Source organism: Myotis yumanensis, unplaced genomic scaffold (genome assembly GCF_028538775.1).
Source record: "Myotis yumanensis isolate MYYU_CA2020_CCGP unplaced genomic scaffold, mMyoYum1.0.hap1 SCAF_3, whole genome shotgun sequence".
Lineage (NCBI taxonomy): Eukaryota > Metazoa > Chordata > Mammalia > Chiroptera > Vespertilionidae > Myotis > Myotis yumanensis.
The window spans coordinates 186,481,848-186,621,174 of NW_027223754.1; the positions used below are offsets into that span (position 1 = coordinate 186,481,848).

The 139,327-nt window shown below is 38.3% G+C and overlaps 1 protein-coding gene and 1 non-coding gene across 2 annotated transcripts; both read left to right on the top strand.

The window, feature by feature from the left end:
• Positions 1 to 45,999: 45,999 nt before the first annotated feature.
• Positions 46,000 to 120,438, top strand: SLC15A5 (solute carrier family 15 member 5). Its single transcript, XM_070407827.1, has 9 exons — positions 46,000 to 46,360; positions 49,115 to 49,337; positions 62,067 to 62,236; positions 74,200 to 74,420; positions 78,921 to 79,107; positions 91,234 to 91,422; positions 99,524 to 99,655; positions 115,214 to 115,322; positions 120,291 to 120,438. The coding sequence occupies exons 1-9, from the start codon at positions 46,000 to 46,002 to the stop codon at positions 120,436 to 120,438; spliced, it is 1,740 nt and encodes a 579-aa protein (XP_070263928.1).
• Positions 77,454 to 77,582, top strand: LOC139007925 (small nucleolar RNA SNORA11). The gene has a single exon (XR_011471051.1). It is a non-coding gene; the product is annotated as a small nucleolar RNA SNORA11 (small nucleolar RNA).
• Positions 120,439 to 139,327: the final 18,889 nt, after the last annotated feature.

Here is a 139,327-nt window from a genome sequence, read left to right on the forward strand (position 1 = left end):
GGAACATAGGGCCAAACAATTTCTGTTTACAAAGTTGACCTTTTATCCCTTTAAATTTTTGTAGCACTTCGCTTTTTTTACAATTTTTTTTTCTACTGATAATTTGATTCTTAACTTTTGGACAAATATTATCTTCCCTGTGTAGATTAGGAAATGGAAGAATAGATACTAAATGTCCTTGAAAGGCCATATGGCAATGAAACAATAAAGTGGGGGAGAGAGAAGCATGGCTGACCATGCTCACAGATACCTGTCTTCAAATATTTTATATTTAAATATTTAATTTAATATTAAAATATTTTCAATATTGCTTTTTTTTTTGGCCCAGGAAAGTATTTAGGCTTTCCAAATGAATTCATACTAATATATTTATTATTGATGATTTATAAATCAGAATTCCAACTTATTAAATTAAAAAAGAGAGTTCTGCCCTGGCCAGTGTGCGTCAGTTGGTTGGGTGTCATCTGGTGCACTGAAAGGTTGCCAATACAATTCCAGGTCACAGCACATGCCCAGGTTGCAGGCTTGATCCCCAGTAGGGGCCCAGGATTAGGCAGCCAATTGATGTTTCCCTCTCACATCGATGTTTCTCTCTTTCTCCCTCTCCCTTTCTCTCTCTAATGTTGACTTTTCAAGCATACACTGCTACAATCATAGTTTTTAAGTATTTCCATTGATCAAATTACTCATATCTACTTCATAAAGTACTCCTATTATAGGTGGAAAACCAAATGAGGAATAAATTGTCAAGAAAAACAGAAATGCCTCATCCAGCTGCATTAGAACTTGGAGAATTATCTCAGGTTCTCTTCAATGAATACCTTCCAGGTGACCACAGGAATATTACCACAAATTTGTTTTAGCCTCTCTCCCCACCAGTACAGCACTGCCTATTTGGACTTCCTGAAGCACAGCTCTGATCAAGCCACACTTCTACTTGCAACTTGTAGTAGAATTTAAGAAACTTAATGATTTCAACCAGTATATATTTCCAGTCTCAACTATCGGATCATCATAATCTTGTAGTAAAAGTGAAGTACATGGGAAATTGAATGAGTCTTCCTGCCTGCTTTGGACAACTTCTGGGTTGGCACTGTTACCCAAAGGAGTACTTACGTTATTAACTCAAGCTTCTCTCTTTGAAGAGTTTGAAAGATTTGTTAGAAATCATTAAGCAAACATTTTGGAAAAAAACAATAAATCTTAGTATATTTTTGTAAACTTGTAAAATGTGTAATTTACCATTTCCTGACACCCTCAAAAGAAGTAGGCAACTAAAAAAGAGAGTTTAAATAGCTCTCCGGTAAATAAAAGAGAGATAAAAGGAGAAGAGGGTTCTTAGAGCAAAAACCAGACCATTAGGTCACCAGGAGGAGTCGAGGAAAGGGCTGAGAAAGAGATGAGCTGGCTGGTGAAGAAGAGGCACTTCAGAAGAAGACACGTAGTTAAGTGAAGATTTTTATCAAGATTTCAGGGATAGTGTATATTGTGACCATCCTTCTCCTTTCCCATACAGTCTTCAATAGAGTATCCAGCTCTTTCTAAAGTTTTAGGAAGTTAATTTTCCTTCAGGATCTTATGAGAGGTTTTGAGTTGGGCTCCTACCAACAGGTTGAGGATGTAGGGGCCCCTTGAGCACAGCCATGTCTTAGTTGAACAACTCATAAACAATGAACATCCAGCAGGCTCTGATCATAGTTCCAGTTCCTCCGTGGGAAGAAACTGGCAATGATTAAATTCAATAACTCAATAATTGGGAATGACTTGATTTAGATGGATTTTTCGCCTATATGTTCTATTCTAGTTTTGTTCAGCAAATCTATGCTACATCTTGTTTTAGAATCCTTATTGTGAAGTTTCAATCTTTACTTGGACAATTGCTCATAGTGCAATCTACATAGATGGAAGTCTATCTATGACCTCAGTGGGAAGGTTATTTTATTTTATTTTTTCAATATGATCTTTAAGTACTGACTGGATATGAATGATGATGCTCTCCAAGTCTGCCATCTCTTTGTAAGATCAATGACTTTCAATTCTCTTACTCACAGGGGATAGTAAAGATAGGGGTGAAGTGTAAGCTCCCTATTATGATTAAAAGAATTGCTTCCTGCTTCACATGAGATCTGAAAATAGTTTTCTCTACATTGACATTGACAGTGACAGGATGCTGTCTGTCAACCCTAGGAAGCTTCCATCCCCTATAATCTTTTTCATCGATGGCTTTAAAATGCCAAAATATTTTAATGACAATTAAGTATACAAATTATTGATGTTTTAACTGTATAGGAAATTCTAGGCCAGGCAAAGAAAGTAGAAGATGAGAGGGAGAGTCCAAAGGTATAGTTTACTCTGGAAGTGGTTAATTGACACACATTCCACCTGTTTCCATTGCTACACCTCACCTCTGTTGTTTTATCTGAGATTATCTTCTCACATCAGTCTCTATAAAATCCATAAAGCCTAACCTACCTCCTTTTTTTCCTTAATTCTGAAACTCAGTTAAAAGTTATTTCATTATCTCTGAACTTTTGTACTATTTACTTTCTTTATGACATGTATATATAATCTTGTAATTTTATTATTTTTGTAATATTTTAACACTCCTACTAAACTATCTGTATTCACTTTTAAATATATAGTATACAATATAAATATAAGGCCCTGAGTTTGTTGAAAAACAATGTGCACATGCACATGCTCACACACACACACACACACACACACACACACACACGGACTAGAAGGAGAGATACAAAATGATTTTGTTTTCTCTGGTTTAAAGGCATCCATACAATTTCCATTTTCTTCCTTATACTTATCTCTGCTTTTGAAAATGTGCATCATAATATGTTTTACTTTTTAATTTAAAATAAAATAATATATTTTATCAGAAATCTAAATATTTGATTGCTTCCTTTGTCAAAGGTACTTTAGGCCTTTCTTTTTTTCACAAAATACTCTCAAGTGGTATGAATAAAACACAAATCACTTACCATCTATGGTTATTTGCTGGAAAGATAAATAATCTTAGTTCTCATGTTCATATAATAAAAACAAACTCTAGTAGCATCAGTTCAAGTTGTTTACAAACTAATTTTAGTGGAATTGTTTTCAAATGAAATCTAACACAGAACTTCAATATTTAAAATAGTTTATAGCAAGGTCTAAGTTCCTCAGATAGTCTAAAATCTTTAGTGATTAGTGAGTGCAAATATATTGTTCCTTGATTAGAAAATCCATGAATTACCCCCCATGAAACCTTGGGGTTCATCTGGTCCAACATTCTCATTTTACCAAAAAGGAAATTGAGGAACAGAAAGGCTATAATAACTGTTCAAGATTACTCAGCTAGTAACTAGAACCTACACTTTTTAAGTCTAGGTTCTGGCTATTATATCACACTGTCCTAATTCTTGTTTGTGATTATTTTAGAATATTATGTTTCTCTAACCTAATTCCCAATTGTCACATACATCAAATTTGAACCCTAGAGTTCCTACCCTCTGTTTACACTCTAGTCTTCAATGTCTGAAATCCAGCTTTCTTTCCAGACCTCAGGGAAGATTTCCCTTCCAGAGATCTCTGTCACCCAGTGGCTGCTTTCTTACTTCCAAAGGCTCATCCTCAATGCCTGGCCTGTTATTTGACTATGTTCCCATTGGAATATTGCTCCTCCTTTGACAGACAGCGAGGATTTGTTTGAACCTGAAGATACTTACATCTTTCTGTCTCTGGACTGATTTTGCAGTTGAAAGCATTCTAGCCTCCATATGCTTATCTCTAAATTTACCACCCCCAGCCTGAGCAGCACATCTAGATTCCCCGCACCCCCCCGCCCCTCCATTCTGTTTGCTCTTTCTTGCTCAACCCATAGGGAAAATTTTTGAGTACATCCTATCTTGATCTTCTAAGAAAGAATTGGAGTGATGTGTCTCTCTCTCTCTTTTACTTTCATGCACACAAGTCTACAGGTAATGATGTAAGACAACAAATGACTAAGTGCTCAAATGAGTAGAACAGGCAATACAAGCTTCAATGGTTTAGAAAGGAAAAATCAACATGGGTTAAAATAAACAGAAAAAGTGCTTTTGAAGAAGACAGCACATCTTGGTACCTTTGGATAGACAGGAGGGGGACAATGTGAGTAAAATAATAGACAGAAATATAGAAAGATTGACCTGGATTGGTAGAAAGAAAGAAAGAAAGAAAGAAAGAAAGAAAGAAAGAAAGAAAGAGAGAGAGAGAGAGAGAGAGAGAGAGAGAGAGAGAAAGAGAGAAAGAGAGAAAGAGAGAAAGAGAGAAAGAGAGAAAGGAAGGAAGGAAGGAAGGAAGGAAGGAAGGAAGGAAGGAAGGAAGGAAGGAAGGAAGGAAGAGAGGGGGAGAGAGAGAGAGAGAGAGAGAGAGAGAGAGAGAGAGAGAGAGAGAGAGAGAGAAAGAAAGAAAGAAAGAAAGAAAGAAAGAAAGAAAGAAAGAAAGAAAGGGAAGGGAAGGGAAGGGAAGGGAAGGGAAGGGAAGGGAAGGGAAGGGAAGGGAAGGGAAGGGAAGGGAAGGGAAGGGGGAAAAGAAAGGAAAGGAAAGGAAAGGAAAGGAAAGGAAAGGAAAGGAAAGGAAAGGAAAGGAAAGGAAAGGAAAGGAAAGGAAAGGAAAGGAAAGGAAAGGAAAGGAAAGGAAAGGAAAGGAAAGGAAAGGAAAGAAAGATTTGTATCCCCTGATTCTTGTAAGATTTTTACCACTGGAGTTAAGATGAATTATTTTATAGGATTTATGAACATAATTTTAGTCACAAATCCTTCAAAAATTTCTGGTTTGGGTTTAATTGGTATATGGCCACATCTTTCTTTTTATTTGTTAGCCATTAAGTGAGCTTTAGGTGAAACCATGAAGTAGGCAATAGCTCATGGGCAGAAAAAGTCAGCCAAGCTTTTCTCGATACCTAGAAAACATGAAAATGCCTGCAGTGCTATCCTGGATCTGTCTAATAGTCAGTTGCCCTGGTCCTGTTATGAAAGAGCACGGTAGTTGCCTGCAACCTGAGGTTGATCTAAAAATGTTTGGGCTCCTTCACTATCTAACTTCTCTCTAAATACTTGATATAACTTTTTTAAAAAAGATTTTATTGATTTCAGAGAGGAAGGGAGAGGGAGAGAGAGACAGAAACATCAATGATGAGAAAAAGTCATCCTTTGGCTGCCTCTTGCACACACCACACTGGAGATCGAGCCTGCAACACCCCGCATGTGCCCTGACGGGGAATTGAACCATGACCTCCTGGTTCAACACTCAACCACTGAGCCATGCCAACCGGGCTTTGATATAACTTTTAAAGTTACACTTATAAAAATACCCAACCCAAATTCAACTAGACATGATCTATTAACTCACATAATTGGGTAGTCCACAGGTATACCTAGTTTCTGTAAGGGTTTAGATCAAGTTTTATAAAAATAAAATTGGGATCTTTCTCTATCACTCTGCTTTGCTTTCTTAATGTCTTCTAGATTCCAAGAAATCTCTTCCCTGATGTTTGCAAGACAGTCTTTTCCCTGGAAACACATTAAGTCACACAGATAATCTTTCTTGGCCCTAATTGGTTTTGATTGGGTCAAGTATCCATCTCTAAAATCAGGTAGATGAAATACATTAAATGGCTTATACTGCCGTGGTGGTTAATTTTTTGTGTCAACTAGGAAAGTATTTTTGGATGAAATTAATCTTTATATTAGTGAACCTTGAGTAAGAAGATTGTCCTCCATATTGTGGGTGGGCCTTAGTTGAAGAACTAAATAAAATAAAAAGACTGACCGCCCAGAAAAAGAAGGAATCCTCTAGCAGACTACCTTCAGTCTTTATCTGCACCATAGGTCTTTATTCACACCATTGGGTTTCCTGAGTCTCCCAGCTGCCAGCCCACACTGAAGATTTTGGACTTCCTAGCTCCCATCATCACATGATCTATCATTTTCTCTATCTATCTGTCATCTATTTATATCTATCCAACTAGTTCTGCTGCTCTAGAGAATCCTGATTAATACAACTGCTAGGTAGGTAAACCTCCAGAGTATTCTACAGTATTGTTGTTATTGTTATTTTTATTATGATTACTATGGTCATCATCATCTGCTTTCATCTATACTTCTTCTTCCCAATGTATTGAGTTCCCAGTTTCCCCACATTAAATGGTTCAGGTCTCTCAACTAAACTTTCCTGGACTAGTTTTTATAGGTTCTTCTGTCCCCTCTATCATAATGTGCCCATGCCAATAAGACTTTCAACAATACATTCTTTCTATAATTTATAAAGCTGAACAGGCGACCTTGAATAATAGATCTTGTGGAGATCATCTAATCCAGTAGTTTCCAAAGTAGGATGCACAGAAATCTTGATTCATGCAGTTGTGGAGAAAATACATTAGGTTTTATATGTTTACATATTTTTAGTGTAAAACTTAAGAGAGAAATGAGCTTATTATTGAATGATTGAATTCACAATAGTATATAACATATATATATAGTGCATATATATGTTCATGTGACATCATAAATATATGTTAGAAAGTAAAAGCTTAAAGATTTGTTTCACTAATTGAATAATATAATTTTTTTAAAAAAAGTTGAGAGACTGGTGATCTTACCTGCTCCTCTACTTCACATGGAGGAAGCAAGTGGCCTGAAAGAAGGGAACAGCTTTCAAAGCATTTTTCAAGGATACAAATGCAATAATAATAATAATAATTCTTCAAGTAACACAGTAGACTGCTAGCTGAGGGATGTAGGGATAAGAGTCTCCTTTCTACCCTCTCCCACGTCAAATCATATAAGTCAACATCACTATTTGTACCAGAATTCTCTGCTGGAAGAGTTAAGGAGCAGTGATCTCTTTGGAAGGGGAAGCCAGGGACATGTCCTAAAGCTGGTTGCGTAGAAAGAACGGTGTTTACTTACTATATATTTATTTGGAGAAGTATTTTTAAGCATGTTGTTCTATTGCACGACCCCCACTCCAGCCATCACTGACTGCTGCCACTGGTTGTCACATCTGTCTGTGTTCTTAGCCAGCAATATTTCCATTCCTTCTCAAAATCCTTCGCAAACAATAGTAAATCTTTTTCATATTCATATGTGCTGTAAATAGCTGCTACACTATGTGAACTGTTCACTTCAACTTAATAAGACTTCCCATCCCTAAATCAAAACTAATTAGCTTTGTTTTTCAAATTGCTGACACTGGGGGTCTTCGCTATAACAAACCTGTGTGTGATTAGTGATATAACGGCTGGTGCTGAGCTTGAGCAAATATTTATAGAGTAATCATATTGGATAGGGTTGGATAACCTCTTGGATTAAGTGTGAGCTTCTGCCAGGCGATGCTACAAAATTGTGCTAATTTAATGGTACAGTCCATTCTTCTGTCTGCTGATACAACCTCTACAGACACTGATATAAATATAATCAGGGACATTAGGGGACGGTATGGTTCCTTTATTGGCACCCTTGACAGTAATGTGCCAGAAAAATCCAAGTGTAACTTTGCAAATATAAATTATGGGATAGGTAAATGAAATCTTACACAGGGAGATTTTATATATATATATGTATATACCTAGCACTGTGATGAGCCTAAAGTAAGTAGTCAATGGATAAATACTTGCTATGTTATCAGTATATTAGATACCAGAGAAACAATTTTGCTTTTATTTACTTTCAGGAACAGTAAACAGGTCTTAATTAGGCAAGCCAGTTTTAGTGTTAATTGAGGATTTCTTCTATATCAAAATGTATTGTTATTAAGCCAGCCTCTCACAGAGACACAGCAAGTAAAACTGAAAATATACAGTTAATTTTAATATGTAGTCTTTAACCTGTAGTCTGAAAGGAGGCTGAGATCTTGGGAAGGAAGAGATGAAGGCAGTCATTTTTAAAGGTCATGCAGTTAAACAGTGGCCAAATGGAGAGTAGGAATTCCATTTTCACGCACCCTGCCCAATGCTTTCCCAACTTGGGCATACAGACCGATTAAAACAAAATAGTGTAATATCATTATACAAATGACTTTAGGAAACTGGGTCATTTCCTTACGCATATTCCTTACTCATAGTGTTATATAATGTTAATTTAATAAAGATTATATATTTATTAAATATATATGCTTTTCATTTGCATCGATTAATTGCAATTGCACCTTTTTAAAAATACTGTGGAGCTATCTTTCTGAGACACACCAGCCAACCGGTTAGCTATATTTAGATGTGAGGAGGAGGCAGAGTAATTGTTAAAGAGTTCTATGTTTTTTTACAACTGGCTTGACTGACAGGCCTTAAGAGCTATTTCTTTCAAAGCAAATATGACTCATAGCCCTTAGGTAGAGTGTGCGCACAGGCTAGAAATATTGATCTGTCCACATCCCACAAACATTAAGACACAATAAAAAGAATTTTTAACTTAATTCTGAATAATGCAATAGCAAAAGCATACGAACAGTACGCAATCAACAATGGTAATGTATGTGTAATGTTTTGTGATGTCAAAGATGTAATTTACACTCAAGAAACGTATGCTGTCTTTCCAGCTCGAACTCACTCCCTTCAGCTTAACTGTGACACTTCTTAGAACAGTAGGTGCCTAAAGAAACATACTTAAAGATATAAATAAATATGTATTATTTAAGTCATCAAGTATAAGGCACCCACCTTGTAAGTAACTCTAATCACCAGCTTAGAAACGAGAGCAGCCAGCAGGCAGTTCGGTAAAACTTCTCTTTGGCATTTGCTAGTAATGGAGTGAGGCAATGCCCCCATTACTCCACATCAACACTGGCAAGAGGGAGATAGAGGTAGAGGCAGGTTATGAAAGGTAGCCAGTCGACAGATGCTCCCCTCCCTGGTGTTTCCTGAACTACTTGAAAACCCCTTTTTTTACTTGCCTCTGGCCAGCCTTCTGCCACTTCTGATTTCTGGTTCCCACCAAAGACAGGAGAGAATAATCAATACTGCTGTGGGTTGCAAAACGCAGTTTTCTTAATTTTGGCTCTGGTGGCTCTCCCAACTCCATAGAGGTGCCTGCAGCTGGATTCTTCCTTCCAGCCAAGTTCAATGACAGGGTTGCAGGCCACACTGCTGTCACCACCTTAAGAGCAGTATTTTCAATTAAACAAAATAAACAAACAAGCAGAGCAGAAACAGATGCATAGATACAGAGAACAGTTTGACAGTCGACAGATGGGAGAGGGTTGGAGGATGGGTGAAAAAGATGAAGGGATTATGAAGTACAAATTGATAATAACAGAATAGTCGTAGGGCTATAAAGTTCAGCATAGGGAATATAGTCCATATTATTCTAATAACTATGTATGATGCCAGATGGATATGAGATATATTGGGAATGATCACTTAGTAAGTTATATAATGTCTAATTGCTGGGCTGTACATCTGAAATTGATGTAATATTGTACATCAGCTTCAATTTAAAAATAAAAAAATTAAAATACAAAGAGTGTGCCCTAATGCAAACTATGGACTAGAGTTAATAATATGTATCAATATTGTCCATCAATTGTCAAAAACTTAGCACACCAAGGCAAGCTGTTAATAACAGGGAAATGTGTAAGAGAGGGAGGAGGGGTATATGGGAACTCTGTCCATTCTGGTTAATATTTCTGTAAACCTAAAACTGCTCTAAAAATAGTCTATTAATTAAACAATACAATTTCTAAAATAACAGTTAAGCTTTCTACAAATCATTCTGTTTCCACTTAATATGCTAGTATACATTTGTATATAGTACTTTCCCAGAGCACTGGAGATATGCTTCCACACAATTACATTGTTTGGGGAGCAAATACCAATAGATGAGAGAAATATGGGCGAGAGGCAGAGAGCTGGTGAGTGTGGGAAGAAAAACAGGGACATATCACCAGAGGACATTTCCCATGCCTGCTGACTTCTCCTGTTGCCCAGGACTGCCCCGCTGCAAATCTTCACCACAGTCTCTCTCCCATGCCTTTCTCAGTAACTCCCTGGAGTTTGCAATGATGTGCTTGGCTCTTGCCATGTAGATCAAATTATTGCTTGGAAAAATGTTCACTTAGCATTTATCTATGGGCTAAAACTTGTCCATACAGTGCAATTGACCCAGTCCTTAGGCAGAGGAACTTAAGGGTTCTTATTTAAGAAGTTTTAGCTCCAAGTTAAATTAATTTGTTTGCTGTATGACACTGTGACTAGTGCAACCAAGTTTCTGCAAGGCTGGGTTCCTGTCCCTGAGCCATCTTTCTTACCTGGTCCTTCACCCACTTTGAATCCCATCCCTGCATCTAGGTTTTTGACATCTCCTACTGAATATCTGAATACCTCGCTTTGTGGATCTCTGCCAGATCTCTCTACAGAGATGGGGTCTCTGTAGACACTATAGTCACTACCTGCTCCACCTCTGCTTAAAGCGACCCGTGAGATTCACTCTAACCTTGATTCATATGCAGGCTGTTCTTTCCTCTTGGCGTCATCTCCCAATTTTATATTCTCTTTCTAGAGTCTCATCCTGTCCTCCTAAGGCTAGATCAATAATCTCGTTACAATTCGATTTCAGAAGCCCTCAGGTGTCTATTGATTCCTGATTCTTACTTTCTTTGATCTGATTCAGCTCCATACCCCAAGTATAACCGATGCCATATAAGTCATAAAAAAGCATTCATGAAAATAGGAATTTCTATTTGTTGAATACTTGCAAAGTACTGGACCCTGTGTTTTCAACTATTATTTTTTTAATAGTCACAACCACCTTTTAATTTTTTTCAGGGCAGTTAGTCTGCCGATAAGCACACGGATCTAGCCTTCCCAATCGTGAAAGTACTGTATTACTTTCTCATGGGTTAGTACCTAGGCACGGCCTAAGTCTTCCAAGTGCCCTCCCCTGACGCCCCAGTCACCCAGTCTCTCTTGCTACCACCTGCCCTCCCCTCCCCAGGACCCAGCAGTGAAATGGTTGACGTCCAGCACCGTGCTCTGGCCAGTGGTGATTCTGATCGGTGCTGCCATGCCATCTGACAGTCAAATGTTTTTAATATCAGCCCCTGATGATTAGTAGCTCACCCACGCCTCTCTGCAGAGATTAGACAAGTGAGGCCTGGAGAGATTTACTTGCCAAAGGCCTTGTAATTAGTAAATGATAAAACAGAGACTCAAGCCCATGTCAGTCTGTCTTCATACCCCATTCTTTTTCCCCTAAATCAGTAAGTCATAGGCACAGAGAGGTGTTTCCCAAACTTTTCTGATAGTAAGAGTAAGCTTTTGCCAAAATTACAGATTCCTGGGCCCCTCCCTTTTGGAGAGTCTAATCCAAACCTGTCTAGTTTCAGGCTAGAATCTATATTTTCAAGAAAGTGATTCTTGCCCTGACCAGTTTGGCTCAGTGGATAGAGCGTCGGCCTATGGACTGAAGGGTCCCAGGTTCGATTCTGGTCAAGGGCATGTACCTTGGTTGCGGGCACATCCCCAGTGCAAGGTGTGCAGGAGGCAGCTGATCGATGTTTCTCTCTCATTGATGTTTCTAACTCTCTATCCCTCTCCCTTCCTCTCTGTAAAAAATCAATAAAATATATTTTAAAAAAATAAAACTACATCTTTCATGATTAAAATAAAAAAAAGGTGATTCTTATGATTATTCAAGCTTTGGAAACACTGGCCTAAGGCTTTTTTTTTTTTTCCAAAATCATTGTGCTTCAAATTATTGTGATATCGCCACGTCTTAATTGAGTAAGTAAAGACATTAACACAATTCCTGAATCATAGGGAACATTTTATGAACAGAATAGGATATGTGTTTCAGGTGGGGGGCCGCTTGCTGGTTGTCTTAGGTCAGGTGGCACAATTCAAAAGTAGAGTCATTCTTTGATATTTCTAGAAACATCCATAGAGACAGGCAATATTAGATTGAAGCAAAATTATAGCTTACCAATAGGTCAAATGAAAAGGACATGGAAAGAGGACTTTAAAAAAATAACTTCATGAAAAATAGCACCGAGCTGAGTAAGAAAAATGTTAGGGTTCTAAAACCTATCAATGTACCCAAATAGCATTCCAGCATATGCTTTTTCCCAGAACCATATTCTATGAATAAAGAACTTAAAGAAAATTAAATGTATGCTGTTATCTGTGGTGGTCATTGGTGCTTCCCCTGCACCTTGCCATCTCTCTGCAGCCGTGTTTTTTTGGGAAATGTCCATTACGGTTTGTCACATAAAGCCTTTGCAATAGCTCCTCTATCGCGACTTTCTCCCATTTCTGCCGTTAGCAAAAGCGAATCGTGAAACATAAAGAGGATTCTAGAAAAAGGCAACTATCACATATTAATTGCACACAGCAGGTTTATGATGCAATTCTCCTTCTCAGGAAAGTGCTTCGAAAGAAGCAGGAAGAAAGGGGCAAAATAGACGAGCAATTGTCTCCAGCCTGGTCTTATAATGGGAATTGATTCATTAAATATTTCTGAGGATGGCAGTGTCACCTAAGTCAATAGAACGTCCTAGATGCTCCTCCTGACATGTAAATCATCCCTGCACAAGAGAAACCGAGAGTGGAGCTGAAATTTACTACCGCAGGACCTGGCCCAAGCTGGGTTGGGTCTCTTCCAAGTGTCAAACCCTGCCAAACGCTTAAACACCTGCTTCAGTCATTAGTGCACATATTCCCTGAGACAACCGAGAAACAAGCCCTCGGAAAAACCAATAAGTAAAATCAAGTGCCAAATATGCCCTCCGCAGAAGCTGATCAAATAAAACATTTAAATAAATTTAACCGGATGCTTCCAAATGGCACACCTGACGATGAAAAAAATGCACAGTAGTGGAAGCCACCTCGAGAAAAACAATATTGAGCCACTTTTCTGTAATTCTCAAAAGCCAAACCCGTATCTAACCTCACCCTCATCATCTGCGTATAATGTGACTTCCTACCCCACAGCAAAGAAAAATGAAATACAATAAATAATAGCAACCACAACAAAAAGTAAACCTTAGAATTAGATGGTACAAGGGACTTGAAATAAGGAACGCACACCCCCTCCCCCCACCTTATTTATTGAGGTGAAGAATGGAGCTTTTCTTCATTTACTTGGGTTTTTTTCCTCCAGTACTTAACACCTGTAGGACAGTCTCTGCCTTAAGAGGTAGGGCTCAGCTAATGAGGTGTGTCAACACAATTGGAAGCCCATTTCTAAATGAAAATTGCACTGTGCTGTGAGCACAATCCCTTCAGGTTGAAGAGAGCATTTATAAAGCAGCAGGGGTGGTAGCTGGTGTTTTCTCTGGAAGAAGGGCCTGTAGGGTTACCACAGCTGGGGGAGAGACAGGCTGACCTAGAGCGATGGGCTAACATGATCATTCTCCCCCAAATTAGTCATATTTCTCCAAGTTACGGTGGTAGATAGAGAATAAAGGCAGACATAATCCCTCTCCTAATTGTAAACCAGCACTAGCCTAATTATATTCCCATTTACCCCAGATACTCTAAAATCATAGGCTTTCTGTTTGCTAATTCCTCTTATGCATGGTTTTATGACTCCAGAGGAGGCTTTGGGAAGTACGAATTGAAAAGGAGTGCAGTGAGTTAGTTCCACATAGACATTAACTATGAAAAAGGCCTGGAATGGAGCAGAAGAGGGGGTGGGAAAAAAAAAACCTTATATTTAGTTTAGACTGATTTCAATCAAGGCTAAAGGAGGATTTAAGGCCTTGCCATATAAGCCTGGGGGGCCATGTCACAGATGCGGGAGTACAAAGCAGTGTAATAACCAGCAAGCTTGTGTTCCTTATCTATGAAACTGAGCCATTCTGTGATAAACTCCACTCCCTTTGTCTTAGAATGTGTTTCATTGTTATCCTAGTTGATACTTAAGATCTATGTAATGGTGAGTATTTTGTGTCAACTTATTAACATTAGCCTTGGGAGGGATCCACGCAGAAAGCTCAAGGGGTAATGCTGAAAATTGTAAGCTGTTAGCAGCCACAAATAGGGCAAAAGGTGAAGGTCACAGTGGTAAACAAATTCATTCACATCTTTCAAGATAACGCTATCTACATGCTCTTTTACCAAATCATCACTCCATGTGATTCGTTTGATTCTAGTCTGTGTTAGGGGTATAAAAATTGGAAAATTATGTAACGGTATGCTGGGAGAAGGTGTGTGTGTGTGTGTGTGTGTGTGTGTGTCACACACATGTATGAGAATAAGAGAGTTATCAAACTACATGATTCTTGATTGAAAATGAACACTCTCAAAACAGGCTTAAATGTTTTATTCTTCTGTGATTTTCTGATGCAAGTAAATGATTTAAAAAATTGTTTAAATTATTGCAAAGATCACCCAACCTTTGTCTCTTAAGTTTTCCCAAGGCCACAACTCAAAAGGGATGATGGCACCAATATCATGGTGCCACTATGAGGGAAGGCCATGTATTATCTTAGTTTATAGTTGGGGAAATGTTCATTGCTGGTTCACAAGGTCAGTACAATTCACAGGATAGAGGAGGAGCAGGAATGAAGGTCGAACAGAGCTAAGTGAGCAAATTCTCTGAAAGGGAATGTTTATGATCTGCAAAGAGGAGCATTTAAGGTGGAGACATCAATCCAAGCAATATGGGTCCAGTATTTGATTCTCCACTGCTACAGGTCAAGGAATGTAATGGTCAGCTCCTCCAGATGATAATAAGGCTGACATTTATACCAAAAAGAAACACAATTCGGCCCTCCCAACTTTCTAAGTTGAGAATAAGGATGATGTTCCAGTCAGCTTTATACCACGCCATGCTCTGGAAGGGTTCCTTGTATAGATAAAATGTTCAAGCAGCATTGCTTGAATTTATAACAAAGAAAAAATTTAATAGTTTTCCATGAAAATTCTGCTGTAAAGCAGACAGGTTGTTTGTGGGTTTGGTTTTTTGTTTCTTAGTGCTTTCCTATCCAAGTCAGGAAACACTGAGAAATTGAATTTAAATTCGAATGATGCTTGGTAAATATGGAATCAGAGAAATGAAAATTGCATGGCCTTGAGAGATGATATTTTCATCAAGCTATAAAGCCAATGAGTCATTCCTCTCCACTGAAGGGCTGTGTTTGACAATTTAATCATATATATGTGTATCCTACTCAAGCTACCCTCTTTCTTTTGAGTGCATTTTCCCCTGTAAAAACATTCATTCTTCACTACTTTTTTTCCTGGGTTCCATAAGAACCCGATTGTTTGCATTTATTGTCACCATGCTCACCATTTTTATTTAATCATCATTGCTTTCTGACAATCTCTGGGACATTCTCCCAACTAACTTGTTGATTTTGAGCATCAACTTTAATATCTTTCTTCCCTCACCTATCTGCTGACATTTCCAGGAACTTCAATATCTGATTCAATTTGACACATGATCACCACAGGTAAGGCAATGGGTTAAGTGCTGAGTGAATATAAGCATGGGTAATGTATGGTTCTTGATCTCATTAGTATCAAGGTCACATGGTTGAGCCTGGTAGGCTGCATTAGAGCCACAGAGTGGGGTGGTCATGTTTGTGGGCTCGGGCACAAGACTGCTTGGATTCATACCCTGCCCTGACACTTCCTAACTGTGTGATCTTGAGCATCACATTTCCTCACCCATGAAATAAGAATGTTAATAACAGCTGCTACTTTGTGGGGTTATAGTGAGAGTTAAAGAGTTAGTATGGCTGCCCTGACCTTGGTTGCAGGCCCATCCCCAGTGGGGAGTGTGCAGGAGGCAGCTGATCAATGTTTCTCTCTCATCGATGTTTCTAACTCTCTATCCCTCTCCCTTCCTCTCTGTAAAAAAATCAATAAAATATATATAAAAAATTTTAAAAAAGAGCTAATATGGCTAAATTTCTTGGAACACTCTCTGGCAAGTAAACTAAGAAAAACAATGTGCTTTCATCTCTCTTGTTGCTTCCTTCTCTGAGTGCTGGTCTGGAGGCTGCAAGGGGATTTTTTCCAGACATTCCACAGGTCCATTCTCCCAGTTCTTATACTCCTGCCTGGCTTGCTAATTTGTCGCCAGAGAAACCAGTTGGTGCAATTTCCCTAACATTAGTGGAAGTGGGGTTCTTGGGGCACCACTGGAATGAGCCCTTCCGGAGGCCCCAACGGGAGAATGAATTTTTTTATTGGCATAGAATTATATTTCTCGGGTTGCAAAGTCCCATGCCCCTTAACCCAGTCCTGAAAAGGATGCAGCTGGGGTTCCAGTAGAGCCAAAACTAGGGTCAGTGTCCAAAGTGTCCATTCCATGATGGCGTTGAGTCTGGCAGAGCATCGGGCTAGATTTAGTCCATCAGTCCAGTGTGTGGTCCACATGGCTGTGAGCCACACAAGTGGATGCAGAGGAGCATATGCCCTGCAACAGGAGATCCAGGAGTCTGGCACCTCAGAGAGGAAGCCAGGAGCGAGCTCTCCTTTGTCCAGGAGTCTAAATACTCAGGTTTTCCACCTTTTCAGTGGCCATGCCTATTCTGGCCATTGACTTGTTCTCAGGTGTGACTGACAGATAAGCACCTTCCCACATCACCCAGACCTTACTGGGCATGCGTCTATTGTCCATTCCCTTCCCCCAGCTATCTGCAGGGAACAGACCTGGAGGATGTTAACTGCAGCTTCTTGGCATCCCTATATTATTTAGTCTTCCCTTTACTCCTTTCCTGTTAAAGAACAACCAGATTATTATAATGGCAACAGCATCATGCACTGCTTTCTCAACTGTTAAATTCTCCATATTTAATTACTTATAGGCTCACAGATACCTTGTATATCATTGTCATGTGGGTGGCCTTCTTTGTTACCTCATTTTCTGATGTCATAGAGACATGGATGGGCAATAATACCTCCTATGTGCATTCACTAAACAAATATTTATTGAGTGCCTACTCTAAGCCAGGCTCTTTTAACACTGAAGATACAAAGATAAATAACGTAAGAATAAGGTATCTGGCCTCATGAAGTTCTTATAGAATAGAGAGGCTTTTGCAAATGAAATAATAAAGAAACAAGATAATTACAAAAAATTGTGATATAAGAGCTACGAAGAAAATGAAAGGCATGTTGTGATGGCAAATTACAGTAGGGAGATCACTTATGAACACAAATTTCTGACACATCATGAGCTGTGAGAGAGCAGTTCAGGCAAATGAGAGTAATAAAAAGGCCCCTAAAAGAAAGCAACCAAAAAAGCAGCAAAAGGCTTGATGTTTTGAGAAAGAGGTTGTGGCTGTTATAACGTGAGGTTAAAGATTGTCAAGAATCTATTAATGGGAGGCTTTGGATGCCATGGTTAGAAGTTTTAATTTTACTCTAATCAAAATAGGAATCAAAAGAACTGTTCTAAATATGGTGTCTGTGTTAAAAAGAGAACATTTTAGGGAAAAAAAATGAAACTTGGAGTCCCATTGTCAAGATCATGTCAGTATCAAGAGGTGGGCAATTTAAGGTGTTTTAGAGATATGGCAGACACTACACCTTCCAAGAGTGAGCACCATAACACTGAGTAGCTGCTTTCTCAGTGAGCCAAAAAGTGAGGCAAGTAGATGAGATTTCCACAAAAGTGAAGGAGGGGGACAATTGGTACCAACCTGTTTATTTAGATTATAAAGTAAATAAATTAAGAGAAAAAAATTAGATCCCACATCTAAATTTACTTGCAAATGACTATACATGATCGAGAATGCCTTTTCCAGACAGAATTTTAAGGGAGGTAATGTTTGTGTTTGGCATCACAATCCCCACTTTAAAAATATTATTAAAAATCTTTGAGTGCTTACATAAACCAAGTGTCCTTCATTTTCTCATTTAATTCAAATAACAGCTCTATCAGCATTTACTATGATTATGCTTATTTTTAAGGATGCAGTGAAATCGAATCTCAGTGAGGTAACTTCCCCAAGGTGATAGAACCAGAGAACAGAAAGCTAGGATCAAATACAGGTGCCTGATACAAGATTAACTACTAAATAGAACCATGGTGTTCCACCATTGATGGCACCTCCCATCTCTCTCTCTCTCTCTCTCTCTCTCTCTCTCTCTCTCACACACACACACACACAGTAAAAACCTTCTCTCAGGGAGAATCTATTACCCTGTCTCTCCAAACCCACTAATGACCTAGACAATTTTGATAAATTACACCTTTCATTTCAATAGTAGAACCACTAATTGTGAAAATCAAGCTTGAGCAAGGCAGTAGAAGAGATACTTCCTGAGACAGAGCTGCCTTAATGGTACCTCTGATAGCACATCAGATCCAGCCCTGTGGATAAATGAGAACTTAGCCAAGAAAGGATAAATGATAGATGATTTGGACAAAGTAAATGACAGGAATGTAAAAATGTTTTAGGGCAAGGGACATTCAAATAAATGCTATTGGATGATTTATTTTCCAAAAGGTATTATATTCACTGCTGAAACACACCTACATGTCTGCTAGAAATGTGGCCGTAAAAAAAAAATCTATGTGTATAAAAAATTTACACTGTAGCAAGCTGACCTCAACCTTTTATTTACTAAAGCCACCATCTTAGCTCCAAGAACACATTTCCAACTTCCTCTGAGACTTCAACACCTGGATGTCCCACAGCTACCTTAAGAAAAATGTATTCAAAATTCAGCTCATTACCTTCTCTCTCAACTTTTAAATTTTAAATCTCAGTGAATGCATCATATCAGCAGTTGCCAATCCTATACACTTCCAAGTTTCCATAATTGCTTCCCTTACCCTCACTCAGCTCTCCAATTCTAATCCAAGGCAATAGCAAATACATACATTTTTCTTCCCTTAATTATATCACACATCTCCCACTCTTTTTTTTTTAATCCTCACAAGAGGATATTTTTTTCCGTTGATTTTTAAGGAGGGTGGAAGAGAGAGGGAAAGACAGAGAAAAACATCAATGTGAGAGAAGCACATCAATTGGTTGCCTTCTGCATGAGCCCTGGCCAGGGCCTGGGCCAAAGACAATTTTGCAACCAAGGTATGTGCCCTTGGCCGGAATTGAACCTGGGACCCTTTAGTCTGTAGGTCAACACTCTATCCACTAGGCCAGGGCTCCACCACTCTTTACCATCTGCAATGTGGCTCATGTAGTTCAAGTCTTCAACCTGTCGCAATTGCAATATCTTAGCCCACGTTCTCTAAAAATCAGAGTTAAAGCAAAGCAAGCATGAGGGGAAAGGAAAAGTGAGGCCGACAAGAAGAAACACGCAGGCAGAAGAAGTCATTTCCTCTTCTGTGTTTCCCAATAACCTTGCATAAAAAACCTAGACCTTGAAAGACCCAAGTCAAAGTGACATCTATTCAGAAAATGCAGCTGTGATATAGTAGACAGAATACTGTATCTGAGTGCTTCAGTTGGAATCTGTATTAGTTTGCCAGGGCTGCTACAATGTAGTCCCATCAACTGGGTGGCTTGAAAGGCAGAAATTTATTGTCTCATAATTCTGGAAGCTAGAAGTCCTTCTGAATACTGTGAAGTAGAATATATGCCACACCTCTCCCCTTGTTTCTGGGAGGTTTGTTGATAATCTTTGGAATTTTATAGTTTATAGAAATATCACCCTGAACTCTGCCTTTATCTTCATGTGGCATTTTCCATGTATGTGTGTCTGTCTCCCAAGTCCCTATTTTTATAAGAACACAAGTCATATTGGATTATGAGCCCCTCAACTTAGCTCATCTCAACTCATGACATCTGTAATGACCTTATAATTCCAAATAAGGTCATTGCATCTATTGTCCATTCCCTTCTGAAGTGCTGAAAGTTAGGACTAATGGCCATGAATTTGAGTGTGGGAGTTGGGGGCACATTTCAACCCATAATCCCCAAATCCCAGTGACTTTGGGAATGTCTCATAAATTTTCTGGGCCCCATTCTTCTTATCAGAAAAACAGTAATAATGATACAGATATGGGCCTAGTTTAACTGGAGATCAATAGTAATATTATAAAGCTTCTAGATGAAATAGCAGAGAAAGACAAGGGATCAAAACAAAAGGAATTTTGTCTATTAGATAAGATAATCTGCATCTGAACAACTCACTATTTTAGAGTGGGATTTGAGGTTATAAGGTTAGCCAGCAAATAGAATAGAGCAAGAGTATGAAATATATGAAGAGTATAGAGTAATGAGTTCCTAATTCCCAAGGAGTTTCTCTTTAAATGGTGAAGGGAGAAAGAGCAAAAGCGAGAGCATATTACATGATCTTTCTAGGACTCCATTTCCACATTGGAAAAGATGCTTACTCTCCTACATATAGATATGAGAAAAGCATCCTGAGCAGAAACATGTTAGCAAAGGTAGATTAGTATCACTTAGAATGTATGGGCAGTGTGTTTCAAACTCATGTTGCCTTTCACTTTTTTCATACTTATCTTTCCTTTTACAAGTACTGAATTCAAATTTTATACCTATATCAATAGATATTCTGCTCCATTCCTAAATACATTTCTTGTATTCATCCATCGAAACTATTGGAAAAGTTATACATTGGAATCTCCAACAAAGGCATTTTTCATTATGCACAGGTTTAAATTAGGTTGTCCTATATAATAAAAGCCCAGTGACCAAACGGCATAATGACCAGTCGACCAGTCTCTATGACGCGCACTAACCACCAGGGGGCAGATGCTCAATGCAGGAGCTGCCCCTTGATGGTCAGTGTGCTCCCACAGTGGGAGCGCTGCTCAGCTGACTGGGATGAGCAGCTGCTCCCACAACAGGAGCAGCTGCTCAGAGGGTGGGTCCATAGCCACTCAGCTGACCGAGATGAGTGGTGCTCCCACAGTGGGCCGATCCCTGCAAACTATGTTCCCCAACAGTGCATGAATCCAGGCCTCTAGTTATCCTATAATTAAGAAGGGTATAATGGTTTTTCATAGGCACAGCTATTAATGCTTTTCGCAGAGACTTCCTAATCTTAATACCTTCAAACACAACACACACATATAGAAATACATACACACACGCAACAGAAAAAGTAAGAGAGAGGAAGATTCTTCAATCAGTCCTACAGCAGAGAAAAACTCAACATTTCTCCTATACTTCATTTCTGCCTTGGATTTTCAAGTTTCTCACTATCAGCTCCATCAAGCATTTAATTTTGTTTTTGATCACTGTTATTTATGGTCTTACATTATGCTAGCTGCTGTAAGAGTAGTGGGACGGGGGAACAAAAGCTGAATACAATAAGAATCTCTTATAATTAAGTAAGTTAAAAATATATATGTACATAAATGATTATAAGGCATATATGTACATAAATAATTATAAGACATGTATGTACATAAACAATTATAAGACACTATAGAGAGAAATAAGTTACAGTGTGTACTGAGGTGAGAAAGGAATCCTACTGTGGATGGGGGTGAAAGAGGACCAGGAAGAGCCTCCTAGAGGAGCAGTATTAGAAAAGGGCTTTTAACAACGAGCAGCATTTTTTCAAAAGACACAGTAACAATAAAGGAATCAAGCTTGACTAAACTTGATTATATTTGTGGAGCAGGGAAACAAAGTTTCATGGTTAAAACAGACCAAAATGCTATTTTTGTCTGTTGAAATTGTGTGTTGGGGCCAACCTGTAGTAGATCTCAAATGTCAAAATAAGAAATCTGCGTAGATGCAGAGAATAGACTAATGATTGCCAGATGGGAGGGGGCTGGGGACTGGGTGAGAGAGGTGAAGGAATTGAACAGTACAAATTCATAGTTACAAAACAGTCACGGGGATGTAAAGTACATCATAAGGAATGTAATCAATGATATTGTGATTGCTATGTATGGCACCAGGTGGGTCCTGGAAATATCAGGGGGATGCCTTTGTAAGATATATGACTGTCTAACCACTATGCTGAACACCTGACACTAATACAAATTATAGTGAATGTCAATTGCAATTGAAAAATAAAATTAAAAAAGGAATAATGCAAAAGTAAAATAAGGAGTCTGGGAGACCTTTGAGAGGAGCGCACAAATGTGCTATATTTTGAAGAAGGTTTACTTAATAATTATGAGTTCAGGCTGGAAATAGAAAGAGCCATTGGGAAGCTCTTATAAACTGGATCCCCACCAAGTCCCCAAAGCTCCACCAGACCTCAGGCCATTCGATAAATATCTCCTCTGTCCTGCTTCCTACCTCCTGTATGTTTCTGTTTATGCAACATCCTTGACCAATTCCTTTGATCTCACCTGGTATCCCTGTCTAGTCATAGGATTCTTGCTTCTCCATCTGGATAGGCAAAGCCCAGCTCAGCAGGGAGATGAGGTCAGTCAGGCTAAAACTTGTAAGAACAGCTTTTGGGATGCTTACTCCATTTTACTGTTATATTTGTTAGCATGTCACCCTCTTTCCCATCTGACCGCGCCTTCTGAAAGGCAGTCAGAATGCTTTGTCTATGTGCCTCGGGCATAGCAGGACACCTGGCACTCCCCAGCGCTTCATAAATACTGGTTCAGTGAGTAAAATTCTCACCATCTCAACTCAGGGGGGAAAAGCAACAGAACAACAACAAAAATTTGGCTGTTGTGTAGAAACTTTCCCTGACCTCTTATTCCACGTTCGGAATAGCATGCAGTTACTGAGCCTATGCCCCATGTTTTGTGGAAAACTCCCAATCTAAGATACTTATCTCAAATAAATTTTAAAATCCAGTCCCTATGATACTATTTCATAGAGCCACATTTAATGCATTTAAAAAATTTTCTGTGCGGCTTGCCATGCACAATCCTGGTCACATGTAGGTGCTCAATAAACATGTGTTTATTGTTTTTTCGATAAGCATTTCAGAAATATTAATTACCAGTCACTCAGAACCACTTTACAATATTAATGTAACATGTAGTCATTGGACATCTACTATGTCGATACCCTATTAGGTGTCGAGAGAGCCTTGGGTGGGCTGCGAAGCTGTCAGAATCCCAAAAGAAGTTCCAATTGCCGCAGCCTACTCACATCACTAGCCACATAAAACTTGAAAATTGACCTGATGAGGTGATCTAAAAGTCTCTTTAGGCTCATAATTTACAAGGCTCATTATACAATTTCACATTAGAGTTTTCAGCTCTTTACATCAAAAATTAATAGACCAAAAACAAACTAAGAATGTAAGCAATATTTAGACCACTGTTGGAAGACTCATCCCCCTCTCAGCTAACTGTCTGAACCAGAAAGTCTAATTAGTGCTACAATCACTTCATACTGGAAAGCATTCACTGTACTTTTAAAACAATCTAATGTTAATCAACATTGTACATTAAACCTAGCTCATGTCCATTAGCAAGGAAATCATTTTTAATAGGAGGAATTCAGTTTTAATGTTTTGTAATGGGCCATTTATTAGTATACAAGAGGGTCAGAAGAACTAATTAGAGACTATCTGAGCAAGTGTAAGTAATATGGTTTTCCCAAGTTGCCAATTGGGATTCCAAATCCCAGAACAGAATACTTAGATGCAGATATAGTATGAGCTTTTATATGCCTGTGGGATTACTTGAGTGCCCCAAAGCTTAATTTAAATGCCAGGTTGTGAAAATTTGCTTCAGTAAAGCAAGTTTAAGTCACATTCGTCCTTTTGATTTTTATGAGATCTGAACAGGTAAAAGCCTGCTTAGTTATTTTAAAAATTAGCTCCATGGCATTCTTTTTTTCATTTTATGTACTTCAGTGTAAACATTAAAAAGAAAAATCTTTTCTCTTTCTCACATGGTCCAGCATTCATGACAGTAATTATCTGAATTGCTTACTTCCTGCTATCTTCCTGCCTGTGTGTAAGACATTTTACCAAAACTTCCCCAATGTGAGACCTTCCTAACGGTTTCTTTTTTCAGCAGTTGTGAGGAACGCTGTCGGAGGAGAGGGAGTAATTTTGGAATTTGATAGCAAGGCCCCTGAGGATATGAAAACTCACTCAAAATGCATTGTACAACTGCCTTAGGCAAGTAAGGTATACCCAAGCTATGAACATCTGGCTTGCAACTACTATTTACATAATGAACTCATTCTTTTCCACCCTCAGTATTTACCTCAGAATCCTCTGCTCTCTCCCTCGGGGAGTGCTCCAGAATTCAGTGAGCCCTCTTGAGCCAATGGAGGCCAGCTGGTAGCCAGCATGGCCTTCACTGCCTTGCTTTGCTCTTCAAGATCAGGCACATGCCTTGCTCCTCATGTTTATTTTATGACTTGTACTTTCTTTGTTTCCATCTGAGGGTGTGTGTTTTTTTTCTGAATGTAGATCTTTATTCTTTAATCAACAACAAAACTCCCTTTTTGTCTTCTTTCTAAAAATAATTATTTACCAGTTACCTCTTTACTTTCTCTTTAATTTTGACCTGAAATTACAACCCATATAAAGCAAAAAAGTATTAAAGTCAGGCTTATGATAAACTTACACACACACACACACAAAATGTGTTTAAGTAAATGTAAAAAAATAAATAAAACAAATGAACTGGATCCCAAATTTTCCCCTAGATTAATCCATAAAAAAACAATGAAATCTACAAATACAATAGAACAACATGGTGATCTCATTCTGAACGTGAGATGGAATAGCAAAGAAAGACTAGCCAAGGTAATCTTCCATAAGAACAAGGGAGAGTGGGACATTAGCCCTATCTAACACTGACATTTTTGTTAAAGCTATAATAGGACAAAGTGGCATTCACATGCGGTTAGATAAACAGAGTAATGGAAAAGATAGGATCCTAAAATAATTTCACACTCAGAGTATGGACTAGGAATTAGAGATCAGTTAGGTGAGAAGGGGGGAGATAATAGTTATTCAATCAGTGGGTCTGGGAGAATTGGTTATCTATAAGGTAATCAATTAAATTAGTTTCTTAACCCACATAATATTCAAAAATCAGTTACTAGCTGTAGATTTAAGACAATTATGAAAGGTAAAAATATAGAAATTATAGAATAAAATATAGAGTATCTTTGCAACCTCAGAGAGCAGAAAATTTCTTAAACAACCCGCACCCCATAAAGTAAAAGATAGGTATGGTATATCACTACATTGAAACTAAAATCTTGCATTCACCAAAAGACATAAGGATTTAAAAAGACAAATCACAGAGTGGGAGGTTTTTGTTATACGTGTTTTTATATGCAGAATCAATAAGAAAAAAGACAATGCAATAGAAAAATGAGAAAAATGTGAATGGGCATTTCACAGCAAAAAGCAACACAAATAGCCCTAAGCATGTGAAAAGATGCCTACCCTCACTGGTAATCAGAAAAACGTAAATTAAAACCATAGTGAGAAATAAATAATTAATGTTTGAAAATTAAAATGATGATTAAAAAGTCAATTGAAAGCAAGGTAAGAGTCTTTAACACACTGCTGGTGATGATTTAAATTGTTACAGCCATTTGAAAAAAAGTTTATCCTGTCAATGCTGAGGAAAACTAAGCATAAACACATCCTATGATTCAGCAGTTCCATCCCTAACTACACACGCTATAATCTAAATGTTGTATTCTCCCCAAGTTTATATGTTGAAACCCAAACCCCATGATATTAGGAAATGGGGCCTTTGTGAGGTAATTAGTTCAGGAGGATAGAGTGATTAGTGCCCTTTATCTAAAAGCAGAATCTTAAAAAAAATCTTTATTTAAAAATGGAATCGATAAAAAAAAAAAAAACTGAACAAAACAAAACACTCATAGATACAAAGCACAAATGAATGGTTGCCAGACAGGAGGGGGTGGGAGGAACGGGTGAAAAGGCAAAGAGAAATAAAGAGGTACAAACTTCAAGTTATAAAATAAATAAGCCATGGGGATGTAAAGTACAGCACAAGAAATATAGTCAATATTGTAATAGCTTTGTATGGTGACAGATGGTTACTAGACATTATGGTGATTACATCATAATGTATAAAAAATGTCGAATCATTATGTTGTCCATGGACATGGACAACAGTATGGTGATTGTGGAAGGGGTCAGGTAGAAGAGGGCACAGAGGGGATAAATGGTGATGAAAAATAAAATAAGATAAGATATATGCAACTTAAATGCTAGGACAACCAAAAAACTTCTGGAAAAACAAATTAGAGAGTAAAAAAAAGTTTGGATTATTTTCACTAAATCATAACGTAGCTTGAAACAACCTAGAAATTTTGTTACCACTAGCTTTTTTACAACTTATCTACTCAATACTATAATTCACATAGCAGTTCATCCTCTCCTGGGTGTCCTATAGGATTTTGATCAAGTTGATTTCCTGTAGGCTTAGGTAAGATTAGCAAGAAGTCCTTCCCATGGTGTGAGGCTGGAATCCTCTTGCTTGATCCCCATACCACACCCACATCCTAAATCCAAAGATTCCACTGCTCTTATTAATTAGGCAATAAAGGAGGATGTACAGTAATACAAAACAAATACAAAAACTTTGAGGATCTAACAAATCAGGCTAGAGGATCATGAAAGCTTGGGAGACAGGATCAAGTCAAAGGGCATAATGCTTCTTTCACTTTTTGCTCAATATTCTTTCTCACCCCCATCTCTCTCTTTCTCTCTCTCTCTCTCTCTCTCTTCTTGCTCTAAGAACTTAATGAATATTATTGAACAATTAATTGTAAATGAGAGGGGAACACATCTTCCAGAATGTACAAAAAACTTTTTATGAAACATTTACATGCTATTGACACAAACAAGCAAGATTGAGATGCCCGAAATATTCCAGGATAGAAAGATACACTGAAAAAAATTTTTAAAGCGCTTTATAGATCAAGAGGGAGTTATTAAGGGGATGTGACTGATCACTAAGTGGATAATAATATTAGCAATGGCAGTAAAATCTTGAATTTATATGAAACTTTCTATTTAATGTCAGTTGTAATGATTTATTAATAATTAAATATGAAGTGTACCTAGATTTCCTATCTCTATAAAATGCATGTTAAATTCATCCCAGATGTTCATCTACATTTTCCAACACACCCTCACTGATTCGTGTGGTAGAATAGTCTTCTTAGCAAAAGGGACAAAAGAAAGAAATCAAAATTTTATTGAGTGCCTGCCATGTTCCAAGGCATATTACATTCATTATTTCATTTAATCCCCACAACAATCATATAAGTATTACACGACTAATCCTAACTTATAAATCAAAATTAGGTATTTAGAAAAGCAAATAACTTTTTTAATGTTTCACAGGTAGAAGGTGAGAGGATCAGTATTTAAATAGAAGTCCATCTGGCTTCAAATCCCAGCAAGCTCTCTTTCCCTTATGTTAAATTCCTCCCTAATAAATGTAGTTTGTAACTGTGAAGCGTTAGCAGGGGGGAAATTTCCTGTATGTCCATCATCTAATTTCCAGGATTATTTTAATGAAGAAAATGGACATCAAGCCTCATAGCAAAGCCTGCTATTAGTAAAAGCCTTCCTTGGAATACCAATCTCTTTAGTGAGTTAGGCCACATAGCTTTGCCTCCTACTACTAGGTCATGCACAGCCTAAGCCTTTCAGTAAAATGCTGCTGATTGCAAGTGACTTCCAAATCCAAACAAGTGTTTTAGGTCTATTTAATAGATCAATACAATAATTCACTCGGGGGGCCCTGAAATCATTTGTTTGGACCTGATGTCTATGTAGTCAGATTGAAATATATACTTTAGCATGTGCAGGGAATTAACACAAATAAATTGCATGGAAAGATGTTAGACTAATTTAGGTTGTGTGAAGGAGGTAGTATTTAACTCATTTCCAAGTGACTGGGATTAAATAGGTCACTATAAAGGCAATGCCTTCAAGGAGTATCACAAAGGAAAATAAACCAAAAGGCCAAAGGATAGACTCTGTCAAGTTCAGATGGTTCAAAACTCAACTGAGCAGAGGCTAAAATATGCACCAATGATGAACGTATTGATGGAAGGGGGGGGGGGGGGGAGCAAACAAAGAAAACTTGGTATAAATTGAAGGATTTTTTTCTTCTTTTGTTTTAATCACTTCTATTTGACAGTGAAAGACTCTCCCAAAGGAAATGTTGCTTGATTCACTTAAACTCAATGGACACAACACCAGAGGGGAACAATTTTGCCTTAACTCCCCAGAGGAACAGAGCCTATGTGGAAGTAATAATAAGTTCCCATCTCTAATATTGATGACATGAAAACCAGAGTTTATATGCTTGTTTGATCTAGTGTTGGATTGGATTCTAGCAGCAACATTTCATACCAACTGAGGTCTCTTGATTATGTGTGCTGGGACATCAGCCAAAAGACCATTGCAATAGTCTGAAGGGAGTAAAATAAAATTTTTTAACATGGATCCTTCCATCAAGAACAGGGAAATGGCTATAGGAGGAAAATTTCATTACAACTGAGGTGTGACTCATTTGTCAGGTGTGCAGTAAAAGATGATTCTCCATAAGAGAAACTTTTAAAAAGAGAATTAAAGGAGGTACTTTGCTGACCAATGAATGACTTGAATGTGCCCATCAATGTAATGCTGAAAACAGTAAAGTCATATAACCATTCATTCATTTACTTGGTCATTTAACAAACAGTTGTTTTATAACCAAGCAGTTTGCCAGATGTTGTCAATGTGAAGAAGAATAAGACTCCACCCACATGTGCAGGATGGAAGGAGATGTAAGTAGACAATTATATTTAATTCCTTGAAGTATGGTGTTACAGAAGCATGGACAAAGAACACATCACCTGCCATGGACTAGAGCCTGGAGACATCTTCCTACAAGACAGGAAACCCGAAATAAATCCTGAAACATGAGTAAAACTTAGCCAGCTAGAAATGATGGTATTCATGAAATAAGAGGCAGCACAGGCCAAAGGAAAGAACCTAAGGCCAGAGCTGTGGTGAGAACTACAAGTAGTGCAGTGCTAAAGCAGAGAGAGTACTGAAGGATGAAAAACAGAGGCCAGATTAGGGGAGCAATGGGAGTCTCCTCAAGGAGCAAGGGCTTCATTCTGGAGAGTGACATGGTAAACAGAGGACTATGGCAGATGAATAGAGAAGCGATTGGAATGTCACCAAAGTGGAGACTGGGTAATCAGTAGGAAATCTCTTACAATAATTATGGCAAGGGATAATGAGGGACCGAATAAGGAACACTAAGGATAGAAAGGAGAAGACCATCTGAAAAATATCTGAAGATAAAAATGGTACAGCCTGATAAATGATTGGATGTAGAGGATAGTGAAAGAGAAGGAACATCCAAAACCTCCCAAGTTTAAATGAGAATGGGGAATTGGGATAATGAAAGGTGACAACACTGACCCATGGTCCAGGAAATAAGCTAACAGAAACCATGTTAAAGACATGGAGAGAGAGAGAGAGAGAGAGAGAGAGAGAGAGAGAGAGAGAGACGATCTGAGTAACCCTGGTAAATCACACCATTTCCTGAACAAAGGTCCTCATTTTTACGTGGAGTACTTGGTGTGAGGCCATCTAATATCATACCCATCTCTATTATATTTGTTTTCTGGGGGGTGTTGGGTGTTTTTTTTACTGTATAATATTTATCTGTATGCTACATATAAAAGTGCCTAAGCACTTTTGATTGATTGAATTTGAATCTAAATCTGCTTGTATTTACTGTGCTATGCCTTCTTTATGTCAGATGCCAAGCTGGTTTTATAATGCTCTTCTAGGCACATCATTTCCTTCTCTTCTTTTTATTTTTCTATCAGTGTCTCCAATGGACTGAGGCACAACTGAAAGTTTCCATCCAATCTGATATTCCTGCAGCACAATTCTGATATGAATCAGCATTTTCATTACATAAATCTCAATTTTCAGCTCAAGCTACGAGTATATAAGGCATTATATTTCCTGCCATTTCGAATCTCTGACTCATTCAGAGTTGACCTGTAAGTATGGGTTAGGAAATGATAAAAATCAAAACATAATTGTGGTAGCTATTTGGACAGATGGAACATCAACATGGCCTTTCGATTCTGATTTTTACTACTCTGCCAGGGCATGTACAGTTTTTATTCATTTAACAAGTATTCATTGGGCACTATTTTGAAGCCCTTAAATGTTTCTGTGGGAAGAAAAAAACAGTAAAAATTCCTTCTATTATGGAATTTAATTCAACTACAAAGCAACATTCAATTAAATGTGTGTATGGAAAAGGGCATATATGTATAAATGGATAGATAGATGACAGATGATAGATGACAGATGATAGATAGATGGATAGATGGATAGATAGATAGATAGATGACAGGCAATGAACTTGGTCAGAGTTAGGGATATTGGACTGAGAAGTTTCCTGGCATGTGGCACTTACAGGATTAAAATCAGGAAAGTCATATGAAAACCAGGACAAGTTGGTCACTCTAGAGTGTGAAGCAGGGACACAGTAAACAATTTTAAAGAGGAAGCTCAGTAATCTAATTGAGACGATGGTGTCTAAGTAGAATCTTAAAGGAGGTGAAGAAGTTGGACATGAGTATATCAGAGGGAAAGCATTCACGACAGAGGAAAGAGCTTACGAAATGGCTCCATAATAGGGACATGTTTAGTGTATATGGACATAGTGAAAATATATATTAGACAGACTGCCTACAAGGTGGCAAAATTAAAAGAGTACGGTTTAAATCAGAAGAGCTGCATTTAAATCCAGGATCTCCTACTTCTTAATATTCTGATATTGGACCTCTCTAAACTCTCTAGGGAAATAATTATACATTACTATAGGCCTGGTGCACAAAAATTTGTGCACTCTGGGGGGTCCCTCAGCCCGGTCTGTGCCCTCTCACAGTCTGGGACCCCTCGGGGGATGTCCACCTGCTGGCTTAGGCCCGCTCCTTGGGGGATTGGGCCTAAGCTGGCAGTCAGACATCCCTCTGGCAGCCCGGGAGCCCTCGGGGGATGCCCACTTGCCAGTGGGGAGCAGGTCTAAGCTGTAGTCCAACATCCTTAGCACTGCTGAGGAGGCGGGAGAGGCTCCCGCCACCACCACTGTGCTGGCAGCCATCAGCCTGGCTTGTGGCTGAGCAGAGCTCCCCCTGTGGGAGTTCACTGACCACCAGGGGGCAGCTCCTGCATTGAGTGTCTGGCCCCTGGTGGTCAGTGTGTGTCATAGTGACCAGTCATTCCCAGTCGTTCTGCTGTTAGGGTTAGTTGCATATTACCCTTTTATTATATAGGATAGAGGCCTGGTGCATGGGTGGGGGCCAGCTGGTTTGCCCTGAAGGGTGTCCCGGATCAGGGTGGGGGTCCCACTGGGGTGCCTGGCAAGCCTGGGTGAGGGGCTGATGGCTGTTTGCAGGCTGGCCAAGCCCCTCAGCAGGGACCCTCAACCATGGGGGTGTGGCCAGCCTGGGTGAGGGGCTGAGGGCTGTTTTCAAGCTGACCACACCCCCTTCAGGATGGGGGTCCCTACTGGGGTGCCTGGCCAGCCTGGGTGAGGGGCTGAGGGCCATTTTCAGGCTGGCCACGCCCCCCAGCGACCCAAGCTCCCAGCCTCTCCTTTTTTTTCTGGGATTTATTTATCTTCTATAATTGAAACTTTGTAGCCTTGAGCAGAGCCGAGGGCTGACCAGGGCAGGCAGGAAGCTTGGCTTCCTCCATCACTGGGGGCAACCCAAGCCTCCTGTTCACTCCAGCTCCGTGGCCATCTTAGTTGGGTTACTTTGCATACTTGCTCCTGACTGGCTGGTGGGTGTGGCTTGTGGGCGTGGCTTGAGTGTGGTAGAGGGGCAGTTAATTTGCATGTTTCTCTTTTATTATATAGGATTAGAAATATAAAAATAGTAGGTTTAAGTAGTGAATGGATAAAATTATATTTGTACTGAATCAACAAGGCCAAAAAACTTGGACCCAAAAATTCATTTTAGCTATTTTTTAATATCCTTTGAGTGATTTAGACTTTGCCAATATAAATAAACCCATCATGAAACCATTCAATGTAATTTTTCTTCTGCATATTTCTGCCTTTTGTCTTAACAATAAAATATGGGTGTGGGAATCCTAAAACATTCAATAAATATTTGGCATGACCATAATAACCCAAATCTTTATCTGTGCCAAAACTAAATAAACATTTCACACACACACACACACACACACACACACACACACACAGATAGAAAAAAAGAAAAACAAAACCAGAAACTTCCATTTTCTTATTTTACTTATTGTTGACAGCTTATCTGGATAATTCAGTGAAAAGATTCTAGCAGAGAAGGTTTTTAGATAAATTAATTAGAACTATTGTTTCAGAAAACCATGCAATTAAATTTCATATTCATTCTACACATTGTGAAAAGTTTTTACCTGTTCAGCTAGAATGAATACTTCAAATAAAACCAGATTTACAGAGCTCCAAATCTTTCCTCCCTGGTCATTTTCTGCTCAAGGACATATTTTGGCCTAACATGCACCAAATCACAACAGAAGTCCCTTTCTTTTCATTTTCACTACATCCTAAGCAATTCCTCCAAGGACTTCCTCAGAGTTATCTGCAGATGGGAAAGGCAATTCACAATGCAATAAAATTTATAGCTCATAAAATTATGAATAAGCCAAACGTTAAAAAAGAAAAGTTAAACTAGGTTTAAAATGATTTTTATAATATCAACCACATGAATTGACACAGAAAATGAATTGCAAATGTAAGGGAATGCAACAACTAAATGCTCTGTGCTCTCTGCGTGTTAAATGGAGACTGTCAGCACAGCACAAAAAGATGAAGGAAATCGTCATCGATTTCTCTCAGTAGAGGTGGCCGACGAGGCCCAAAGTAGACTTTTTTTTTAAAGCAGATTAACTGGGTCTGATTATAAGGACAAAAGCCAAAATAAAAGGAGGTGTTTGGAAACTAGATGATGAAATGAAGTGAGTCAACCTGTAATCATTGTAATTAGCTAGTTTATTAATATCAATAATAGAAAGAGAGCAAAGGGGAGGCTAGAAATTATAAGCATGGTCATCTGGGCAGCTTCACACTCCCCTGGGAACCACCAGTCCACTCCCTGCAGATCACTTGGGAAAGGGATCAAACCAAGGAGGAGAGAAGCATATATGCAATGAAGTTGGGAGGGGGTGGCATAGGGAAGGTGTTTGCCTGTCAGTCTAGTCTGGGAAGCAATAGATTGGCCAGGGAATGAACCCCAATGAAAGCCCATGAAATCTTGGAGAGTTATAATCAAAATCCCCAAGAGCCCCCCTCTCTTGCTTGCCCTTGCTCATTTGCTTTCTCTTGCTCTGTGACCCGCCGTCACCCATGTATTCACATGTTCTCTCTTCATAGCTTTGTGGCTTTAAGCAGCCACATGGCCCAAGGCTGTGAGGACCCCACGTACAATGGACTGCAGCTGGGGACACAAGCTAAGCTAACCAAATGCTGGACTGGACTGCGCTTTAATATGGAACAGAAATTTTGGGCATAAGCCTTAATTCTGGTCCTGCTGAAGACATGGTTGGACTTTTTCCATGGCAGGAAGGACAGAGATGGGACCTTGGAGGGAATCCCCTTAATTTACATCATTAATAAATCTTTCCACAAAACCCCTCCTCTTGTGGGCACCTCAGAATTTTTTTTTCCTCTAGGCACCGCAAGAACTCCACTTCCACCAATAACAAACCCAAATCATTAGTGTGATTATTTTGTTAAAAAGAATAAAAATATAAGACAATAATAATTAAACAATCCAAACATTACTTTCTCTCAGTAGTGATTCTTTTTCAAATGAAATAATAGAAGTCTTAGCAATATTAGAATAATCTCAATTTTCCATTTCATTTACCTAATTACCATGGACAACTTAGTGACAACTTTAGAATCTGGAAGGGTGAATGAAAACAGACATTATCAATATCCAATTCAGAATTGTTGAATTCCCCCACAAATTTGTGTCCTTGGTGATCTTTTCTTGCCATACACAGTTTTCCTAGATGACCTCGTCTATTCTATTGACTCTAATGATTATTCCCAAGTGAATATTATTATGGCTCATATTTTTGTGCCCCTGCCCAAATTCTATCAGTGTATGTGTCCTGGTAACTTTAACTATATGCCTAAATTCAAGCTAAATACCTGACTCCATCTTAGTTAAAGGCCACTCAAATATGTGTAAGGACCTGGGGAAGGAGGGATTAGGTCACCTTTTATACATCCCCCTATGGCCTGTATCCCTGCACTATTCCAATCAATCAGCATGTGTACGTATCAATACCTATGTCTATGGAGTTTATATTTTTCTGTCCATTTCAAGTATCACTTTCTTTCAAGTCCATTCCCAGCCTTCCACCTACTTTGCTCTATATTACTGAAAGCCGACCTCTGGAAAATCTGTTTCTAAAGCTCCCTTGCCAGCTCCCTTGGCTTTTACTTAAATTTGATCAATGAGGGATGGGGGAGAAGGGGAGGACATGTGGGAAACTAGAGGCCAAGAAAGGGGAGGGTCAAGCTATTCCCAGTCACACAGGGACCCCAAAACTCCATGTTTTTCAAGCTGCCAGGTTTTGATCAAAATGTTTATTAATATCTTGTTTGTTTATTATTAAATCACAAAGGTATATTTTATTTCTTACCTAACTTGACATTTGACTATTCAGTTATTCCTGTATATCCCAGGAAATCCCACCCTCACTGTCACTCCCATTTTTTCCCCCACATTTCCACATATGCAGTCTTTTTTATTTTTTGTCTTAAGTATTGAAATCCACCCAGATGCCTTGTTTTTCCTTTGTTTTGTTCTCCCTACATCCTTGAATGGCTTCAACCACTCTTATGGTTTCATCTAGCATCAGTAAACAAATGAGTTCATCTATAGCTCTGGTCCAGGTTGGTCTCCTCAACTTCAGATATGAATATTCTGAACATTTCTTTGTGTATGTCCCACAGGCTTCTCAAAATCAAAACTTAGTTCATTATCTCCTTCACCCCTATCTGGTCTCCAACGGCAAACCCCCTCCACCAACCTGTCTCAAGGAACTGTGAAATTTCTCCAGCCAGAAACCAGGGCATCAAGATTGATTTCTTCTATCCCATCACAAATATTTAGATTAGTCAGAAACTTTTGTAAATGTTCCCTCTTTCATGACTCACTAATCTGTACCCTGTTTATTATTCCCATTAAATACCTGTAAACAGACTCTCACTTTACTCCTAGCCAGTTTCTATGGCCCCCTGTCCATTCTTCCCATTGCTTCTAGAAAAATGGTTCTCGGGAGAAAAACCAAGATGGCGGCATAGGTAAACACCAGAGTTTGCTGCCTCACACAACCACTTCAAAAATACAACTAAAAGACAGAACGGACATCACCCAGAACCACAGGAAGGCTGGCTGAGGGGAAATTCTTCAACTAGAAGGAAAGAGAACAGCATACTGAGACTCAGAGGAGGCGCAGTGCGGAAAATACAAAGGTGCAGAGGTGCACGCAGAGCGGGCTGGTGGCTGAGGGAGCAGTTGTCGTTTTCAATCAGGAGGGAGTCTCAGATTCTGAGCTCCAGTTCTGGGCGAGTCTCTAGGAACCCAGACTCAAACGGGAGAAGCGGGACTGTCTGGCATCTGTCGGAATGCGAGGGCAGCTTTCTCTCCAAGGTTTGCAGCAGTTGCTGGGACTCTAAGAGGCAGAGCCTCTGGGGACGGGACTGAGAGCAGCCATAACTGCTCGCTCCGCCCGCCCTGTTGATCCCGTGGGACCCGCCCTGCCCAAGCCCTGCACAGAGCCATTTGCCAGATAGCCTCAGGCAAAGGCTAGATTAGCACCTCCCTAGAGGACAGAAGTTTTCCCACTGCAGGCACAGCTGATTCTCACAGCCAGTTGGCCTGGAGGTCAAATCCCCCTAGTATTAACTACAACAATCAAGGCTTAACTACAACAAGACTGCGCACAAAGACCACTAGGGGGTGCACCAAGAAAGCATAAAAAATGCGGAGGCAAAGAAACAGGACAAAATTGTCAATGGAGGATATTGAGTTCAGAACCACACTTTTAAGGTCCCTCAAGAACTGTCTAGAAGCCACCGATAAACTTATTGAGATCTACAAGAAATCTAATGAGACCCTCGATGTTGTGATAAAGAACCAACTAGAAATTAAGTAGACTGAAATAAAGAATATTATACAGACACCCAACAGCAGACCAGAGGAGCGCAAGAATCAAGTCAAAGATTTGAAATGCGAAGAAGCAAAAAACACCCAACCAGAAAAGCAAAATTAAAAAAAGAATCCGAAAATACGAAGATAGTGTAAGGAGCCTCTGGGACAGCTTCAAGCGTACCAACATCAGAATTATAGGGGTGCCAGAAGATGAGAGTGAGCAAGATATTGAAAACCTACTTGAAGAAATAATGAAAGAAAACTTCCCCTACCTGGTGAAAGAAATAGACTTACAGGTCCAGGAAACGCATAGAACCCCAAACAAAAGAAATCCAAAGAGGACCACACCAAGACACATCATAATTAAAATGCCAAGAGCAAAAGACAAAGAGAGAATCTTAAAAGCAGCAAGAGAAAGAGACTCAATTACCTACAAGGGAATACCCATACGACTGTCAGCTGATTTCTCAACAGAAACTTTGCAGGTCAGAAGGGAGTGGCAAGAAATATTCAAAGTGATGAATGCCAAGAACCTACAACCAAGATTACTTTATCCAGCAAAGCTATCATTCAGAATTGAAGGTCAGATAAAGAGCTTCACAGATAAGGAAAAGCTAAAGGAGTTCATCACCACCAAACCAGTATTATATGAAATGCTGAAAGGTATCCTTTAAGAAGAGGAAGAAGAAGAGAAAGGTAAAGATACAAATTATGAACAACAAATATGCATCTATCAACAAATGAATCTAAGAATCAAGTGAATAAATAATCTGATGAACAGTATTAACTGGTGATTATAATAGAATCAGGGACATAGAAAGGGAATGGACTGACTATTCTTGGGGGGGAAAGGGTGTGGGAGATGCAGGAAGAAACTGGACAAAAATCGTGCACCTATGGATGAGGACAGTGGGTGGGGAGTGAGGGCGGAGGGTGGGGTGGGAACTGGATGGAAGGGAGTTATGGGGGGAAAAAAGAGGAACAAATGTAATAATCTGAACAATAAAGATTCAATAAAAGAGAAAAAGAAAAATGGTTCTCATTGCTCTTTGAATATAATTTTTTTAAAAATTTTCTTTATTTTGAATATAATTCTTACTTCATCAATCCATGGAATACTACTGAGTTCAGAATAAAATCTAAACTTTTTATTTTAACACAAGACTCTCCACAGTTTTTCCGCATTTAACTCTTTTCACCACTCCTCTTTATATTCGCACTACTACTAACAAAACATCTGCAGTTCTCAAGCTCTCTTCGCTTTCACACATCATTACCTGTGGCCCACTTCTCCCTCTTCCCAGAATGCACCTCCATTCCTTCTTGGCCTGGAAAACCCTTTGCTCCTCATCAAGATTTCACTCAGGCATTACCTCCTCCAGAAAGTCTTTTCTGAACAGTCTCATTAAGGTGCACTTCACCTGTTAGCCCAGAGTGGCCTGTGGGTACTTCCATGAGAACTGTCACTGTTCTCTAATTGTATTTTTATTTTGGTCTCTACTGTCAGGCTATGAATTCCTTGAAATCTTAGGTCCTTCTTACTTATTACAATTTTCTAGCACAGAACAAATACATATTTCTTGAATGAAAGAGGTAATCTAATCATAATTATATGTATAAAATGGCATATCTAAAATACCTAGTATACTTATTGGAGAAAAATGAAAGTTAAAGATCAGATCTTAGTCACCATTGAATCCTGAGCATCAAGCAGAGTGCCTGGCATACAAAAGGTGCTCAATAAATGTTGAATTTTTATTGTTCCTAAGTTGGATTGAGCTTATTTGGTGCATAAGTTCATTGGAAAATCATGCCAATCCTCTGTTCTCTTGTCCTATGCCAAACCTTTAAGTAAATTAGCCTCTGTTATTTAAGAACTTATATTGGGCAGAGTACTAGTAAAAGCTTAAAAAGTCTGGTCTTTGTTCTCTTGAAATTTTATAATCTAAATATATACTTAGATACATACATAAGTTTAATATCAGAGTCCATCAGATGGATGAGACAGATGGGGTCTTATTAGGCTTATAAAATAGTTTACCACTTGCCCTACCTGCCATGAATTCAGAGATAACATTGTTCCCATTATAATTTGCTGTTTTACAATACAAAAACTTTTCTAAAATCCAAGTCAAGAGCTAGGAAATGAGTCAGAAAGAGACATCTCATCCTGAGATAACTCACTCTAATTCCCTCATTAGTGAAAACGACATCATCATAAAGAATATCTGCCAACAATCTGATATAAAAATGTACATGCATCATGAAAAATAATTGCTGTTCAATTACTACGGAATTACAAAGCCGTCGTACAGGTGCAATAATGCAAGAGCCTTGAAAGTATGAAAAACTGCTTAGCTTAGGTAATTACATGTGTTTGAATAACGTCCCCAGAATAAAATTTGCAGAGTTTGAAGAAACAATGAAATCAGAACCAACCTGCTATTTATAACCATATTTTTAATTTTTTTTATTTTTCCTCTTGAATAAATTTTTAAAGGCCAGGGATAATTTTTTAACTCTGGGGTCCAGGCAGGGAGAATAATACAGTAGCTCTCCCTCTGCTTTCTACCTTTTCCACCTCTCATATTGGATCCACCAGGACAGTACTACACAGATAGAAATCTAGCCATAAACATGGTAATTGCAACTTTTAAAATGCTTAAATCTTGCTTGTGCCCTCTGCATAGCTTACATATACAAAAAGCAATAATATATAGGAAGACAATTCTATTACTAATGTGAAAATTTCTTGTAAATTTCCAGGTCTTTAGGAAAGAAAATTAGAATCAGAAAACTAGAAAGGGCCTTAAATATCACCTAATCAAAAGTCCTTATTCACTGTATAAGATAGCTGAGGTCTTAATGAATTAAGTTCATTGTACAAATTTGTGGCAATAGTAGAAGACCTGAGTCTAAAAGCATTTCTGCAATATTTCTATTTGATTAGCATAAGCTCTATTGGCCCAGGTCAATTCTAATTTTCACGATATTCAAACTTAAAAGCTCTAAGGCAGATTTTTGCCCAACTACAATGTTATAGAAATGAAATTGGATGGCAGCAATGGGGCATACATTTTATTGTAAGACAAGCTATTAGCTAAGTTAGCTTAGACCAGTCACCTCAGCTCTCAGAGCTTCCATTGTAAACGGGGTTTATCCAAAATGCCTTCTTTCAGATCTAAGATTGTATCATTTTGAAATTAAGGGAGAGGTGCCTTCTACCTCTGTATCTCTCCAGCCCTCTCTTCCCCTACAGCATTGGTTCTCAACCTTCCTAATGCCGCGACGCTTTAATACAGGTCCTCATGTTGTGGTGACCCCCAATTTCATTGTTACAAATTGAACATAACTAAGCATAGTGATTAATCACAAAAACAATATGTAATTATATATGTGTTTTCTGATGGTCTTAGGTGACCCCTGTGAAAGGGTTGTTCGACCCGCAAAGGGGTCGTGACACACAGGTTGAGAACCGCTGCCCTACAGAAAGATGCCTTTCTTAAGGAAGCCAATATTCCTTGTCTCTAAATTGGTCAAGATCATAGTCTAAGGAAATGATTGGTTTAAAAATGGAGGCTTCAATATTCATCAACATTTTAAGTTTTAAGACTAGTGTTATAGAGGTTAATTATTTTCTCCTACACATATTCTCTAGAATTGGTTCAGGCAAGCCCCAAATATTAAATGAAGAAAAGGAAATAATTGTACCTTCACATTTACATAACATATGATCCAAATGCTTACATTTTTCTTTTCTGAAAATATTATCTAGTGTTAAAGTCACAGCCAAATTGTTTCGTTTACTCTAAGAAATAAAAAAGGAAGGAAACCAAGATGGCGGCATAGGTTAACACCAGAGTTTGCTGCCTCGAACAACCACTTCAAAAATACAACTAAAAGACAGAATGGACATCATCCAGAACCACAGGAAGGCTGGCTGAGTGGAAGTTCTACAACTAGGAGGAAAGAGAAAAGCATACCGAGACTCAGAGGAGAAGCAGTGATGAAGTAAAATACTAAAGTGCGGAGTGCATGCAGAGCGGGCTGGCGGTTGAGGGTGCGGTTGTCTGTTTCAATCTGGAGGGAGTCTCAGACTCTGAGCTCCAGATCCGGGCAAGTCTTTAGGGACCCAGACTCAAACAGGAGAAGCAGGACTGTCTGGCTTCAGTTGGAACTCAAAGGCAGCTTTCTCTCCGAGGTTTGCAGCGGTTGTTGGGACTCTGAGAGGCAGAGCCCCTGGGGACGGGACTGAGAGCAGCCATAACTGCTCACTCCGCCCGCCCTGTTGATCCCGTGGGACCCACCCCGCCCAAGCCCCTCACAGAGCCATTTGCTGGATAGCCTCAGGCAAAGGCTAGATTAGCACCTCCCTAGAGGACAGAAGTTCTCCCACTGCAGGCACAGCTGATTCTCACAGCCAGTTGGCCTGGAGGTCAAATCCCCCCTAGTATTACCTACAACAATCAAGGCCTAACTACAACAAGACTGCACACAAAGACCACTAGGGGGTGCACCAAGAAAGCATAAAAAATGCGAAGACAAAGAAACAGGACACAAATGTCAGAATTGGAGGATATAGAGCTCAAAACCACACTTTTAAGGTCTTTCAATAATTTTCTAGAAACTGCTGATAAACTTAATGAGATCTACAAGAAATCTAATGAGACCCTCGATGTTGTGATAAAGAACCAACTAGAAATTAAGTAGACTAAAATAAAGAATATTAGACAGACACCCAACAGCAGACCAGAGGAGCGCAAGAATCAAGTCAAAGATTTGAAATGCGAAGAAGCAAAAAACACCCAACCGGAAAAGCAAAGTTAAAAAAAGAATCCAAAAATACGAAGATAGTGTAAGGAGCCTCTGGGACAGCTTCAAGCATACCAACATCAGAATTATAGGGGTGCCAGAAGATGAGAGAGAGCAAGATATTGAAAACCTATTTCAAGAAATAATGACAGAAAACTTCCCCTACCTGGTGAAAGAAATAGACTTACAGGTCCAGGAAGCGCAGAGAACCCCAAACAAAAGGAATCCAAAGAGGACCACACCAAGACACATCATAATTAAAATGCCAAGAGCAAAAGACAAAGAGAGAATCTTAAAAGCAGCAAGAGAAAGAGACTCAATTACCTACAAGGGAATACCCATACGACTGTCAGCTGATTTCTCAAAAGAAACTTTGCAGGTCAGAAGGGAGTGGCAAGAAATATTCAAAGTGATGAATGCCAAGAACCTACAACCAAGATTACTTTATCCAGCAAAGCTATCATTCAGAATTGAAGGTCAGATAAAGAGCTTCACAGATAAGGAAAAGCTAAAGGAGTTCATCACCACCAAACCAGTATTATATGAAATGCTGAAAGGTATCCTTTAAGAAGAGGAAGAAGAAGAAAAAGGTAAAGATACAAATTATGAACAACAAATATGCATCTATCAACAAATGAATCTAAGAATCAAGTGAATAAATAATCTGATGTACAGAATGAACTGGTGATTGTAATAGAATCAGGGACATAGAAAGGGAATGGACTGACTATTCTTGGGGGGGAAAGGGGTGTGGGAGATGCGGGAAGAGAATGGACAAAAATCGTGCACCTATGGATGAGGACAGTGGGTGGGGAGTGAGGGCGGAGGGGGGGGTGGGAACTGGGAGGAGGGGAGTTATGCGGGGGAAAAAGAGGAACAAATGTAATAAACTGAACAATAAAGATTTAATTTAAAAAAAAGAAATAAAAAAGGAAGTGACTTAAAGTTCAAAAAGGAATCAGCTTAGTATTTAGTAATTAATTTCAAAACAACTGAAACAGTTATTTTTTTTTTTGTTTTAATGAAAACTAACTTTTTCTCCAAAATGTCTACTGTTGTCTTATCATGTATGTTTACCATTGGCTGTAGTCTCCTATAGCCTTCTCTGGATGCTTTGCATAGGAATGGCATAGTGTCCCCATAATTTCTCTTGAAATTCTAATGGTATTCAGTAGAAGTGATTAAATAGTAATGTTCTAAAGCTGCTTTTGCCTTGAAAATGTTCAACATTGTCACACAAAGTGTCATTGGAGGTTATGCTTCACCTCCACGCAAAGCAAGAAGTAACTCTTCCCACACACACACAAGAAAGGGAATTTGATTCCTCTCTTCCATTGCCTATGGGATATGTCATAGGTGTCTCAAACTCAATCTGTCAAACAGCAGAGTCATCTTACTTTACCCCAAATCTGTCCCTTTGTACATAATATCACCACTGTCCACTGTGATGTCTATGCTAGAAACATCAACCTTGATGTCCTCTTCCTCATCCCACACATCCAATTAGTCCTAAAAATCCTGCCTCCAATTTTCTTCCAAATTTTGGTTCTTCCTATTTTTAAATTCCTTTTTGTGTAGATTGCTACACTAGTACTCTAGGTAATGGTGGTAGTAAAACAAGTAGCTGAGGATTATTGTCTTGTCAATACCTCTTAGCTGTTGCTCATACTTCTGATCTTGAGTAGGAAGAAAATGATTTGTTATGAAAGACTTTAATCTTTTATACCCTGCCTTTTTGTAGAATTCAATTTAGTTAGACAGGTCAGGTTATAAAAGAGAATGACTTCAACAACCAATCAAAAGTCTGTCTTATGGAGCCATTTGTGATCTGGCTTTTTCTTTGCTTTTCAGCTTCATCACTCATTTCTTCTCACATCCCTGAAGCTCCCTGCTGCAGGCCTTCTGAATCTGCTCCTACCTTGAACCAGTAAAAACAACTTCTTTAGGTCCTCTAGGAGTAACATGTTCTGTGTTTTAGAGAGCATGCTCTCAAGTGGAGTCTCTGTGTTCAAAAACAATATGGACTTTTCAATTTAAAAAAATGTCTGAAATTTATATTGTAATTTGACATTATGTTTTAAGACACCTAAAACCCTTCCTACACTTTAACCCAGTAAAATTCTTTTTCATAAACTAGCTTAAAAATATAGTGTGGGCATGGGAGTAGCTTTATGTACATATATTCATTCCAGTATTGTTGATAAAGGTGCTTTTTCTTTGAAATGTGGGTTCATGGTCAAAGTTAAAGAAAGATTGCTTATAACCGATCTGGGACAAATGCTACCAAAAGTGGAAGAATAGTTAAGTGAATGATGTGTCCATTAATGCAACCATAAAAATTCATGTTCACAAAGAGTTCATAATGGCATGTTAAAGTGCTAACAACATTACCTACAAAAGGAGTGGAAAATGTATTATACAGCAATTGTATAAAATTATATATTTTAAAACCTACTAAGAAAAAAAGGGAAAAACATGAAAACAAATGCTCCAAGCCCTGGCCAGTGTTGTTCAGTGGTTACAGCATTGGCCAGCCTACCAAGGGTCTCTGGTTTGATTCCCAGTCAAGGGTACGTACTTGGGTTGCAGGTTCGATTCCCGGCCCATGTTGCGGCATGTGCAGGAGGCAACCAATTGATGTTTCTCTCTCACATTGATGAATCTCTCTCTCTCTCTCTCTCCCACTTCCATCCCTCCTTTCCACTCTTTCTAAAATCAATAGGAAAATATCCTTGGGTGAGGATTAACACACACACAAAAAAATATACCAAAAAAAATAGCTCCAAAAATGTTCACTGTTTGTTTTTTTTTTCTTTTATATCTATCTTTAGATATTTCCCAAATTGTATCTTATGTACATACATTGCTTCTAAAATGGAAGAAAAACATCACTTTATTCAGGGGGTCCAGGGGAGGAAGGAGAGGAACAGAAAATAAGCCTGGGGGTGGGGAGAGTTGCATAAAAACTGAAGGATGCTAAGTCCCCACTCAAGGTCTCAAGCTTGCTGGTAAAGATGATGACATTCAAGATTCTGCCAAGTGCTCTCAAGTGGAGTTGCTATTTGTCCTTTAAGCTCACTCTGAGCTTGGTATTGAGAAAAACCAATAAGAAACTGGTGTTTCCCTATCGCTTCCACTCTACTCCGCAAATGCAGTTACTCTCCCTAACTCGACCACCCCAAAACCACAGGTTCCCACCACCTGTGGCCTGTTCTTGGGCCAGGATACACAGAGGAGCCAAAGCATTCACACACAACCGTCACTGGGCCCTGGGAGGGGCAGCACAGCCTGGGTTGTGAAATACTGTGACATTCCAGGAATCCCTTGTCCGCTGCTGGCTAAACACAGCCAGTGGCTGCAGGAAAACTGTCTCTTACATCTGGGGCAACATAAACTATCACTTACGGTTCCTTGTGAGCCACAGAAACCAAATGTGGCTAACTTAATCAAATCCAAGTTGATTGGAAATTGAGTCCTTTACAGAAGGAAAACAAATCCTGCCTCTTGGAGAATCACAGAATCATAAGAATCACAGCGGCACTGCATTCTCCCCCAGAGCCTCAGGAGCAATTCCTTTTTGGGTGCTGTTATCGAACGACTCAGCTTCCACCAGGGCCCGTATTAAGTGCTCCACTCATGATTAAAATTCCTGGGGAGGAAAAGTGAGAGGATTGCTTTAACCATGTGCTCATCTCCTTGGCTAGAAGTAAAGAGATGCCCCGATTAACAGTCATTCGGGATCTCATGTAATAGATGGAAACCAGCCCCGAAGGTAGGATGACCACATGTTGGGATTTGCCCTAGACAGTCCCAATTTATAACTGTTTTTCAGGAATAACTATAAATAGTCTCACTTCTACTCACAAAAGTGTCCAAGTTTGGATAATAAATTGCATTATCACTCTACACAAAGGAAAAAGAGGGCATTGTTACCGAAGAAGGGGAAGCGATGCTGAGCAGATGAAAATAGCTACCATTACAATGAGACTATTAGCAGGGGTCAAAACAAAGTGTTTTGCTCCCAATCTCTCAGGTCAAAAGATAAGAATCAGAGTCAAAAGCCCTTATCAGTCTTTTGCTTTTGACTCCCACGTGAAAATAACATTTCCAGCCTCACTCCCTATGTGCTGAATTATTATGACTTTGACCCAATCGTTGCATTGCCTTGTCTTTGTATGTCCTTGCAGCTAAACCCCTGAATGTTAAAAGTGTTCTCTTTTACCGCTGCTTTTTTAGCTTAATTGGTGCCCTCCTGCTTTCCAAAATAGAATGCTAACATCCATTCACCCAGCTGGAGGGTCAGGGTGATCCCACATCCAATATTCCCCAAAGCATGTATGGGATGGTTGCTGCCCCCCTGCTGCTCACTAGTAATAAGGAGTCAAATAGCGCCTTTTGATTCTGATTTCCTCCGCGAGGTTGCTCTACAAGCATGGGGTCAACTTAAAGGAAGAGGGATTTCGTGTAATATTTTTCTCCTTTCATTCGTGCACTTAAATTACTTTCTTGCAAACTCTGCTTGTTACCTAAATGTACTAGCACTTTTGTTACCTAATTAGCTTTCTTATCAGAATCCCAACCAAAAATAACAAGAAATGTAATAACGATAAGGTATCCTGCCCCCCTCAAAACAGATTTCCTTGCGTGCTTTATCTCTTGGTACTGTTCTGGCTTGTTTAATTAAAGTATCAGAAATTATTAGACTCAAATTATTTCTTGATCTAGTGCTCAAATTCTCCTGGAAAAACAAAACAAAACAGCTTCTTCTGCTTCGGTATTTAAACCTTTATCAGTGTGAGGCAGATGAGTTTCCCACACATATGCAACCAGATTCAGGTAATTTGATATAATTTGGGAAGAAGAGCCTAATTTAGCCTCTGAGTAATTAAGCAAACACGCTTGATTTGGGTACCAGGGGCACCATGAACATCAGTTACTCATGTCTCCTCTCCTATGTGCCTGGGTCATCAAAATGAACATTAGCGTGCAAAAAAAATCCTGTGAAACCTTAGCATGGAGCTGTGAAATTCAAAGCCAAGATCTTATTTATATTTTCATTTGAGAGGTAGAGGTAAAAAATCTCCAAGTTCAAGCCACTAACATTAGTGGTACTCAAGGAGGGCAGTCATGTCTGTTGTAGACTTTGAAATAACTGAGGAGAAAGCACTTTTAAATGACAGCATTGAGAAAGAGAGAAATATAAGACAGATTGGTTACCTCTCTTCATCACACGGTGTGGGGAAAGCTCGGGTTGGAATCTGTTGGCTCCTGGTGGAGCTGTGCGAGAGGTTCACTTTCTTCGAAGTCGTCTGCAATATGATCCCTTTCTGCACAGTCAAGCTTGGCCACCACAGTCACCAGGCAGCCATTCTGAACTTGTGTTTTATCGGAGCTTCGATCCTTAGCCCTGTGTCTGCGGGGTGGTTTGCTGATGTCTGCCTGGGAAGAAACAGACTGGCATATGTTTGCTTATGTCTACATTTTCTAGGTGAGTGTCCTCTTCTGACTGGATTGTTTTGCAATTTAATTGCATGGTTTGTCATTAGAATTTATAGTTTATGTTATTTCTGCCTTGCTCTTAGGGTCAAATGCGATCAGTGAGGTAAGAATGTTGTTTCAATTTATTTCATCATCCTTATTATTTGAGGGATGCTAGTAAGTGTGTGTGTGTTGGAGGATGCTTTAATACCTATATCGTTGCACTGATTATGTCTTATAGTAATTAGCTCTTTACCTGTCGGTCTTTTGTACTCCTTAGAATGCCTCCTTTCCTCTGTCCTATCCCAAATCCAAATTCATGACCAATGCTATGCAAAGCATGTAGTGCATTTACTCCACAACTAAGATAAAATGCTATAAAGATTTTTGAAGTCCATGTAGAGTAATTGAGAAATGTTTTCATCAAGTGGTGGTCTTTCAATTAGTTACATAGTAATTAAGATTGCGTATGAAGATGTTTTTTCTATATCATGAAATATGGCTGTATGCTAAAAAATGAATGAATTCAAACACTACCTTGTGCCTCTTTACATAGAGAGAAATAAATATATCTAAAGTTTGAGAATAAGGTGATTGTGAGAAATGTTTGGGAAATATCAAGATTGTTTGAGGTCTAGAGAGCAAGTTGATAAACAGTCTAGAATTTTAGCCTGAAAAGTTCAAGTTGTCCTTCTAGACAACAAAGACTCACTGATGATATGATGAAAACATTTGGGAAATGCTTTTCTTCAATAAATGGGAGGGGCAACCACAGGGAGAGGTTAAATAGGGAGACAGAGGGAGACCAGAAATCTCAGGATGATGGTCTAGGACAGCGATTCTCAACCTGTGGGTCGAGACCCCTTTGGGGGTCAAACTACCCTTTCACAGGGGTCGCCTAAGACCATCGGAAAACACATCTATAATTACATATTGTTTTTGTGATTAATCACTATGCTTTAATTATGTTCAATTTGTAACAATGAAATTGGGGGTCACAACAACATGAGGAACTGTATTAAAGGTCACGGCATTAGGAAGGTTGAGAACCACTGGTATAGGAAATGGAGATGTGTTAATTCAGGAGAGAACGTAAAAAAAAAAAAGCCACTTAAAAACTAGGCAACTAAATTATGACATAAATATGATGGAGGAATACAAATCAGCTCCAAGTTTCTGAGCTGAGGAACTTAGAACATGTATGCTGTTCACCAATATGGAGAAGTGCAGCAGAAATGCAGATTTGGGGCACAGTGGGTGAGATGAATGAGGAAGGGATGGGTTCTCAGACATGCAACGTATCACACAATTTCAGGCAGGTGGTAAAGGATCGCTCGCCGAATGGGTTAGAGTGTGATACCAACATGTAAGCTTCTTTACTGCTTCAGTCTGTGAAATCAAAACTAAGCCACTGCATGGCAAATATTCATTCAACATTCAATGGACATTTCTCACTGACATCAATACTCTGACCCAGGCACTGTTCTAGAATCTGCAAATGCAACAGAGAAGAAAGCCCAAGTTGACTTTCTGGTGCAGGGAGTGAGAAAACAAGTAAACTTATACTATGACAGGGGTTGATGAGTGTCATGATGAAAAACATGCCAGGTAAGGGGACAGGATGGGCTGGACAGTCACAAGGTTGCTGTTCTGTATCAGGGAATGTTTTCTGATAAGGAGATGTTGAGCAAGGGCCTGAATGATTAGCTCTTAACCTGGTAACAGGCTGTAGCAGGAGTACTTGGTAACTACTTAACATGGTCATTAGTTAACATAGTCATTTCTATTAGTCTAAATTCCTGTGCAAATCATCAGACTAGGACTGAACTTCAAGCTTTGTAATTTGGCAAACAAAACACTTAAATCAAACTCCATGACCACTCTTTTTACTAAAAATCATTTCCTTTTTTAAAAATTAAATCTTTTGTTGAAAGTATTACATATGCCCTCTTTTCCCCCCATGGACCCCTTCTAGCCTGGCCCCGGTCCCGTCCTTCACTACCCTATTGCCTGTGTCCATGGGTTACACAGATATGCATGTAAGTGCTTTGTGTCCCCCACTTACCGCTGCCATCAATTTCCAACACGCCACTGAGTATCAGAGGTTCTGTTAAAAATGTGTCTTCTGTCTGAATTGCTAAAACCTGAGCTCAGAAAGGCAGCTTTCTCTTACTTCACCATCACTTCTCACCTCTCTGTGCAGCAGTGAGGCTACCCCCCCACCCCCCACTGCGTGAGGAATGAGAGAAAGAAGGGCATTAAAAGGAGAAAGAGAAGCAGAAAAGGAAAAGAGGCTATGCTCTCCTCTGTAGAATAACTACACTGTTATTCTAAAAATGCTTTACTTCGCAGGCTTCTGAGATGTCTGAGATACCACTTTTTTTTATCACTCTATTGATTAAGAACAAATAAATCTGGTTAACAGTGGTTTTTTCTGGGGGTGAGATTACAGGCATCTTTAATTTCTTACAGAATATATTTCTGAATTACTTTAATTTTGTTAAAATGGGCATGATTTGCTTATACATCCTGAGAAAAACAATAGTTCAAGTTTAAGGGGGGACTCTAGACTAGTTTAAATACATATTGAAGGACATGTTCACATTTAGAAAAATCCTGCTGTCTCCAAAATGGCAATGGTTAAGATATTTTAATAAGACAATCACAGGACGATGCTACTTTCAGAGGAAAAACCTTACTTGTGATGTGATTTGGTGATGCATTTGGTTTATGATATATTTATTCTCCTTTCCCCCGTCCACAGGCACTGCTCTGTTGTCTGTGGTTGCCTTTCCTTTGGAAGATTTCTATGTAGGTGGTCACCATATGACCAACCGCATACCAAAACAGGAGCAGAGCCGGCTGTTTTACGTAGCTCTGCTGGCCCTCTGCCTCGGCTCGGGAGGAGTAAGAGCCATCGTTTGTCCACTGGGCGCTTACAGCCTCCAGGAGCCTGGATCACAGAAACGAGTGTCTTTTTGTAACTGGTAGGTAGCACTGGTTGGGAGAGAAACAAGGTTATGGCATTCCTCTCTCTTTTGGGATTTCTCGTTGTTTGCTTTCTGGTGCCCTTCTGAGGGTAGTAGCCCAGTCTTCATCATTGATTGGGCTAGGCCAGTGGTCGGCAAACCGCGGCTGGGCAAACCACGGCTCGCGAGCCACATGCGGCTCTTTGGCCCCTTGAGTGTGGCTCTTCCACAAAATACCGACTTCTGCGCATGGGCCACAAAGTTTCAGTCGCACTGTACGTGCATGCCCGCACGTGGTATTTTGTGGAAGAGCCACACTCAAGGGGCCAAAGAGACGCATGTGACTCACGGGGCTAGGTGCAGTGGTCAGCAAACTCATTAGTCAACAGAGCCAAATATCAACAGTACAACGATTTTGAGAGCCAAATTTTTTAAACTTAAACTATATAGGTAGGTACATTGTTATTAACTTAATTAGGGTACTCCTAAGGCTTAGGAAGAGCCGTACTCAAGGGGCCAAAGAGCTGCATGTGGCTCCTGAGCCGCAGTTTGCCGACCACAGATAGGGGATTTACAATGTGACCATGCCCCGACAATGATTCAGGCACTAACGACAGGAACATATGAGTCGGGTACAGAGCAACACAACTTCCCAGCACCTTCTGAAAACACACTGATACATTTACCCTCCAAGTAAGCAAGTGTGAAATGGCTTGGCATAGTGCAGAGAATGTGGCTTTGGAGTACATTCAAAGCAGGCCTGGAGGGAAGTCTCACCTCTGTTTGACACAACTGCCTGACCTCAGTCAAGTCATTTATTCTTTACAAGCTTCAGTGTAATCATTCCTAAAGAGATATAATAATGCCTCTTCTTGGCTTTTATTAGAGGTAATAATGTATATACTGCCGGCAGAGAACCCGGCACATAGTAGGTGATCAATAAGCAGTAGCTATTATTGTGAGTTATTACATTGGGTTGGACTAATTTAGCAGGGATTATACATTCAGAGGGCAAAACAGAGAGAATATGAAAAGGATAGAAGTATTGCACAATATTTATTTATTTATTTATTTATTTATGAGAGAAAGGGGCAGGGAGAGAGAAACATGGATGAGGGATGGGAAACATCAATTGGTGGCCTCCTGCACACCCCTATCGGGGATCCCAGCAACCTTTTGGCGCACAGGAGGATACCCAACCAACTGAGCTACACCGGCCAGGCTTGTATAATTTTTTAAAACATCAACCAGTATCTCTGCTTTGCATCCACTTTGCCCCCATCATCTGAAAGAGTTTGTATTCCTTGACAACCAAACCACGTTTCTGTGGGTCTTGGCCTCTTCTGATGAGTTCTTATACAGTTTTATGTGGTTTTGCGGAACCAATTTTTATTATCAATTATGAATTCAAAAAACTGGAAATTTTTAATTTAAGGTAGAGCATTTCATAGAGAATTTTGTTGTGTTTTTTATTATTCATCAGTGGATGTCAAACAGATCTGAGATACATTACATCTTTTGTTCACACTTTTCTGTGAAATGGGTTGCCAACATTTTTCTAAAATGGTCTGTCTTTCCAACGTTAACAATGAATAATGTTAGCAATAGATAAAGCAATGCCCAGAGAGCAACAGACAAAATGTTTTCAGAAAATTTATATTAAAATCATTAAATGAAAAAAAAATGTTAGCTAGGTCCATGCAGTTATCCAAGGCAGTTAGTCTCTCTCTCTCTCTCTCTCTCTCTCTCTCTCTCTCTCTCTCCAATTATATTAATATTACAAAGCACTCAGGCCTATTTTGGATTAAGTCCAAATGTCAGAGAATGATGAAGTTTCACCTACGGTGGAAGGAACTCTTCACTTCTTTATAGAAAATTCTGCCTCCTTGACCTGCCCAAAGGAGAAAGAAAAATCTTTTACTTTTATTCTATTCAGAAGTTTAATCCTTAATTAGCAACATCATTTTGATTAAATAAGACTCTAGAGGATGAAGACTGGCGAGCAATCGGTTGTTCTGGAAGATAGCTCTAGAGAATATATTGTGCTGTGGTCTTAGTCATTGAGTTGTGTTTAATCAAAATGACATTTCTCCGTGTGGATTACAAAGGAGACATTATATAAATGAAATATTTCCTCTGGGAGATGGAGGGGACTCCCAATGGGTTTGTGCTTTAGGACTTTGCAAAGGGGGAAGGGGAATTGGGTAAAAATGAATTTTTGCAGCTGTGAGGAGCGGGCCAAATTTAGGATGAACGCACTTTGATTTGGTTACCTGTTATTTCCTAATTTCATTAAAATCTCTAACAAGTAGAGCCATTAGGTATTTTTAAAACCTAAGTTAAAGCACCTAAAAATGTGTATAAAGAATCAGGGTGTTATTCATTACTGTGTAAAAGAATTATTTGAATAATAAGCTCCTTAAAGGCTAAATCTGGTTGCTTTAAAAATTTTTTTTTCAGTTTAAACACTAACTAAATAAATTTTTAGCAACAGCTGCTTGTTGCAGTTTATAGAAATGAATGTTAACTATTCCTGTACATACTGCAGGGACTGGTGACAAGACCGACAGAGACCCCCATTGGGCAGCCACACAGCTGGCATGATCCTGGCTCTGTCACTTTGGAGTTCTCATGGTTTTCAGCAAGTTCCTTAACCTCTCAGAGACCCAGGTCTCTCATCCACAAAATGGAAATACCTTGGAGGGCCATTTATATATTTACAGCTTATATATACTAGTAAAGTATCCTAGCAGAATATAGGTATTCAAGTCAGGATAGCTATTACTGTTAATACTAAATGACAACTAAGTCATTGGCTAAAATCATTGTTTAAGTTCTGGAAAAGAGGGAACCCATTTAAGAGGAGACTATCTTTCAAATGGGCAGCCCGTTCACTTATAATCTATTTCTCCAAGTGAAAAATGCCTCCAGAAATTAATAGTCTGGTTAATATAACGAATGTCAGTGGTGTCTTTAAAAAACAACCTACCACTGGGATCTATAACTACTTGAAGGCCGCATCCAGTTCTGTTTTCAGCACAGATGTCAGATGTTCATAGTGACAAGACCCTTAATGAGATGTGTTATTGTATCTGCACCACCTAAAGCTTCCCAATGATCATGTTAAATGGTGCAGACTGGAAGTTTCAGGCGTTGAAAGCACCACTTCCAAGTAGAGCTGCCAAATGTAGGTGAGTAAAACCACTCCCAGCCAACATTACCATCTGGTACTAGATCTTCCTCAACTGTGTACCTCATTGAAAGCATGAAACAAACCTCCATAAAATCAAGAAGCATAATGATCTGCCAACATCTTCGCACCACTATCCAGAGCAGAACTTGGCTCTTTCAGCATTTTCCCAAATCTGAGGTGTACAATTACGAGTCACCACACGGAGATCATCTAGGTAAATACACTTGCGCAGAATCTTTCTTTTTTTTTTTAATTGAACCTATTGGGGTGACATTGGTTAATAAAATTATATAGGTTTCAGGTGTACAATTCTATGATACATCATCTGTATGTTGTTTTGTGTGTTCACTGCCCCAAGCCAAGTCTCCTTCCATTACCATTTATTCCTCCTTTACTCTCTCCTACCTCCTTCCACCCCCTTTCCCTCTGGTAATCACTATACTGTTATCTATCTATGAGGGTCTGTTTGTTTGTTTGTTTGTTTGTTTGTTGCTTAATCCCATCACCTTTTTTACCCAGCCCCCGACTCCCTCCCCTCTGACAGCTGTCAGTTTGTTCTCTGTATCTATGAGTCTGTTTTTATTTTGTTTGGCAGAATCTTTTCTAGAAGCAAAAGAAGGTGGATAATTAAGTCTGTTCATGACCATCATTTTTTTAATTAAATCTTTATTGTTGAAAGTATTATATATGTCACCTTCCCCCCCCCCCCCCACCACTGGCCCCTTCTAGCTGGCCCCCGTCCCCTGCCCCAGGCTTTTTTTGTCTATGTCCATGGGTTATGCATATATGCATACAAGTTCTTTGGTTGATCCCTTCCCACCCACCTCCACCTTCCGAGAGTCCACAGTCTGTTCCCTGCTTCTATGTTTCTGGGCATGACCATCATTTTTTAATTCTACTAAAATTAACCTCAAACGTTACTTCCACGTTTCTCTACTTACTTCACCTGATAACATATCACATCTGTGTATCATAGTCTATTGGTAACATAGGCTAGTTACCAGAGTGAATTACACATGATTTAAAGGGCCAAAGAGAATATTGATAAAGTTCTTGAAAAAGTCCAGAAATTTTGAATATCTAGTGCTCAAATTGACCCTACATGATATCTGTCTCCTATTAAAATGTTCTAATTTTAAATACTTACTTACTCAAATATAACATATTTTATCTTAGGAAAACACTAGAGGCAAAATTTTATTATCCTACAGCATTTTTCCAGAAGCTGTGTTAATATTCACTTGAGTGTTGTTTGACAGCCTCACCCCCACCTCATAAATCAGAATTTTCGGGGAGCCTCGCTAAAAAATGTACATTTTCAGCAAGTGATTTAGGATTTTGAAAATAGTCCCAGAGACATAAGGAATGGGGACTCCAAAAGCAGTCTAGCAATATCGTTGAAAAGAAATGGAACTAAACATTGATTGAACATACCTAATGTGTGCCAGACTTCTTTGTAAATTTTTATAATTCATAGTTATTTTTCACATTTCAAAATCTACCTGATTGAAAAATTCTACATAATCCTTGAGAAAAAACCCCCACAAAATGTGAATCTGCATACATTCTGCAATAGTAAGTTATTATTTATAAAGTACACTTCAGCCAACAAAATCAAAGCAGTTCATGGAATAATCCTGCAGACTCATTAATACTCAAAATATCCTTCTTGTTGCATAATGAGGAGTAACCTATAAATAGCTTTAAAAAAATCATTAGACCTTCCAAAATTCTATTAGCATGGGCTCTAGCCAAGTTTAACAAATGCTTCACTCACCCTAATAACAAAAGGCACCTCCTTCTTTATCTCTACCAACACTGTAAGCTTGCACGAAATACACCCAGAATTTCTCTCCAGTAGTTAACTGTGGAAACCAAAGAATATTGGGGGAGGGGGATTGGAGAGAATGACAATTCCTTATATTTCTTATTGCTCTTGCTGCCTCCTGATCTTCTTAAACTCTGCTTGGTAGTTTTTAAGTTTTGTAGATGTGTGAGTAGAGACTTATGGTCATCAGTAAACATGAGGTGGTTCAAAGGTCTTGAACTCAGAAATGAGAAAATGATATACGTAAACAACTGTTAACATGAGTATGTTGGCATCCTATCCTATGTGCACTGTAACATTATTTACAATAGCCAAGATCTGGAAACAGTGCAAGTGCCCATTGGAAGATGAGTGTATAAAAAGCTGTGGTACATTTACACAATGGACTACTACTCAGCTGTTAAAAAAAAAAAAAAAGGAAAGGAAATCAGTTGTTGTAACAGCATGGATGGACCTGGAAATTATTATGCTAAGTGAAATAAGCCAGACAGAGAAAGACAAATACCATATGATCTTACTTAAATGTGGAATCTAATGAAAAAAATAGAACCAGAGGGTTGGATACATGGAACAGACTGACAGCTATCAGAGAGGAAGAGAGTTGTGGGGCTGGATGAAAGAAGGTAATGGGATTAAGCAAAAAATCATATATGCATAGCCCATGGATACAGACAATAGTGTGGTTTTAGCCAGAGGAGTGGGAGGATAAAGTGGAGATGGGCAAAGGGGGCAAAATGGGGACAGAAAGAGACTTTGCTTGGAGCTATGGGGGCACAATGCAGTGTGCAGATGATGTTTTGAGTTGTACACTTGAAACCTGTATGGTTTTGTGAATCAATGTCACCCCAATAAATTTAATTTAAAAATTTTAAAGAAAATAATATAAGTAATAATGCAAGAATTTAAAAAGAGAGAGAGAAAGAGAATGAGAGCATTAAAATAGTGAGAGAGGCAGTGAGAGCGGGAAGAAGAGAATGTAGCATCCCCTCAAATTTCTTAATTAGAAATATATATTTTACTTTAATCTTGCTGTGTATTCACCAAAATCAATGATCTTCCTGTAATAAACTGCCATTTCTTCAACAGCATTGTTGAAATAATTTATAGATAAAAAGTGAGAACTGTACAATTTCCATTTTATCCTCCTTTTTCCAAATTCATGGCTGCCAGAGTATTCTTTGAAACATTTCAGTGGGCCAATGGTTATGCTAAAAGAAGCAATGATTGACAACAGCCATTCACCAAGAAATCAGCACCCAAGTGTTTCACTGACTCTTCTAAACAGTTCAACTTTATCCCTTTGAAGAGCTGTAAATCCCCTGGTGAATTATCTAAATACTGTTCAATGCACAGAATAAAATATTCACTCTGAACTCTTTACATTGTCCACTAATGCTCTAAAGATCTGAATGTTCGATACTTCTCAGGTTAGGAAAGAACATTTTAAACCATTTCTCCTAAAATCACTTAAACTCAGTCTAAAGCACGTCAAAATTATTAAGCCTAAGAACAACTGAGTGAGTTTTAAAATTATTACTAAACAAATTCAGGTAAATATTTAAAATAAATAATCTCAAAATATTTTTGCTACTTTTACATTAACAATGTTTTTTTCCCTTATTTGTATTCAACACCATAAAATCATGAAGACAAAAAAAATTACCACTTATATATACTCCGAGTTATTTGCAGCTCCCAGTCCGTATTTAAAAGTAGACTAAAGAAACATATTTTTACTGCTGCTTTCAATTTTCCTTAATCACTGGTATTTGTTTTGCTTTAGTACTTTGCTCTCTGGCTTTCTGTGTGAAAGGTGCTTTATATGTTCAATTTGCTAGTGAACTATGAGATGAAAGGAGCCTTAATGGTGAGTTTGAAGACTGTGGATTTTTATTTCTTTTATTTTTTTTACAATTGATATATATACAATTTCAGCCTTAATTATCTATGGCTTGTCCTGTTCATGGATCAACAAAGACATATATAAAACATGCCTGTACTGTGTAATTCTTTCAGAAAATTACACAATCAAATAGGTTGGGTGGCATTTGTTCAAATACATTTAGTACTTTATGTGAAATCTCTTTCTCTACATAGATATTCAGCCTATAATTCTTTGGTTTCTGACTACCTTTCACAAGATTTAAGTCTTGCAATAATTGTAATTTTCCTTGACCCTCTTTAGACAATTCAGCTTACATCACCATGTGGTGTACTGAAGAGTCACACAGTGTCCTCTTGGATTTTCTCAGCAATACTTAACATTTAAAAAAAAAAGAATTTCCTAAAGATTGAAAGAAATATAGCATTGCTTTCAGCTCCAGCTTCTCTCTGTTGCTTCAGCCACAACTCAAATGTGCAGCTTGCAACAGCATGAAAGGATGACCCGAGGCTGAGCCTAGGGACTCTCTCCAGTTGTCCTAGAAAATTCTCACTTCATACCTCACCCACATTGTGATGTTTCTATTAGTGAATTACAGCAAGTCAGTTTCCTCAGCATGGCCATGTTTGATATGTAATTACTTTCATAGATCAATTATTAAAGGTTTGGATTTGTTAATGTTGTCATTTGTTTGAATTTTTATCAGAGATGCCATGTTATTATCAATTAGTTATTCATTATCCATTTATTGTGGAACTAGAACTGTGCTAGGTCCCATGGAGACATGGATATAAAGAATAAGGTGTTGCTGTCAGGGAGCTTGCTGATCTAGAAGTGAGAACACAAAACTGACAAAAGTGAAAAATGGACAGTGCATGTTTGCTTTAGAACTTCAGAGAAAAGAAAAAGTAGAATATTCACGAGAACAATGAATGAAGAAAAAGACATTTGATATGGGACTTTGAACGTGAGACAGGGCAAGCCAAAGAACCTGAAAAGTCACAGGGATGGACATGAGCAGGCATGTTTATAGGATAGGGAGGAGACTAGCCTAATTGGACACATCCTTCCAAATCGATATCACATATCTATCTACTCTCCCTTTCCTTTGCTACCACTCTGGTCCAGTTCACACTCAGCTCTCATCCAGATGATTACAATAGCTACAATTGGTCTCCTTACCAAGCCCTATCTGCAATTCAGAGAGCTGACACAATAATACTTTTTTCTTTTCATCTAAAATCAGATCATTTCAGCCCCCTGTTTAATTGCCTTCAAATGGCTCCCCAATGCACTAGAAATAAAATCCAAACACCTTACCAGAAACTTCAAGGACCTAAAAGATGTGGACCAAGTTAACTGCTTCGTCTTCTTTTCTTTTCTTTTTTTTTTTCAATATATTTTGTTGATTTTTTACAGAGAGGAAGGGAGAGGGACAGAGAGTTAGAAACATCGATGAGAGAGAAACATCGATCAGCCGCCCCCTGCGCACCCCCACTTGGGACGTGCCCGCAACCAAGGCACATGCCCCTGACCAGAACCGAACCTGGGACCCCCCCAGTCTGCAGCCCGACGCTCCATCCACTGAGCCAAACCGGTCAGGGCGCTTCGTCTTCTTTTCTAACTCTCTGTTCCTGTCACTATGCTCTAATTTCACTGCTCTTTTTTGTTCCTGAAATCAAGATTGGAGAAAATGAACAGCAACTACATTTGCTTGCTACTTATACAGCTACTATCTGTGTTCTTCATTCAATCTTTACAAAAATTCTGTGCATAAGGTATAATCCCTATATTTTAAAGAGAAAGACCCAGAATTCTAGAGAGACCCAGATCACAGGTAATGTGATTATCAGAGTTGTAATTCAAACTCAAGTCTACTGACAACCATTCCAAAGAGAAAGGACAATATTTATAATTAATGCTACATAAAACATGTTAAGAGGCATGAGTGAAAGGTAATTCGAATGTTAAACCCTGGATTAGTGAGGAAATGGTGGTGTTACAAAATCTATAACTTGAAAGACCTGGAAAGAAGTATAAGAAAGACACCGAGCCCAGGTAGCCTCTCCTTAGAGACTGCACAGAACAGGTGGCTTCTACTCACGGCTCTGCAACAATGCAGCTGTGAGAATTGGGATGAATCATCTCCAATGCTCAGATTTCTTCTCTGAAGAAGAGGGGCCTTGAGTTAAGCAAGGATTTCCTAGATGCAAAACCAAAAGTATGATCTGTAAGAGAAAAAAAAAGATAATTTGACTTCATTAAAATTAAGAATTTGTCCTCTTCAAAGACACTGTTAAGAAAATAAAAAGACAAAATATAGGCTGGAAGAAAATGTGTAAAACACATGTTTGATAAAGGACATATCTAGGTTATATAAAGAACCCTTAAAACTCAATAATAAGAAAATAACCCATTTTTTTAAATGGACAAATTATTTGAATGGAAACTTTACCAAAGAAGATATACAGATGGCCAATTCGCACATAAAAAGAAGCTCAATATCACCCGTTATTAGGGAAATGCAAAATAAAACCACACATCTATTAAAATAACTAAAATAAAAATTGACCATACCAAGTGTTGCCCAAGATACAGAGGTATTAGAACTCTGATATATTGGTGGTGGTAATATAAATATGTTACAGCTACTTAAAAATCATTTGGAAATATTTTAAATGTTAAATATACATCTAGCATATCACCCTGCTATTCCACTCTTATATTTTACCCAAGAGAAATGACAGTCCATGTCTATACAGACACTTGTACATGAATGTTCAAAACATCATTATTTGTAATTAGCCATAAGCCTGGGAAAGTGTCTATCAACAGATAAGTGGATAAATAAAATGTGGTATATTTATATAAAGGAATACTCCTTGAGAATAAAAAGGAATCAACTACTGATAAACATAACAACATAGAAGAATTTCCAAACAATTATGCCAAGTGAAAGAATCCAGATACAGAATACCTATTTGATCATTCCACTTACCAAAAAAAAAAAAAATCTATCAATTGAAAACAAATCTGTAGCAACAGAAAAAAAAGATCAGTAATTCATGGACATAGGGAAGGAGTGGCAGAAGGGAAGGATTACAAAGGAACATAAGGAAACTTTGGGGAATGATGGATATGTTCATTCTCTTGAATGTGGTGATCATTTCATGGGTGCATACATTTTCAAAACTTATCAAACTGTACACTTTAAACACATGCAGTCTATTGTATGTCAGTTATATCAATAAAGTCATTTTTAAAAAACAAATAAGTAGAAAACAGTAATGAAGACAATATTGGCATAAGGTATTGGCATAAGGATAGATTAGTGGAACAGAATTGAGAATCAGGACAAAGCATCACATTTATGTGGTCAATTGATTTTCAACAAAGGTGCCAAAAAATTCAATGGGAAAAGATCATCTTTTCAATAAATTGTATTGGAATAGTTATATATCATACTAGAAGCCCAGTGCACGAAATTCGTGCACAAGGGGGGGGGGGTGTCCCTCAGCCCAGCCTGCACCCTCTCCAATCTGGGACTCCTCAAGGGATGTCCCTGTAGGATCGGGCCTAAACCAGCAGTGGGACATCCCTCTCATAATCCGGGACTGCTGGCTCCCAACCACTCGCCTGCCTGCCTGCCTGATTGCCCCTAACTGCCCTCCCCTGCTGGCCTGGTCCCCCCCAACTGCCCTCCCGTGCAGGCCTGGTCCCCCCGCAACTGCCTTCCCTTGCAGGCCATCTTCTGGTGGCCATCTTTGACCACATGGGGGTGGCCATCTTGTGTGTTGGAGTGATGGTCAATTTGCATATTACCTCTTTATTAGATAGTATACCAAAAAAATTATCCATAACATCTTACTGAAAAATTAATTCAAAGTCTTTTATTGGTCTTACATAAGATCTAAAACCATGAAACTACTAATAAAGGAAGGAAAGAAAATTTGTTGGCAATACCCGCCCTACTTCATCTGAGTACTATGGAAAAACTGCCCCCTCACCTCTGCTGGCCCCATAGTATCAGGAGAAAACAGGAATCTGATACTTCTCTCTCTCTCTCTCTCTCTCTCTCTCTCTCTCTCTCTCACACACACACACACACACACACAGGAACAGAAGCAGGGCACTCTGATTCCCAGCCTGGGGGTGTTAGTGAGGCTTCGAGAGGAACTGGTCTTCTATCCCCTGTCAAGCAGAAACTGGCAGTGCTACAATTCATTCTCCTGGGTAGTGCCAACTGGGCACAGCAGGGAGCTAAGCCTCCATCCTCAGCCAGTTAGAGAAATGAGGTAGGATAGGAGTCTGGTCTTTAATTAATTAACAACCTAGTTTGGCATCCTCATTTCCTCTCTCCTTCAATTAGATGTATAGGAAATGCCATAGGATGACTCCCAATGGGTCACACTTTTGACAGACCCATCCCTCTGAATGGGGGAATAACTTGTAATCTGACTCCACCCAATAGAATATGACAATGACCAGATAATACCCAATGATTATTTTATATTATCCTAGAGGCCCAGTGCATGAAATTCGTGCCCTGGGTGTAGGGGGATCCCTCAGCCTGGCCTGTGCACCCTCACTCCTTGGGGGATGTCCACCTGCCGGGGATCAGACCTAAGCCAGCAGTCAGACATCCCTCTAGCAGTCCAGGATCCCTCTCTCCTTAGCCTGCCTGCTCGTTGCTTCTTACTGCTCAGCTCACTGCATCTTCCCCTTGGTGGGGAGGGACCACGGGAGGACTCCAGGGCATGTCAGGCCCATCTCGCTCAGTCCCAACTGGCTGGACCCCAGCAGCAAGCTAACCTACCAGTCAGAGCGTTTGTCCCCTGGTGGTCAGTGCACTTGATAGCGAGTGGTTTAGCAGCCTAAGCATATCATTAGCATAGTACACTTTGATTGGTTGAACAGATGACCAAATGACTGCACACTTAGCATATTAGGCTTTTATTATATAGGTTGGCAAAGTGAAGGGATTTTGCAATGAAATTGAGGTCTACTCAGTTACTTTTGAGGTCATCAAAGGTGAGATAATCTTGGTATTTCAGTGGGCTGGGTCTAATCAGGCAAGTCCTTTAAATTTTAGTGATAATGTAAGTGCTCTAAAACTTAGGTATATTAGTATATTATAAACTAAAACGTTTATAATAGCTCATAAAACTATATATATAAGTGGATAAATTTTATTATATTTAATTTTACCTTAATAATTTTTTAAGTTAATATTAAGGACCCCTCTGCAATGAGATTCTAAGGGCAGGATTTCGACCCAAGGAAAGGTTGAGAGATAGAGATGATTTCCCCAATCTTACAAATCCTATTCACAAGGAGGAGACACTAAAAGTTTTATTCAATGACATGCATTTCTTTGATTTAATGCAGGATATGCACACAACCTGAAGATTCCTGAGTTTTCCCAGGAATAGAGATTCAACTCTTTAACCATGTAACTTTCCAGGTTCATTGGGTATATGCAGGTGTCTATGGCTTCTTTAGCTCCACAACACAGTTGAGAAGCTGCTGCAAAGACCATATGACCCGCAAAGCCTAAGCTATTTATGTCAGGCCCTGTACAGAAAATACCTGTCAACTTCTAATTAGATAAAAGAGAATATACTTTCTACACATCTTTTAAATAGAAATGAAACAAAGATAATAAAACTCTAAGACAGCTGTTAACTATAAACTTATTTAGAAATCCAATAATATTTGTAAAATGTACTTGAGCTAACATGCCACAATTTTATAGCTTACATTTATATAAAAGCATTAAAATAAGCAGTTGCTATCTGAAGTAACTCAATGGTGTTTTTATTTTTGTCTGTCTGTGTACCTCAGGTTTTATTGGATCATGAACCTAAATGTGACTGTTGTCTTCCTGGGAATATCTTACATTCAGCACTCAGGGGCTTGGGTCCTGGTTTTACTTATTCCTTTTATGTCTACACTTATGGCTCTGATAACTCTTCATATGATGCATTGTAACCTGATTTATCAGCCAGAAAAATGTAAGTAAATCACATTTTACATTAACTTTCTGGTTTTTATGGTTTTCTTGACATATCTCCTTCCTCCTTGATTCCCTGTAACTTCTCTTTCAATAGAATTTGTAGATTCCGCTAGATATTACACTTGGGAGCAACGGAATCTGCAACAATATCAATAATCTCTATCTTCTTTTAGTTTTCCCTTGTTAAATAGTTTTAATAATGGAATGTTTTAAACATAAACAAAAGTAGAAAAAAAATAATATATGAGTCCCATCTATTCAGTTGTGAGCTTCAGTAATTACCAACTTATCTCTACTCGCTTTTTTTCTCATCCCTCCTGGCAATTTTGAGGCAAAAACTAAATATTATAGAATTTAACTTGTGTATGTGTGTATATAACATACATATTATGTATGTTACTTTTAAAAAATAATCAAAATGTCATTATCACACACAATAAAAAATATAATATTTATTTATTAAATTGAGCATTTATTAATAACATGAAATGCCTGGTCACTGTAAAGTGACTTTAATTGTTCCCATTTTTCAAATTTGTTTTGTTTTCTACTTTATTCAAATCAAATGCAAATAAGGCTCAGATAGCCTAAATGGTAGACATGTCTCTTCAACCAGATATATCCCCCAATGCATGGGACTACATACTAGTACAACCAACCAAACCACACCTTTGCCTCTGTCTTTTCAAAAAAAAAATTGTTTAAGAATCTGAACATTGAATACAGTGTTTCCCTTAGTCTAGATTTTGCTGATTACATTCAACAGGTTTTTCTCCTCCTCATTTCCCATAAGTTATCTGATAGACCTAGACAGTTCATCAGATTCAGATATTTCTTTTGGCAAAATTCCTTCATAGATGGTGTTATGAACTCCAATCAAGAGGCAGAATGTCTGATTATCTCTGTGTTTCAGGACCAGCACCTATTGATGATTTTTTCCCAAATCAACCACTCCACTAGGAGTTGCAAAGTGGTGATATTTTATATTTCTTTTGCTTTTATTACCTGAAATAATGTTTCAACAACTACTTACTTATACAGATATACAGTTTATATAAGAAAAAGAGACATCTATTTTTTGCTCTATTTTTAGATTTTCAAGTTCATGAGTTAACCTTAAAAATGTTCCAAAGGTAACCTATTAGTTGCCTTTTTAAAAAATAGATTATTGTTCATTCATGAACATAAAAATTTTAATGTGTTTCAATCTACTACAATTATTGATGCTCAAATTGTTCCATAGTTAGGCACTGAGGTCCTCTTCTTGTGGGTGCCTGAGCCCTTCAGACAAACCTCTGTGTGTTTCCTTAAATATATTTTTATTGATTTGAGAGAAAGAGAGAGGGAGGGGAAGAAGACAGAGAGAAAAACATCAATCAGCTGCCTCCTGCAAGCCCCCTACTGAGATCAAGCCCACAACCCAGGCATGTGCACCGAATAGGAATTTAAGTTGCCACCTCTCCGTGCATGAACTGAGCCACACTGGCCAAGGCAAGCCTCTGTGGTCTTTGACTATTCCCTTGCTTCCTTGTGTAAGATAGCGCAGTGGTTGGCAAACTGCGGCTCGCAAGCCACATGCAGCTCTTTGGCCCCTTGAGTGTGGCTCTTCCCTAAGCCTTAAGAGTACCCTAATTAAGTTAATAACAATGTACCTACCTATATAGTTTAAGTTTTAAAAATTTGGCTCTCAAAAGAAATTTCAATAGTTGTACTGTTGATATTTGGCTCTGTTGACTAATGAGTTTGTTGACCACTGAAGACAAGTTTCAACTGGGCTGACTGGGCACTTCAAGTCTCTGCCACGTATCTGTTCCATGCCAGTAGGCTACCTCAGGAATGTCCTCATGGAGATGACAGAAACACAAGAAAGAGCAAGGCCTCTCAAATTGTAGACTTAGAAGCATCATACTTGCACTTCTGCTTCATTCTATTACCCAAAGCTAGGCACATGGTCAAATCCAGAGACAGGCAGAGGACACTTCAAAGTTAAATGGCCAAGGGGGTGGATGCAGAGAGGGGAAAAGATCATTCAACCCATCAGCAAGACCTATCAATTCTACCTTAGAAATACTTGCCACACCTGTCCAATACTCCTTCTATCTTATTGCTACCACCACTTCAGTTCACCATGATCTCTCTTACCTATCACCACCTGACTGCTCTGTCCAAACCTTTCTTGTCCATTCCTTCTCAGACCATTCTCAATGCAGCAACGAGAATAAACTTAAAAAGAAAACCTGCTCTGAGCACTCATTTAATTAAGTCTGCCAAATGGTTTCCTATTGTTCTCAGGATAAAGGTGAAAATCCTGACTAAGGCCTGAATTGTTTTCAATTTTCAATTGAGGGATTATTTTAAAGCAAATAGATGAGTCTGGTGAAAGGGAGAAAGAGAGTGAAGATGGAGTGTGGGAAAGAGAGGCTTTGTAATGACTTCCATGTGAGGACAGCCTGGGACCCCTTTCTCCAACCTCATCTCCTTCCATCCTTTTTCACTTTATGGTTGGAACACATCATAATTCCCAAACTTGTACACTATTTCAAGCCTCTGGGGTCTTACTTGAACTGCTCTGTGTCCACGTAGAGAAGTAGAGTTCTTTATCCCTCCTTTTGGTATGGATTCCAAACCCTCTGCCTTATGCCAGAGAGAGAGGGAGGGAGGTTTTTGGCGAGGAGGAGGTTTTTGGCAAGGAGGCCCTAGGGTCATCATTTCCTTCCCTGAACTTTAAATCTACTCTTTCTCCAAACAAACAAACAAACAAACAAACAAAACAAAACAAAAATACACCTGTGTTTTCTCTTTCCATATAATGCAATCTAGAGACTAGTCTTGGCAATAGGGATGCTCATTGCTACTTAGTCTATCACAGTTTCTAGGTATTTCAGTGCACAAAGCTAGAAAATGTTCTTTTTTCCCTTTCTTTCTAAGAGAATCACCATTTAGATTATACTAATGCCATAGTCAAAACCAGTGCTATGTGATTTTTACCTAACTTTATCAAACTTAGATCTTTTTCTACTTCTTCCCATGCCCCAAATCCCAGTTCTCAATAACAGCAATATATTTGCACATTTGCTTTATCTCAAAAGACACATTCAATAGTCTGAGACTAACACTACCACCAGCAACATGATTGTTTGAAAAGGGTTTCAAGATTTTTCTTGTAGGTTTTATTTCTTTATGGTATAACCCCTAAGAATGTTCACTAAAATAATTATGTTTCAAAGTCATTTGGTATAGTTCCTTTCCATCTTATTAAACCACTAACTTTATATACAATTAAGTGCATTTGTTCCATTTTTCTTTATACTTTTAGATGGTTTTATTTTAATTTTGTTTGTAATTATGTAAAATTTATGTTCAAAACAAGGTATATATATTCTTATATTCTCTCCTATTCCTTTAGGTGTCAATTTATGTATTTTTAAAGAATTATCATTCCTTTTTTAATGAAAGAAAATACTAAAATGTTATATGTGTGTGTGTCTCTATGTATATGTATTTCCTCCTTCTTATATAAGCAGTAGCATATTATTCACACTTTTTCTAGCCTGCATTTTTCATTTAATATAATCTTGGGGTTGTTTCATAACTATATATAAAAATATTCCCCATTCCTTTGTATGGCTGCATAGTATTCCATTGTGTGGTAAACCATTGCCTATTTTACCAGTCTTATATTGATACACATTTGGGTTGTTTCTCTACTTTTGCTGAAAGTAGGTTCTGATGAATAACTTGAAGTACACCTCCCTTTGCATGTCTCCCCAGATGTCTTTAGGATAGATTCCTACAAGTAGGATTGCTAAATCAAAAAGTAAACCCATAGATGACATGCACTGATCATCAGGGGGCAAACCCATAGATGATATTGCCAAGTTTCCTTCTAAAGTGGTTATACCATGCTATATGTTTTTTTCAAAAATGTATGAGAATGCCTGTTCCCCCATAGTCTTTCCAACACAGTACACTGTCACTTTTCATTTTTGCCAATTTGAGGGTGGGAAATGGTATTTCACTGAAATACCATCTCTATCTCTTTTAGTTTTCCCTTATTAAATAGTTGACATCTCTCTTATTATGAGAAAAGTTGAACATCTTTTCATTGCTGTAGAGTAATTTGAATTTTTCTCACTGAACTACCTATTCATATATCTAGTGCATTTTTCCTTTGGGGTTATGGAATTTTTCATTTGATTTTTAGAAAATTTTTATATATTGATGATGTTAACCCCTGTGTATTATAATAGTTGTAAATATTATATTCCATTTGTCATAAATCTTTTAACTTTGCTTCTTCTATTATCATCCATAGAAAAACTTATTAGGTTTATTTGCTTTGTTTTTGAGGGGCGTTAATGTTTATAATTAAACTAGAGGCCTGGTGCACAAATTTGTGCAGTGGTGGGGTCCCTTGGCCTGGCTGACGATGGAGGCCTATCATGGGGCCAGCCAGTGAGGGGGGGAGGGACCCCGAGTGGTTAGCCGGCCAGCCCCCCTGATCTGGGCCTATGGGGTCCAACTGGCAGGGGGGAGGGACCATGGGAGATTGGCTGTGGGAGCACACTGACCACAGGTGGCAGCTCCTGCATTGAGGGTCTGCCCCCTGATGATCAGTGCATGTCATAGTGACTGGTCGACCAGTCATTCTGGTCATTAGGTTGTAACGGTTGCTTAGGCTGTCATATGTATGTGTGTGTGTATGTATGTATATATATATATATATATATATATATACATATATATATATATATATATATATATATATATATAATCTAATCTAATAAAAGACAAACATTCAAATTGACCGTACCTTCGCTACGCCTTAAGCCACGCCCAGCAGCCAATCAGAGCGGCTATATGCAAATTAACCCAACCAAGATAGTGGACGGCAGCCACGGAGCTGGAGCGAGCAGGAGGCTTGGTTGCTCCAGTGATGGAGGAAGCCAAGCATCCCGGCAAGCTCTGAGCTCCACTGAAGGCAACAACGTTTCAATTATAGAAGGTAAATAAATCCCAGAATAAAAAAAGAAAAAAGAAAAAAAGGAGCAGCTGGGAGCTTGGGTCGCCGGAGGGCTTGGCCAGCCTGAAAACTGCCCTCAGCCCCTCACCCAGACTGGCCAGGCAACCCAGTGGGGACCCCCCACCCTAAAGGGGGTGTGGCCAGCCTGAAAACAGCCATCAGCCCCTCACCCAGGCTAGCCAGGCACCCCAGAGGGACCCCCACCTTGATCTGGGACACCTTTCATGGCAAACCAGCCGGCCCCCACCCATGCACCAGGCCTTTATCTTATATAATAAAAGGGTAATATGCAAATTGACCCTAACAGTAGAGTGACTGGAAATGACTGGTCACTATGACACACACTGACCACCAGGGGCCAGACACTCAATGCAGGAGCTGCCCCCTGGTGGTCAGTGTGCTCCCACAGGGGGAGCTCTGATCAGCCACAAGCCAGGCTGACAGCTGTCAGTACAGTGGTGGTGGCGGGAGCCTCTCCCGCCTCCTCAGCAGCGCTAAGAATGTCTGACTGCAGCTTAGGCCTGCTCCCCGCTGGCAAGTGGACATCCCCTGAGGGCTCCCAGGCTGCCAGAGGGATGTCTGATTGCCAGCTTAGGCCCAATCCCCCGGGAAGCGGGCCTAAGCCAGCAGGTGGTCATCCCCCGAGGGGTCCCAGACTGCAAGAGGGCACAGGCCGGGCTGAGGGACCCCCCCCAAAATTTTTGTGCACTGGGCCTCTAGGATGGATAGATAGATAGATAGATAGATAGATAGATAGATTGATAGATTTATCAATCTTCTCCTTCATTGCTTCTAGAGTTTGAACCATGCTGAAAATTTTTCTTCACTCCCAGATGATAAAGGAATTCACTCCTATTTTCTTTTGGTGCTCATATTATTTTTTTAACTCTACAACTCTGATGCATTTGGAAATTATATTAGAATAGGTTTTAAGTGAATTTATCTCTTTTCCATATGACTATCAAATTATCAACCTGATTTACTAAAAAAAAAAATCTATATTTTCCCCACTCATTTGAGATGTCACCTTCACTATATACTGCCATTTACATTTCTGGAGTTTCTATTCTGTTCCCTTCCTTGATCTATTTATCTATCTTGTTTAACAATGATCTTAATTAAACATATTTTACTTTCGGTAGTACTTTTACTATTACCACTGTCTCTACTAATCTACACAATACCACTAATAACAGGCAATGAGTTGTATTTTTAAAAATTAAGTGCCTTCACCAGTGTCACTTCATTTTCACTATATACTTCTGAGGTAGGTAGGAAGAGCACTGTCTATCTTTTTACATATGAGACTTTATATAATTTGCCTCTGCTACTGTAGCACCTACATATCTTTATCATATCACGTTATACTGAAATGACCTATTTATGAATACAATTAGAAAATCCTATGTCTTACATGCTTGGAATATGGTAAATGCTCAATCAGTGCTTGTTATTCTTAAACTGAGTGTAGAGACAGATGCATAATTTATTAAATGACTTACCCAAGGCCTCACAAAATGGCTAACATGGAACCAAAGCCCCGGCCTTACTTTGCTATATATTGTGTTCATTTTATTGCACCACATACTGAAGCATGAAGCGTAGAAAACAGCATCCACAGAAGCCTCTGACCCTGTCTCTCAGAGCTCCGTGGCCTGTGGGTCACAGCTAAGCAGAACACGCCCTTCTGGTATTCTGTGAAATGGGTTCAACATGCCAAAAGGTGTCTGAGAGATCCTCTCTGTCAGCCCCAAATCACAAAAAAGAGGAAAATTAAAGTGTGAGCTTTTATTGAAAGACCACTCTGACATTTGCTGGAGTATATAATTATCAAATAATTCTTTGTGTTTGTGTGTGTGTGTGTGTGCATGCTATATATGTATATAAGGTGTAGATTCAAAATTTCTAAATAACTATTTAGTATCCACCCATTTGCTTTTCAACCTCATATTTGAAAAAAATATTCATCTAAATAAATAAAAGTATTCAAGTTATACAGATATATGTCATTAACTGCCAGCCTATTGTGATCCACATGTTAAATTTTTTAACATGCAATAAAGTAAGCTTGCTTTGGACATTGACCAAAAAATTTATAAGCTGCTAGTAAAAGTGTAACAGGAAATGTTTGTCGCTGGTTTGCTATACACAATACTCTATAAAGTGAATATTTAGTTTTTTTCATTTTGTTTTGTGTTGCCAAGTTATCAGATCACCCAACTCTGATGAAGTAAAACTCTTCCCTCTCGCAAAGTATATAATCTTTATTTTGGCTTCTTCCTCTCTGATGACTAAATTGGAAATTCCTCAAAGCTGTAATTCAAAGCCATAGGTGACCTTAAAGAAGTGATTTTTTATATGCTACCTTTTATTTTAAGGTAACTTTTCAAATGTGGACCGTGCATTCCATTATGTTTAGCTGTCAAGCACGGCCTTCATTTGCATTTCTTCCCACTGCTATAATTTTGAGAACTGGCAGGTGACCAAAGAAGAAAAAATGTGCATCTACCATCTAGAGTGCAATGTAGGCTTTTTTATTATAATTAAGTAGCATAGATATTCATGATTAGATGAAGGTCAGAGGAGCAGAACATCAGAGCCAAGGACTTGAAGGTACAAAGAATAGAAAAATTGCTTTCTAAAGTTTTTTTTTAAATAGTAATGGTGACAATCTTTAAGTTTTGCAATAAAACATTTTAAATAGCTCATCTGTTTTATTTTAAAATGTGCACGCCTGGTGTGCTTGCACATTTAAACTGGAGCTTGAAGTCTCAGTTACTTCCCATTTCTGCTCCTGGTGCAGAAAAGCAATTTGAGAATTATAATGACAATGGATTTTTTTTAAAGGCTGAGTCTACATGACACCCCAAACTATTTGTACTGAGGCATGAGTTTTCTATTAAGTCTAATGGATTAATCCAAGGAGGCAGTGTGATGTGTAGATGGAGATGTTTTCAACTCCTAATTTTCAGTGAACTCTGCAATTTGATAAGACAGGCAGATTACTGTACAGTTTCTTTGCTTGCCCTCTCTAGCTTATTGGCTCTCTTTCAGTCCAGCTGATCAATTTAGGTTTATTACTTCTCCAGCCCTCTGACTTACAATGCACATTGTTTACTCTTCCTCCACCTCCTTAGCTAAGTTTTCTCCTCATAATTGATGCAGAGCCCTAGGATTCATTCCAGGGACCCTGGCTCTTCTCTTCCCACCCTCTTTCCTTAAGTAACCTCTAGTTCCATAGTTTTTAATGCCAACTATATACCAAACGCTCAGTTTCATATAGACCTCTCCTCTCACCTTGAAACTCATGTACCTGACTTGCTATTCAACTTTTTTTTAATCCTCACCCAAGGATATTTTTTCCATTGATTTTTAGAGAAAGTGGGAGGGAGAGGGAGAGACAGATAGAAACACTGATGTGAGAGAGACACATTGATTGGTTGCCCCTGGTATGCCCCGGACCAAGGCCAGGAGTCTGTAACCGAGGTATGTGCCCTTGATTGGAATCAAACCTGGGACCCTTCAGTCTGCAGGCCAGTGCTCTATCCACTGAGCCAAACCAGCAAGGCCCTATTTTGACTTGGTTATCTAAATCTCAAAGTTAACCTGACCAAAATTCAACTGTTGATTCTTCCAACTTCAAACTTACTCCTTTTTTATCTTTTCCATCTCAGTGTAAGTCACTAACACCCAGTTGTTCAGGATAGAAAAAGTAGCCGTCCTCAATTTTCTCATTTCTTCAACCTCTTTTCACATCATAAAATTCTATTGATTGTTCAAAAGCACATCCCATCCTGTTCACTTCTCTTCATTGCCACTACTATGTCCAAGTCACCATTACCTTTTTGTCTGTCTCCGAGCTTCCTCTCTGATCCCTAAAATCCATTATCCAACCAGAGTTTCAGAGTAAATTTTTAAAAAATATACATCGTATGTTATCTTTACTCTGCATAAAATATCTTAATGGTCTCCCTTAACACTGAGGATAAAATCCAAGCTCCTTACCTTGATGTAACATCTGACCCCTGACCAACTCTTGGACCACATCTCCTCCCAATCTTTTTCTCACTAACTGAGCTACTGACTCATTGGTCTTAATTGTTCCCGAACTTCTCCCAGCTCATGATGTGCCTGGTATATGCTTCCTGCAAAGTTCTTCATTTACTTCCAGTCTATTCAATCCTCAGTTCAAATTTCAACTTTTAAAGTCCCCTCTACACCAAACCCCACAATGGGTCTCTATCTTATCTATTTTGTTTTTATCATTGGATTTGTCTAATATTTTCTCACTTGCTTACTGTCATCCCCAGTAAAACTTAGGTCTTGCTTACTGCTATATTTTTAAGGCCTATAAAATTCCCTGGCACATAGTAGGTATTTAATAAGTATATTAAATGAATAAATAAGTGCATTCACATTTGTTTGGCATCAATTATGAGCACTCACAGTGCTGGCTCAAATTTTAGACCTCTTTCAAGCTTAATCATTTCTTGTTCTTAACCATTTTATTTTTTATTGCTTCATATCACCACATCAGATATAATTTTCCTTGTTTAAATAAATTCATTTTTCAAAGTGTGTACTCAGTTGAAGACAGTGCTGCTCAAAGCCTCATCCATGGAGCAGTGCTGATCAATAAACTGTTTTTTTATTGAAACAAAATAAATACAGACACTGAGAGAAAACATGTAGAAGTATTTATGAGAAGTTGCATTTTATGTCTGCTGCATCTAATAATAAAAATATAAGGACTTATATTTGGTATGTCTTTGCTTCTTATTTTATTCTTTTGGTAGGTCATTTTTGTTGTAGTTCACAGATGTATTGACCATGATGATAGTTCAGAATTTTTTTAAAACTGAGCTTTTAACACAGCTAGTTTAAAATGCACTAATCTAAGCCATCTCTCTTTAGAAATAATATGATAGCAGTATTTGATTGCTTAATAAAATTATAATAAATTTAATCAATTTATCATGCATAAGAGTGGATCAAAATTTACTTTGCAACAGATATTTTTGTTTAAAACAAATATTTTATAAAGTCCTTAAATTTGAAATATAGGAAGAAAAATAGAGAAAAATATCTTTAGAAATAGTCTTTCATCCTGCAAATAGTTATCATTTAATAATAAAGCCTGTTTGAAAGTACAGAGTAAGTTGAATCTATGCCAGTAACAACCCTACTATCTATCCACCCAGCACTGTTTTGCAAGAATTGAGCAGAGAACAGGTTGAAAAGAAATAGAGACAAAATCATAAGGAAATGTCAGGAAGGTAAGCCTCCTAGCCCAGACCTGTTCAAATTCAGTCTCTAGTCTGTCTGTTCATCAAGACATTCTCAGTTCTCATCCTACTAAAACCTTAAGCAAACTAATTGAAATAGCTAGGAAAGTCTCACAAGAGAGCAATTCTTCCTGCAATAATAAAGAGATATCCCTATTACTTTTTTCCTAAGAGATACAGACCTTGGCCACTTATAGGTGCTTCTGTCCCTTTGACAATCTGTCCCCGGGCCTTTTATTTGTGTCTGGAAATAGTGACTAAAAAGAGGTAATAGTGACTACACATATGAGCCCATCTTGTGTCAGCAATTACCCAACACACTTCCACTTGACCTCTCAACACACTTCACAGAGGCCACCAAAGAACCACTGCTGTAATCATTCTTGGTCACTAATAATTTGTACTGGATTTGATTCAGTGACTAAGAGGTAAAAGGCTCCATATTCAATTACCAGGCCCCCAGCTTCCACAATTAATCAAAGACTGACATAATAGATCTATTACAATTCTCAAAGAAAAGACCAGGTCAAATCAATATAATCATTCTAACCATAAAAAGCAATATTAATATTCTTCATTCAAATATAAAATTCAAAACTCTATGGTATTTAAATGAACTTGTTTAGAATGCATTTCATCTAGAATTTTATTCTAGGAAACTTCAACATAATCAAAATGACAACCAAACTCTACTTTGAGTTTTCATAGCAGTCTTCTTTGGAGAAACTCAGACGTTTTCACATCTACTGTACCATTTACCCTGAAACTATGGTTTGGTGTCTAATGTAATTTGTGAAAGGATTTATCTGGTCAAAGGGGTTCTGTAAAAAATTGTAACAATCATAATAATATAACTGAATTGTTAACTAAACAGTGGTCTTTTATCTGTCCTATATTAGAAAATCCTAAAGGAATCCAAGAAAAGGTGGAATCTGAATCATGAAAGAAGCAACAATGCTGTTGCAAATCATTAGCAGTAAGGGACTGCAAACATCTAAAGCATTAAAATGCTTCTGCTACTAAAGCAACAGACATATAAACTCAGAGGAAACTACTGAAAAAGTCAAAAACCCACTAATCCAATCTGAACTTTTAGTGACACTATCAACATGTATAAAGTCATCTGAAGAGTTCAAAGTTTAACCTTATGTCTGAAATTCAAGGATAAAGTCGAAGCAGAGAACACATTTCCCTTCATCTCCATGTCAAAATAAGAAACCACCTTTTACATGACAAGTGAAGATTATTTATATAACACTTTGTATTAAAAAATTGTACCAGTTCTTTGTGTTAAGACTGTAAAAGAAAGTTCAGGTTGTCTTATCCATTAATGAGTTAAAGTTAGAGACTTCTGAGAGATTCTAAAAATTTTACTTCGGTGTTTTTTTGTTCTTTCTTCCCCTTTTTAATATGTTCCCATTGATCTTACCTTTTTCATGTTTTACATCAGCTGTCAAGCACCACTTGGGCTGGTCACCAAAATGCCAGAACCCTTGTCAGAGCTAGTTTTTTTGAATTCAATCCCTTGGGTGCTAAAGCCTTCTCAATCACTTTACTGTCCTTCATCCATACAATTGTCATCTTTTTGATTGACACCTTGGGAACAGAAGAACAATTCCTTTACTAATACATACTGTCTCCAATTATTTGCAGGTTGCTCCCTCCTGACAACCTTTGGGGTGTTTGTTAATGCACTGAAAACATGCTGTCTACGATATTGCCATCTTCGTGGAGATTTGACGAGCTGGTTAGACCATGCTAAGGAAAAAAATGGTGGCTGCTACAGTGAGCTGCAAGTGGAAGAGACAAAATGTTTTCTCACCCTTCTCCCTCTCATCATTTTTCAGCTTCTTTACAAAATGTGCATAATGCAGGTAAGGAAGGGTAATTAGTACTACCCACAAGAACAATAAAATAATTGCATATTAACAAATAAACACTTGTTTTCATCCCAGCAAACACCTCCCCCATACATTTCGTCAGGCAGTTAAACTGTAAATGCTTCTAATTATTACAGACTCTAATTTCATTTGCTAAGTGGGGGCAGGTAGAGGCGTACCTGAGGAGACTCTTGTTATGTTGTTTCTACCATAGAACTATAAACGTCTGTTGGTAGGTGCAGACAATACTTCAGAGTGCATAGTTATAAGGCAGAAGAGCAGCAAATAAAAATATGAGATCTATGAGCAATTACCCAACCTCCCTTTAGCCAAAGGTTTTGCCTTCCTCCCTCATTACGCCTTTAAAAACTGCTACTAACAAGTAGCTAGCTTGACTGATTTGAGTACCACCCCCACTGTACGCTTAAGTGTAAGTACTAATGAGCAAGTGATTCTCTCCCTACCCACTCGCAGTTCCTTGGTGAATCAGCCAGTCCCTATGCTGTGGAGAAATCAGAGGAAAAACACTAAATCCAAAGTATCTTTTATAATGTATATGATTTAAACAATTTTTGATGTAGTAATGCTCAAAGGTTAACATACTTGTGAAGAAATATTATGATTTCTTAATATATTCTCATATATCAAATGATTACAAAAATCTTTGAAGAAATTTGGGACTGTCTTTGTTGCTAACTCCCAACTTGGAATTGAGATGGCTAATGAGTAAGTTGTACTGATATATCATAGACCCACAGAGCTGAAAAGAAACTGAGATTAACTTACTCAACCACTTAATTTGTTGAAAAGGAAACTGAGGCTCAGAAAAATTAAGTGATTTTGGAGGGACATATCCATTCTTGGAAAACAGCCATTTTTGTTTGTCATACTGTGTTCTACTTATAAAAACAGCAGAATTGAGTAATTGAAATCAAATCTGTATGTGGATATAATTTCTATCTGATCCTTTATAGACAAGTTTGGTGACCCTTACTCTAAACAGGCATGAAAGCTAGGCTAACTGAGTAGATTCAAACTTCCTCCTGACTCCACAATAGTAGTTGGCACAAAAACCCAATAATATTACCCATATATATGATAATTAATATCATAAAATAATTTAGAATGAAAAAATTAATGAGCACAAAATCACTAAGTGATTTATAGCTGGCCTTGACTTTTCTGTACAAGTAACACAAATTACTGATTCTTTATCTTCATAATGTAGTGACACCTGGTACTTCTTTTGACTGAGCCTTCTCTGAAAAATGTCATATATTTTTTAATTTGACACAAATTACAATAAATTCTGATAAACTAATTTGAAAGCATTTCACCAAATCTAGGGGCCCATTTTATTGCAAAGAACCAAAATGAATACTTATTGACAACCTATATGTGTCATAGCTTCTTAAAGATGACTTCACAGTATCTACTTTAATCCCTACAGCAAGCCTACCTAGCTCATACTGTCATCCTAAATCTGAGGCTCAAGAGACATTAAGTGACTTGCAACTTGCTCAAGGTCACCTTACTAATATGTGGCATAGCGCCCATTCCAACACAGAGCTGATATCAACTCCCACACTCTGCTATTACCCACAATGCCTTTCTTGCAGCTGGGTTAAAAATAAAGACTATATAGGTTCCACATTATATGCAGTCATGTTTATCAGAAACTTCAAAGAAAATAATTAGAATGTACTCAAGAGACGCTAAGGAAACTTCCATTGGGATAGGCTGGAATTAGATTTTTGCTTTCAGAGAAATAATCACCAGTATAAAAATCATCAAAGAACCAAGAATAAAACATCATAGAATTTCACATTTTAAATTTAGTTGCCATTATTAACCTTCAGTTCCAAGACATACATTAAAAATATGTTGATATGAAGGCCAATGATGTTGCCATTTGACATTCCTTGGCTATTCAAAGGTGAAAATAAATCTCTATTGATAGCAATTATTTCTGAATACTTGGAGGCTTGTCTGAAGTAAAAGTATTTAAAATTTTAAAAGGGGATGATTTCACAACTTGAGGCAGAAGCAAAATGATTTCAAGCTTTTAAGACACTGGAGCCTTTTCTTAGATTAGGCAATATATTAATATTGCTTCACTAAAGATTAATAGTACATTTGCCACATTATTAAGTTAACAGGTTTCTGTGTCTGTGATTCATGCTGATAATAACTTTATTCCTATTAACAATAATTCTCGCTTGAAATCAGTAACAGAAACTTCCAGGTTGTGCTGGGAGCCTTTCAGTCTTATAGTGGTTCTGCTGCCAGCACTTTTTAAAAATATATATACATCATTCATTTCCCTCTGATTGGGCGATATGCGCCTAATAAGTTTATTGAACTAGCTAATGTTCCCTTCACCTTTGCCATCTGTACCCAAGCAAAACATCCTTGTTTACAACCCCATGGGTCAAATTAAAGATAGGAAGATAAATTATCACCGGGACATATTTTATAGAGATAGAAAAAAAAATCTCACTGAAAATGTGGTTCATTCCTACACAGCAATAGACTCATTGTACAACTGGTGGGTTAACAGCTGTACTGACTTATGACTGATTCTATACCCTCTCAAATTGCACAATTGATGATAGAGAAGTTAGTGAAGGTTTCAAATGGGAAGTTACCATCTGGATGTTTGAGCAAGGCTGCCCTCCCAGAATGATGGGAGATGGGAATCTTGAGGTAGTTCCCACACTATTAAGAAAAATTGCAGAATCCATTCCTCAAGAGCAAGCCTCGGGTTGACTTTTCCTCCAAGACACTTAGTAGCTTTGTGTGCTACTGGGAATTAAAGAAATTCTCTGCTCCTAATGATAATGATAAAGATGGGATTATTCCAACAAAGCTCATAAACTAGAAAAGTGTAGAGGGACCCCCTTCTCCATGACAATGTGCTTTAGTTCTGATGTTATAACCTAACAACAGGTTCAGAATATAAGAGGTTCCAAGTTAGGCTTAGAGTTTTAGTTAGTATTTGAGTTATTTTAAAAATGAAGACATTCTTGGGTGTGGAGAGAGCAGAGCGCCTGAAGAATGGCTTCTCTGTGTACAACACATCCAACAGCAACTTGGGCTTACTCCTCACGGGTGGCAGAATGCTATGGCCTTCCTATGACATTACACCCTATACATGAGAAAAGAAAAGAAAAAGAAAAAGAAAAAAAAGAGAAAAAAATAAAAATGAAGACATTCTAACTCACCTTTGAGGACTTGGAGTGAGGCAGAGCATTTTTCTTTTCTTTCTTCCTTTCTTCCTTTCTTTCTTCCTTCCTTCCTTTCTTTCTCTCTTTCTTTTCTTTCTTTCTTTCTTCTTTCTTTTTCCTTACCTGCTACTTTATTATACAAACCTTTTTCATGTAGTTCCCTTTCTGGTTCTCTAGTGCCACACATTGATTTAAAAGGAGAGGAGAGCCCTAGCCCATTTGGCTCAGTGAATTGAGTGTCGGCCTATGGCCTGAAGGGTCCTGGGTGTGATTCTGGTCAAGGGAACATATCTCTGTTACAAGCTCTATCACCAGCCCTGGGGTTGGGGCATGTGCAGGAGGCAACCAATCAATGTGTCTCTCTCACATTGGTGTTTCTCTGTCTCTCCCCATTCCATCCCCATCCCTTGCACTCTCTCCAAAGATCAATGGGAAAATAACCTCGAGTGAGGAAGGAAGGAAGGAAGGAAGGAAGGAAGGAAGGAAGGAAGGAAGGAAGGAAAGAAGGAAGGAAGGAAGGAAAGAAGGAAGGAAGGGAGAGAGAGAGAGAAAGAGAGAGAGAGAGAGAGAGAGAGAGAGAGAGAGAGAGAGAAGGAAGGAAGGAAGAGGGAGGGAGGGAGGGAGGGGAGGAGGGAGGGAGGGAGGGAGAAAGAAATGTTCTGGAACTCACCAAGAGAAAAAAAATTATATATATATCAAATAAAAAAAGAAATTTAAAAAAATTTTAAAAAGGAGAGTAGAGGCATAAGTATGTCTTTTTCTCATGTTGCTTGGCTCATGTTAGAAATGAGGCCAATCCACAAACACAGCCTCTAACAAGTTATGTGCTTCCACCATGGAAAAAATCATGCTACTAAACTACTATTAAAGGGTCTATTCTAACCTCAAGCTTTTTTCATCAGCGTGAAAACAAAACACTTAATACTTTCTACTGGTTTTTGCTTTATTATTCAAAGAAAAGGTATATGTAAAACTGAAGTTATTTGATTTTTTGTGTCATCCTAAACACAAAAGTAGGGCCATTTTTACTTTTACTAGGAAAATTAAGAAGATAGACTAGATGACAAAAGATTAGTTCATAAAGAATCAGTAGTATTGTCAGTAGACTACACAGAGCACTTACTGCCCTTGGGGGCTCATAATTGGGACCTTGAAGACCTAGGGAACATTCAGATCATCTGTTACAGACAAAGCATCTGCTGCAGGATTCTTTCTCCAAAGTTAAACCACTGTGTCAATGCTTGCTCCTTTGCCCCCTCAACTATAGATTCCTTCAGGATATTATCTGCAGACCACGAATTCCAACCTGAATTTGGATGGATTTCTTCTGCCAATTGCAGTCATGAATGTCACCAGCATCCTGCCGCTATTAATTCTGGCTCCTTGCATGGAATATTTCAGCACCTGCCTATTTCACTCTAAGAGAGATGGACCATTTCTGTTGGCATGCATTCGTAAGTACAATTTACAAGTAAATTATTTGCAACTTTTTAAAATAAAAATACACTCTGCTGAGCTCTAAGCTGGAGATATGCTCTACAAGGAAAGTCTGATTTTGACAAATTGGGTAGAAGGTGAATTTGAGAGTGATAGCAGGTAATCTCTATGCAGATATTGGTGTCTGCCCCATTTTCCTCCCATTCTTTTATGCCTGCTCAGTAGACACACCTGATAGAAAGACACGGTGAAACTTCCAGTACCACCAAATGGCCTATCCTTCTTCAAGTAAAGTAGTCCTCACTCCTAAGTCAATGCTGAGTATGTTCTTAAGAATTAACATAAGTAATGAACCTAAAGAGTTAATTTCTGAACCAGTAGCAAAATTTATGAAAAATTAGTACTTTAATTCACAGCTTCAGTATAGTAGTTTTTCAAATAGTAAGGTATATAGCAATAATTTTCCAACATTTTTTCCAGCTTTATTGAGATATAACTGGCATATAACATTGTGTAAGTTTATGGTGTATGATGTGATGATTTGGTACATATATTTTGAAATGTTTACCCACAGGAGGGTTAGTTAACACATCCTTTGCCTCATATCATTACCATTTTGTTGTTGTTATGATGCTTAAGAACATAAAAGCTCTACTCATGTTCTTTTAGTAAAAAAAAAAAAAAAAAAAAAAAAATTAGGACACCCTAGCTGGTTTGGCTCAGTAGATAGAGTGTCCAGCCTGTGAACCGAAGGGTCCCAGATTCGATTCTGGTCAAGAGCACTTACCTGGGTTGCAGGCTCCTCCCCAGCCTGGACCCTGGTCGGGGCTCATGAAGAAGGCAACCAATCAATGTGTTTCTCTCACATTGATATTTCTTTCTGTTTTTCCCTCTCTCTTCCACTCTCTCTAAAAATCCATTGAAAAATATCTTCAGATGAGGATTTTTAAAAAATGTAGGATGTTATACTTAGAACACAATTAATGGACTATAAGATATATTTTTTTCTGATTGAAATGGGAGAGAAGGAACTAGAGCCCATTCTGATCACACTCTCCTCTCCCTGTGTTCCCTGGGCACTGATATGGGCAAGAAGACAGGTCTTGGTACAGTAAAACCAGGATCAGTCTAAGAATCAGAGATCTGGATCTCAGCCCTTGCTCTGCTCCTGGGTGACTTTGAAAAGCCACCTAACCTTTTTTGTCTTCTGATTCACTTATTATTGGCAATGAGGGGCACACCCTAGATAAACCCTCTATTCTGTAAGACTTCTGAAATCACTCAGGATGACATCAGTGCCTGGAGCACAGTCCTGACACATTGTGAAACTCCACAAATGTTAGCTAGTATTGAGTCATCAGTTGCAATTGTTTGGTAGGCATAAAGAGGAAGCAAAGGGAATTGGAAACTCTTAAGAAATATTATATAATGGTAATCTGATGTCTTATTGTCTACTTGAGAAATAATTCCCTTGAAATAGTCAGGGCCAGGCGTTTCAAGGGCTCTTTTCTCTTTGTTAACCTGTTCTTATTCTTAACTCCTCCTTTTTAGAGATCTGTGGAGACCATGCAATCTTCTAATAACCCATTTTTATATTTTTTGCTGATTCTCTGTTTATAGAAGTTACATTTTAGTGTGCTTCCTGTTACTTAACAATACCAACAAGATTACTCCAGATCACATCACAGAGTAGATTTGTTTTTGGAAAGAACTCAAAGTGACTAACCTTACCTTAGTTTATCTTACTTTGTTGTCTTCAGTTATAGAGGCCTTTAGTACATAACCTTTTCTGATTTATTTCCTAAGCCAAACCCTGGCATTATCTATTGTAATAGGGTTAGGCAAACTACAAATATTAATAGGTTTTGGCAATCCTTAGATCTTAAAAAGTGTTTTTTCTGTGTATGACAACATAGAAATCCCCAAACCTGTATTTAGTGAATGCCCAGCATTATTTGAAGATAGAAAAGAAAAGTAAGATATTGTACATACCCTCAGCACCATGCTAATTAAAAAAGAATGCATGCAGGACAACATGGAAGTAAATGTATATTGCAAAATGGCAAAGCTTTTGCAGTCTTATACAGTACCATGAAAATCCAGTCTGAACTTCCAATTTTGCTTAATTACAAAAGAAGAGTATTATGCTGAGCAAAATAAGCCAGTCAGAGGGAAATAAGTATCATATGATCTCTCTCATATATGGAATTTAATGAACCAAATAAACTGATGATCAAAAATAGATCCAGAATCAGACTGTTGAACAGACTGTTGAACCTCAAAGGGAAGGAGGGGAGGGTGAGTGGGAAGAGATCAACCAATGAACTTGTATGCATATAAACATAACTCTTGGACACAGACAATGGGGTGCTGAGGGCCTGGCGGGGGGGAGGAGAGGAAGAACTGAGCGGGCTGGAAGAGGTTAATGGGGGAAAAGGCGGACCTATGTAACACTTTCAACAATAAAGATATAAAAAATAAACAAAAAAGAGAATTTCTTAAATTGGGCTACTTTTGGAAAAATATGCTTCACAACATGGTTGAAAGTACTACATTAAAAATCCTTCCTGAGAACAGGAAATCTGAAATTCACTTTAAACATAAGCAACTTTCTCTTGGACAATTCTCCAATCTTATATAGTGAAAATCATGTCTGTGCTTAAAGTAAGATACAAAATTTTTCTAGATAGAGGGAATATGAAATCTGACAGAGTTATCTGATATACTGTTTGATGTTAATGAATTATCATTGCCCTTCAAGATTGGTAACAGTTGTTGGGCAGCAAAAAGAAAAGGCTTGACTCATTTGAAAAAACTGAGCCAAGTTCTACTAAGTACAGAATACTGAATTCGGTTGTTTCTGAACCGGACTTCATTCATTTGCTCACTTACATGCTTATTCATTTCTTTGCATAATATTTTGTTATGGGAATATAAAAAAGTATGATGATATTCATTTTTTAAACTAGATGTTTAAGTTTTCCATATTCTGCTTATGATTATAAAAGCTTATATTTCATCAAGACAAATAAGCACAAACCTATGGCACTTTATGATCATAATTTACATAACTGGATTAGTCTACTATTAAAATTTCTTGCCACTTTGAAGTCAAGTACCTTAAAAATGTGAGTGATATATATGTATAAATTATGACTAAACAAATATTTATTAGTTCTTAATTTGAAACTGAAGACCTTCATATGTGGATCCCACTTAAACTCATGATAAACCAGCATTGTGATAGGTCAAGAATCTCAAAGATAATGTGTCACTTGAATTCACTTATTCTAATTCTCAAGTCATTGAATCATCATCATCATCATCATTATTCCAATTCCCAGCTATGCATAGCTATTAGGTGATATAAGTTAAATTATCAGTGTTAATTTTGCATCCTTACTGTTATTTTCAAATAAGGCTCTTAAGTAAATGAAAAAATTATTTTGTTACCACAATGGAAAGTTACTCCTTAGACCCCCATTCCCTTCCACATTCAGTCATTCTCTTTCCAGGACTGTCATATGTAAGAAGGCAGATGGTGCAGACAATGCCAATGCCTAGTGTTTGATGTGGATAATCACAGCCCAGGATAAGAGTGAGGAATGGGGAAATCTCAGTCAGTTGGTCAAACTAAAAATTTAATAAGGAAAAAATAAACTTACCTTTGTAAAGTCTATCTTATAAACAATGCAACGAAGAGGGGCTTCTGACTCAATATATGACATTCATGAGTTTATCACTTAAAGAAATCAAGAAGGATGTCACAGTACTATTTAAAAAATCTCCAAAACTTCCAGAACTGTGAAAGACAAAGACTTGATATGCTCAGTTTCATCAAGACTGTATTTTTCTTAACATTACATATGAGGGGATCTATCTAGTTAAAAGTCAACCTTAATTTGCCAAAAATTTAGAATCAGTGATATCATTGTGATTTATCTGTACGTTAATTGGACATACTTCATTTAGCCTTTTTTAGTTCAAAAATGTTTGCATCATGAGTATTTCCTTTGTTTGGCATTAATTAAAATCCTGCCGTATGTGGCATTTAGTAGTTAGTGCTGACACACACAAGTATTAATCTGACTAAAATTAGCCTAATTAAGATTGTTATTAAGCCTTACACAAAGCAGAAGTGTACAGCACAGTGGGTAGCAATTATCTTGGCTTTTAAATGACATTTAGATTGAAATGTGGATGAAGTACATTCAAATATCTGCCAGACTTTCCTCTTTAAAATAAAAACTTGAAAATTCAAATTCTTACTCAAAGTCCTGTATGAGGTAGGTAGAGCCAAGGTGTCCGTCGGTTTTTACATAACCAGTAACTTCTACCAGTTCTAATAATTGGCTAAGATACAAATTTTTGTGGGTTTTTTTTTATTAGAACCAAGATGCTTGATAAATTAAAAATCGAGTCAGGGATCCAATCACCTTCACCAAAAATAGGATTACTTCGCCAAAACTACTTTTCCTCTTCTATAATTTCAGAACTGATCGTTTTCCCTAAGAAATAACACAGGTTATAGCCATTGCAAATATCTGATAGAAGGAAATTTGTGAACACTAAAAAAAAAAAAAAGGAATGTGTTAATATCTAGTCTGAATAACTCATTTGTTTAACTCATTTGCTTAATAAAAACATATTAGTGTTCCTATTTTTAAAGTTGACAGCAATGTTGGAATTATATTTGAGGTGAAGTAGAACATCTAGTATATCACTGATGCAATAATTGATGGCTTTATAGGTGCATGTATGTATCTAGTGAGTTGCCGGTTCCTTTCTCAGAAATTAAAACACAAACTGAAGTTGAATCTCCTGAAATGAGTTCCAGTAATCTAAAGAGAAACAAAAGACAGAACCCAGATAGCTCAATTCAAACAAAGAAATACATCAGTAATCGGAGAAACAACATAAGTTAAAAATATATGCCATTCTAGTGGTGGGTGAGAAATGTCTTCCACAAAGGTGTCTCTATGAGAGTGGTTTTTGGATTACCAGTATGTTTTCAGATGAGCAAATTTCCCATTCTGGGAACTTGCCAAAATCATGGATCTAAGGACAATTTCTCAAGAACTCAATAGAATTTCACACTTACTGTTATGTTATATATCAGAGACTCATGCATCAGACTACCCATAAAAAAACCCATAGTTTTCTCAGTGAGTAAATTTAGCCAGTAACTGAAGAATCTTAACATTTCTATTTTTTAGTGTGGGATTTTGCTTCAGTACGAAATGGTAAGTGCAACCTTAATGTTTGAATAAATTCTGACTTTCTTTTATTTCATTGTGGTCTAATTTGACAAATTATTACATGGTAGGATAATAGAATAAACTTTAAGAGCTTCAATACTCTTATGGATTTGTCTACAACCACGTAGCCAATATTAAAATATACATTATTTATCTGAGTATAATATCTCCTTTGGAACCATGTGCTTTATCTTGTAAATACAGGCCCACTAGCAGTTTAAATGTGTACATTCTGATAAATTGCACTCTGCTTGGACGAGTTATGATCTCATAGAAGTTAAGAATAAAAATGGAGTGGATTAAATTTAGGTTGGAATCAAACTTTGTTTTGAATTTCAAAAAAGTCATTTTTCACTGGCACCAGAGTGCAGGAGCAAATAAAAAGCAAATGTAGTTATCTAGATCCTTCAGGTAAAATATGCTTTGCCTGAAAACGTCTGGATAAATAAGTTAAATATTTGTGCTTCACTTGAAATTGTCTGGAGAACTATCTTTCATTGGATTTTGCTAGATCAGTTCTCAGAGTGCTCTATGCTGGAGTAGTACTTCGCGAGTGTAATGTGTATAGGAATCTCCTAGGGATTTTGTTTAAATGCATATCTGATTCAGTCCTCCTGGGGTGCAGCTTGAAAGTCTGCATAGCTAACAAGCTCCCCAGTGATCCTTGTGCTACTGGTCAGGGACTACACTTTGTATCAAGGACAGAGAGAGAAGCCAAAAGATTGTTCTCTCAATTTCATACCCGTGTACAGGCAGCCATGACCCAGGTAAAAAAAATGCCACAATTTCTCATGAGGTCAGAACTAAAATTCAGGAGTAGGCAACGAAAGCTGATGACTTAACCTCTGCACTCATGGGCCAAATCTGACCTACCACTTGCTTTTGTACTGCCTGCAAGTTAAGAATTGTTTTAACAGATGAACAATTGCAATTGATTCGACAATAAGAAAAAATAACTTTGAACACCAATTAAATAAAATTGCATCACTCTCTAAAAGAATTATTGTGAATTCCATTTTTTAAAATATATTCTATTGATGCTTCACAGAGAAGAAGGGAGAGGGATAGAGAGTCAGAAACATCGATGAGAGAGACCGATCAGCTGCCTCCTGCAGGCCCCCCACTAGGGATGTGCCTGCAACCAAGGTACATGCCCTTGACTGGAATCGAACCCGGGACCCTTCAGTCCGAAGGCGGACACTCTATCCACTGAACCAAACCAGTTTGGCTTGAATTCCATTTTTAAAAAATGTAGACATGTATTCTATTTCTTGTTACATAAGTATCTACATATCTTTAAAATTTGCCTTTGTCCCACAGAAACTAAAATGTTTATTACTGGCCTTTAACAGACAAATAATAGCTGATCTCTTATCTAAACTATTGCCTCTAATGCTACATAGCACATGTGATAACAAAAACAAAAGTGGGTGAGGGTGGTAAGTACACGTGATGTTTTTTTGTTTTTGTTTTTAAATATATTTTATTGATTTCAGAGAGGAGGGGAGAGGGAGAGAGAGACAGAAACATCAATGATGAAAAAAAAAAAAACATTGGTTGGCTGAGATCAAGCCCTCAACCCAGGCATGTGCCCTAACCAGGAATCAAACCGGTTCATAGGTTGACACTCAACCACTGAGCCATGCTGGCCAGGCTAGACATTTTTTTTATCTAGATTATCCTAAATTAGTTAGAATGAGGGGTATTATAGAAGATTCTCAATGTATTCAAACTCTAAAATAAAAAAGCAAAGAAAGTTTGAAAAGTTATTCCTAAGCAGCTCAATGCTTTCTTCAAAGTTCATATGATTATCATGGACAATATGAGTTGTTGCAATTTGAGCAACTTAATTTTTATGTAAGCCAAAACATACCTGTATTAGTCTTCTAGGGCTGCCATAATAAGATACCATGAATTAGGTGGCGTGAACAACAGAAATGTATTTCTCACAATTCTGGATGGTAAAAGTCCCAGATCAAGGTATAGCCAGGTTTGCTTTTCCCTGAGGGAGGCCTCTCTTCCTTGACGTGCAGGTGACCACCTTCTTATTGTGTTCTTCATGTGGCCTTTCCTTTGTACTTGCACAGACCTTGTGTCATTTCTTATTCTTTTAAGGATTCCAGTCATACTGAAGTTGGGCCCCATTCTGATGACCTCATTTAACCTTAATTATCTCTTTAAAAGACCCATCTCCAAAGTCACCTTGCGGGTCAGGATTTCAACATATGAATTTTGAGGGAAGACAATTGGGTCCAAAGAAGCATACATATGTATACAGTCATCTGTAATATTGGGTTACATATTATAATGGATTGGCAGCATTTTCCCCCTCACTGATATATAAAAACATGTTTCTTCTGATAGTTGGATACATCTTAGATTGAGGGAGACATGGTAGCTTAGAAAACAAATAGTGTTGAAAGCTTTCTAACAAGAAGTAACAGTCTCCAGCCCCAGCTTTCTCCACCATCCACAGTTCCTGTTGGCAAATCATTTTTAAATATTTAGGTGTTGTTTGTCTAAGTTAAGAAATAATAATTATAAGTATATTTTTATTTAAGTCAAAAATTAGTTATATACATACAACTACGGCAAAACCAAAGAATTTGATTCACTTTTCTCATATAAAATCTTATTTTCTGTACTTAAAAAGTATCTGAGTTTTCATTTTTTATTTATTTAAAAATTGTTTTCCTTAAATTTTCAAACTGCTCCACCAGTTTTATCATACCATCACTCACTTTTCCCCAATGCTAACACAGATAGGGTAATGCACCAAGGCTCCTTTTTCTCTGGAGATTTTCTTGCAGACTCCCATGCCTTTGTTCTCTGCATGGTGTTCGCTGTCTCAACTACAGCCCTCTAATCAGGTGTATCTCCTGTTAGATCTCTAACTTACCCCTCCTCTTCTATTATCACTTATATTTTAGCAACTTCCTAAGAAAGAGTACACAGGAAGAATATTTTCCAAGAACTTGTATGATTGAAAAGTCTTCTTTTCGTCCTTGCACTTAATTAATTGGGGTACATAGAATTCTAGATTGAAAGTCATTTTTCTTCAGAATTTTAAAATTATTGCTCTAATGTCATCCAGAAACTTGAGGAGCCCGATGCCCTTCTGCTGCTCATTCCTGTGTTTATGACCTCTTTTCCTTACTGGAGCTCTCTTCTCTCTATGATACTCCAAATGTCATGTTACTGTGCCATGGTGAAGGATTAGGTACCAGGAACCGTAGCAGAGAAGAGAAAGTAGCAAGTAATTAGAATGAAGTCAAAAGAACAGGCAAGATCATACAGGTCATGTTAAGGATTTTGGATTTCATCCTAACTGTATGGAAACCCATAGGAAAAATTTAAGCAGAAGAGTAATATTGAATTTGCATTTACATAAGATCACCCTGACTATTAGGTGTGTGACAGGTTGTAGATGGGCAGGAGTGGAAACAAGAAGACCAGAATTTAATATGTTGTTGCAGATAGTATTGTTTAAAAATTATGATTTGGATTAGAATGATGGCAGTGGCTATGGAGAGAAGCAAGTTAATTTACAATAAATTTTGGAAATAAAATCTAGAGAATTTAATAATATATTTGAAGATAGGGCAAAAGAGAGGGGACCCCAGATTTCTGCCTTGAGTACATAAAGGTGCTAGAGGAGGTGATACAGAAGAGTGAAGGAGAAAAAGTAGCAGAAAAGACCCATTTGTGTATACTCCTCTTTGAAACCTTCCCTTAGACATTCTCTAACTGTAATTTTACTTCTTTTTTTTTCTTGCCCCCACATGCAAATATTTTTTTAAATATATTTTTATTACTTTCAGAAAGGGAGGGGGAGAGAGAGAGAGAGAGAGAGATCAATATTGAGAAATAATCATCGATTGGATGCCTACTGCATGCCCCCAATGGGGATCAAGCCCACAACCCAGGCGTGTGTCCTGACTGGGTATTGAGCAGTGACCTCCTGGTTTATAGGTCAACACTAACCACTGAGCACAGTTGGGCTAAATGCAAAGATTTTTTAAGGCATTGCTCAGGTGTTATTTTCTTTCCTTCCTCAATCATTTCTCAATTTCACCTGACCCTAAATTCCAACTTTATGTAGATGATTCATTTATCTTTCTCTCTTGACTCAACCAATGTTCTGACCTATGATTCACATTTTCAATTGTTTTCTGAGCAATGCTCTCTAGATTACCCTTTTGTGCCTCTAACTCAACTTAAAATCAAATCCATTTTCTCCATGTCTACTGTGGGTCTTATTTGTATTGTTGTCACTACCATCTTCCCAAACAGCTGGACTTATAGTCAACATTGACATCTGCTGCTTCCATGTCCTTGCTTCAGATGCTATGGTTTTATCAGTGGGATCTTGTGTTTGTACTCTCTGTATTTTCTGAAAGTAAATGTCCTGATTACAAGCCATGCCCCCATTGTACTTTACCAAGATTATTTTTAACATCCTAACTATCTTTCAACCTTCAGTATCTTTCCCATTCTATCAACCAGCACATGGCCTTTAGAGTAATAATTTCAAATGAAAATTTTAATCTTTTCATGTGTGACTAATATCTTCAATGATTCCATCATTGTCAGAGTAATTTCAAAATTCCTTAAAAGTATATTAAATGCCTCTTATGATCTGACCCTAATTTATGTTCTCCTCTGATTCCCAACAATTTGAGTTTCTCACCATTGTGAAAATTTGACATTCACATCTCTGTGCTTTTGCTTATGCGATTTGTGCTGCCTTCACCTCTTCCTATTGAAACCCTTCTTCCTTTAAACTGCAGTGATTCCCAAAGTGGGCGCTACCGCCCCCCAGTGGGCGCTGCAGCGATCCAGGGGGGCGGTGATGGCCACAGGTGCATTTGGGGGCAATGAGTAACTGCTATTAAAATTTAAAAAAAATTAATTTCCAGCGGCTGAGTAATATTTTTTCTGTAAAGGGGGCGGTAGGCCAAATAAGTTTGAGAACCACTGCTTTAAAGCATAAAATGAATCCTCTCACTTCTCCATCTAGAAATAACTTATTCCTCTTATATTCCCTAACAGAACATAAGTCTGTGATGACTGAAAATAGATATTGCTCATCTTATATCCCCCAACTGTACCTAGTGTAATGCCTTGTATATAGCAACAACAGAGCAAATATTAAATTGAATTGACCTATTAGCTCTTTCTGATGAGTCGTAATGTGCCAAGTAATCTAGAAAAATGCAATTATGTGATGAATTTGGCCTTAAAGGGGGATCATACTGAAATTCATGTTTTTTATATGACCTATTTACAAAACCAAAATCTCTACTTCATTATGAATGGGCCTTTATGAAATAATTAAAATAATAATTAATAAATGATCTCTCAAATTTTCTAACTTATTCATATTTCTTCCCTTTTATATGCCTTCTATTTCTTGGAAACTCAGTAAAGAACGGACTATTATTGATACATTTAAATGCTGAGAAATAATAAAAAAATTACCTACCAGTTTCTCTATCAAACAAAACAAGCAGTAGGTTGATTTTTATGAATTGAAAACTTTGTCTTATCTGAAATTTTATGCAAGTTAGCAAGATGTGAGTATCTCTAAATTTCAACTAAATTCCACTGAGCTAAATTTTGCCTATGCTTTAACAATGGAATTAAGTCCAGTTATATGAATGATAAATTAAGAAATGGAATGGTTGCAATAGACATAAACTGTAACAAATCTATAACAAAATCTCTACTCATTTTCAACCAAAATTTCCTAGACAATTCCTTAAAAGTAAAAGAGAAAGCTGCTTCCATTTATATACTTTACCTAGTTAATTCACCTTTAATATTTTTTCCCTAAACAGAAGTTTCTAGTCTTTAATTCTCTAATAGCTGCTTTACTTTTTCTGCAAAGATTAGAGAAATATCAGACAACTGAAGACTGATAATGCTTGCAGATTATTTCAAAACCATTTTAAAAATAACTCTTAAAAACTTATGAGGAGATCATTTTATTTTAAATGCACCCCACATCATTTTTTATTTCTATATAGCTAAAATAGTTATCAAAAGTGACATCTCTTACCTGAGGATAAAAGTTCAAAACTATTGCTTTAGCTTTAATAATAATTGCTACTAATTGCTACCAGGAACTGTTATAATAATACCAGTCCATTATCTTATTTAAATAGCCCAGTTCCTGAGTTGGTTAGAGCATCATCCCGATACACCAAGGTTCCCAGTTCAATTCCCTGTCAGAGTACATATAAGCAACAAACAATGGATGCATAAATAAGTGGAACAACAAATCAATCTCTCTCTCTCCCTTCCTCTCTCTCTAAAAATTAATAAATAGAAAATATATATATATATATATAAGCCTAATATGCAAATTGTCCCCTTGGGAGTTTGACTGGGAGACCGGGAGTTCAACCACCTGCTATGACATGTGCTGACCACCGGGGGCAGGGGGGCAGCGCAGAACGAAGGAAGACCCTGGCCAGCAGCCGGAAGGCCCCGATCGGCCCTAATCACCGGCCAGGCCTAGGGACCCTACCCGTGCACAAATTTTGTGCACTGGGCCTCTAGTTTAATAAATAAATAAATTTTGTCGCCTCCCTATAAGTAATCATCATTAACCCTATCTTAGAGCTGAAGAAAGTTATAATGAGGTTAAATAATTTGCCTGAGGCCATATAACCAGTAAGTCAGGAAATAGGGAGGCAATGCAGCCACAGCCTACTGGAGCCTCTGCAAAGGATGGTCAGCCAGCACCTGAATGTTTAAAGGGAAAAAAAAAAATGTTGAGGAAACATTCCCTAGAGTTAATGTGAAAGAAATGCTATGGCCACTTACACTGACTTGGGCTCTTTCTTTAATATTTTTTTCTTTTGCATTCCTCTCCTTCAGTGGCTGGACAACTTTCTGCTGCATTGTCTGTGATGGTAGCTGGCTTCTTTGAAATACACAGAAAACACTTCCCTCCAGTGGAGCAACTTCGTTCAGGCAAAATTCTCACTGTTTCCTCCATGCCCTGTTTCCACCTGGTTCTTCAGTATGTTTTACTTGGAGTGGCTGAAACACTGGTTAACCCAGCCTGTGAGTAACAAGTTTACCACCTCATGTTAGGATACACTGAATTTCTACACAGAACACGTCACCTCAAGTAGCTGGCAATCTGGTCACTGCCTGGAAATTTCCCATGTTTCAGAAGAAGCCAATTTATCCCCCTCTTTTTTTTTAATGTTTAATTTTTCTTCATTCCTCTATCACATAGAGAACAATTATTAATTCTACCTGAACATAAATGAAATGAAAGATTTTACTAACCTCATTCAAAGCAGTAACCATTTGGTCAGATATGTGAAAAGAGAAAAAACTTTGCTAAAACTTAGAAGAAAACTCCAACACACTCAGATGAAAACTCTTCTCTTCTACCTTCCCTCTTCTCATCTCCCTCCCTCTCACTGAGAGATAAATTCACATGTATACTCCCTCCAAAAATGACATTTATAATGTAGTTGAGAGCCTATGCAAATGAAATGAAAATTAGACAATTTTCCAGATAATTCAATGTCTTTAAACTAGATTGTGATCATTAGTGTTTCATAAGACAGGTTCAAAATAACTTTATTAAATATCCAGGTTTTCTGGATTGTCTAGATGGCTGTTATTAACTAAACTAGTCACTTTAAAATTCATTAAAATATTTCAGTGACTTCTTGAAATACAGTAGTGTGTGAAATACAGTATGAGTACATTTACCAGTGTAATCTATTATCTTATATTCTGTTTTCCTTATACTGCCTTGAAGTGGGAACTCTGTAACTCAAGCCCAATTATACTTCACCACGCTTATTTTTATAACTTCCTATCTTTCTCATTTTAATATCTCTCACATTCTACCTACTCAATACACAACCTTTAGAGTAATCGTCCTAAATGGCAATTCTAATCATTTCATTGTATCTAAAACTTTAATTACTCTATTATCTTCAGAATTATTTTCAAATTTCTTAACTATATATGTTTGATAAAGATATCTATAATAATAAAAGCATGATATGCTAACTAGACTGGATGACCTATCGGACGAAGCCAGGGCTGCGAGGGAAGCCCGGGTCCTAGGTGCCAGAGGGAAGCCGGTGCCAGCAGCAGGGGGAAAGAAGGCCTACTCTTACACGAATTTTGTGCATTGGACATTTAATATATATATATTCAAAGCAATTCATTGCAAAAAGTCAAAATAAAATCAAGTTTGTATAATTACAGTCATATTTTTGTGTGAGACTTCTTTTATATAATTTTAAATCATCTCATTGCATATATTTTGCATGAATAAATTATTTTATCAGATTCTAAGATGTTGATATCATTGGACACTATGAGGAATACAAAAAAAAGGTATAAAAGAAGCCACCACACAAGTGTTTGTGACTTCCCTGATGTTGTTTCCAGAAAACTGTTGGAACTAGTCAGCCTAAATTTTGCAGTCTAGATAGGAAGAAAGGTAATGAATAAAGGTGATGAGTGAATACAGTCAGGAAATTTCCCTATAATGCAGCAATACCCATTCAAAACACAAAAGGCAGGTTATGTGATATAAATCACTTAGCTCACCCTCCCTGATTTACCTGTCAGGAAACTAAAGTCCGACTAATTCAATTTACTTATCCACTATAGAGGTCATGGGGTAGGGACCACAAGACTTTGTTTGACCTGGCCGGTGTGGCTCAACAGTTGAGCACTGACCTATGAGCAGGAGGTCAAAGTTCAATTTTGGCTCAGGACACCAGGTTGCAGGCTCAATCCCCAGTGGAAGCATGAAGGAGGCAGCCAATCAATGATTCTCTCTCATCATTGATTTCTATCTCTCTATCCCTCTCCCTTCCTCTGAATTAAATAAACATATATGTACTAGAGGTCCAGTGCACAAAATTTGTGAACAGGGAGAGGTATCCTCAGCCCAGCCTGCACCCTCTCCAATCTGGGACCCCTCAGGGGATGTTCAACTGCTGGTTTAGGCCCGATCCCTCTCACAATTCAGGACTGCTGGCTTCCAACCGCTAGCCTGCCTGCCTGATTGCCCCTCACCGCTTCTGCCTGCCAGGCTGATCACCCCCTAACCACTCCCCTAACAGCCTTATTAATGCCTAACTGCTCCCCTGCCAGCCCAACTGCCCCCAACTGCCCTCCCTTGCCAGCCCGGTTGCCCCCAACTGCCCTCCCCTGCCAGCCATCTTGTGGTGGCCATCTTTTGACCACATGGGGGCGGCCATCTTGTGTGAGGGTGTGATGGTCAATTTGCATATTACCTCTTTATTATATGGGATTTTTTTTAAAGACTTTATTTGGACTTCCAGTTTTGTCATTTACTACAAGTGTGACCTTGAAAATTAATTTAGCCTTTAAGTTTCACCTTTCTGATCTTTAAAATGAAAATAATTATAATTTTTTATATCAAAGCATCAGTATAACAATCAATGGGAATGTAAACTACTCCTTGAGAGTTAAATTCCATAGTGTAGAAAGGTGTTTCAAAATGTAAAATCAAGAATTACTCTTGCAGTACAACGTAAAGGTTAATATCCATGGTCTTAAAGACAGATCTGAATTAAAACCCAGTTTTGCCACTGAGTAGTTGTGTGACCTTGACAAAATTATTCTGTATTTCTGAGTCTTTCTCATCATCTGTAAAATGGGGAATGTTGTTATAAGGACTAAATGAAATATTTTACGTAAAGGAAAAAGCAGTGTGTCCGGTTTGTAGATGGCATTCAATAATTAGCAGCTATAACAAGTGCTGTTATTATTATTATCATTTAGGCTCTGGGATCAGGCCTAAGCTGGCAGTCAGACATCCCTCTCGCAGTCTGGGCTCTCACAGTCCGGGACCCCTCGCTCATTACCACCCACCAGCTGTGAGTCCAGCCCCTGGCTGAACAGCGCTCCCCCTGTGGGAGTGCACTGACCACCAGGAGTCAGCTCCTGCATTAAGCATCTGCCCCCCAGTGGTCAGTGTGCATCATATTGACTGGTCGTTTCACCATTTGTTTGATTTGCCTATTAGCCTTTTATTATATAGGACTAGAGGCCTGGTGCATGAAAATTCATGCACTGGGGAGGGGGGGATCCCTCAGCCCAGCCTGCCCCCTCTCACAATTTGGGAGTCCTCAGGGGATGTCCTAAGCCACAGTCTGGCCTCCCTCTGCAGGAGAAAACCAGCCGATCAGGGGAAGGCACCACCCCATCACCCCCTCGCTGCTGCTGCCTCTGGCCTCCCTCTGTGGGAGGCGAGCCAGCAATCAGGGGAAAGTAACGCCCCCATCACATCTCTGCTGCTGCCACTGCCGGCTGCAAGGCTGCCTGAGCCTTGGGCCTCGCAGCCACTGTGGCTTGCGCAAGCCTTGGTTTGGCTCTCGTTGCCTGAGCCCCGGGCCCTCGCAGCAGCAGCCATCATCTGCAGCTTGCCTGAGCCTCAGGCCAGCCCTGGGCAGCGGCAGCTGCCATTAGTGGCTTGCCTGAGCTTCGGGCCGGCCCTGTGCAGCAGCAGCCACCATCTGCTCCCCCGATGCACCTCCTGGTCAAGTCCCCGCAGGGGACGCAGTGTCAAGTCCCCGCCCACCCGCGTGCACCTCACAGCTCACACAGCCCTGCTCAACCGCACATGCGCACACTGTGCACGTAGTCTCCTGGTGATGGGTTGTTATAGCGTGACAGCATCACGGTGTGATGGTGTGATGGTGTGACAACCACATAGGCTTTTATTGGTATAGATAGGTGTCAAGTTGGACCTTACCTGACCATAGTTCACCAACCCTAGTCAGGGGTACAAGATTCAGTGAATGGCTAAAGTAGAGTGGAGGACAATGATATTGAAAAGGAAGGAGGACAAGGGATGAGAAACCAAGATTTGGCAGAATGGAAGGTTGAAAGGATAATCTGTATGTATGTCAAAACTGCCAAGAGTTAAGGCAGGATTAGAACTGGAGGGTGTGATGATAAGAAAGAGCTGACAAATAAATAATAGAGGGAAATGGCCTAAAAATTGGCAGATGATAGCACAAAAGAGAAGTATTAGGTCATATAATCGGATAATATGAGATTCAAATCTGAAGCTTTTTAGATATGAGAAAGCAATAATGACCTGAAAGTGGTAATAAGATAAAGTTCAATTTTCTAGACATTGGTAGTTCTCCATATGGTCAAAATAACTTCTTACCAAACACAATAAACACATTTTAACTGTTTAAAAACAACTGGAGTAAAAGTAATTTCTAGCAATGAGTCCCCAGTACCGGGTGCCTCAGGAAGATGATGATGGCCCATAATTTGTAGATTCTGCATGCTCTGTGATGGAACATTTTTACAAACACTAACCAGTCTCCACCTAGAGGCACATTTCAGCTCTCCTTGGCAAGAAGACCAGCTTTTACATACACTTTGAATAGTTTTTACTGTGTCTTCATAGTAAATGATAATTTGAGAGCAGTGACAGACTTGTTGATAATATCCATAGCATAGTGTACTAAAAGGAATACCATGAAGCCCAAGTTGATGATTACTAAAGTTGAAAAAGATCAGAACATGAAGATGCCTGAATATAGAGACCCGAGGACTTGAAAAGCTAAGTCCCATAAAAGCGAACTGGAGGCTTTCAAAATGCCTAAAATGACACCAAAGAGAGATTAACCAGCAGGCAGAGGCTGGCAAAGTGTGTTCATGAATTATATACCGCACCAGAAGTTCTAGCAAGAGAAAAGCATAGGATTAATAATTAACTAGAAGAGTAATAATGGGCTTGTAAGTTCTGCTTTTTCTCAGTGAAGAAATCACCCAACTTAGTCTTTCCGCCCATTGTTTGTCTCTTCATATTTATAGAGAGGAAAGTTCATAAGACAAATCCTTTTTATAACTGTGAGTCCTTTCTTCCCAATGCCTCTTCAACATTTCTCTCACTATCCTTCGGATCTTCCTGAAAAAAACTTGCAGCTTGTCCTCAGGCTCCTGATGGTGATTTGCACTGCACAGGAAAGCTGGGGTACCCACGGCCCCTTGCCACCAATACTGACATCCTTCTCCACAGTATTCTCTTTATCACTGTCATCATCTTCATCTCCATTAACTTTGTGTGCTATTAAGTGCCTGTTTAGCACTGCCCTTAGTATTGTGCATATCTCTGCTCTCTGCCCTCTCAGAGTTTAAAACCCAGGGAAAAAATACCCATGCCTTTTCTCACCCTCAGCCACAGCACTCAGCACATTTCCTAGGGCACAGATAGGGATGTCTTTCCATGTTTATTGGATGATAAATGAAAACATGTGGAGGACATGCAGAAAGCAAAACAGAAATCCTAACTGAATGCAGAAAGGAACATTAGTACATTTATATTATGTACTAGAGGCCTGGTGCATAAAAATTCATGCACTTGAGGGGTCCCTCAGCCCAGCCTGTGCCTCTCATAGTCCAGGACCCCTCAGGGGATGTCCACCTGCCATCTTAGGCCTGCTGCCAAAGGATCGGGCCTAAGCTGGCAGTCAGACATCACTCTGGCAGCCCAGGTGCCCTCGGAGCATGCCTGACTGGCAGCTCCCATGGGGGAGCGGGCCTAAGCCATCAGTTGGACATCCTTAGCACTGCCAAGGAGGCGGGAGAGGCTCCTGCCACCGCCACTGGCCACTGCACTCACAACCATCAGACTGGCTTGTGGCTGAGTGGAGCTCCCCCTGTGGGAGCACACTGACCACTAGGGGGCAGCTCCTGCATTGAGCATCTGCCTCCTGGTGGTCAGTGCGCGTCATAGCAACCAGTCATGCCCAGTTGGTCCACGATTAGGGTCAATTTGCATATTACCCTTGTATTATATAGGATTAGTAAGTTGGTTTAAAAGAGCTGGATAGCCCAGCCAGTATAGCTCAGTGATTGAGTTCGACCTATGAACCAGGAGGTCACAGTTCAATTCCTGGTCAAAGCACATGCCTGGGTTGTGGGCTCGATCCCTAGTGTGGGGCATGCAGGATACAGCCAATCAATGATTCTCTCTCATCATTGATGTTTTGATCTCTCTCCCTCCTTCTCCCTTCCACTCTGAAATCAATAAAAATATACTTTTTAAAAAATAATGAAAAAAGTAAAAGAGCTGAACAAGTAATTTATTGGGGTAAAGAGCAGCTGCTAAACCAGGAGTGAAATTTTCCAGAGAAAAAAGTTCTTTTTCTTTTTATAGAGAAGGAAACTAAACGTTTAATGTTCACAATATGTTGATTTATCACCACTTTTCTTTTTAATATAAATATATTTTTGTATTGATTTTAGAGAGGAAGGAGAGAGAGAGAAACATCAATGATGAGAGAGAATCATTGATTGGCTGCCTCCTACACGCCGCCTACTGGAGATCGAGCCCACAACCCTGGGCATGTGCCCTTGACCAGAATCAAACCTTCAGTTTGCAGGCCGACGCTCTATCCACTGGACCAAACAAGCTAGGGCGCCATTTTTCTTTTTTAAATGAGCTTTAATGTTTACTTATGACTTCTCATTGTAATAAAATTTGCCAAGTACAAAAAAGCAAGGAGAAGACAAAGTAAAAATCCAATAATTCAACCACTCAAAGCTAAAACTGTTCCTGTTATTCAATCTATTTTTTTACAATTTTTTTGCCCTGCATGTACAAAGAGAGAGATTAGTGTAATAAATTCCTCTGTACCCATGTTCCAGCTTCAACAATTTTCAACTCACAGCCAAACTTGTTTTATCTCTACCCTCATTTGCATACTAAGTTCCTTCTTGTTGTATAATGTTGAATTACATCCCAGATATAATATATATCATACATATTTCAGCATATATGCCTTAGATTGTCATACATATTTTAGTAGTTATGTTAATATGGTATGTTCAAAATTATACATACTTATTTTCATCTATTTATAATATCAAAAATTATTTTAACTTTTTCTTTTTTATTGAGGTATAATTGATATATAACATTATATTAGTTTCAGGTGTATGACCTAATCCTATTTAATAAAGAGGAAATATGCTAATCTTTGCGATGGTGGCACCCACAGCCAATAAGGAAGGAATATGCTAATTGACTGCCATGCCCTCAAAGATGGCAGCACTCACAGCCACAAGATGGTGGTGTCCCCCAGTTCCCTCAGCTCCCCAGCTGCCCAGGGCCAGCTCAAGGCACAGGCAAGCCTCAGATGGCAGCTTCCCAGCCGCCCAGGGCCAGCCCAAGGCACAGACAAGCCTCGGATGTCGGTTGCCCAGCTGCCCAGGACCACCCAAGGCTCAGGTAACCAGGGCCGGCCAAGGCTTGCGCTGCTGGCAGTGGCAGCAGCAGAGGTGTGATGGGGGCATTGCCTTCCCTTGATCGCCTGGTTGCCTCCTGCCCCTGAGGGCACCCGGACTGGGAGAGGAGGCCAGGCTGAGGGACCCCCCCCCCTCCAGTGCATGAATTTTCATGCACCGGGCCTCTGGTGATTAGATATTTGAATACACTGCAAAATGATCACCACAAGAAGTCTAGTTACCATAGGTCACCATGAAAAATTATGAATTTTGATGGGTTTATTTATATGTGTGCATGATGAGAACTTATAAGATTTACTGTCTTAGCAACTTTCAAACATGCACTATAAAATTACTGACTATAATCATCATGCTGTACATTACATCCCCATCAGCTACTTATTATATAACTGAAAGTTTGTACCTCTTCATACCCTTCACCAATTTTACCTGTCACCTGACACCTCTCCCCTCTGGCAACCACCATTCTATTCTCTGTATCTATGAGTTTTGTTTTGTTGGGGTTTTTTTAGATTACACATTTAAATGAAATCATAGGGTATTAGTCTTTCTCCATCTCACTTATTTCACTTAGCATAATACCCTCAAGGCCATGCAGGTTGTAACACAAGGCAAATTTTCATGCTTTTTTATGGCTGCGTAGTATATTTGGACACCCAACCACTAATTGATCAAATTTTTCTTGCAGCTGTACAAGGACATATTTTGCCATATTTTATTCCTTATAGACATCTAAGAATTTTAAGATCATAATATATCTTACTGTAGTAATTTTAATCCCATCAGTAACCTTTCTTTGAGATATAATCAACACTAATTTCAACAGTATCTATGAAAGTATGTTAGAGAGATTATTCTAATTCTGACCTGTTTTTTCTCTTAGTCTCTATAATATCATACAGATTTGTTCCAAGTACCATCAGAGGAACCTTGATGAATTTTTTGACCCTGTTCAATGGATTTGGTTGTTTCACAGGGGCACTGCTGGTGGAGTTGGTATATCTCATCTCAGAAGGTAAAAATAGGTCTATGGTATGTTTATATCTACATTGATTTGATGACTAGAAAATTGGGAGACAAAAACCTTAAGAAGAGGGGTTTTGCCAGTGTAGTTTCTTTAATTCTTTAATTGCTCCACTTTTGCAATTAAAATAGGAAAGAACTCTTGCTGTATTCATTAATTTCTGAGAACTGTCCTTTTTTTTATATGAAGAAGTAATTACAGAATGTAACTTCTCATGAGATCCCGCCTGCTGTCTTTCTTTAGTATATTTTAAAACAAACTGGTCATTATATTCTTATTAGGTATTTCAATGAGGCCAAATTTAATAATGCATCATAGCTCGCATAGATAATCTTCAGAAAAGGTAAATCCTGTGTAAATAGGGCCATCTGGATGATTCTTTTTTCCTTGTAATTCACCAGAAATCATGTCTATGCAACCAAAGAGAAATTGTGCATTGATTAACCAATGATCTTGGAAAAATTTCCCCATAAAGACTTTGGTCATAAAAGCAACCAAACTGAGTCTGCGTATCTGTTGAGAATTATGTCCCACAGAAAAAAGTCTAATTTTCTGTCCACATAGCAACTCTTCAAGCATTTGATTAACATTCAGAGAAATAATGTGGATCAGGGTTAAGAAAGTAGCTTCTGGAGTTGAATCCAGATAATTTAGCTATGTGTCCTTCTCAGTTTCCATGCCAATAATGACAATAAATAATTCATCATGTTTTTCTGAGGATTAAGTAATTAATACATATGGTAAATGCTCAATAAACAGCTGTTATGATCCTCTTCTATTTTATAGATGAACTACCCCAGTTTTCTCACATTGTTTGATTACCTGATTTTTCACTATAAAAACCCCTCCATCGATTAAACAAGCAACAATTTGTTAGTATGTTTCTTAAAATATGGTTTCCAGAATCAAACACAATACTTAAGATGATAGATATGTCACGCTGACTAACCTTCTCTCTCTCTCTCTCCCTCTCTCTCTCTCTCTTCCTTTCTCTCTCTCTCTGAATTCCAACAGGGATTGTGTTGACTTTTTCAGTAGTGCATCATGCTTATGGTCAATTAAAACCTGAAGTATTTTCTATTTTTAGCAGCTTCTCCCCATTCAGTTTCACTCATCTTATCACAATATTTTTCTAATTAAACACATGAATTTATATTTATCCTTAATAAATGTCAGCTTATCATCCTAAATGACACATTTTAAAAACTTAATTCTGTCATCCATTGAATTACTAATCTTTGCTTCTTTATTAGCTTTGCGTCATGTGCCAATTTAGAAACAAGTAACTAGACTTCTTCCAGGTAATTGATAAATTGTTGAATTGGACAGAACCAAAAATAGAGCCTGTGGAAAATTCCTAAAGACCTCACTGCAAGTTAATGACAATCAACTAACCCTTCCCCTTGGGATTTAATCAGCTCCCACTTCATTTAATTACTATATTTAGCCTCCATACTGCTCCATCATTCCCTGAATGACATCACAAGACACATTGTCATGTTTTTCTCAGAATAGTATATGGCTTTGTTTATGACAGTCCCTTTAGCATTTATCAAGAAAGAAAATGAAGTGCATTTACATGATTTGGATCTAGTGACCCTATACTGACTTATAGTGACTAATTAGAGCCCTTAAAAGAGAGGGGTCCTTTGACCTTATGCCTGACTTTGGGTAAGTCATCATCTCTCTTATTTCCTCTTATTTAAAAAAGGAAATGCTGTACTTCACTTTTCTCAGAGATGATAAGAAGATAAAATTAAATAAGGCACTTGAAAATTTTAATGTCAGAGATTATTTTAAATATAAAATTAAGTCATATATTATAGTGGCCCATTTGGTTACAAACAAAATCAGTTTAGTCAAACAACCAGGCCAATTTTTTGACAGAGCTGACCATAATAAAACCAACACTATTACAATATGCTCAAGCACCCCACATGCCTCCACATTCCATTTAGCACATAGGATATTTTAAACCTTTACGGATTCATGTCAGCTGAGCATGTGTGCATATGAGAGTGTGTGAGTGTTAGTGCATGATTGGAAAAGATAATCAGCTATCACAGTCTCCCAGTCTCCAAGCTACATTAGTCATTTTTAGCACCATGATGGAGAATGGTGTGAATGCGGTAAATTCAAAAGATTTCTCAAAACTTGACTGTGCAGACAGATAGCTGTTAGAGTGACATTTTCAGTACAAGTGAGAAAACTGATCCTTCTGGGATCTCTAACTCTGAGTGCTTTAAAGGAGAAGATACAAGACTAAACCCATCCTCCTACACTAATCATTTCAGGAATAGTTTATCTAAAAGTAGCAATGCTAATATAAAGGAGTGAAGAAGTCAGTCAAACTGCTTATTTCAACTATATCCCATTAGCAACCAGATCAATTTTCTCACACATGAGTTCGAGCTTACCTTTTGACAAAAACTAACAAAATAGCATTCAGTGGGAAATGACATCTTTGTTATGGACGTGCAGGTGATTGAAAGATCCAAAGCAAAATGTCTAAGAGAAAAGGAATAATTGGACAGAATCAAGAGGTCAAGGTATACATCTTATTGTCCCTGCTAGTCCTTCTTTCTCAGAATTCAGGAAAGGAATAAAGAATTTAGCTGTTTAATTCCCATCAAGATCATTTTAAATAAAAAAAATATGATCTTTTAAAATTCTCATTTAAATATCTATGATTACTGAGGCCCCTGACAGCCATGTCAGCATGAATCACCTAGTCACTCTTGAAAGAGGAGTTTGCAGTTGCAGTAAACTTGAAAGAAGAAAATATTTATTATGCATCTGGAAGGGTGTTCATCTGGGTTTCACAGGCCCATGCTTATTTTTCCAGAGATGTGTTTCTTCAAATTCAGATCAAAGCCTCAGGTCCAACTTCACATGGGTTTTGAGATGACAGATTTTTAAACCCAGAGGGGAAAAGAAGTGGCCTGCTTCCCCATAATCTATCTTTAGTCAGCCAAACTCTACTGCCTGTCAACTGGCTTAATGCCAGAGTTCCTGTGGCTAACTAGGCAGAACCCCAACAGTTCCCATGGGCAAACCCCGCTTATGGTCCTCAGTTGGAATTAGATGCAGAACCCTCCTTGCACAATGGGGTTATGCATTTCAGAAACAATTTATTCTACACCCTCAGCCTTCATCTCTACAGAAACCCTTGGAGCTGCTCAGAGGCCTTAGGGTTCATAACAGTATCAGGGCACAGGCCAAATTACCCTCCAGACTATGGAAAGCAACTGTTCGTGGCTATTGGCTCACAAGAGGTAGAAGGGGCACAACTATGAGTCAGATAAACCTGAATTTAAACTTTAAAAAAAAAAAAGAGCTGTGAGATCTGGAGCACATTATTTGACTTTCTGAGGCTCAGTTTCTCCTTCCCTAAAATGGTGTCACTACTATCTTCCAAGAATTCTATGAGAAGAGGAACTAAATATAAAGCACCAGATAAACCAAAGCACAAAAAATGGTTTTGTTGTTGCTGTTGTAATTTGAGTGAGATTTCAACATTTTCAGAGTGAGCTAGGATTGTCATGGATACAATATTCTGGTATGGCACTTTAATAATTATTCAAAAAAGAGTGTATTCCATAAATGAAGAGCTCCGTCGTCCTATTCAACTTCAATTCCAAGTCTAGATTGGGATGAGCTAAAATAAAGCAGTGTTCTGAGATTCTTCTTGGCCTCATGTACCCATGTCCTTAGTGGAGGTCCCTTTGCATGGCAAACTTAGAAATCTAGATAGTTAGAATCACATCCATGTCCACACTAAGAGGACCTGAAAATGTGAATAAAGTCGACACTAAAAGGATGGGTTGTATTTGGCTTGGTAAGCACAGGAGTGAAGTATTTCCGGTAAACAGCACATATACCAAGGCTTGGAAGTAGAGAATCAAGAGGTACATCAGAGGAACTCAAAGAAGATCAGTAACCTAAAAATATTCAGTAAATGTTTTCAGTAAATATTCAGAGAATATGAGGATAGAATCACATAAAGTTAGAAGCAAAATCATGCAGGGTCCTTGGCTTACAGGGATTTATTTAATTTGAAGGTAATAAGAATTCATAAAGGCATCAGGTGAGTGGCATGATCTATTTGGCTTTAAGATCACTGTGGATGTAATATAATTTGGAAGAGAAAAAGAATGGTTTGGGAGAAGTAAGGAGGGTGCAACTGAAGTCACCCAGGCTAATCTAGATAGTGATGAATTAATGAGGAAGTAAGCAGTTGGAGAGAAATGAATGGATATAAGACTGATTTTTTTTGTATTCACAATGTAGTTTATTGGATTTTAGAGTGTCTGTTCTTCCCAATGTCCCTGTTGCCTCTCAAACTGGGATGGGGGACACAATGAAACAAAAACAAAAAAACCCAGCCTGACTGTCTTGACCCCCACAAATCTACTAATCTCACATGCCCTCTTTGCCAACAAATTTTCTTTTCTTTTTGCACCTTTGGGTCTCCTATTCTTTTCTTCTTTTTTAAATATTTTTCCCTTTATTGAATAAGATATTACAAATGTGCCCTTATCCCCCCAATAAGCTTGATTTTTAAAGTAGAATCAATAGTCCTTAGTGATAGTTTTGATAGAGTCAGGGGGCAGTAGGGTACAAAAAGGAGAGGCATCAAGAAGGCATCCCAAATTCTGCCAAGAGAAACTGGGTAGACAAAGCTTCCATTTTCTAAATGGAGAACACTAGAAGACGAATAGATTTAAAAACTTGTCACCCATTCATTTTTTAACACATTAAGTTTGACATACTTGTTTGACATCCATATAGAAATATCTGGAGCTCAGAAAAAAGATCTGGGTCAGATATATAAATATGAGAAACTTTAGCACAAAAATAGCATTTGAACCCAGAGAAGTGAATGAAATTACCTAGTGTGAGTATTAAGAATGAGGAGAAAAAGGAGCCCGGTACCTAAACCTGAAAATCCTCAGTATTAGAGGTTAAATGGAGGAGAAATGGCTGCCAAATAAAGAAAATTAGCAGCCTGGGATGTGGGAGAAAAAAAATGTAGATCTATACACATATGTGTGTGTACATATATATTAATATACATACATATGTGTGTATGCATATGTTTATTTCACTCAAGATAACACAGAGGGTTATTTCAAGCAGGAATTAGTAAATTGTATTAAATGCTACTGTGAGATCAAGTAGAATGAAGACTGAAAAGTATTCATAGATTTAACAACATTATGATCACTAATAACTTTAGTAAGAGTCACTTCAGTGGTTACAGGGGAATGAGCACCTGGTTGGAGTAGGGTGAAGAAATACCTAGTAAGGGGAGAAAAAAAGGAATTGCATTAAACACCTCTTTTGAAGAAGTTAGCACTGGAGATTTAAATAAAATGGTGGCTAGATGGAGATGTAAAAGGATTTGCCAGATTTAGCAAATAAAAATATAGGAGACCCAGTTACATTGAATTTCAGGTGCACAGTGAATAATTTTTAGTATAAATGTGTCTGATGAAATATTGTGGGTATACTATAAACAAAAAAATTATTTGTACAATATTCAGGGCATGCTTATCCTATAAAATAATTTATTGTTGTTCTAAAATTCAAATTTAACTATGAGCCCTATATTTTATCTGGGAAACTTGGATGTGGGTTCAAGATAGTTTCTTATTTGAGAAATCTTGAGCATATTTAACAGATAAAAATATCTGGAGAAGTTAAAATGCAAGTGAAAGAAGGGAGATTGACTTATCAAAGAATGGATACTTCTTCTCTGCACTGAAACAGAGAGAAAGGAGAGAATGGTGCTGGTGCAAGTGGGGGTAGCTCTGGTTTTGGAAAGACACTGGAGCCTTCCTTTAAGGCCCACATTTTTCTTTAAAAAGCAGCAAGTCAAACATGAGAGCAAAAGGGGATTAGGATGAGGATGAATACAAAGAACAGGGGAATACGAACTCATAGCAAGAGTGAGCAAAGCTGATTTAGAAGATAAATGTTAAGATGCTGGTGATAATGGATGAAGTGGGGGGTCCTTTTCCCCAATAAATGTTCTGAGACTTGCATAGGAAAATGAGTGATTTTTATTTGTATGGAATTCCACCCCTGAGTTTCCAGGGTCCATTTCTCTTAGTCCAGTCATAGAAGAAGTGTAGCTAGGGTTTCAGTACAGCTAGAAGCAAAATCAGCATCAAGGGTTTCCCTTCCATATTGGAGCCGGGTCCAGTACAGCATCAGGCTAGTTGCAGTCCATTAGTCATGTATGTGTGTGTGTGTGTGTGTGGTGTAGGGGGAGGTCCACATGGTCCACAGCAAATGCAGGAAAGCACACCCCAAGCAGCAAGAGTTCCAATGGCCCAAAAGCACAAGAGCAACAAGAGGGCAAATTGCTTTGTTCAGAGGATTAAATATCCCAAATTTCCACTTGCAGTGGCCACACCCATTCTGGCCAACCACCTCTGTTCCCAAGTGTGATTGACAGCAAGCACCTTTGCTAGTCCCCTCTACTTTACTGAGCATGCATCCATAGCCCTTTTGTTGGATCCCTGGGGAGTATAAAGTTGTAGTTTCCTGGTGAAGCTGCCTAAATGACATGCCTAGAATATCTGGCTTTCTCTTTGCTCCTTTCCTGTTATTAATAACTAAGTTAATTACAATGGTATCGTTGGCAGTGTTGAAGGCCCAGTTAATATTGGTGATGATAAAGAATGATAACCAAACTACCTGAAGCATTATTTTGCCCAGTGACATTCAGGTGCTCAGGGCAGGTATGAAGCTACCCAGTAGATTTTTAAATGGTGTAAAAACTACAAGATACAGGAAGAAAGGCACTACTCTACTCTTGAATTAAAGTAATTTGGGGTAAATCTTATAGGCTATTTCTTTCCAAATGCGCAAAAAAAATGAGAAAAGCTTTCTTCTCAAATTCTGAAATTAATAAGTCTACACCATTAGCTAACTGGAGTTGCAAATAAGAGAACAGACTTTACAAATAAGCAGATATTGGGGAAAATCAGTTCCTGCTATATCCATAAAATGATTTAAATTAAACATTTTACTTTTTTAAGTAGCTCCACTTAGAGATTGACTTATTAATTCAGTCCACAAATACATACTGGGTTCCTACTATGTGTAAGTACTCAATTAATAATACCAAGTCTGATATTTAATTAACAAGAAGAACCTTATAGAAATAGTTGACACTGAAATTAATATCAGATATATTCATTTGACTAATGCTATTACAATTACAGTTCATGCCTAATGACATTATCGGGCTATTATCACAAAGCATTACCTCTCTTCTAAAACTCATTTCCATGATAATTCATTGAAATCATCATGAGAACACACTATCTTGATGGGTTTTTACCTCCCAGTGCTCTTCAAGAGGAGAAACTCACAGTATAAGAAAGCTTATTATCCCAAATATCACCCTGCAGTTCTCTGTGCAGATCAGATGAACAATGCACAGTGAATTCTCTACAATTTTGAAAGGCACAGTATCCCCCAAAACAGCAAACCAACTTCATTTTAATCCCCAGTTCCCAAGAAGTGAAAATGCAAATTAAAGTGTCCATGCTGACAATGTTATGAGAGCAAACTATTGAGCTCTTCCAGATTTGGGACCCATTTCAGCTCCCCCATTTTATCCAACACATTTGTTTTATCTCCTTTAAAGGACTTTTGAAATACAGCTCAGCCTCCCTGTGCCTGTTTCCTCATCTGTGAAATAAAGGTGATCATTTGAGTACTTACTAGATAAATATGAAAAAAAATGACAGAAAAGTCAAAGTAGAATATAGTTGTTAGGTATTCTTTCCTTCAGGTATCATGAAAATTAATGTGTTTTAAAAATTAACTCAGGTAGGAGAGCTATGAATCTCAAATGAAGCATTTAAATCAGGTTACTGAAAGGAGGAAGGAAAGAAATTAACATTTATTAAGTGTCAGTTACATGCAGACCTTGCTATATGCATTTCACAAAGATATTATTTCATTAAATCTTTACAACAATCCTTTGGTGGTAGGTATTTGTAGCCCCATCATATATAAGAAGAAAATGAGCTCAGAGGGTTATATAAGTTGTCTAAATCACATAGCAATGGTGGCTTCCTGATACCAAAGCTCTTTTCACTGCACAGGGTTTATTTCCCGCGGTACCTCAGCACACCCCCCCTGGAGAAAGACTGCTACATCTTTTTAATTGCATACTTCTTTGCTCCCAAGCAAAAAGCATAGATGTGTCTAAAATAAACTGAGGTATAAAATCCATTTCAGTTTTGTCTCAACAATTTTGGATTATTGATAGATACTAGCATTAGAAAAACTAACGTTAAAAAAAAAAGAAAACTAACAAAGTCTGAGGGAAATAATTGCTTACTGTGCTCAACTATTATTTGAAAGATTCCAAAAGGCACATTTTCAGATTTGAAAACTTCCATTACATTCAAAATTAAACAGTAATTAGTGAAAAAAAAAGAGAGGAAATATTGTGTTTTTTCCTCTAAAAAATGATGGCAGAAATCTGCCTCGAATAGAAAGCAATATGCTGTAGCACTGAAAATAATGTCATGTGTGCTTGAGGTGAGTGAATCTTAGGGTTCAAAATAGACTACTATCGTTACTTAGAGTACGAGGGTTTCAGTTTCATAAATAGCATATGACTTCCAAGTTATAGTGTTGAGGTTGTTATCCAGGTCTTCAACTGCTGAAGAAGAGTTGGTTGTGATGAAAAACCCTCCCTTTTTGTTGTTTTATAAGAAATCAGAAATGTAAGTCTTAGAAAAATTCTTTATCTCAAGATATTGCAAGAACCCCACTCCCACTAGCATCAGAGGAATTTCACCCATGCCATCTGCTGCCAACAGTTTCAGCTATCTCTTGATTTAGTATCACCTTTTTTGTAATTATTACAATTTGATGATTAAAATTACATATCAGATATTATACTTCTCTTTATGGTTTATTCTCCAGTAATAAAAATAATAATATTTCCTATGGTTTATATTTTCAGATGAATTTCAGAATCATTTTATCAGTTTTCCCCAAATTCTATTTTTAATAAGTAAAACTTGGTAAGTTAATTTTAGAAAAAATATAAAGCCTTTGTAATATTTCATGTTCCATCAACACCTATAGCATAACTTTTTTATTTATTCAACTAGAGGCCCGGTGCATGAAATTTGTGCATTGGTGAGTGGGGGTGTACCTCAGCCCAGCCTGCACCTTCTCCAATCTGGGACCCCTTAGGGCCGTGGTTGGCAAACTGCAGCTCGCGAGCCACATGTGGCTCTTTGGCCCCTTGAGTGTGGCTCTTCCTAAGCCTTAGGAGTACCCTAATTAAGTTAATAACAATGTACCTACCTATATAGTTTAAGTTTAAAAAATTTGGCTCTCAAAAAAAATGTCATTCATTGTACTGTTGATATTTGGCTCTGTTGAGTAATGAGTTTGCCGACCACTGCCTTAGGGGATGTCCGACTGCCGGTTTAGGCCCGACCCACAGGCAGTCAGACATCCCTCTCACAATCCAGGACTGCTGGCTCCTAACCACTCACCTGCCAGCCTGATTGACACCAAACTGCTCCCTTGCTGGCCTGATCGCCCCCAACTGCCCTCCCCTACTGACCTGTTTGCCCCCAACTGCCCTCCCCTGCCGGCCATCTTATGGTGGCCATCTTGTAATGATGTTGCATGAGGGTATCGCACAGGGGCATAACACCACCTAGGCTTTATTATATAGGATGTTTAAAAATTCAGTTTAGTAAAATTTTCTTCTTTCCTTATATATCCTGAACATTTCTGGTCAGAGTTATTGTAGGAATTTTATGCTCATTTTCTTTTTGCTGTTATGAACTGAATCATTTCCCCTCATCACAACTCACTGAGATAATCACTATTATATAAGATTAGTAATGTTTGTCTTCATCTTGCACTGAACTTTTAAAAATATATTTTTATTGATTTCAGAGAAGAAGGGAGGAGAGAGATAGAAACATCAATGGTGAGAGAGAATCACTGATCAGCTGCTTCTTGCACGTCCCACACTGGGGATTGAGCCCACAACCTGGGTATATGGCCTGACTGGGAATCGAACCCTAACCTCTGGTTCATAGGTTGATGCTCAACCACTGAACCACATCAGCCAGACCTTGCACTGAACTTTTTAAATTTATGAGAAAATTTTAGTTGATCTTAGTTTAAATCAAAATTATCTAATCTTAAATATAATTTTTTAAAAATTTTATTTGAGAGAGGGAGAGAGAAAGAAAGAGAGAGAGAGAGAAATTGATTTGCTCTTCCACTTATTTATGCATTCACTAGTTGATTCTTGTACTGGTATGTGCCCTGACAGGATTGAACCCACAGCCCTGACACATCAGGGAAATGCTCTAACCAACTGAGCTATACAGCCAGGACTTAAATATAATTTTTATCCATATTTCCAACATTACCTCTTATGTTTTGTGTTTTAATCAGGACATAGAACTTCTAGGGCAATGTTAATACCAGAAGAGAATCACATTTTATCTTGCTTATGATCTTAATATTAATCTCTCTTATTTTTCTAATAAGCATATTTATAGATTTATAAAGATAATTTTAAAGGTATTCTTTAGTATAAGAAAATTTCTATTTCTTGTTTTCTGATATTTAAACAAATCAGGTTACATTTTATTGAATGCCTCTTAAACAGCTCTTGAGATCGCCTTTTGATTTTCTTACTGCTCCTGACATTATATAGTATATTTAATTAATAGATTTTTAAATATTAAATCACCTTTACTTACAAGAAATAAATAATACTTGGTAGCATCAATACTTGATGATCTTTTTGCTACACTCTGGAAAGATCTAAAGGAAAGATTCATTTCTTCCATAAAAATTGAAAGGTGAATTCAGAACCTAATGTCTGTTTTGCAGGTAATTCTTTGTAACTTTCCCCTACTACTTCTTGCTATTTTGTTTTTCATTTCTTCTTGGTTCAATTTTGGCAATTAATATTTTCCTAGGTAATTATCTCATTTCTATGAGATTTTTTATATTAATATAGAACACTCATCACTCTCTGATTTTTTTGTTATGTATTCTGACCAGATTTGTCAAGGGCTCTTATTGTAACATTTTTTTGAGTAATAATCAGCACTTAGACCCATTAAATCTACTATACTTTAATATGTTGATTTTCTACTATCATCTTTATTTCCTTTCATTTTACTTTCCTTAGCCTTGTTTTGTAATTTTCTTACATTAATATTTACTTCATTTATTCAGTCTGTTAACAAACAAAACTCAACTGAGTAAATTTGAAGACCTAATTGGCTTGATTTGTGAATCAGGCAGCATCCCATCTAGTAGATAAAAAGGTACTCTGGGCCCGGTTGGTATGGCTCAGTGGCATCAACCTATGTACCAGGAAGTCAGGGGGATTCCCAGTCAGGGAATTGGGCTCAATCCATAATAAAGGGCATGCATGGAGATGATTCTTTCTCATCATTGATGTTTCTATCTCTTTCTTCCTCTCTCTTCCTCTCTGAAATCAATTTATATATATATATATATACTAGAGGCCCGGTGCACAAAATTTGTGCGCTCAGGGTGGGGGGGTCCCTCAGCCCAACCTGCACCCTCTCACAGTCCCGGAGCCCTCAGGGAATGTCCAACTGACAGCTTAGGCCCACTCCCCCCGACCCCCGCCGCAAGTGCATGAATTCGTTTATTTTGTTCACTAGATTCCACATATAAGCAAAATCATATACTTGGCTTCCTCTTACTGGCTTATTTCATTTAGCATAATATTCTCCAGGTCCATTAATGCTCTTGCAAAAGGTAATATTTCCTTCTCTTTGTTTATGGTGAGTAGTATTCCACTGTATACATGTACCACAACTTTTATATCCACTCATCAACCGATGGGCACTTGGGCTGCTTCCAAATCTTGGCTATACTAAACAACGCTGCAGTGAACATAGAGGTGCATATATTCTTTCGAATTAGTTTTTGGGATTTCTTTTAAAATTAACAAATAACTCTAATTGAACAAGAAATATTTGGGGGACTTCTGTGATCTAAACTCATTATTAACTAGCTGGTTATAACATTAAAATGTTTAACGGGTTCACTGTGAGCATTAACAAATGTCACTTACTGTTCCCCAGACTCTTTATAGGGCACATTTTTTTCTCATGTTGTTAATCTTCCTATCCAACCAACCTAAGATTTGAAGAAGTTTAGTTAGTTCCATTCTAGACCTAAAATGTTCTCTTTATCTCCTTTTTCAAGGATACTCCTGATTTCCATCAGCTACTAGAAATGGCAGATGAAAAATGGCACAAATGTGAATTATGACAATAAAAGTTTATAAGCTACTAAAATAAAATTATAGTACCTAAGAGCTGAGTCAACTGACAATGTTAAATGGAACATTTTACAACCAGTCCTGGGATAATGATAAAAAGAAAAAAGTGTAGCACACAGAACATGAAGAAATATCTGACAGGTAATGGGCCCAAGATCAAGCTCAGGCTACCTGATTTTGGATGAGCTATCTTAAAAGTTAGGATGGGAGGAGATAATCTAATGTTTATGGACTGCCTCCTCTGTGTTCAATTGTTGACATCTATTATCTCTTTTACTTCCCATAACAGCTCAGTGAGAGAGCTATTATTGTCATTTTAGAAAAGAGAAATCGAGGCTAAAGTGGTCAAGTTGGGCAAATGCTCAACAACAAAACTGTTAAATAATAGACAATATTGACATCCAAAGACTCTCTGACTCCGAAGCCCATGCTCTTTCTATAGCTTTTTTTATACCCAAATGCTATCTTTTTGTATAGATAGATAATCTCTATATAAATAAAGCAACTATAGGTTTTATAAAGAACCTCTCTTTCCAATTTGATGCTAATGTTTGTTCCACGCTATCAATTCAGGTGATGGTTCTCTTTACCTTGAAGCTCAGCTTGTAAATTAGCTACATAGAGAATGTTAAATTATAGCTAAGTAAGGCAAAAATATAGGGCTAGCATGAATATCAGCATTAGGAAGAAAGCTGAACTCTGAAAATTATATTTAAGGAGGAATATAAGAATGTTATCAGGAGTTTGGATAGTTGATACAGCAATCTTTCATTTTATTTTTAAATAACTCCACTCAGAGATTATTTTGTGTTAGTCATAAATTTCCACTGCCTTTCTCTTGCCTTTCTAGTAAGACATCCTTCTGTCACCCCACACACCCATAATACCAAGTCACAGTGCTTCTGATCTGTGACCACCTCAGTATCCCCAGTGACAGACAAAAGCTCACTAGCATGTCCTGGGGGTCTGGTGCTATCTCCCAATAAATTAGTATTTGCTCTAATTATGCAATTTTAGAAATATTGTTTTATCTTTAAAGATCTTAAAAAATTTATATTCTTTTCTTTCATCTGACTTTGTTATAATGTAAAGATAGTCTTTCCAATTACTTACTATGGACCAAAATTCATACTCGAAGAAGAATTAATGTCATGTTAATTCTGAGGCATCACATACTCTGTGCAAACTCCACTTACACTAGCCAAAAAAACACAGTGATCAAATGATATAATCGAATGACATGCAAAGGGCTGATGTGAAATGAAAAGGGCAGAAATATGATTAGGATATTAATTCAAGAGAAATAAGAAAATAGGACTGTTTGAATAGACTTAGCAGGATGGATTAGTTCTTTCTGGAAATATGTGTGATGTTATCTCAACGTGGACTTCCACTCCAACTCCCCCCATTTAAGTACAATCAAATGCTTAGTTTCTATACACACACACACACACACACACACACACACACACTAAGAGGGCTACAAAATATTCAATGGCCAGACATAGAGAGAAACATTCAGTGAAACTGCTCCTAAATATCAGATGAAGGCATCATGTCAATATAGCAGTAAAACCATAAATTTCTATTGTAATGGAACACAAATTAATAAAATGGGAAAGTAGAACTTACAAAATAGCTTTAAACTCAATACCACATTTCATTTATAGGTCCAAGACTATAATGGACAAAAGCTAATTTTCATGGTTGATCCATAATAATAGTCATTGAGAAGTTAAATGACAGAGGAGAAACAGCTTTAAACGGGAAGTGGCACAATTAATCACAACTGTCATACTTATGCACTTGCTGACTATCAACCTTGAACAGAGCATTTAATTCAAATCCCATTTAAAAGTATGCACTGTCAAGGGAGAGGCCAAGAACCATTTTCTAGTTCAGGAAGCAACCCACAATCCATGTGCCAATGATGGCACTGAAAATCAAGTCTATTGGCATATAGACTGATTGCTCTGATCCTACACCCTCTTCACAACCCATTGTAGAAGCTGCTCCTATTAAAAAAATAATAATAAAATGCCAGAAACCTTGACATCTGACTTTTCAGAGATGATCAATTTCTGTTCTCATTATTTGAAAATATTCTGCACATGTAGAACCCCAATTGAATTGAAGCTCTCTGTGTGAAGAGAGATTTTACCTTTTGAACACCCTTTTAAACATTCTGAAATACTATATATCTGTAATATATTTGTTGATACTAAGATCCCATTGCTGTTTTAAAAGCATTACATAGAATAACTGTTGTATATATAATATAATACAGTATATTTCATACCATGTATTAAATAATATCTCAAACTCACTGAAGAAAAACTGTGTAGAGAAAGAGATGAGACACAGATAGAGATATTGATATAGATGTAAATAGATTATATAGGTATAGATAGAGATAGAGATAATAGAGATAGAAAGATAGAAATAGAAGGACAGAGATAGAGATAGAGATAGAGATTTGGATATGGAATGAAAGAGAGAGTTATAGCAAAGATCCAAAGCAAAGGTCAAAATTTAGGAGCAACATAAAAACAATTACCTTGAATCCTAAATAATTTCATATGCACATATTTAATGTAAATGTAATGTAACCATCACCAGTTTGATCAAAAGGAAGTATGTAGAAGTATTAAATTGAAGGAATTAATTATCAGTTCAAGAAAATGTCTTCCTGACAACCAGATTGCAAGTAATTATAATAAGATAACACTAGATTTATCTAAGTTGTCAAAATAATGTAACATCTGGCATCTATACATATTATCTTGATAACCTTACAATTAGCATATGCAGCAGACTACCTGGTCATGGCAAATATTCTTCATTCATTTAATGTATATTTACTAAACAATCCCTACATGCCAGCCACCTTTCTACATACTAGACAGGAATAAGACAAACATGGTTCCTGCAAATTAATAGGATAATCAGGGTTACTTTTACAGCCCAGTTCTTCTGGCACCTACACTGTGTTATGTAAATTAAGTTTTTCTGACCTTGGGTGCTTTGCTTGTCATTTTACTGTTATTTACAGAATTAAATAAATTTTGACAATGAGTTTCAAATGAGCTTTTTTGCTTTGTAGGTATTATTGAAGCGAATAAAGCTCTATGAATCGTGGAATGATAAAATATTCACAGAAACTTACAACTCTGCTGTTGAATAACAATTACACTTATTCCAAACAGGCAATTGGTTTCCAAGCGCATTAGACAAAGGCAATTTAGAGAGCTTCTTCTTCTTCTTGGCATCATTAACGTTGTTGAACGTCCTGGGATTCTGGAGTATTTCACAAAGGTAAGTATGTGCGTGATAAGATGGAAAATTTCTGAGTTCGTGAAATATTGACCTGGGAACCATCACTGAGCCAACAGGAATCCTGTACGCCATGACTGGACAAATTAGCATATTAACAGATTATTCAGAGCCAGAAATGTCCCATTTAGAATTCACTTTTTTCATCAATCCTTATAATAAAAACAGTTCTTTAGTTGATTCTACAAGATGTTCTAAAGCAAACTTTCTTCCTCCATTACATAGTACTACTTTAGAATTAGAAATAACTATATTGGTAATAAAAGAGAATGAATCATTATCATTAAAAGCAAGTATCATTAAATAAATAACTAGAAATCTAATGATGCTTAAGATTCCGATTCCATTCAGGCCTTTGAATCAGCAGTGACCATTTCAAGGTCAATAACAAACTGGGAAAAATCATTTAACCAGTCACCTGAGACCCTTCATTGGCTTAATAGGTTTCATCTACCATTCATCCATTGCCAGTGCGTGCATCTCTCTCTCTCTCTCTCTCTCTCTCTCTCTCTCTCTCTCTCTCTCTCTCTCTCCTGTTCCTACACATGTAAAAATAAAGACAATAATAATGACCTCTTATGGGCCTTAGGGAGATAAATTCTTATAAAGGGTCAAGCACAATATCTGCCACATAGTGGGAACAAAACAGATCTTTGTTTTCTTCACTTCCCTCCATTCACTTATCCATTTAATAGTGCTTATCCCAACCATTATCACTTCTCCCTTGCCTAAAGCATCCTTTTACCCATCTAATAAGTTTCCTTTGGAACATCAGTCGTGTGATAGGTACTGTGGTCAACTAGAAAAATACAAAGTCAGTAAGTCAATCCTGCTCTCATGGAGCATATGGTCCAGTATAAGAGAGAGGCAGGATTAATGGACAAATCATACAGAGGATATATCATAGAATTGTATACTTGAAACTTATATAATTGTCTTAACTTATGTCACCCCAATATATTTAATAAAAATAAAATAAAGAGGCAAAAATCAAATGAAAAAAATCTGAATGGCTACATGAGTTTCATCATTCCTTTCCTTCCATAGTGTATGTTATCAAATTGACCCTCCACAATGTATGATTTCCCTAAAATGCCTATTTCATTCTGAAATTAAAAAATAAAATAAGAAAATCAGTCTTGCAAAAGGACCCAGTATGAATGTCCTCAGCTTTGTAGTAAAAATAGACTCAGCAACAAAAACGGAAGCTGAAGCAAGGCCCCTTTCCCCTCCATCCCTTGGCTCCAAACACATAACTGATTCCCATCTGCTGATTCTCACAAGACTGTACTATTTCTCAATTTTTACTTTTTCTCCCACTGTAAGATTTGACCCTTGTCTGTTTTGGAGTAGTTGAATAGGCAATCTCTAGGGTCAGCCCAGTTGAATTCAATCCCACAACTTAGCTGTACTAACTTCAGCAAGCTGTTTAACCTTGCTAAACCTCAGTTTTTTCTTTTATAAAATGGAAACAATAAGAATAGCAATTGTAAAGTTGTAAGGATGAGTAAGTGCTCAGAAAGTTAGTAATATTAATAATGGCCTCATGCTCTGCTTTATGCTCCCCTTTTCCTCCTTTTTATTCTTCGAGACTCATGCTGAGGTGTGGCCAAGAAGACCATGATTCTGAGCTGAGTTCGGGTAGAACTAGCACTGGGACCAGAGACTATTAGCTCAAGGAGTTACTCACTCACTTATTTATTCATCCATTCATTCAACCAACTTACTGAGCACTGTTCCAGAAAATAGAAAAATAGAATTGGAAAAAGCAAAGCACCAGTCTACATGAAGCTAACATCCAGTGCTCAAATTAAAATATGTGTGATTCTTTCTCTTTGGTTGTCAAGCAAATGAGTTACTATAAGGAAGTGGGATTCAGAGGAGGCAAAAATAAAAATATACAAAACACCAGAGATTAGAGGAACCAAAGGTGAGAACGAACTAAATGATAATATAGGGTTTATTTAGAAAGAATTTGATTCTTACTAAATCTTCTTCATCTCTTTTCTCTTTTAATGCATACTTTTTAAGGGAAGGAAAAAGAGAGAGGATAAAACAAGCAAGAAGGAGAAAAAAATAATTTTCCATGTGTTGAGCATTCCTGTGTCTTAGCATGCTAGATACACACAGATAACCTCATTTTATATCTACCACCTCCTGTTACACTGTACTTAAAAAACTAAAGTAAGAGCCCTGGCCAGGTAACTTGGTTGGTTAGAGCATCATGTCAACATGCCAAGGTTGCAGATTCAATCCCCTATCAGAGTCAACCAATGAATGCATAACTAAGTGGAACAACAAATTCATATTCTCTCTCTCTCTCTCTCTCTCTCTCTCTCTCTCTCTCTCTTTCTCTTTCTCACAACCCCTTCACTCTGGTAGTTAGATACGAAACCAGTCCCTTCCATTAAAGTGACTATAACCACCATCATCTGTTAATCAGCCACTCCAAAGGGAAAGAATGAGTGTCACATATTAGAAGAAAAGAGTCTGGAAAACTTGCCTACAGAGATTAAATAGCTAGAACCAACTCTTAGAGCAAAGGCACATATTGTCTTGGGTATGTGTTGCCCATTGGGATAAAATGGACCAACTCAGAAGATCTAGGCAAGAAACTGTATGGAAGTTAAGGTGGGAATATCAGTGACCTCAGGGAGGAGTGCATGACTCTGATTTATTTCTATACTGATTTTTATTGTCAAATGCTAACAAACAACAAGTATGCAAAGAAACAGGAGAAAACACAGGTATCTCAGGGACAGTGTTGTGGAAACATTATTTATGAGTCAGATAGTGTTTGATCACAATACACATCCAATCACAATTCAATTTTTACCAAACCCAAAGGTGTTCAGAGCCAGATAACAGCAATGGCACATCTATCAAGAACAGGAAAGTCCTGACCTATTCTTTTCCCCCAAGATTTTGAGGACAGTGGATAATTATGAAACAGCATCCTCATCAATATACAGGTGTCATTAGGTCTGTGTTAGCACCAGAGGGCACCCCTACCACCTTGCATAAGGATCCAGTGTGATGCCATCCTGGCGTAAGTCCGAAATCCATCCAGATCTTGTCAGGGTCACTGAAATATCACAGTTATGAATTACCCATAAATGTCAGGCCAAACTTACCTTTAATTTGTACAAAAAACAACAACAACAAAAGCAAAAATCAATAATAAACAAACAAAAAAACAAGAGTTCCCTGACTTTGTATAGTCTCCTCAAATAAATCTGAAATAGAGAAATAGTGACATGTCATACCTGAGGCTCTCCAGGTTGTAGATGAAATAAGTAGGCAGAAAAAAAATCTCTTCTTCTTGCTGAAAAGTATTAGATAAACATCTCTGTAGTACTTAACATAAATACATATCCCTCACTGGATGCTAACATTAAAAGGTATTATAGATGTTTCCAGGGGAGGTGGCAAAAGGGTGTTTGTTTTATAATCAACTAGAGGCCCGGTGCATGAAATTCGTGCACTCTGGGGGGGTGTCCCTCAGCACGGGCCTGCACCCTCTCACAGTCCAGGAGCCCTCAGCGGATGTCCACCTGATGGCTTAGGCCCTCAGAGAGCAGGCCTAAGCCGTCAGTCAAACATCCTTAGCGCTGCCATGGAGGTGGGAGAAGCTCCCGCCACCGCCGCTGTGCTTGACAGCCGTAAGCTTGGCTTCTGGCTGAGTGGTGCTCCTCCTGTGGGAGCACACTGACCACCAGGGGGCAGCTCCTGTGTTGAGCATCTGCCCCCCTGGTGGTTGGTGCGTGTCATAGCGACCAATCATCTGCCATTCAGTTGATTTGTATATTAGGCTTTTATTATATAGGATGTTGTAAACACATCTTATTAAGTTTATATCTATCACTGCACTTATTTTGTCAATGATGCCAGTGATCTTTTGTGTATAACCTATAACAATTGAAAGTGACATAAGTCAGATATAAATGACTATGAATATTCTTCTCTTACAGTTATTTTTAGCAACATATTAGGAAGGAAAAGAAGGTGAAATCAGCTTTGGAAACCTTCACAAGTCGAAAAATAGATGTCTGATCCCAGAAATTTATATGTTCTTGATAAAATTGGACTTATAATCCATATTCACTTGTTTATTCAATAAATATATATCAGGCATTTGCTATGTACCAGGCACTGGTCAAGGCACTAGGAAAAAGCAGTGAATAAAGCAGTCTTAGATTTCTATCCTCCTGAGGCTTACTCAAAAGTGTTTAAGAAAATAGTTCGTCTTTAGAGGCAGCATGACATAGAAGGAAAAGGCCAGGACTCCAAGTAGTAATGAGTTCTGATTCCAAATCCAGACTCTGCCAACTACTATTCATATGAACCCTAAGCAAGTTATGTCACCTCTTAGAACCTCAGTTTCTATACCTGTGAAATGGGATGATTCCATCTTTCCAGGGCTGTCGTGAAAATTCAGTAAGTTGGGGTGAGTATAGTTAGTACCCAAGCATGGTACTTGGCACTTTGAAGACACTCAGGAAAGCCAGGTCTTTCTTGGATCAAGGAAGAAGGCACACATTCTAGAAATATAGTCATGGATTTCTTCTTCAACAATGATGTTTTCCACATAGTCTCAGCACCAACTTTACAAATCCCCAGTGCATCTGATGAACCTTTCTCGTCAACCTGGTGGCCTCCAAATCTGTAAAGGTGACAGGGTTTCACACTTCACTTTCTCACTGTCAGACTCACTGCATGTTGTGAAAGAGCGCCACCTAAAGGTCCTTATGAGACACCTTCATATGCACTAAACCTCCTTTCCTTGGTTATAAAAGACTTTTTGGCGAGCAGTGCTCTTAAATAATCATCACTGTTGTGCCAGTATCTATGGCCCCGTAATAAAAGGTACACAGCACAGGAGGAACGCAAATGATTTATCAAGTCATCTACATCTGGTCCTAAAAAAAGCCTTCTTTCTTTCTTTTTTAGATATTGTAATCTAAATCATTTTAACGCCGGGAATATCAGTGGAAGTCATCTTGAAGAAACACTTCTCCTCCATGAAAAGTCTCTGAAATTTTATGGCAGTACACGGGAATTTTCTTCCAGTATTGATCTCTGGGAGACAGCCCTATGAAACTATATTTGACTCCACCTGTCTTATGAGCAAAGTATTCATTGTTTTCCTCAGCTGAACACTTTATGCATTTTAGTTTGAGCTGATATGTATGGAGTGCCTTTATGAATACTATTTGTGTACATTTACAAAGACTAATTATGACTCTAATAAATTAGTATGATTTTGCTTTCATATGCTATCCATTAGAATACAGTAATTTCAAAGTCTAAGTGAATATAACAACAAAATGACAATTTCCCATACATCATAATATTTCACAACTTTTTATAATGGTTCAGCCATTAAAAGCAACATATGTGGTTTTGTTTTTTTTTTGGAGTTTAGTAAATGTGCCATTAAAATCAAAATAACAGTATGTTAGTTATATTCTTCCTTTTAATATATTTATTGAGCATTTATTATATGCCAGGCATTGTGATCGTATACTATGTCTGAGCAAATACTAAATCTACATGTGATTTGACTATAGTGGATCTTGATGTTACACTATCAAGATGTGAACTAAGGAAATTTTCTCAGAATTGAAACGCAATGTTACTAAAATAAAGAATTTTAACAAAGAGCAGATACCCACATGCTGAAGATGTTATAAAATAAATGTAAGTGGTACAAATACTGAGCTTAAAGGAAAGAAAAAAATTAAGGAAGGTTAAATGAGTGCTGAGAGGAGAGCTACAGGTCAAATCAAATAGAGATGCTTACAGGATCCCCTAACCCAGTGGTCGGCAAACTCTTTAGTCAACATAGCCAAATATCAACAGTACAACGATTGAAATTTATTTCGAGAACCAAATTTTTTAAACTTAAACTATATAGGTAGGTACATTGTTATTAACTTAATTAGGGTACTCCTAAGGCTTAGGAAGAGCCACACTCAAGGGGCCAAAGAGCTGCATGTGGCTCACGAGCCACAGTTTGCCGACCACGGCCCTAATCCAAATGACATCTTTGAGTCACCATTGCTACCAATTCAAACACATTCGGAAAAATGTCTTCCAAAAGAGATTTTTCCTATACAGGCAAAAATATGTGAAAACTCGTTTTCTAAAAAAGTAAATAAAACTACCACCCCATATCTTTGTAGCAGTGCATGTCCAATTTTGATTGAAGACCACCTGCTTAAGGAGAACCTTCTGGCCTCTACCACAGACTGCCTTAACCCCAATCTTTTTCCAAGAATCAGTGGTTTAAACAAACACACCTGAATTATTTGGTAAGTTCCCCAAAGCTTGAGTAAGCACCACTGCCTTCCAGGACAGTTCATGTTGGATAGGATAGGCGGGTTTATCAGACGATTGCAAATGATTCTGCAATTAAGCGCCCTCCCTTGTGTATACCTAAATTATTTTAGATCTGAAGAATAAAAAATTTATTCATCTTGATTAGGAATGATATGCATTTTTTATTGCAAAAGAGCAGCTGTAAAGCACCAGGTGTTTCTCTTACTCAAACAATATTTTGTTCGTTGGCTTGTTTTAGGGACAAGTGGGAAAAAAAAACACCTAGCTCTTACGGACATCAATTCTTGCCCTATAATTTCTTCCAGTCATCTTCTAGCATTTGTTCTCTGACAAAACAGTGAGGCCATAGATGCTTTCTTTGTTATAGAGGGTTAAATGCCAAGTTTGCAACTTGAGTTTAATGAACACCCAAAAGATCAAGACAACTTTACTAGTAAACACCTCACCTTAGTACATGTGAGAAGCTCGAACAGTCTCTCTCATCATTAGAAAAAGGGTCTTATTTTGTTGTTTGTTCCCCCAAAATGTGCCTTCCTCTCTTAATTTCTACATCATGACAGAAAAAAAGTGCTCATTGTGCTTTCACTCGTCCTTCGAGATGAAAAGAGATCTATAGAATTATAAAGTGGACCCAAAGCAAACACCCAAAGAGCTTAGAATTCTCACATTGAGGTTGACACTCGTGATTAGCTAAATTGCAGTAACTACACATGCTTCCATTCGGAACGGGATGCATCCAAACAGCAGTTTCTCCTCTAGTGCCTAGCAACATTATCATTGAGCACCTGGAATAGTTTAGGCATTAAGTGTAATTGGTTTTGCTTTACATAAATCTGTAGCTTTGTAAATAAGCCGAGCATTTCAGCTTCTCTATAACACCAATTAACTTAAAGGGATGCGTTGTTTGCAGAAGCCTGCTGGGTCTGTACTGTACTTCCCTGGTAATATGATCAGTGGCGGGCAAGGTTCTGTGTCCCTGCAGTGTTCCATTTACTCCCAGGCACTCGGTGCCAAGGGTCTGCACCCAGCCACTCATTTGCTCTATTTTTCACTTGGAGAAGATTGGGGAAATGAAGCCTTCCCTAATAAGCGCCTTCTGTGCTCTATTTCTGTCCGTGGCCGAGCCCTGAAAGGCAGGGGATTTGGGATCGTTGTCTGTGACCTGCAGAGCACAGGTCTGACCCCATCTGCTTCTGACAGGGACATCTCTCTCCTCTTTTTTTCTTGTAACACTGCAGTCCAATGCAGCCAGAAGTCCCTATATTGAGCCTGTACACAAAATTAAGAAAACCATTTCTTATTATATGAAAATGTTTTCATCAGAGGTTTTTTTTTTTTGAAAAGCACTCAGAAATCCACTTCTAGAAATTGGTAAATCTGTCCAAGCTCTTGGATATTTCCCCTTGCTATCTCTTTACTTGGCTTAATCCCTTATCTCTCATATCCCCTTCAGGTAATCTTGATTTATAGCATTCATTCCTCCCTGACCAACCTCTAATTCTCTTGGTTTCTGAAAGTGTTTTATTGACTATCAGATTAATGGTATCACCAAAAAAAAAAAAAAACACACACAAAAAAACAGCTCATGATTCCCAAAAGTTTCCTGTTAATATTGTGTGATTCACAAATTGAAGGAAGGAGAATTATCCCTTCTGAAAACAGACAAGTTTCCTTGTTCTATGAGAACAGAACTTTAGCGTTATTACTTGAACCAGTCCAGCAATGAGCAGTTTTCAAAGATTATATGAGCACTATGGACAAAGTAAATATTTTGACCAAGAGTCTGGCTACCAAATCCAGGGGCTAGCCCTTTCTACATAATTGCTTCTAGAACAGCTATTGTCTATAATCCTATATAATAAAAGAGAAAGATGTAAATTGACCGTCCCCCACTATGCTCACCAGCCAATCAGGAGTGAGTATGCAAATTAACCCAACAAAGATGGCAGGTTAATTTGCATACACAGGCGCCAGGCAGAGAGCAGAGCAGGAGAGCTGGAGGCTTGGGGGGCATGGTTCCCTCTGTCACTCCCAGCGACCGAGGGAGCACGGCCCCCAAGCCACCAGGCAGAGAGCAGGGCGGGAGAGCCGGTGGAGAGTGGAGCACCTCAGGGAACTTGGCTCCCCAAGCCACCAGACGGACAGCAGAGAGGGAGCCTGGAGGCTTGGAGGACTTGACAGAGTGGGAGGCCATGGAACAAAGAGCAGGAAGGGAAAACCAAGAACACGGGGAGCACTAGGAATTCTGAGTTCTGGTGGCAGCCCCAGGACTAGAAGCAGAAGCCCAGAGCGCGGGGAGCACCAGGAATGCTGGGAATCGTAGTTCTGGTGGCAGATGGATCTCCTAGACACTAGAGCAAAGTGAGCCTGGAGCAAGTTACTGCTGAGGTGGGGGATGGAGGATAAGCAAAGGTGAGAGACATCAGTAAAATCAGAGTGTCTAGGAAAAATTAAAGGGAAGATATCCTAAAACTTCTAGGAAATCTCCACCAATGAAGCAAAGAAAAGAAAATGCCTCTATTATTCTGTGAGCAACAAACCAAACTGGATTGGGGTCTCAGACAATTCGCTCATATGATTGCAAAGACAGACAGAAACTCCCGAACTGGAGAGGGCTCCCCTGAGGGCTCCCAGATTGGAAAGGGTGCAGGTCGGGCTGAGGGACCCCTACACCTCCCAATGCACGAATGTCATGCACCAGGCCTCTAGTATACTGATAATATTCTCAGGGAGGATTTCAGTCTTTTTCTGTCCCAACAAACAAGAATACAACTCCTTCCATCCAGTAACTGCTGGAGTGAAACAATAGCGATTCTTAATACCTCTATAGTGTGCCCTCACCTTTTGTGGATAATTACTGTCTTCTGCTTAAACTCAAAGGTATGACTCTAAAGGCAGAATTTCTGGTTCTGTGGGAGTGAGTACATCTAAGAATGGTTGTATGGGTACTTTTTTAGTGCTCTTTAAATCACAATGTAAACCATCTTTTCCTCAAATAAAACAGTCATCATTGGATCAAGATGGGAATCTGAGGTCAACTAGGCTCTCCACCTCCTTAGCATCTACACAGGCATCCCCTGGAGTTCCTCCAGGCCTGTTCTCCAGAGAGTGCAAAACTGTCAAAGATCATCATGGATTGTGATGACAAGATGCGGTCTCTCTGTATCTCTCTGCCGATTTCTCTCTCTCTCTCTCTCTCTCTCTCTCTCTCTCTCTCTCTCGCTGTGTGTGTGTGTCCCACTAAGGTTGTCTAGAATGGATGCTATTTGACATCCAAGATCACATTCCAAGGTGATACACTGTCACTAGTCCACTCAGAGACTGTACTAAGTATTAAATAATGACAGCACCCAAACCCTAATCTATCATCCATCTTAGACAGGTTTGAATCCATTTACTGGCTGGGAATCAGGTTGTTTCTTAAGCCTGCTAAACCACAAGTGACCAAACCTCATATAAATACAGTAATGAGTCAATAGCCTATGACAAGTGCCTATTACTGTGGTAGCAGCAAGTTAGGAGCACATTTAGTGACATTTATGCAAAGAGCGAGGAACAATTCTGCCAGGCATAAAAGATGGAGGAAAATGGAATCAATGTGAGGATGAAATGTGGCAAAAATCAGGAGGAAGACACTGTAACATCAAAGATACTACTAAGAAAATATACATTTTATCATCATGGACAATTTTCATTTTCCCAAAGCAATCTCTTGAAGCAAGATGATAGAGTGGAAAGAATATGCTAAATTTTAAAAATAAGGGAAAGAACTCTCTATCAGAAATGTGGAAAGAAAATGTGAGCTTCATAAGCGAGAGCAGTGAGAGGCCATCTGGAAACACTGACTTCCTATTTTGACATACTGCATTGCGCACAGTAGGTGCCTCGTTTCATACGAATGGATTATGACCCCATGAGCATGCTGGAATGTGTTTTACCATTTCCCAAGCCTCTCTTTTATGAGTTAAACCTCTCTGACTAGTTGCCACAGTGTCTCCAGAAATGCGGACTTCTGTTTCTGGTGCAGCTTGTGCAGTTCTGCCTTAATTCATTACAGCCAACCATGCCTGAACGACAGGAACAAACAAGATGGACAAGTGTGGCTGTGAATGAACCATTTTACTGCAATTAGAAGTTCACGGAGAATAAATTATCCTCTAGTTCAAGCTGTCCAGCAGTAATTTTCATTAATAATAACACTTCAACAACAGTCTGCTTCCCACAGCCACAGAGAGTGCTAGAAACTTTATTATTACTCTTGAAGCAGGAGTCACATCCCAGACGGCCAGCTCAGATCGCCATATGCAGCACAGAGAGGGCTTACATGACAAAGAAGCTTGAATGCATAACTGTCCATGAAGTTCACTGGCTAGATGAGCAGGTGGAAAAAATCCAAGGATTTCTCTCCTTCCAGCTTTCACTTCTAATTTATGCTAAATTGTAAATGGTTTTTCACATTAATGAGTAAGTCCATCTTAAAGGATACTTTCCTCTCTACTTGCCTCATTGAGGACATCTTTTACTCCAGCACCCTTATTTCCTACACATGACCACAAGGTTATAGAGGATTTGTGATCCACAAAAACAGAGATTTTTGTGGATCTCTATGTCTCCACATATTTGGATTATACATATACATATACATGTAGCATGTACATATATAGCAAGAGAGAGAGTTCCGGCCAATTGTTGATGCTGGCTATTGGCTAAGAACCTCTGTGCCTCTCCATATGGGCTTCATGTGACTCTCTACAAGGGCTATTTGGGGCTTCTTTGGAGCTTGGTGGCTAGTATCCTCCAAGAAAGAAAGAAATCAGGCAGAAACCCTATTGCCTTTTATGGCCTAGCCTCAGGGGCTACATGGCATCACTTCTGTATTCTATTTGTTGAGGCAATCAGAAAGTACTGTGACCTACAGATGCAGGAAATAGGCTCCATCTCTTCAGGAGAAAGGGCGAGATGCTAGAAATTCACTTGGGACCAGAAATGTTGCTTTGGCATTTTTTTAAAGAGGAACAGATATCTGTTAGACAAACAAAGGACAGTGGCAAGAGCATTTCAAGTACCTAATGGTAGCGTAAGTAATGTAACATAAGCAAAATAGCAAAGTGTGAAAGAACACAGCTTATTCTGAGAACTGCAAGTCATTTGGACCTTCGACTAGAGCAGTTGTTTGGAACACATAATTCAAGGGCAGAATAATATGACAGACATGTTTCAAATACAATACTCACTCAAAACAGTAGAGGATAAATCAGTAGGGACTAGACAAGAGTTAGCCCAGGTTGGTGATGATCTGGAAGTGAATATTGGTAAGAGATAATGAGGTCTGAGTTAGGATGACAGTACTGTGAATGGGGAAAAGGAGGAAAATATAAAGAGATTCAAAGGCAGGATAAAAGGAAGAAACCATTTACTGAATTTCCACTGTGCATTTAATCATTTCATATAATTTTCACTAACACTATGATCTTCAAATTACTATTATCTTCAGAGTCATAAAGCATTTATACATAAAACAGACTTTAAGGAACATCTAGCCAAATTTTTATTTTATAAATGAGGAAATTTGTGCCCACAGAGGTGAAGCAACTTGTCCATAGATATATGCCTATTTAACTGGTAAAGCTTCCAGTACTTCTGACTCTAAATCTAAATTAGTAGAGTTTGGATTCTCCAAAGAATTATTAGGAAAAAGAAAAGTGTTCATAGTCAAATACTGGATTTAACTAACAATTTAGTATGGTTTGTTTAGGACTTCTCAGAAACTTTATTATGTACATTGGGAATCACTAAAAAGTGTATTTGTTACTCAGAGTTTTTTAAATTCATGTGGCCATACAATCTTTTACTCAGAGAACACTTCTCAGCACTGGTCTTCTTTGTTGTACATTGGAAATGCTGATAGGATTGTATGGACACATGAATATAGATGCAAAAAATCCTCAACAAAATACTAGCAAACCTAATCCAGCAGTACATTAAAAGAATCACTAAAACCAAATGGGATTTATCCCTGGAGTGCAAGAATAGCTCAATATATGAAAATGAATTAATTTGATACACCACATTAACAAAATAAAGGATAAAAGTCACATGGTTATCTCAATGGATTGAGAGAAAGCATGTGACAAATTTAACACTCTTCTATTAAAAAGTTCTCAACACAATAAAGGCAATATATGAAAGCCCACAGTGGTGAAAAACTGAAAGCTTTTCCTCTAAGATCAAGAACAAGACAAGGAGCCTGGCTGGCATGGCTCAGTGGTTGAGCATGGACATATGAACTAGGAGGTCACGATTTGATTCCCAGTCAGGCCATATGCGTTGCAGGCTTGATCCCCAGTGTGGGGCGTGCAGGAGGCAGCTAAACAATGATTCTCTCTCATTGATGTTTTTTATCTCTCTCTCGCTCTCCCTTCCTCTTTGAAATAAATAAAAATATATTTTTTAAAAAGAACAAGGCAAGGATGTCACTCTTGCCACTTCTATTCAACATAGTATTAGAAATCCTACCCATAGCTAGTAGACAAGATAAAGAAATAAACGGCATCCAAATGAGAAAGGAAGAAATAAAATTGTTCTCGTTTGCAGATGACAAGATCTTATATATGGAAAATCCCGAAGACTCAATAAGAAACTGTTATAACTAATAAACAAATTTAGTAAATGTTTAGCTTACAAAATTAGCAAGTAAAAATTAGTTGCATTTCTATATACTAAAAACAAACTTTCTGAAAATAAAATTGATAAACAATCCCATTTACAATAGCAACAAAAAGAATAAAATAAGAATAAACTTACTAAGGAGATGAAATACTTGTATACTTAAAACTATAAAACACTGGAGTAAATTTTAACACTGACAATGTTTGGTAATATTAAGAAATTATTGTTAATGTTTAAGTGTAATAATGGTATAGTAGTTACGTTGTTTTAAAAAAATTCTTATCCTTTGGCTATTCATATAGAAATACTGATAGATACAATGCTGAGATATCTATTTGCTTCAAAATAATTTAGAGTAATGGAAAGTGGTGAGAGTTTATCAATCAAATTTGGCCATGAGTGGATAAATATTAAAGTTGGGATTAGGTCCATCCTCACTATTTTTGTGTATCTTTGAAATATTCCATACCAAAACTTTTGTTTAAGGTGTGCCTGTTATGATAGCTTTCATAACAGGCACACCTTAAACAAAAGTTTAAGGTTCAATTGGATGTTTAACAGATGCAATTGGATGTTTAACAGATGCAAGTTTAAGGTGCAATTGGATGTTTAACATATGCAATTGGATGTTTAACAGATGATTCTTTTTTAAAAAAAAAAATCTTTATTGTTGAAAGTGAAAAGAATTTTTAGGGATAAAATAGGCAGGTTTAGGAAGTTTTAGGAATTAGGGGGTCCATGGGAGAGAACCACAGGGCTGCAAAGCTGGGAGCTGCCCAAAGGTATACATTCACAGAATAATAGATCTGCAGAAGGTATACATTTACAGAATAAAGGAAAGGAAACCACTCATTCAGAGAAGGAAGAGGAAGGCCAGAGGGAATAGAAAAACAATAAGGGAGAAGAAGAGGGGAACCTCACTCGAGATTTGAGCTCTGGATCTGCTATAGTGACCAATCAGAGGGGATATCAAGACACACAGAAACGCAGCCTTTATAAACCTTAGAAAATAAGGGACTTAGTGAGGCTCTCTCGCTCCCTCCCCATGTGGGAGTCTGTGCTTGTTTCTCAATAAATTTCCACCTTTTCCTATACCACCTTTTGTCCGTGACTTCATTCTTCAAAGCTACCTGGACAAGAACCCAGGAAGCCACCATTGTACCCTGCCCAGGGGAACAGCATGCGTTCCAGTTCAATTTTCATGTTTCAAAAGTATTATACATGTTCCCTTTATTCCCCATTGACCCCTTCTAGCCTGCCCCCTCCCTCTGCCCCATTAATAGATGAATCTTGATAATTCAGTTTTGTTTTGTTTTTCATCTCATGTTTGGAAGATCCACTGTGAAACTAAGGGAAAGGAAATAGGAAATGAAAACCATATTGAGTGTACATGTTTGCCCTAGTGAAAGAAGCTCCAGATTTCAAAACTATAGCTAAATAGTATGCCCCCAATCTAAAATAAAAGACTAGCATCTTCTCATTCCTATCTTTCCTATTGGCTGTACTGCCACATTGTGTTGCGCCCAATGTAATAAAGGGGAAATATTGTACGCACATGATGAATTTTTGTCTTGACTCTGAGAATGTGTAGTAACTCTCTGCCTTTGGTATCTGATAAAAGGAAGGCATCTGTCCAGAGGAAATACCAGTCTACTGGTATCTTCCTTGGATTTTATTCTTCATTCCTAACCAGATTTAGCTTCTATGTATAGCTGAATTGGATATGGATGAGGTTTAACAGGTGGAAATAAGTACTCTTCTTACCCCCACATGCCAATCATAAGTAGAATTACTTTAAATGTGCAAATATTTAGATTAAAGACATGGGGGCTAGAAGTATAATAGAGAAAGTAAAAATAAAGAAAGTATGCCCTAATCGGTTTTGCTCAGTGGATAGAGCATCGACCTGGGGACTGAAAGGTCCCAGGTTTGATTCTGGTCAAGGGCATGTACCTTGGTTGCAGGCACATCCCCAGTAGGGGGCATGCAGGAGGCAGCTGATGGATATTTCTAACTCTCTATCCCTCTCCCTTCCTCTCTGTAAAAAAAAATCAATAAAATATATATATTTTTAAAAAGAAAGTAAAGAATGGAGGGAGAGAAGGAGGATAACAAGAAAGGAGGAAGAAAAGAAAGAAGAAAAAGTTGACCCTTCTCAGCAGAATGCAGAACATTTCAATTTACTAAGTTTGGTGCAGATGTTCTCATAAACCCATGAAGAGTGGAGCCAATTGCCCATTAAAGATTTACCAGCCATTCCTAATCTTCACTGTGCAAAGTGTCCTTTGGAGATTTCCCTGTACTAGTTGGTGAGGATTATTTTTCCTTTCAAAGTCGTTTATGGTCACTGAGGAATCTGAACTCTAAGAAATGGATTGTTGGTTATAAAACTAAAAATTTACATATGATTACAGGCTTTGTCAGATCTCCAATTGTCCCAAAACACTCTAATAGGACCTTAAATGTGTGCAAAAAATATTTGGGGGGAGACCAACTATTGGAAAAGTTAAATAAATAACATCCTAAAACCAGATCATCCCCCTTTGTTTGGCTGTAAAAGGGACATTTACTTGGGAATAGTAGTCTTTCCCTCTTAAACCCCTGTCTTCAGATATGCAAAGATGTAGCTATGCCTAAAACACTACGTACTTCCTGTCTTCTGAGATAACTGAACTAAGAAACTCTAGAAAAACCAGTAACCCTCTGAAATGTCAAAACAGCCTGATTCAAATAGTCCAATTATTCAGTCACATTAATTATTTCAAAGATATATACTGACTGATGACATACCAAGTCCGATACCTAATAATACGAATGTGATGAAGACAGGAAGGACTTCTCAGGGGGTACACAGTCCAGGAAAGAATCAAGGAATAAGTCTCATCTAAACCCTAAAAGATGGGTATAATTTAACCAAACAAGGTGGGACATTTGGCAGCCTCCTCAAGTGAATACATTGATATAGGAAGTCCTTGGAGATCTAGAATTATTCTTGCAAGGTCTCTTAGAAGGGGCCGCATCCTTTTCTCTTCACTCCCATTTCCAGGGTTCATTTCAAAGAGAGTGGAAAAAAGAATACAACTATTGAATGACTTGGGGAATGCAAAAAAAGTGACAACAGACTCCCTTCTGGAACCCTGGGAAACAGCATTTACATCCATTCAGTCAGCAATCAACAAGATTCATAGGGATCCTTGTATTCCAGGCATATCTTTATAGGCCTTTCTTTTATGCCACTAAAGCAAGGCAGCAGTGGGGGGGCCAAATGGCTTCATGGGATTTCTGGGGCAGAGGTCCTAAGATTTCTTCAAATGATATGCTGGAGACTTGGAGACACTGACCTTTCCCCTCGTTCCTACCTTTTTGGGTTACAGAAGTTACCTCTGAAAAGAGAAAGGAGTGAGGGTATGAGGGGGGGTGGAGAGAAAGAGAGAGAGAGAGAGAGAGAGAGAGAGAGAGAGAGAGAGAGAGAAAGAGAACAAGTGTCCCGGTGTGCCTTGCAGTCATGATAAAGGCCACAGAAGCAGGAAGCAGCAGGAAGGACCAAATGGGTGAATTGTATATCTCAGGAGAAACCAGTACAGGACAAGCAAAGACCAAGGAGTAGATACTATCTCTTCACTATTGCTGTGAGACTGTGAAAACATCACAGCTTAGATGAGTCCCAGGAAAAGGGAGAAATTATAGCTTAATGGAGTTTAAACCAGAAATAAAGGAAACTCAGAACTGACTTAGATTGTGTTATTTATAAGCAGGGAGTAATGGTGTCTTTGAATATATACTTAGTTGAGTTATATAAAATAAAGGTCTTTTTTTATACATCCAAGGCACTTGAAAATACTGCAATCTGTATACATACAATCTCTCTCTCTCTCACACTCTCTCTCTCTCTCTCTCTCTCTCTCTCTCTCTCTCTCGGTGTGTGTTTATGTGTTTACAAACATAACCAAATGTACTTGAATATTGGACCCTTCAGAATAGCCACCTTGGGAGATTCTATTTGAAAAATCAGACAGAGGCCTAAAACCAGGACTACAGGCTTTATTAGAGGAGAAGCAACTGCCGGGCTGTCTCACAAGGGGAGAGCAGCAACACGTGCAGGGGTGGGCACGCCTTTTGAGGGGCGGAATGGGAAGGGGTGGGGGGCTTAGTGTACTCGGCGCACACTGATTGGTGGCTTACTGCATTGTCCATATAGGACAAGGGCTTAGGGTATTTGGCAGGTGTGGATTGGTGGTCCAATGTATAGTCCATATAAGGTACCTGGTTAGTCACTCAGGTATTTCTGGGCTGCAGGTTACGTCATACTCTGCCTACCAGTTGGGGGAAGGGAGGATCTATCACTATTTATTATGTTGTCATTGTTCAAACTCTTTCTTACGCCTTCAGCATCATTTTATAAACCATACAGGAAAATCAATCCCATTAGTTTATATTGATTCTCCGTGTTTGATTATAAATTGTAAAAGAAAGAAAGTAAAAAGAGACAGAGAGACAGAGATAGAAAGAGAAAAATTATTTGCTTAAATCATGGATTTATTCACCAAACTTGGCACAGGCCAGTTCCAAAACTCAGCAAACAGGTCACATTTATTAGCTCTGTATAATACCCAAAGAATAAAAGCAATCCCAAAGTTGTTTTAAGCAATGACTACTGTTTTGTAATACATGTGTTGCCAAGGTGACTATTTTGAATGAAAACATTCATTTGGTTGAATTAACATATTTGTGAAAAACAAGAACCAATCCAAAAATGGTCACATTTCTTTATAGTAATGGGTATTCAGAGCAGCTTTGACCAAATGGCTATTTCCCTTGAAATCGCATGCTCTCTGCCACTGTCTCAATCTCCAGAATGTCTTCTATTTCTCCACACTTTGGAAAGGGCTCTTTTAAGGAAGCCACAGCATAAGCACTGTTTTGCAAAAGACAGGATAGCTTGAGCGAGTCTGGGTCACGTAGCCTGCACTGTCTCTCATGCAGGTATCTTTGCATTTTTACAAGCATTACTCTTAATCTCATTTTTCATTCCCATCTTGCAACTTTATGCCTTCCTATTGATCTTATTTCGGCTGCTTAGAGACACCAATGAGAAATGCTGAGAACATTCAATAAATAAAAAATATCTACCCACCCTGTACGTGATTCCTCTTTAGAAAATCATGCAAGTAAAGTTGTGTTTTTCTGCTCCCTGTTCGTTCTTGAGACCAAAGCCTATGCCGTGCATGTGGAATTGACTCCAGGGATGGGTAGAGGGTGTTCTAAATTTCAAATCTCAATCCTGGTTCAGAAGCCCAATATTGCCTTAGAGAAGTTGCCATCTATAATTATTGATTACTCCGCACATACTGTAATTGAAGTCACATCTACAAAGATCTCAGTTTAGATTGTAGCGTTTGTGATTTTTCCTGAATGAGAAATGCACTTATTTGCATTACTTCTATATTTTTTTAAAGTTGTTTAAAAATGAGAAAACACTCTCGTATAGCACATATTTTGCTAGGTTGAATTTAGCTAGGAATCTTGGTATATCGGTGCATATTTCATTCAAATGATTCTTGTTTTAAAAAAATTGCAATCAAAGACTACTGGAGAGGTGTGTTTTTTATCAAACATTTAAGTTAATGCAGGGATCAAAATTATATCCTTCATTTCTGTACTATAGACAATTTAGGTAAATACCATTGAGTAGTGTGGAAAGAATTCTAAGCATCAGGAAAGTGAGTTCTAGTATTTGCTTTTCAAGCTATCTGGATTTAATTTTATTTCCCCCAGCTTGCTTTATTTATTTGTTTGTTAACTTTATTGGGGTGACATTGGCTAACAAAACTATATAGGTTTCAGGTGTACAATTCTATAATACATCATCTGTATATTGCACTATGTGTTTACCATCCAAGTCAAGTCTCCTTCTATCACAATTTATCACCCCTTTTCCCTCCTCTACCTCCTCCGACCCCCTTCCCTCTGGTGGTCACCATACTGTTGTCTGTGTCATCTGTGAAAATGAAGGGACTGACACCTGATCTCCACTGCCACTGATATTTTTGGAGCTTCAAGCACAAAGTGTGAAGGTATATTTTCATAAGCACCTGTTGCACTTCGCGGCAACTTTATCTGTCCCTCTCCCCCCATTTTGAAGTCTCTTAAGAGCATTACCAATATTTGGTCATGGAGAGCAGAGGACTGAGGAGAGAGCTGAGAGGCTGCACTTGGGAAGCAGTCTCAATTAGACTCAAATTCTAAGTGATGAAACCCCCCAAAACAACAACAACAAATAAACAAACAGCCTAACTTGATGTGATGAGAAAACAGCTATTTTGAATTGCTGCCTGGGAATTTGACAGTACAACAATACTGCTCACACCACAGTCTACATTTAGATAAGAACCTCAGTTTAGGATTCTACCACAAGTTCCTGCTTTGGTTTTCCCAAGGCACCTGTTGTTTTTTGTTCCATTTTCATATTCTTTTCTTTTAAATTTTCAATTACAGTTCACATTCAATACCATTCTGCATCAACTTCAGATGCACAGCAGAGTGGCTAGAGAACCATGCACTTCACAATGTGGACACCTACCTTCCCCGCTGATACCTCAAGCACCCACCTGGCCCCACACGTAGCCACCGTGACTATTGGCTATATTCCCCATGCTGCAACCCACACCTCTGTGACTATTCTGTTACTGCTAATTTGTACTTCTTAATCCCTTCATTTTTTCACCCAGCCCCCCAACCCTCTCTACTCTGACAATAGTCAATCTGTTCTCTTTATCTATGAGTCTGTTTCTATTTTGTCAGTTTATTTTGTTCATTAGATTTCATATATAAGTGAAATCATATGGTATTTGTCTTTCCCTGACATTCCATTTAGCATAATACCGTCTAGGTCCAGACATGCAGTCACAAAGGTAAGATTTCATTCCTCTTTATGGCCAAGTAGTATTCCATTGTGTATATGTAGCACAGATTTTTTACTCTTTTAAAATAAGCACACCCTATCCAGTTTGGCTCAGTGGATAGAGCGTCAACCTGCGGACTGAAGGGTCCTGGGTTCAATTCTAGTCAAAGGCACATGCCCCACATGCCCAGGTTGCAGGTTTGATCCCCAGAAGGGTGCATGCAGTAGGCAGCCAATCAATGATTCTCTCTCATCATTGATGCTTCTATCTCTCTCTCCCTCTCCCTTCTTCTCTGAAATCAATAAAACTATATTTAAAAAATAAAAATAAAACAAAATAACTATGTACAGTTGGGCCCAATAAAAGTTAGTGACTTCTATCCCAACCACCTTATAAGTAATAGGTTCTTGCTACCCTGCTTTCTATCTCCTGTTCTATCATGACCTAGGATGAAGGACTACCCTTCCCTGGGCACATTGCACCAACCAACCCTGCCCCACCCTGTTTCTGGGATCTCTAATAAGTCATGTGACTTTGTTTCCTTTAAGTGAGTGTATTGAAATTGTACCTTTAATAAAAATGACCCAAGGGTTTTCACTTCTCCCAAATGAGAGCTTGGATGCCAAAGGAGATACCTACCAACTCCATGTGGGCAGCTTGTACCTCCTCAATCAAGCAGGTCATAATCTTGACATAAAGAAAAAAGGAATGTATTGGCTCATACCATTGAAAAGCTTAGTTATAAATTGAATTGCATCACCTCAAAATTCCTATGTTCAAGGCTTAACCCCCAGTATCTCAGGATGTTATTGGATGTGGATATGGGGGCTTTAAAGAAGTGTTTAAGATCCATATGGGTGGACCCTAATCCAATCTAACTGGTGTCCTGATAGAAAGAGGGAATTGGGACACACAAAGAGATACCAGGGGTGCACATGCACAGAGGGAGGACTATGCGGAGAGGCAGCCAGGGGGAACCATCTGCAAGCCAAGGAGAGAGGCCTCAGAGAAAACCAACCCTGAAAGCACCTTCATCTTGAACTTTTAGCCTCAAGAAACTAAATGTCTGTTGCCTAAGTCACACTGTCTGGCATTTTGTTATAGCAGCCCTAGCAAGGCAATACAAGGCCCTTCAGGACTGAATATATTATTTGAAGAACCCAATGAAAAATGATAATGTGGCACCCCTGCTTCAACAGCAGGGAAACAATTGCCACTATAAACACTATAACATTACACTTTTATTTCCTTAGTCTCTGGTCTTCCTCTAACTCAGTGATTCCCAAAGTGGGCGCTACCGCCCCCTGGTAGGTGCTGCAGCAATCCAGGGGGGCAGTGATGGCCACAGGTGCATTTGGGGGCGATGAGTAACTGCTATTAAAATTTAAAAAAAATTAATTTCCAGGGGCTGAGTAATATTTTTTCTGGAAAGGGGGCGGTAGGCCAAATAAGTTTGGGAACCACTGCTCTAACTTGTCACAGTAGTTTTGTTATTTGGGGGTTTGTTGAATGTTTTGTTTTAGTTTTTACTATTTAAATGATTCCAAGAAAAGGAAAATTAAAAAGTTAAAATTATTAACCTGAATATTACCTCTATATTTCCTCTATATTATACAATACCAGTTTTAAATATAAATGTAAGATCATTTAACTCACATGCAGGATCATCAAAATTGCACAATTATATTTTGTAGCCTGTACATGCAGATGTATGTTATTCTTACCAGAACAATGGAAATGCTGCAGAAACTAACTCAAGTGTTTTTATTTCACTTCTTGATACACACTCATTCTACCCTGGATTTATCAATGAGTATGGAAAGACTGAAAGGTTGTCCTTTCTTTCCCTTTTCTTCCATGTCAGAATTTTCAGTGTAAGTGGTTGACTAACACAGGAAAGTTACACACAAGCAAGACATGATCTGACAGGGTGCTTTGGTCAGTTGTGTTTCTTAGAATGCCACTGTCTTCCTTCCGCATTCAAAGTAGATTCTGATTCAAAGGGGAAGCATGGCCTCTCAGGACTGTCAGCACCCCTGCTTACTCGGTCATAAACATGACAGGCTTGCCTTGTACTTGCTTTGAGTCTCACTGAACTTCTACACACAGGGGCTCACTAGAATTCTGTGCTTCTGGTTCATCATGAATGCTATATGCAAATGGGGTGCCAAGGAATGGCAGGCACGTATTACGTGCACTCCTCTGTTCACGCGCATGCTCTATGGTTCCATTGAACTTCACTTACAAACACAAGTTCAAAAATAAATGTAGTAAGATATTCAAGATTGCAGCAGCTGAGCAATAAACCAAATGCAGGGTCTGTCTGAGCACAGGGCCCTGTGCACCTGCACAGGACCTAGACCGTGGAACCAGTCCTGGTCCCTTGATGTGATGTTAAGGAAAGCTCATCGTAGCATCAGAACTCAATGTCTCTTCTCCCATTATCTGCCCTACTCACATCCATGTTCCAGAATATTTCATTCCAATGCTTCTTTTTGCATTTTCCCTGCATTGTTACCATTATCATCACAAATTTACCATCAAATTACCCCAAACCCCAAAATATCATTTCTATTTCTAACTTTCATGAAAGAATTACTTAAAAACATTGCAGTAACCAGCACTGCAACTGGTTTAGCTCTGTTCTGTTCAGACTTCCCATGAGATGTCACTCTGACAAGGGGTGGCCAGAGAGAGGAGTTGAGGTGTTAGGGAGTAGAGGGAGAGTGAAAACAAGGGAGAAAATGAAGTCACATTTTCAGATATATACCATGTTTGTCCAACTCTCCCCAAGAATCAGATGCTCTGATTCTTGGAGCACCTGCCCTACCCTGGGTGGCCTAGTTTCATCAAATGAAGAAGAGGGAGGCAGAACTGAATGTGTTTTCATGGAAGAGCCTTCTCCACCCATGTGGAGTACGAATTATTATGTCCCACCTCCCCACACACACATACTCCCTAAAAAGCCACTCAAGAGGATGTCGCTGGCAGAACAGTGAGGCCACCAACTATTAGGGTCCAGCTTCGCAGTGTGCCCAAGACCTCCCCAAGCAAATACCATCACTACCAGACACCCTTGTTGGAGCCTCTAGGTATCTCCACACCTCCATATAGAGCCTTTAGGCAGCGGTTCTCAACCTATGGGTCGTGACCCCTGAAAATACATCCTACATATCAGATATTTACATTACGATTCATAACAGTAGCAAAGTTATGAAGTAGCAACGAAAATAATTTTATGGTTGGGGGTCACCACAACATGAGGAACTGTATTAAAGGGTCGCAGCATTAGGAAGGTTGAGAACCACTGCTTTAGAGTCTATAGTCTGAAGCTTTTAATTTACCAAAGCCACAGTTTTGTGCCCTGCCAAAGAGTTCACCCATTTTGCACTCTGCACTGCCACACAAATACCAAAGCAGAGTAGCCAGGCACTTGTAGGTCGTTTGGTGATGTCCATGGGAAAATACTAATAGAAAAAAACAGGTTTTATGTATTTAAATTCCTTTGACTACCAAGGCTAGTGATTAGAGCAAGTTTGGGTGCCTAGAACACTCTTCTCCAAGAATTTCTTCTCTGGACAGAGCATACATAAAGTTGACGGGTCTATTGTGCAAATAGGCTCCTGATGAGTGGTCTCACTGGCCTAGTTTTACCAAAAGGAGATGTGTCCAACTGTCTCCAGTGACAGCAGCTTAGACTCAGGGTTGGAACTCACTAGCAGCAATTTAATTCTAATGATGAATTTGGACAGGAAAAGGTCTGAGCTTGAGATATTGTTCAGAACTGAGTGTTAGAAGGATATAAATTAAAGAAATATTGCTCTATTTCTCATAGAAACTTCTGTCATAAAAGTGTTGAAGTTAAGTTTTATAGAAACTTAGCCCTGAATGAGAACTTAGATGTCATCTAGTATAATGCCTTCTTCTTGGCAGTTAGTGAGAGGCAAACTTGGAAGTAGAATTCAGGTAATTCTTTGTTTTTTCTCCTCCTGGAAAAATCACAAGAACAGGGCAGAGATTACTGATGCTCTTGTAGCTTTGGCATTAGCCACATTTGTCCTGGAGTATGGAAAA

Excerpts from the sequence above, each read along its gene's own strand:
- SLC15A5 (XM_070407827.1), top strand. The coding sequence starts at position 46,000 with ATGTCTGTTGTAGACTTTGAAATAACTGAGGAGAAAGCACTTTTAAAT. Across the intron at positions 46,361-49,114 it reads CTTATGTCTACATTTTCTAG|GCACTGCTCTGTTGTCTGTG; the intron begins GTGAGTGTCCTC and ends CCCCGTCCACAG. Across the intron at positions 91,423-99,523 it reads AACACTGGTTAACCCAGCCT|TCTCTATAATATCATACAGA; the intron begins GTGAGTAACAAG and ends TTTTTCTCTTAG.